Source organism: Rhamphochromis longiceps, linkage group LG18 (genome assembly GCF_057381845.1).
Source record: "Rhamphochromis longiceps isolate RC_006_pf linkage group LG18, R_longiceps_female_GT1.1, whole genome shotgun sequence".
NCBI lineage: Eukaryota > Metazoa > Chordata > Actinopteri > Cichliformes > Cichlidae > Rhamphochromis > Rhamphochromis longiceps.
In genome coordinates this window covers 13,172,831-13,278,767 of record NC_140574.1, presented here as the reverse complement: position 1 = coordinate 13,278,767, position 105,937 = coordinate 13,172,831, and the positions used below count along the sequence as shown (strand labels likewise).

At 42.2% G+C, this 105,937-nt stretch overlaps 8 protein-coding genes across 11 annotated transcripts; 4 read left to right on the top strand and 4 right to left on the bottom strand.

Annotated features, from left to right (window-relative positions):
* Positions 1–1,051: 1,051 nt before the first annotated feature.
* On the bottom strand, positions 1,052–3,981 carry apoda.1 (apolipoprotein Da, duplicate 1). Its single transcript, XM_085389312.1, has 5 exons — positions 3,857–3,981; positions 3,541–3,679; positions 2,571–2,692; positions 2,376–2,461; positions 1,052–2,175 (listed from the first exon to the last, which is right to left on the bottom strand). The coding sequence occupies exons 2-5, from the start codon at positions 3,655–3,657 to the stop codon at positions 1,940–1,942; spliced, it is 561 nt and encodes a 186-aa protein (XP_085245438.1). The 5' UTR covers positions 3,658–3,679; positions 3,857–3,981; the 3' UTR covers positions 1,052–1,939.
* A 9,551-nt stretch (positions 3,982–13,532) lies between these two features.
* LOC146647859 (apolipoprotein D-like) lies at positions 13,533–15,256 on the top strand. The gene is made up of 5 exons (XM_085389507.1): positions 13,533–13,916; positions 14,066–14,201; positions 14,325–14,444; positions 14,844–14,929; positions 15,015–15,256. The coding sequence occupies exons 2-5, from the start codon at positions 14,080–14,082 to the stop codon at positions 15,254–15,256; spliced, it is 570 nt and encodes a 189-aa protein (XP_085245633.1). The 5' UTR covers positions 13,533–13,916; positions 14,066–14,079.
* Positions 15,257–16,201: 945 nt separating this feature from the next.
* Positions 16,202–18,037, bottom strand: LOC146647858 (apolipoprotein D-like). The gene is made up of 4 exons (XM_085389662.1): positions 17,844–18,037; positions 17,605–17,726; positions 16,711–16,799; positions 16,202–16,618 (listed from the first exon to the last, which is right to left on the bottom strand). Exons 1-4 carry the CDS (start codon positions 17,961–17,963, stop codon positions 16,377–16,379), a joined length of 573 nt encoding a protein of 190 aa, XP_085245788.1. The 5' UTR covers positions 17,964–18,037; the 3' UTR covers positions 16,202–16,376.
* Positions 18,038–25,238: 7,201 nt separating this feature from the next.
* samd7 (sterile alpha motif domain containing 7) lies at positions 25,239–29,196 on the top strand. Its single transcript, XM_085389644.1, has 8 exons — positions 25,239–25,356; positions 25,640–25,763; positions 26,307–26,431; positions 26,538–26,619; positions 26,817–27,493; positions 27,591–27,706; positions 27,788–27,898; positions 28,547–29,196. Exons 1-8 carry the CDS (start codon positions 25,254–25,256, stop codon positions 28,781–28,783), a joined length of 1,575 nt encoding a protein of 524 aa, XP_085245770.1. The 5' UTR covers positions 25,239–25,253; the 3' UTR covers positions 28,784–29,196.
* Positions 29,197–30,334: 1,138 nt separating this feature from the next.
* sec62 (SEC62 homolog, preprotein translocation factor) lies at positions 30,335–45,540 on the top strand. The gene is made up of 8 exons (XM_085388594.1): positions 30,335–30,404; positions 36,547–36,655; positions 39,153–39,258; positions 39,806–39,995; positions 40,396–40,491; positions 40,734–40,794; positions 40,882–41,001; positions 42,622–45,540. The coding sequence occupies exons 1-8, from the start codon at positions 30,369–30,371 to the stop codon at positions 43,155–43,157; spliced, it is 1,254 nt and encodes a 417-aa protein (XP_085244720.1). The 5' UTR covers positions 30,335–30,368; the 3' UTR covers positions 43,158–45,540.
* Positions 45,541–46,228: 688 nt separating this feature from the next.
* nadkb (NAD kinase b) lies at positions 46,229–58,763 on the bottom strand. Of its 3 annotated transcripts, none has more exons than XM_085389363.1 (12): positions 58,500–58,763; positions 56,715–57,008; positions 56,525–56,608; positions 55,737–55,866; positions 54,577–54,685; positions 53,365–53,450; positions 52,774–52,876; positions 52,518–52,693; positions 49,684–49,783; positions 49,403–49,560; positions 47,801–47,883; positions 46,229–47,706 (listed from the first exon to the last, which is right to left on the bottom strand). In XM_085389363.1, exons 2-12 carry the CDS (start codon positions 57,005–57,007, stop codon positions 47,547–47,549), a joined length of 1,482 nt encoding a protein of 493 aa, XP_085245489.1. In that variant the 5' UTR covers position 57,008; positions 58,500–58,763; the 3' UTR covers positions 46,229–47,546. The 3 variants fall into 3 exon arrangements, with proteins under 3 accessions (XP_085245489.1, XP_085245491.1, XP_085245490.1); XM_085389365.1 differs by having other exon boundaries at positions 53,365–53,424; positions 54,578–54,685; XM_085389364.1 differs by having other exon boundaries at positions 58,616–58,763.
* On the top strand, positions 58,558–60,754 carry gpr160 (G protein-coupled receptor 160). The gene is given in 5 exon segments (XM_085390022.1): positions 58,558–58,576; positions 58,726–58,851; positions 60,106–60,394; positions 60,432–60,671; positions 60,673–60,754. Coding segments are annotated over 5 exon segments (756 nt in total).
* Positions 60,755–65,754: 5,000 nt separating this feature from the next.
* Positions 65,755–99,195, bottom strand: skila (SKI-like proto-oncogene a). 2 transcript variants are annotated; one of them, XM_085388312.1, is made up of 8 exons: positions 99,038–99,195; positions 95,474–96,747; positions 74,400–74,492; positions 73,820–73,908; positions 71,837–71,979; positions 68,324–68,694; positions 67,439–67,669; positions 65,755–66,399 (listed from the first exon to the last, which is right to left on the bottom strand). In XM_085388312.1, exons 2-8 carry the CDS (start codon positions 96,602–96,604, stop codon positions 66,157–66,159), a joined length of 2,301 nt encoding a protein of 766 aa, XP_085244438.1. In that variant the 5' UTR covers positions 96,605–96,747; positions 99,038–99,195; the 3' UTR covers positions 65,755–66,156. The 2 variants fall into 2 exon arrangements, with proteins under 2 accessions (XP_085244438.1, XP_085244436.1); XM_085388310.1 differs by having other exon boundaries at positions 95,474–96,754; positions 99,038–99,187.
* Between the last annotated feature and the right edge of the window lie 6,742 nt (positions 99,196–105,937).

The window sequence follows — 105,937 nt, the reverse complement described above, 5'->3', positions numbered from 1 at the left end:
TGTAAAGATGCCCCAGAGACAATCCAGCACATAACAGCAGGGTGCAAGATGCTAGCAGGCAAGGCATACATGGAACGCCATAACCAAGTGGCCGGCATAGTGTACAGGAACATCTGTGCCGAGTATAACCTAGAAGTCCCGAGGTCAAAATGGGAGATGCCCCCAAGGGTGGTGGAGAATGACCGAGCTAAGATCCTGTGGGACTTCCAGATACAGACGGACAAAATGGTGGTGGCTAACCAACCGGACATAGTGGTGGTAGACAAACAGAAGAAGACGGCCGTAGTGATCGATGTAGCGGTTCCGAATGACAGCAATATCAGGAAGAAGGAACACGAGAAGCTGGAGAAATACCAAGGGCTCAGAGAAGAGCTCGAGAGGATGTGGAGGGTGAAGGTAACGGTGGTCCCCGTGGTAATCGGAGCACTAGGTGCGGTGACTCCCAAGCTAGGCGAGTGGCTCCAGCAGATCCCGGGAATAACATCGGAGATCTCTGTCCAGAAGAGCGCAGTCCTGGGAACAGCTAAGATACTGCGCAGGACCCTCAAGCTCCCAGGCCTCTGGTAGAGGACCCGAGCTTGAAGGATAAACCGCCCGCAGGGGCGTGCTGGGTGTTTTTGTTTTTTTTTTATATATATATATATATATATATATATATATATATATGTGTGTGTGTGTGTGTGTGTGTTTGTGTGTATACATAAGGTATATTGATAGGTGTCCTGCTCCTGTTAATTATATGTAACACCAGCTACAGATCGAGACATCAGTCACCTTCTATTGCATCATTAATCGTTTTATATTTTGTATTGACTTCAAAAAACTCTACCTACCTTTCAGTTCGCTAGAATCTCTTTTAAGAGGGCAAAACTCACCTCAGTGAAACACACAAAACCCAAGATAAATGAGGACAAACACACAAAAATCAACAGTCTTCAGTCTTTTTAATGGACACCTGGATGTGGTGGGGGATTTTTACATTTGTGAACATGTTCATGCGACCTTCCCAAGGTCAAATTACTCTTAATTTTTTTTTAAGTGTGTTACTTTTTTAGTTAGAGCTAATACCTTTTTCCTTTCAGAGTGCAAAATCCACCTCAGTGGAACGCACAAACAAAACATTCAAGTAAGGCAGTGTGGTGCTTGTGAAGATACTTTAACTCCTTTCAAGATCACCTGAATCACCAGGGTTTAAAACTTTTAAGAACATCTTGATGCAAATACTTTGAATTCCCAGGCCTTTATTCTCATGTTTAGCCTGAAAAAACCCTCCAATGTCTGCCAATAGGAATCTTTAAAACTTGGACATTTTGAAGGTTTATTGAATTGAAATGAATTTCATGTTTTACTAAATAATAGCGGTTTTATTGCTGCTTTTAGTTGAAAATGCCTTTCAGCACGCTTATACAGAACATGTTAAAACACTTAGAAAGCATAAACAGATGGTAAACTTCAAACATCGACACTATTTTAAATATGTAACCTTTAGTTGTCGTCGTTTTACAGATAAAGTAAGACACCTTTCAACTTTCAAATCAGTTTCTGTGTGTATAGAAGGCTTCAGTGCAGCACGCTGACGATTTCATTAAAAACACAGTAAAGATCACATGAAATGAGATTTACTAACTTTTTTTGACACTAATTAGATCCTTCATGTTTTGAGTTTGTGTTCAGATTACTCAGAATCATCTGCTCGCAGCGAATACAACATTTCTCTTAACACGGAAAGTATTCCTCTCAACTTGTACTGTCACAGTCGGTGTTGTGCAAAGTAAAAACTGGAGAAAACAGAGAAACTAGTTGAGTTTATCCTGCTGGAAACAATCACCGTAAATTATTAATCGTAGATTCATCGAGGCAAACAAACACTCGGATAATTTACCCCCTTCTGTCGACAGCAACATTATGCTGTGTTGAATTTGTGTTGCCGTGTCGCTGCTCACAGCGTTTTTTCACAGCCCATCTGCCTGCTGGGGATCATCCTGCTCACGTCGATGTTGTTGTTTGCAAAGATCTCTTTGGCTTTCTCGATGGTGGATTCTGGCAGGGTGCGGTTTCGCCCCAGGATCCAGGCGAAGTCGACGTGGAAGAGCCTGAGGATGTCAGTGCATGAATACACCAAGGCCGAATTCACGTAGTCAGTAGACAGGATCCAATAAGGGGAGTAGGGAAGGACTGTGATCAAGACAAAAGTTGTAAGAGTGAAGAGACAAAAGTATCACAGTATTTTATCCTGAAGCTACACATACTGAGAGAAAGTCGTATATCTAATATGTGGCTTATAGAGGCTGATTAACTCATTACATTTCTACTTCATTCTTAACAACTCATAACACAGCCAGTCATTCTCAGTGTTGTCACCAGATGTTGCTCACCGTAGGAATAACTTATTCCCAGCTTGGCTGGATTCTTTATATCCTCTACGACCCCGATCCCTTCGATTTTCTTCATCTCTCCTTTTCTGTTTTATTCCACACAGACAAACTTTATGTTAGACTAAAACGGCTGCACGACATGCAGACATTACCTCCTGGCTCCACGTTTGCACAGATAAATTCAATGGGACTCACAGTATTTCAGAGCTGACCACTCGAATGGAGTTGCTCGTCGTCAAAGTGAAATTGGTTTCAATGCAGCGGCCTTTCTCAAACTGGGCTGGCAGTTTGGCAATTTCAAACCATCTCCCCATGAACTGTGAGGGCAGAAACACGCACAGGTTCAAAGACAACTCAGAGCAATGTGAGTGCAGACTATGAATAAATCTACATACTCTGATATATGGTATGTGTTTTATAAAAACCTACTCTACACCAGCTGAGGAAGTAATTAAACACAATGTTTTGCCAAGTTTCCCCTCTGGGAAAAAGTCTGTCTTCATTTATTCAGTTATTGTACTAATGTATGCACATTTCTATGCTATTAAAGGTACTGAAAAGCTTTACTTACACAATACTTTGGGTACTGAGTTGACTTACAACAAAGATTATGCTGAAATGCTGAAAATATATATATATATATATATATATATATATATATATATATATATATATATATATATATATATATATAATAAACTATATAAATAAAAAGTACTTTTAATAGATTAAATTATACTTTTTTCACGTGAAAACAATATATATATTAATAAATTCTTGTTTACCTGTGGTGTAATTATAATTAGTAGTAGTTGTATTTAATTATGTCCATATGCATGTGTCTACCAGCCTCGACTTTTTGGTGCCCACACGATACAGAGACAAATATGATGACAAACACTCCTATCTGCTTCCACCACACACTATTCTGATCTATATCACAAATGCCAGCAATTACTAAACATGTACGTTTTGCTACTTAATAAGAATGTATCATAAACAGTCAGCAAATCTTTGCCATATGAAAATATTTAAACAGAAATCTCTGATAATGTTTGTGGTGTCAGCTTTTTCCTTTTCAAACTGTGCGAGAGAAGAAGGATCTCATGACATTCACGCCTAATGTGTTCAGCGTATTCTGCACAGTCTGCACCGTCACTGGTACCTGTTTAAGGCTGAAGGCGGGTTGAACAGCAGGCTCTGGACACGGGCCCCAGTGGGGAACCTGAGCCCTGATGATGGGGAGGGTGAGTGCAAACACCAGAGCCAAAGGTAGCTTCATGGTAAAGATGTGGCTTTATTACCTAAAGAGAGTATGAAAGAAAAGCAGGTAAGGTAACACAAACCAAAAAGAAACATGGCCAACGCAAACAAGATTACTGCTACATCAACTCAGGTAACATTTTTCTTGGCAGAAATAATCTAATATTAACTAATTTATAGTTTAATCCTTCGCATGTATCTCCACAGATTTCTCTTACCTCTGTGTTCCAGTGGTTCAGATATGTGCTCTGTCTTTATCGACTCTGCTGTTTGAGTTGGAGACGTAGTCCTCTGCGAGGTTTTGCAGTTCTGTGTCGTCAATGGGCGTCTTTGTTTAGAGCCAGCTTTATTTCAGACATGAAGTAAGCTATTAGCAAATTGGAGTCATGGGGGACATACCAGGAGAAACGTAATGAATGTAATAAAATAATCTGGATGCCCTCCTGCCCCAGATGGACACAAAAGTATATGTTTTGTTTTGTTTTTTATCAGAGGATTGCTTTAAATGACAAGTTCCAAGGTTACATGATTTTGTACACAGACACACAAGTACTTTAAGACAGAAGTGTTGATCCACAAAATGCAAGCATGCTATACTCATGTGTGTTTATATGAAAAAAATGTACAAAATGATTAGATTTGATCTGATTTAATAATATCTTGTCTGGCAGAACTGAAACCTTCAGATTTGCTGCATGGCCTCGCAAATGGTCGATGGTTTACATATTTACATTTCCTGCTCTTTAATGACTCTCTGTTTCTCTATAGCACCAACAGCATATAATAGCATTCATGGTTTACACCAAGGGTGTCGAAATCACTGTAATGATTTTGTGGGTTACATTTAGCCTGATTTGGTCTTAAGTGAGCCTGATCACTGAACCTATTCCCTAAAAAAAGACACCTGCAAATTCCTTTTCTTTTAGTGTTAAAAAATTCAAGTACGCATTTTATGAACCATTTATTTATAAAACTGATGATGAATACCCCAAGTGTAATTCATCTTCATTTCTTCTGCACTAAGAAATGCTACTGCCATCAGCACGGCTCTTAGGATGTACACAAAAAAGAAATATTACAGAAAAGTTGCTTATTTCCAGCTTTTATTCTCTTGCTAAAAGGCCAAAATTTTCTGTTGATTCAAACAAGTTTTACTCTCTGAGGTGTTTTATGTTGTTGTTACTGAGACGGCTGTTCAACCAAATCTTTGCCTTTCATTCCTTGTACATGCAGGAACTCAGCAGACACACTTGACACACGGGTTCATCCCACCAGCAAACACTTAACAATGGGCTAAAATGACCTGTTTTGGGCACCTATGCACCTGCAACACCTTCCAAAAAGCACTGAATGATTTTTATTTCATGACAGTAACTTCTCCACCAAAGCTGAATTACATATAGTATCATCATGTTGCCTAGCAACCACCAGCAGTGGGGTAAAATGACCCCTTTTATGTTGCATTTGTGCACCTACTTTATAAAAACCTGGAATCATTTTCATTTCATTGACTTTAATATTAATTTTATCTCTTTATATGCTCACTGGTGCAGCTGGTGCACAATAGTCCCCGTTTCTAATGTGGCTCCTTGGGAAGATTAAGTGCCCACCTCTGTTCACAGCCTCCAGGTGGGCCAGATTTCACGCTTTGGTGGATTGGTTCTTTCCCCCTATGTTTGACATCCCTGGATTAAACTGCAATATCTCAGTGTACTGAATGGATTACCAAATTATCAGTTTGGTGTTATTTATGTTATTTCTCTGTTATTTATGTTATTTCTCTAATTCCTTTCATATTTTATCTATAAAATATCTTGGCTGTATCTTGGTTCTGATTTGCTCAAACGGAAAAGTTGGAACTACTAGACCTCAAGCATGACCTCATGATGATGTCATCATTAGGGAGACCCCTAATTAAAAAGGGGGAAAAAACAATAGAAAAAGTCTGTGAATATCGACTCCCATCTTTTTTGCTTTCTTACGGTTTCCGTTCAGGCTACAAGCATGTAGCATGTAGCCTGCAGCGTCTAAGGAGGAGTGGACCGTCGAGCTAAAATCTGTTAGAACGTGTTTTGACAGCTTAAATTAACTCGTGTACTTTTTGCATTTTCTTGGTAACATTGACAAACAACTTAAAAACTTAAATCCTTCTGAGTTTGTCTTTGTAACAAAAGATCAAACATACACATACACCCAAAAAACTGGTATTAATAATAATAATAATGGATTGCATTTATATAGCGCTTTTCGGGGCCCTCAAAGCGCTTTACAATTCCACTATTCATTCACTCTCACATTCACACACTGGTGGAGGCAAGCCACAGTTGTAGCCACAGCTGCCCTGGGGGAGACTGACAGAAGCGAGGCTGCCATATCGCGCCATCGGCCCCTCTAACCATCACCAGTAGGCGGCAGGTGAAGTGTCTTGCCCAAGGACACAACGAGCGAGACTGTCCGAGCTGGGGCTCGAACTGGCAACCTTCCGGTTACTCTTTGAGCCACGATCGCCCACAGTATTGCTGTTATTGTTCTGACTTTCTGAAAAGGATTAATTTTCTCACATGTGCTGATAAAGTAAATAATTTGGCATCTTGACAGTGAGCGCCAAGCCTCTGCCAATCCAGTCAATTGATTTTAATATACACAAGCATCTATGCGGACTTGGTAGGGCTTTTTCTTTATGCTTAAAACATGACGAAAGCAAAAAGAGTTTATCATGAGTATCTCTGGTTATACCCTGACATCTAAATATTTAAAATGCTGCAATATTCTGTTTAAAATTCAAAATAGCTTAAACCAAAAGCTGACAGTTACATCTGATGACGGAAGGCTCCCAGACACAGCGTTCTGGCAACCAACAAGGTTAAATTAAAAAAAGGAAAAGATCAAAAGGCTCAATTTCCAGCTAATACACTTCAGAGAGGAATGACTTGTTAGCTGCACTCAGATGCATCAAAGCCTGTTTTCCCAGGATCAAGGCAATAAGCTCGACTGGTCAGAAGATCAAGGCAAAGAATCAGCCTCACTGGCAAACTAGCAGCAAGACAGAGAGGGAACGCTTCAAAAGGGTGCATTAAAGATGCAGAATGTAAACACTGCAAAGGGACAGGACGTTCTGGATTTGATTGGGTGCACGTGATTTAAAGTTTTTGTTCTGATAATCTGTGGAGGATAATCCAGTTTCTATTTTCTGTCTTGAGTAAACTGGATTGTCTTGAAGTTTTTCTCTCCCTTTTCACTTTTCACTGTTTACTCATCCTAACACATGCACCTTAACCAGCCACTTAAAGGTGGAGACAAACTCACCACCTCTGTGGAAACACCGACCTCACCGACCGACTTCAGCACCTATTATCCCACATACCCACACACGGGTTTTATAGTTCAACGGGAATTGAAGCATGTTCCTGACACTGTAAAACTGCATGGTAAAAATGTTGTTGCTAAAGCTCAAATTCAAAAAATAAACTTTAAATCAATAAAATACATTTTATGATATTTTACACATGTAGTTAAAACAAGCATCTTGGACTCAGTTTTGAGTTTTGTGGGTTTATGATTTCTTTTGGGGGTTGAGATGTCAGGGCTCTGTGTGCGGGCAGGTGGAAATGTGGATCCAAATGCAGGACTCCCGAGATGAAATGTAACTGAAAACCACAGCTTTTATTGCTGGCATGAAACAAACACAGAAACCAAGCAGGAACACACAGGCAGGATCTGAGGGTACAACACGACACTGGGTTGAGGAAAACACAGGGCTAATACAGGGTGGTAATCAGGGAATGGGTAACAGGAGGGAGACACAGCTGGGAGAAATTGTGGCTAACGAGACAGGAGGAGCAAAGCTGGACACACTGATATAAGACACAATCCTTCAAAATAAAACAGGAAACAATACACAAGGATGCAGACTAGGAAACACAGACTTAACACGGGCAGAACTAAAAATAAACCAGAATAAGCTGGAACATAGAACATCATCATCAAATAGATCAAGAAGATACCCAAAAAATACAAAATCAAACCAAAACATGAAAACTCAAAATACTGGGTCATAACTGACCCAGAACCTTGACATGAGCGAAGGATTTATCATCATCTGTTTAAGATTTCATATTCCCTGCTGCAATTAAATCTCTTTATTAATTTTACCATTAGTCCTGCACTTTAGATGGTGATAGTTTTTTTCTTTCTTCTTCTTTCCCTTCATGTTTCCTTCTGTCTTTCCATGTCTAGGTCACATGTGTGATTCTGTCTTCTGTTTAGTTACTCCCTGCCTTTCTTTGGCGGTCTTTTGTCTCTTGCTCTGTGGATCTAGTTGAACATACACTGTCTCATCATCTCTAATTCGTTCCCACTGTGTCTTTGACCTGTTGTCCCCTGTGCTCATTACCTTGGAGCAGCCACATACTGAACCACCAGCTTACCGATTAGTAGCTGACAGCTTTAGCCACACAATCTCCCGTCTGCATGCCTATCCTATATCCTTGGGCATTATACTGAACCCCAAGTTGCTCTTGGATGCATTCATCGCAGAGTGAATGTTAGAAAGCACTTAGATAGAAAAAGCATTGAAAGAAAGTGCTTGTATAAATGGGCGAATGAGCCATGTTGTATAAAGTGCTGTGAGTGCCCAGGTAGATTAGAAAAGCGCTGTATCAGAACCAGTCCATTTACCATGTTGTGGGAGTTTCCTCTTGTCCTTTGTCATGTTGTCAGTCTCAGCTGCGTGTTGCCGTGGTTCCCGTTTTCACTTTATTCCTTGGTTCAGGCTTTTGGATTATCCTTTGGACTTCATTCTGAAGTACCGGCATTAAAGGCTCGCTTTCTGTTCGACTGCCACTTTGCTTTTACTGTTTGCTCCCTGTAAAACTGAAAGACAAATTTAGTTGGACTTCTTCCAAAATAGATGAGATTGAAATATTTGAAAAGGTAAACTGCTGTTTTTAACTGTGAAATATAATTGGCACTAGTTTTGCTAAAGTTGCAGTTGAACTCACACTGATGTCAGAAGCCGAGCAGAGATTCCTGCTTATTTTATTTATTTTATTTTTTTATTTTTTGTACACTACCTGCTTTGATGATAATTATGGTAGATTTAGGGCCAATACTATTCCTGAACCTGCTCTGATTGATATTTTGGCCACTTGAGGGCAGCATGAGGAGCCATAGTAAACAAACAGCTGGGTTTATATACAGCACTGACTGCAGAGCTGGATGGTGATGTAATGTGTGGCCATGGTCACATGAAATACTGGCTTACATCTGAGGACGCATCAGAAATGTGCTCAAGCTCATGAGTGTTCAGTGCTTTTAATGTGTTAAAAAGCTGAGCAGTAGACTTGTTTTATAAGAATTGTGTCTTTTATTTTGAAAGGCATTTGTTGTGATGCCTTTTGTGCAGATCTTACAGTTACAAAAGTGAATTTCCGACAATATAAACAATAAGAAAAGAAATCCAACATGACTGCTTTTTTGCCTCTTTTTCTTCTAATGTCATGAGTGACAGCGTTACTTTTGTTCATTGCAGAGAAATGCGCTTCTTCAAATGCGTAAGCGTCATCTTCAAACTGCTCACAAATAAATATATTCAGCCCAGAAATTATAAGCTAATAAAAAATTATAATTTGTACCGCATGTTGCTTCTGACGAAGCTTTACCAGAAGCAACATTAATATGATCTGTCAGCATTGCGTGACAGCCGCTGTTATGTGCAGTTCATGTCACGCTGGGGCTCCCGCAGCTGTGCACACAAGCATGCTGTGGGTTAAACATGTGGAAGAGAACACACTGCTCTAACTATAGTGCAATGTACATATGCACTATAGTTAGAGCTTGAGAAAATGTCCTTCTGCTGAAGAACAACAAAGCTCACAAATTTACGTGCAGACTTTCACTGCTGTGAAGCCAGTGCTGTATTCAAAAGAGACTTTGTTTTTAAGTTTGGCAACACATCAACATGACTGGGGACTTTTGGTCTAACAGAAAGAGTATTTATTGAGAGGGGACAATATAGTGAGGGAACACAAAACTGAAATCATTTTCTTTGCTTTAATTGACTGAGTTTGTCTAATAGAGAACAATTATATGGTGTGACATTCACATTCAGGGAAGACTAAAACACTGTCAGCCTCCAGGAGAGTTTGGTGTGGGATCTATGTCATGCCTCAGGGCCCTGCATTCAGAGCCTTTGTATGCTTTGACTTCACTCTTCTAGTCTGAAAATCAGTTGAATGATAGAAAACAACCACAAAGAAACACAAATTCAGTTCTGTATATGTGTGACCGAATACGACTGTGTGTGAGTGGGTTGTGGATTAATCAAAGTTTTAATGGCAGCTCAGTCCAAAACCTCGAGCAACAGAAGAACAAACCACAACAAAATCTGTCAGACACACCAAATATTCCTTTGCTGTTGGGAGTCTGTTCTGCTGCAATAAATTGTCTGTTATCATTATTGTGTCCGACACTTTTTCTCTATCATTAATTTCATGAAATAATTAGAATACGGTCACAGAACATGATCTCAAATCTTCCTGAACAATAATTTAAAAATGAAAGTTGCTTCCCGTTGCCGTCGGCTAATTAAGAAATCTGCATGTTTCTTCATGTTAATGAAAATTAAAACAGGCTCGTCATTTCAGGGATTTAATTGGCCTTAAAAAGACTTTTCTCTTTTTTTTTTAAGTCTCATGAAGCAGATTCCTTTCATGAAAAATGACCGAATGGAGCATTCACGGCTAAATTAAATTAAACACAAACACCTCGGGGCCAAGTGATAAAAAACTTAATATGTGATATAAGAAAAATAGCAAAGCACCCTTATTTTTATGTATTTAATCAAATGAAAAACAGGATTTTACCAGCACTTATGGTTATTTTGCCTTTATGCAGTTATTAAACAAATGTGTTGTTCACTGCAATCGACACTCCAGAATTGGAGGAATTTGTCTTTGTTATGTGGAAGTGAAATTGTGGAGCTGTAAAGCCTATATATGATAATGTTTAGTGTTTCAAATAGGGAACAAATTAGAAATATGTAGCCTGTTGTTATTCAGATTCCCATCAATAAAGAAGCTGGAGACATAACAGCTGATGACCTGTGGAGATGAAGTGGGATTAATTAACTGTGCACTGCTTCCCACTTTTATTCAAATATGGAAAACCTAAATCATCAAATGTTAATTTTTCCTTTTTTCTGATATACTTTATGTGCAGTGTTGCCAAGTTTGAAAACAACTTATTTGAGACTGGGGAGTGTTTGGTTAAGCTTATACAGTATGTGGTGTCTTTAACATATCAAACATGGCTGAGATGATGATGATGATGATGATGATGATGATGATGATGATGATGATGATGATGATGATGATGAGTTCCACTCTCTGCCAAAACACAAACTAACACAGGTTCACAGGTTATACAGAAAAAAACATCACAGGATCTAGCTTAACTGAACTAAATGAAAACCTTTTTTTTTGAGTAAAGATAAGGTAAATCAGTTAAACTGTGTTTCTTTTATTACTTTATGGAAGAATATCATCATGTTTTGTGGTGCAAGTGTGTAAAAAATCCACCTGTTTTATAACGTTTCCAGAAAACTAAAAAGTTGAGCCCCAGTTTGCTCTGACTTTGGAGAATATTTTTTCAACTCTTGTGTAAAATACTCTAATATTCACCTCCCTCTCAGGTCCGACTGTCATGACAGTAGATGTTAATAACACAGGTGACTTTATTCTTCATAATCAGGTCAAATTTCCTCCAGGACAAGAACATCTTAAATGTGCCTGCTGGCATTAGCACTTAGCTGAGAGAACCACTGTGCTGAGCATCACCAGCTTTTGGACTCTGGTTGGATTGCAAAGAATAAAAGTCTCACAGTTTGATCTTTCAGTCTCAGACGATTTAAATGAACAGCTCTGAATCAAAGGGCAGCTCTGCTGTAAAATGCTTCGGACAGCGGTTTGCAAAACACTTTCTCCAGAGATGTGATGCAATTTTTCTGTCTGAAATGAGACTTGGAATATCTCGAGACAACAGTTTTATTTTCTACAAGGCCAATCACAAAGCAGACTGTAGATAAAAGTAATAATTAATCATTTAATATTCCGAAATGAGCGCAGCAATTTATCACGATACACTGCTGTTTTCAATCATTCTTCTGCTCCATGTAAAGATCTCTAAATTTTAAATGTTTTTAATTAGTTTTTCAAGCCCTGCTGCTCCCTGTCTGATTCTTTTATGTAAATCCCTTTTATGACAAACCCGCAAAAACTACGTCAGCCTCAACCCACTTCCTGTCTGAGTGCATTTCAAGGCACTCAAAGCCCTTTGTTAAAGAGATGAAAAGTGAGTCCAGAAGCAGAGAGAGCTGCAGTGGGAGCAAAGCGTCCAGAAAAGCGGGGACACCTGAGCTCGGGTCGTGTTTTTCACACACCTGTGTGTGCTTGGCGAGAGGAGATGCAGTAAGCACCGACCTCATGCTGCACTTTTGTCTGAAGGTGGAAAGACTGACGCTGGCTGCAAAATCTGTTTGATGTCGGATGAGGACACAGACACGCTTCATCTTACACGTCATCTCAGGTTACCTGAAAATAGCCTCTTTAGAGTCTGGGTCATTTCATGATTCAGTATGATGATATGTGTTTTACAACATCCCAGAGAATCTCTGTCAGATGTAGTTCAGTAGATGAAACAAATGTCTGCCTGGACAGAGCCACTCTATCACTAAACCTTTAGCTCCGCTTTAAGGGTGTAAATAAATTTGAATCACTGGTTCTTTTCATACAAATCTTCATTGTGTTTCCTCTCCTTGTTGCATGTTCCCACACTCGGTCTCCTCATTTATGACCTTTCAAGCTGTTGCTGGTCCATGCCTTTGTGCCTTTGTCTGCCACCCTCATAATAATACATATACTGTATTTTGAGCAGTGACTGTGCCCCCCAGTCTCCTGTGTCTCGTTCCTCTTTTCCTGTGAAACATTTGCAGTTGTGCAGGGCTGCAGTTAGCAAGTATGACTTCCTGGATATCAGTTCTTTTCATTTTTATTTTTATTTTTTTTAGTGCCAGGCAGCCTGTTTCCTCTGCAACTGGAGAAGTTTATCATCAGTTTTCTGTCAGAAACAATAATTTCACAGACATGATCTTTTCCATACCAAACCACAGGGTTGTGCCTCTTTTTGTCTGGATTTAATTAAAGTGAAAATTAAAACAGCTAAAAGTCAGACTTTCTTTGTGTCACAGTCACTGGGCCATTGACACACTTTTGGCTTCATCACTGTTTTGTCTTGAGTTTGTTTCTTAGTTGCTGTGTTTAGTTTTTGTTCCCGTTGCTGCTATGTTTATTGTTTATAATATTCCTTCTTTCAGTTTACCTTGCCTCCTTGGTGGTCCCCATGTGTTGTCAAGACTCAGTCAAGGATGTTCCCCTGTTTAGTCACTTCCTGTTTTATTTTGTAGCCTTGGTCTCGTGCTTTTTCTATTTAATTTTACTTTCCTGTGTCTCATTATCCCTGATTTGTTCCCGTTGTGTCTGCCACCCGTTTGCCCCGTGTGTCACCCTGTGTCAGGGATCCTTTGTTCCCTACTTCCTAGCTCCCCCACATTTATTCCTTCAACTTGAATAAAAGCTTGTTTTCTTTTGACGCCTACCTGTGAGTCAGCATTTGGGGTCCTTTCCTCCATTACTAAATATGCATGAAGTTTCATGCAGGTTAGTGTCTTTAAGGTGCCTCACAGATTAGGAAGGCAGAAAAATATGAAAAATATATATATTTGAGGAACTAACAAATGAAACCATGTTAAGTAAAATCAAGTTTAAAATAACAGCTCAGTTTAAAGTCCAGGTTTGTGTTGTCTCTGTTTCTGTAAAATGTGCAGGAAATTAGGTTTTATGATCACATTTTGGGGAATAAATTTTTTAAAATATTTATAGGTGCAAATATAAGCAGCTGCTAACTTATCATTTTTTGAGTGTAACTTCAGTAATTTTGATTTTCATCTTCATATTTGTTGTCTGTCTTTCAGGAAAAAATAAATGTGAAGGAGGGAGCAGTGATCCAAGAGATCCAACAAACCCAACGATGTGATTACATGACCAACCTGTTACTGTTTGAACAGAGTATTTATTTGAACAGGTGCCAGCGCTCACACTGGCCCCCTATCATGACACAGAGGTGGGACCCATGATCGATAATGAAGTGATGCAAGCATTTGAATCTTTAAAAGAACCTCAGAGGCTGAGTTCTTTCACACAGCTGATTACCTGCAAATAAACAGTCAGTGGCCGTGATTCTTTGTTTCTTCTCTACATTTATTCATTCTTTTCACATCTCAGGCTCTTTCTGTCACTAACTGACACTCACATCATGTTTTGCTCAGTGAACTCCAGCATGAACTCTTGCTGTTTGTTTTTTATTCTCTGCAGGTTGAGGTGAGAAGATGAAGCCTGCACAGGTGGTTGCATTGACTCTACTGTCTGTTGTTGCGATCGGCGCTCAGGTCTTGAGGTTGGGCAAATGTCCCCAGCCTGCTGTTCAGGCCAACTTTGACGCCAACAGGGTGAACACTAAATTTTTTCCTCTTCTACTGTTTATGTTGTGGGACATACAGATGATATCTATACACCTGCTTTTCCTACAAACACAAAATATTAATTACGGGCTCTCCGAATCTCGTGCTTCCTCTACTGGAAAATGGTATGAGATCCATAAGCTACCCACAAGCTTCCAGAAAGGCCAGTGTGCCACTGCTAACTACACCCTGTTGAGTCCTGGAGTCATCGAGGTCCTGAACACTGAGCTTCTGTGAGCAGCTAAAATATTTCCGTTTAGATCTGACACTTTGAAAATGTTTTAATTTTTAAGAAAACTTCTGCATAAACTCAGAAGGACACATGGTCCTTGACATAATTGTAATAATCTGAGGGCTTTTTATTCTTCACACCAACGCATCATTCTACTAAAAACAGCATTACCGTACAACTGCTTGCTTCTGTTTTTTAAATCCTCGTTCTAGACGTTTTTGCTTCAGATGTTTTCAACGTCCCGGAACAAAACTCATGCCTCATGAACGCGCAGGGTCACTGGCTGAACCTTTGTACTGTTCCAGAGTTATACAAAGAGAGCATTTTGTAGAAAAAAATATATAATTGAAGGAAAGTACACGAGTAGAATTAATTTCTATTTCATGTTTCATTTTATTAGCGATAATGGAACCGTTAACGCCATCGTCGGCTCTGCCAAAGTCAAGAACCCCGCTGAGCCTTCCAAGCTTGAGGTCTCCTTCAACAGTAAGTTGTCATAAATGACTTTCAATTTCAGTTATGACAGATTCAAGTGAGCCACATATCCCTGCTGTTTTCACCTCTCCTGCAGACTCTCCTCCCGGCCCCTACTGGGTTCTGTCTACCGACTACGACGGTCACTCTCTGGTCTACGGCTGCACCGACTACGGCTTGTTCCGTGTGGAGCTGTCCTGGATCCTGAGCAGGAAGCCCACCCTCTCTAAGGGGACCCTCGAGAAGCTCCAAGGCATCCTGTACTCTGTCGGAGTCAGCGTGGAAAACATGGTCCCCACCAACCAGGACGAGACTTACTGCAGCCCAGTTAACCAGTGAACCAGTTAAGGTACGCTCCTACTTCAGCCCACAGGACTGTGAGGCACAATGATTGCATGCAAAGACAATGCAACAATAAAGCTGTGTGAAGAAATTTCATGTTGTCCATTTTAACATTGCAAACACAATCTGCACCTTTTAAAATCTAAAACTAGGATTTAAATTCCAACAATGCCCAGAAGACAAAAGTCCCAATTTCTCTTTCACCTTCAGCACTTTTCTTTTCAACTTTACTTACTGCTGATGGGGCTCGACTCCTTCTTAAAAGCATGTTTTTAGCCTTCTTCCTTTCACTGGTTAATTTCAGAGTTGCAAAGTTAGATGTCAGTCACATGACGTTTTTGTTTTTTTTGTCTTTTTTCCTAATAAAACTTAATGATACACTTTATTTTTATTGCCACTTAAAAAACAAAGTGCTCCATGAAGGAAAACAGACTTTTTTTTTTTTTAAAAGCCCAATTTCATCTCCATTAAGCAACAGTGAAGGCAAAGAGGATGAGGATGAAACCTAACAAATGAGCAGCTCCAGTTAAAAGATTTAGACATAAAAAAGCAAAAACCTATTCTAGGGAACAAGGTGAAGGAAACTAAAAAAGGAGAGAAAAGTCACTTAAAGCCCAATTTTAAATACTTCATTAATAATGTGTACCCTGACCACCGCTTAAAATCCTTTTTATCCCTTTTTGTCATTCTTGATGTGTGCCACTGACTCCACCCCGGCTCACGGACACAAATGTACCCCAGTTTGATCCCAGCTTCACTAAAGCACAATTTTAAAAATAGAAAATTGCCTTAAATGAATGTATTTATTAGGTGAAATAAAGTTACCCCAAATAAAGTTAATTCACTCTAATGCAGCTGTCCTTAAAGATGTGTGTTGGTTCAGTTGTGTGTCAGTGTCAGCAGCTGTATATTGAGACAGTAAACAAAAGGAATGCAGTGAGAATGGTCCACTTTTATTGGTGCAACAATATAAATATTGACCAAAGAGTTCAAGCAGACATTATATTAGCATATTAATTAATCTTGTATTATATCTGACAGTAGGCCCAATTTTTTTATTTTATTTTTTATGCATTGACCTATCATGGAGACATTCAGTGATAACCACAGCACATGTTTACTCGTGCATGACTCTGCAGTGATCTCTGTCCTGATTGGTGTCAAGCAGCTTCTCCACACTGGCTCCAAAAGATGACAGGATGCTCTGCAGCTCCTCCAGGGTCTCCTTAGGAAGGCTGGGATTTCTGCTCAGGATCCAGATGAACTCCCCATGTAACGATTCGATTTCAGTACAGCTGTAGACCAGGGCGAAGTTGTCGTAGTCGGTGGACAGAACCCAGTACGGGGAAGGAGGGGTGTCTGAAGGTGTGTAAAAGGGATTTTTGTACAATTCAGCTCTCCAGTTTAAAATGTTTAATATGTGTGTAAAAACAAAAAACAAGGGTCCAGACCCTCAAAGAAGGTGACCAGCAGCTTGGCAGGCTCAGATGAACTTGCGGCCTTGGCAGTGCCGTTGATGCTGTCAATGGTACCGTCAGGACTTAAGCAGATAAACAGTTAAAAGTTAGAAAAATACTTTTTATATTCAGACTGTTCAGAGTCAAAGCAACATATTTACTCTTCAAAAGTACTTTTCACTTTATTTAGTATTATTTGTTTGTACATGTAAAATTCAAGTTCTCAGGTCTCAAGTCAGCAGGTGATTTGTCATTTCCTTAAAGGGTGGGCTGGTAGTCAGAGAACACCACAGCCATTAACAATCAGACAAGGCTGGGGGGGGGGGGGTTCTTTATTAAGTTCATTCATGTAGCGCTTTTCACAGACATGAAAGTCGCAAAGCACTGCACAACAATTAAAACACAATATCAAGAGAGAATCGTGTTAAAACAGAACTGAAAAAAAAAGTGTCAGCAGAAGGCTCGATTAAGCACCACTGACTGCACAGAGTCATTTAAACTGAGCTTGAGTGGTAAACTTTTATGGATTGGATTCATTTTAGGATGAATCCATCTTCTCTATAGACTTATTCATTTACTGGTTACACATTATGGTAAAACCTAAACTGTGTCTCACCTAAAATATTTTTCAGATGCAGTCTGAGGTTTGAGGAATAACCATTTATTGTGAATGATATTTTAAATCCAAGAAGAGACTGAAGAGCAGGACTGAGAGGACACAAATCTGCCTGCCCTTCCAGCACCACACACAGCACCATGGATATATCCATATCTTTATCTTTTACATGTATTCCAGAGAAATGGTGCAGGACAAAGACTCTGACTTGTACAAACATTTTTCGGATAACGGATGTTATCCAAAGTGCTCTCAGGCACTGAAGTACTCACAGCAGCTCCTTGTTGAGGACACCAACGACTCCTGGGCTTTGCAGGCTGTAGGTGGCAGTGCTGCACTGGCCCTTCTGGAAGCTGTTCGACAGTCTCTGGATCTCATGCCATTTACCAAGATACTGTAGAGGGAGTTGAATTGGTTTTGTTTGTGAGGCAGATGTGCACACTGGACATCCCAGTTTACCTTAATGAAGATAAATTAAAATACAGCTCAGAGTGAGGAGTTTGGTATTCACCCTTGCAGCATCAAATTTCTCCTGAACGGCAGGCACGGGGCATCTTCCTGGTTTTATAGACTGAGCACCGGCTGCCACAATGGACAGCCAAGTGAGGGAAATCACCTGGATGGCATTCATTTTTCTCCACAACCTGTAAAGAACAATGAAAAAAAGTTTGTCAGCTTTTAAAGATAAAGCATAAACAACAGGGGGTACATGCGGGTGTTACTCACTTGCCTGTTTTACTGGGTAGTAGTGACTCTCTGTGTTTTCATTCAATGTTTATACACCTGCCGTGATCAGCCCCGCCTTGCTATTAGCATGTGAGGTTATTTTGAGGAAGCAGGTATGAGATGCTCAACATCTGGTCCCATTCTCAACTACTCCAGAATTGGGGCCTCAGACAGAAAGAGATTAGTTTCGTGTGAAAGTTAGATAAGTATGCAGAACTTGACTGTTGAATAACAGTTAAAGAAAAATATAGTGGGAACCAAAGGTGATTATGTATAATATAAGATGGCTTCCTTTGCTTGTGTGTGCCCCATCTAGTGGCTGGAACTGGTGTGCAGAGGAGATAAGAGGGCTGCAAAGGATTGTCTGAAAACAGCAGGTGCTCTTACTGATTAATCATAACTTAATGATAACAAGTCATCATTCATCATTATTGTATACTACAAAACCTTTTTTCAATTCAATAAAAACAAAAATATTAATAAATACATCTTAACTGCTAAAACATGGGATAATTGCATATGACAAATTTTATGGAAATCGTTTTATGTTTCGGATCTCTGAAAGAAATAAAAATGGCCAATATATTAAATTGTTAAATATCGGTGTTGGTTTTAGTCTTAGAAATCTGTTATTTGTCAGGTTCTATTAACACAATACCATGAATCGGTTTTCATTTTTTTTATTAAATTTGCCGATTTTTTTTAACTTCATCTAATTTGTCATTGCAGAACAACACAGTTTTCTAGTGTACATGTGAAGAGATCTATTTTTGCGGATAGCCTTGACACAACATACCTGATGTGTCACACACAAAACTAACTCTAACCTCCAGATATGCTAAAATAATTGAAACCTTTTTCAATGTTTCCTCCAGTCGGACACACAACAATATCTTTTTTGGATTCATTGTTTAAGTTCAAATGTATAAAATCAGCACATCTTCACAGTTTTTGTTCAGGAACTCCAACACAAACTGTTATTTCAGGGAGTCTTGATCCTGAAGAATCCTACTATATCTCACAGTAATCAAGACCTAAACAAGATTTCCACCAGCCACAAAAGACGTAATGCTTCCAACTTAGAGGGATTACGGCTTCAGTACAGTCGTCATTTGGTGTGGAGAAGAAGACAGGAAAGGCAGGTGATCCGGACACCAGATTGTTGCTGTAATTAGAAGATGGATGGTGTCTGTACTGACCCAGTGAATTTATAGCCAGACCCGTTTCTTGAGGTTAAACCTGCTCTGATCCCTTTGCCTCACTGTGACTCCATAATACTGGGTGCAAGCAACTTGGACAGAAATCCCTTATAAAAAGCTTACCCCAGGAGATTCCTAAATTAGCGGTTTAGATGTCCTAATGCTTTGTTCTCTTAATTCTTAAGTACTTTATTAATGCTGTTGTTTTTATTTTATTTTTAAAAAGAACTTAGTTGTCTCCCAAATCACTGCTTAAACACACAAGAAATATGCTGACCCAATTAAAAAAAAACATAGGAATACTAAATAATGTTACTTCAGCTGGTTCATCTGATACTCTTAGTTTAGTGTATTTTATCACCTAAAATGATGTATAACACAATATGTTGCATATCATAATAATCTGACAATACTATAATATTGGCCATATTATATTTACATTGCCACAGTGAGTTGACTTTAGTCTCATGAACAACATTAACTAATTGTTATTTACTAACTAATCTTAAATGACTGTTCAGCACAGAAATGAAGCCCAACAATCATGTTTTACAGTCCCGTGGTCTCAGCCTCAGATACTCAACTAAAGTGATGTCATGACAAAAATGAATGACCAACAAAACATTTTTCTCCTTCATTTCTGTCAAACAAAGCTGTATGTAACGTGTCTCGCGGTTCGTATCATGGTTGCTAGGCAACCTGAACAGCGCGACGAAGCGTATACCGTCCCATTTCACAAGCCTCTCACTTCCGCACTTCTCGTACTTATAGTACGCACCGTACGTAGTACGCGTAGTGCGCGTACTTCAAGCGTGCAGTCTCTTAATTGGGACACAGCCGTTGAGTAGCTAATTTAGCCATTTAAATCAGCTGTGTTGGTTCGAGGACACATCTAAAACCTGCAGGGACACCGGCCCTCGTGGACTGAGATTGCCCAACCCTGGGCTAGTCCATGTTATAGTATTTAACGCAAATAAAAAAGTTTAAAGACAGCCCTGAGAACTCTGGCTAACCCTGAAAGAAAGGTGTGATACACCCAGGACAGGTTCACGAGTCTATCGCAGAGCTCAGATGATACTCAGATAATTATGCATGCTCACATTTACACCTACTAATCAGCTGATGTAACATGCATATCTTTGGACTCTAGGAGATAGCTAGAGTACCCACAGGGTTCTCCTGGTGCCCATGCAGGCACAGGGAGAACATGCAAACTCCACAGAAGAAGTGTTATGTGCAGTTTGAGTGTTATACTAATTAGTACTGCTGTTGTGGAGTGACACAGAACCACTGATGCACCGTGTAAATAAAACTGGGTGCCATCTTTTGCCCACGGCTGAGATTGTTGGTCACACCTATGGTAGGATGAAATTCTCTGGAAGAAACCTTCCTTTACAAGGAAAATGAAGAATTGTCACGTGTTAAACTGATGTTAAATCACTTAAATTGTATTTTTAAAAAACTTGTAATGCAGTTACAATCAGGCTTTATAGTGCAGTGCAATCACTGCTGAGAAGCACTTACACTGATGATGTGACCTCTGCAGTATTGCATGGGAATTTGGTTGATTTAGCACTGTTAAATGTGAGTTTACATTAAAAAATAAAAACCTAACACATTAGTAACATCTCATTGGTGGTGGATTCTAACATTTTTGGTCCACTGTATATAAAAATAAATAGTTAAAAGTCTCTACTTTTCCCTTTTTGCCTTTAACTGATGTATTTGGCATGTATATGATGAGCAGTCAGAGTGCTCAGCTCTCTGGAGGCTCATTGCTTCCTTGCAAAGAGATACAGAAGCACCAGACTGTCCCACTCCATTTAAAATGTCCTACCAACCCACCACCTGTGTCCCTCCACCCCCCACAAACCCCAGGCATTAAGGAAAACATCATTCCTAGAAGTGCAGCTCTATGCTGTAAGCGGCTGGTGAGCACAAACTGTCAGATTAAGAGGTCTGAGAGGATGATCTGGCCAACATTTAGTCGGATTTCTGCCAAATTACCACCAAGCATGTTTGGGTCAGCCCTTTGGCACCCTGTGGAGAGCAATACTTCTGACATTCAAACTAGACATGTGAACAAACAACAAAAACTAGAGCAGTAGGAGGTCTGCAACCTGCGCCATGCAGTTTCCCTGCAGGTGGCCACAGAGCAGCTAAGGACGGGTTGGTCACTTAACTACTGGAAAAGGAAGCTAAGCATTTAGGTGTCTTAACTATGGCCTAAAGTGCTAACAAGGGATTAGTGAGGTGAACGTTGAAAGAGGTTTAGCACTCCATGCTTAGGGCCAGTGCTGCTTCAGTAATTACACATCAGTTGCAAGGTGCAGCAAGCAGTTGGATGGGAGATCATAGTGATGTCAGGGCAGGGAGGGCTTAAAACAGGAGATAAGGCCAGCTAATGGAGATGAAATGAATCAGTATTTAACAGGTCTTTTTTAGTTAAGGCAGTTAGCTGGCAGCAGACTGAACTCAAACCACTTGGCCAGAAATCTAAGGAGGCCATTTAGTTGGACGTGAAAGAGGGAAAGACGAAGATCTGTGAGCTCGCCAAAAACTTTTTGGGAAACATTTTTAACTTGATTTTAGTTTATTGGCTTTTTCATTTTTCTGGAATTGAGACACCGGCATCTTCAATCTCTGCTCAGCAGTGTGAACCTAAAGGTAGGTGGATGAAAACATCCTCTTTCAGTATTTTACACTCATTGATTTTCTCTGTACGTTCCCATCTAACAGTTTTATGTCTTTAATTGTCACAAACTCAGTGATGTTATAGGACGTCCTGTCTTATGTTTAGTTTTATCCTGTTTTTAATGTCCAGCTTTCTATTGGAATTTGCCGTTCTGCTTTTGCTTTTCTGCCAATGCATTTTGTAAAAGTGTCATATATGAGTAAAGCTACTGTTACCCACAAAACCCACAAAAAATACAAAACTAAATATTAAATATGCTAAATATTGCCATGCATCTTTTTTTCCCGTATGTGGATAATCTAGAGGCCAATACGATTAAAGGACAACCTTGAAATCCAAATAATTAACATGATAACTAGCCCAGATTTTGCATATAGCGCTCACTGAGTATTTCCGGATTGGCTTCTTGCATATTTTTTGCGTTTGCACATATAAATTAATACTCATCCTTTCAATCAACACTTTGTCATGTGAGTTTATGACCACAAGCATTTCTTAAACTAGTGATATCTGCAACTCGGCACTTATTGTCACGAAATCTAATCTGCTTCATGCAACTGACAGTATTTGCATGGCTTTAGCTCATGTGTGTTTTGTGAGGGGATTAGGAAAGGCTAGACAATACTTCTGTCTTGTCTGATATGACCTCCTCAGGGCTCCATCTAAGTTGTCAGCAATTTTTCCCTTTAATTCATGCTTGTAATGAGATTAACCAGGCAACAGTAAATCCAAGGAGTCCAATCCCTGGATTTGGCAGCTGCGGTGTGGCCTCTGCTTGTCAAGGAAATATGACAAGAGTTTCCGTAGCTCACCTTTGACTAAAGTTTCACTTAGAAAAACACTGCGACCACTTCAAATTTGCATGTCTCACTTCAAAAGAAGCCAGTTTTGAAGATTTGTTACTGCAGTAAACTCAGTCTCAGGCTACGAATTCACTTAAGAGACTTAACGTGATCAGTGTTAGCTGTTTCCAACAGGCCTTATAAAGGATTCCTCTTAATGGCTCAAGTTCACAGACACTCCAGTTTCTGCCTCTGATGCATCACATTTAAAGAGCAAAGCATTAATTTCAGTAAATATCAGACTCACTGTTTAAAAACACTTTGTGCTGTTCTGCTGAGAATCCTGCAGACTTATTTATACGTCAGCTCAAAAGGAAAGAAAGAAAAGAAAGAAAGTGCAAATGCACAACAGGAAGTTGTGCATAGTTGGTGCACAGGCTGAACCCACATTTAAAATGTTATATCAACAGCAAACCTCACACACTTCAGGTACATTTAGGTACCTAAAGTACATTTTCTGTTTATGATGCTTGATGTGAATTAATCTGTTAAACTGAAGGAGACAGGGTGTCACATGCTGTGTGTGCAGAAATGTGAGTTGAAGTAATAAATTGACTTAAATGAGGAAAAGTGCTTACTGTGATAATGATGCTGATGTTTAAGATAATAATGAATATTTCCCCATTTACCAGGAGATATTTAAATTTGCAATAAAAAAAACTATTATTAGTTTTAAGGAATTTTAGATCTTCGTCTCACCGTATTTATCTGTGCAGCTGTTTAAAAACTGGATCTCAGGTAAACACAGGTGTTGCTGCTGAGAGTGAACCTGTATTTAGGTACAGGCTCATTGGAATCAGACTTCTGTTCCTTCGTTGACATGTTGACTGATTTAAACTACGTTAGGTGTTTATCCACACTCTGAAAAACAATTAGTCTTTAAATAAATTCTGCAGTTTACTTCCTTTCTGATGAAAGTGTAAATATTGGCTGTGTGTAAAGGCGATGACACTTCAGGCGAGGCTCGGAGCTCAGTGCCCACTCGGGATTTACACGGACATTAATGCCGTGTAAATACATTTCTTCTTATTTGCTGATGGCTGCAGTGACATTGGCAGAGAGGGAGGTGAAGGGGGCATGTGTTCCCGCCACATAGCTCCACATAAACCGATTGCATCCCCAGATTTATCCCCAAGGTGTTTTGGGGACATCCTGGGAGCTAATGGAGACTAATAGGCTTAGCACTTAGGGTGTATTGTCCGGGATGCTTACAGGCAAGGTTTGCTGAGGGTAAAACTCTAAACGTGCGGATTACCTCCAACACATCCCTTTAAAGTGCTGTATAGCCAGGACTTAGCTAATAGGATCCTGAGGGTAGCAGGGGCCTGTGAAGGTGGGGACGGGGGTTGGATGGGGCAGTAGGGAGGACAGTGGGCAGGTCAGCAGATGTAGGTGGCAGACTGTTGCAGAACTAACAGAGGGATTAAAGTCGTCAGATTAGATGGGCTTCACAGGGAACTTGAGAGACTGTGGGTAATGCACAAGTCCTGGGTGCAAATCTAATGGCAGCATTTGACTAGGGGGAGGGTGGTACGGCAGAAATAATATGTCCAAGTGCATGTGCACAGCTTACACATGTCCCTGCACTGGCAGGCTCATCAGTTCAATCAGCAAACCTCATATGAAGAGGTGGTTCTGTGGGATGAGCATCCATTATTCATGTCTCCAGATGCACACCGGCCCTGGATTAGCAGCGCTGGATTACTGTCGTTTACAGTATCATATTTTGTAATGGGATTTCTGCAGTGTGGAAGGCTAATTGGAGGTCTCTAAGTCGATTGCACTTATCTGCACAAGCTGCTGGTTCAGCCGAGAACAATGCGGGTATCTGGGGTGAGCGCACATGTGAGTGCGCCTCTATCCCTGTACAGGAGGACCAGCAGCATTTGCAAGGACAGAAAAGATGAGAAGAAATCGTCCAGCTGTTTGTTCTGGCCTTCGTACGGGGTTAGGATTTGGATTTAACGGTTCGGGATTGATTTGCATTACGGCGAGGTATTAGCGTTAAGGTAGGTTTAAGATTAATACTTAAGGCCAGGTCTGTGGAAAAGGTGAGGTAAGAGTTATACTTAGCTGTAGTTAAAAAGGTCGCTTACAAGCCGTTTACAAATATTTACATGCTGCTGAAATCACTGCTGCATCTTTGCAGTCATAAAGTATGTAATAACAGACACTAGGCAGAATTTACCTGCAATGTTCAGTAATCAACGTGAGATAGAGAACTGCTGCTCTCTAATGGTGATGTGAGGGAATTACAAAAACGCACCCAGCACTGAGGGGTTTGTAGTTGGCTCAGTTTCAGCTACTGTGAGAAATAATCTTGTGTGATTTTATTTTACCTGCCACGCGAAGTGTTATAGGATCAATGTGTCAAGTAAACTGTCTAGTTTATAGAAATCCTTCAATTGGCTCTCTTTCTTAACAGCATTCAGGTGGAGGTCAAAGGTCGTGAGTGTGTCATGACCCCACGGGAGCAGCTGAGGAAGATGACAGCGCTAGGGGAGCAGGGGTCTTTGGATGAGAAGCACTGGTACCGACTCGTCAATGGGATGTCTGCTGGAGGTGAGGAGGATGAACAGCGTAACAACAAAAACCAAGAAAATATTATTTAACTTTTCAGGTTTTATTTATAGACAGAGTTGATTCTGTATTTGGCAATTTGGGTTCTGTATTTGTATTTGGTGATCAAGCCTGTTTTCCCTCACCTTCCCTCACGCCGTGTTTGCACGTTGGTGGATTGCTCAGTAGCACCTGCAGGCTCCAGCTTTAACAGTCAGTGCATGCGCCAGGTGAAGCAGCTAAAACGGCCTCCCGGTGACCTGTGGTGCTTTTTCACTTCTTGCAGAGCTGAGGCAGAGGCAGGAGCTGATAATGAGGAACCAGATGGCTATGGCACCGCAGATCCTTGCCCAGGGGCAGCAGAGGTTACAGGGGGTCCCCGCACAGTTCGAACCTCGGTTCATGGAGAGGTCAGTAGCTGAATTCTGTCCTAAACTTACAACAATAGTTGTCTGAAAAAGGGCAACCACAAGAAAACGAGTAGAAGAAAATGCTGCAAGAGGTGTCCGTGTAAAAAATCTGCTGCTCTTTTCTGTTCTTTTGGACAATTAAAATGTTTATAAGGCTAAAATAGTCCTCGCAAACCAGCTGTTTTTATATGGAGTTCCAAAATTGGCAAAATGATTATGTATACATTAATTTATGTGCCTAATTTCTTCCCCTCCTTCAAGAGGCATTTTGAAAATCTCTCAGTTAAAACTAAATGTATGTGAAACAGAAATGCATAAAGAAATGTCAGAGAAAATAAAATAATAAATAATTAAGGGGAAATAAATATGAAAACAGTAATTCATAAATACAAATAAATTAATTTTAAAAATGAAACATAAATAGAGTAATACACACTTTGTTTTTGGCCACTTTGGTCCTCCACATTTTGATTCTACAAATATATGCTTTTTAAAGTGTTTTCCAGTTCATAATTTTTCTTCTTTGTTTATTCCTCTTATCAGGGAGTTAGTTCCACCTACCGAGATGGTCCCGTCTGAAGCCAGGCAGATGCACATGGGCCCTCACCTCGGTCCACCTCTGCCTCCTCATGCCAACGTCCTGCCAGGAAGAGGTTTCCCTGCACCAGGTGAGCACCACAGAAATATCGCCTGAGATAATTCCCAAACAGCCTGTCTCGTTTTAATGCGCGGTGATAGGCATTGACAGCCTGTCTGTTTCTTCCTGTTTCTCAGCTGGATATGGCTTCTTACCCTCAGAGCCCATGGAAACTGTTGCCCGGCGACAAGAGCTCATTCACAAGCAAAATATAGCCAGGTATTACGTGCCGAAAATCATCATCACCATCATCATCTCACAGAAATTATTCCACCGCACGCTTTGCGTCACTGTTTTTACTGAATGCGACTGAGACTTGATCCCCCCACCCATGCTGCAGCAAGGGTTTTATATCATGGCTCCATCACCACTGCTGCACAAATATGTCTAAAATATTTATATGCACTTCTTTTCAGAATGGAAATGAATGCCATCCTGCATCAGAAGGAGCTGGAGAACGCGCACCAGAAAGGCTTGATGGGAATTGAAAATCCCATGTCATACCCTTCCAACCCCATGATGTTTAGAGGTCGTCAGCGCATGCCAGACGGCCACGATGTCTTCGTCCACCGGCCCACCCTGGATGAACTGCACTCCAACAATATTCTTATGTCAGCCAACCCATATCCAGCAATAAGCACGCTGCACAGAGAGCGGGGGCGCAGAGCAGGTCGGAGGCCAACTGTTCACAAGAGTATGGAGAGCCATGTGTCCAACGTGAAGGGTCAGACTGAAGATAAAAGTGTAGAGCAGAGCCCAGGGGCCACATCGGGGGAGGAGAAGGAGCTTGAGCCAAAGGGGGACATGGGAGAGGAGTGTGCCACCAGTAAGACACATCATCAGGCCAAAGTAGACCCTGAACTGGCCACCGGAAGCAGGAAAAACTACAAAGATGGGGAGCCAGGCCTCCGGAAAGCCTGCGTGAACAGCCAAGATGGGAGTTCAGATGCAGCCAACAGTGGAACAAATGATAAAGACATATCTAGCCAATGTTCGACGTTCCAGGAGAAATTCATGTATCCTTCCACTGGAGGAACTCTAACAGGGATCCCTTACATGTTCCCGGTCCCTGGAAATGGTTTCCTTCCTCCTGGTGAGTTAAGAAATATTAAATAATAACACTTGTGCTTAAAACTGTGAAATGTTCTGCTGCCAGTTATTTAATATACTTGCATTTTTTGTCTTTAAAGGCCCACCAAATCTCTTTCTAAATGGTGAGGAGGTACCCGAAGACATCAGGAAGTGGACAGTGAATGATGTGTACAACTTTATTAACAGTATTCCCACGTGTTCAGAGTATGCCCAGGTTAGTAGCCTCACATTTTTGTAGTTGCCGCCTCTAAATTCATTCTGTTGTGACTTTCTAATGTTGGGTTATTTTTAATAGACTTTCAAGGACCACATGATTGACGGAGAGACGCTGCCCCTCCTATCAGAGGAGCATTTATTGGATACACTGGGACTGAAGCTGGGGCCAGCTCTTAAGATCCGCTCACAGGTACAAAAACACAGATTCTGACTGGAAATGCAATCCCGAGCCACCAAAGACAGGATTTGAAGGGATTATCTGATGTACGAGGATAAATCTTGAAGAAAGGTTTATTTACATGACCGCTTATTTATACAACTCCATGTGAGGAGGTTTTATAAATATCCTTGATGAGTGTTTTATGGGCTTTGTGTGGAAGCTTATTTCCACAAGTGACAAAAGACCATTTTTGCTTTGGGCTATTATCCTAAAATTCTGACTCAATAACTAGAAATTTCAAATTGTCTCAGAAGTTTGAGTCAGTAAGTCAAATTTTTAAGATAATAACCTGAAATTTTGAGTTTTGGCTAACATTTCGTTGTAGTTGTTGTTGTTGTTGTTGCAGAAACAAGCTTCCACAGATTTGAACTGAAGTTACCTCACTTTATTAAAGGGATAAAGTAAAGTTTGTTTAACCAAACATGTCCTTAGTGGAGTACAGCCCCTATTAAAAACCCCAGTTTTTTCTTTACTATGAGAGCTAAAATGTCTACTGTGAAAAAGTTTATTCACTAATTGTATTTCATTCATTCTTATACGCCAATGTCTCAGTTATAGCACAAATTATTTCAATTAACATCTACGTGCTCCTTCCCTCTTGCTCTTCTTCTTCTACAGGTGTCCAGACGTCTTGGTAGCATGTTGTACATGATGAATCTGCCACTCTCCACCGCCCCACTGCAGGCCACCCCTGAGAAGCCCGGGGAGCGCTCATCAGAGATCGGCTCTCCCATTAACTGCAACAGTGAGGAGATGGTGGCAAGTCCAAGAGATCCCGATGTCATAAAATCCGCTGACCACCTCCACGACGCAGAAAACAACTCGCCTCCATCTGCCAGCAGTGAGACTGCCTGACCAGTGGAATAATGTAAACCAAAGCAGGGTACAACAGCACGCTTTGGTGAGCTGCTGCTGCCGCTGTGGTGGATTTGTTTACACTGTGCTGAACTGGACTGAAGATCCACATTTCAGGTTCCTGTTGAACGTTTTATACATTTAACAGCAGCAGCTGCAGTGGAGTGAAAGTGATGTGGATTTTAAGATACAGTATCAGACGCTGATAAGGTCCTACATCACTTTTCTTCGCTAGTCTGATTATAGCTTCTTGAATTATGCTTGCAAGCTGCTAAACGCGCCTGTAGGCTGACGTGCAGAGCATAGTAATCATATTTTGGAAATATTTTATAAACAAAATAATGACATATTTAAATATTCTGGATTTTGATGCTTGATACATTTTTTTGCATTTCTTATACTGTAAATAAAGTGGGGGGTTTTCTACACAGGAATCTGCATCTTCTTGTCATCACATGGAATCAATAGGTTGGGCTCAATGAGAATATTGTGTGAAGTTTGCATACATTCGTCATGAGTATTAATTTAATATGTTACTTTGGGGCTTTTTCTTTGATCTCTTTTTTTCAGTTTTAATGACTTGTTTAAAAACAAGAACTGGCTCCTGTAACACCCCAGAGCTACTGAGTCAGGGGAGCACACGCAAACATGTCCTCGCGTGTCGAGGCAGCTTTTAGAACTGACGAAGCTTCTGGAATGAGAGGTTAAATGTTTTTAGGATCAAACAGGAAGGACAGTTGCCTTTAATTCAACCTCTTTAGTGTTTCATGAGTCATGACCTGGATGACTATACAATCATATAACTCCATCATCTATTGTCTGGTGGATGCAAATAGTTGCTGCAACAGTCAAGGCAATTATCTGCTCAATCATTTTCAAGCTGAAAAAAGTCATGTGTTGTTTTTTTGTGAATGGAAATGGGAAGGCTTTAGAGAAAAAGCTTTAGCTGGCAACAGTGTTTGTGTTCCACTCTGGGGCACTATACTTTTCCCAGTTTGCCGGGACTACATTCACATTATTCTGTTATCTTCTCCTTTTTTGGCAGCTCTCTTTAGAGACCCTCACACCAGCCCATCTACCTCCATCTCACCCTGGCCCTAGCAAACTCCTCTGTCACACCATTACTCTGCATGTCCTCCTTCACTACATCCATGAATTTACTCTGTCATCTTCCTCTTCTCTTGCTTCCTGGCAATTCCAACATTCGCCATCCAGTTTATCCACTGTCTCCTCTGCAAATGTCCAAACCGTTCAACCTGACTTTCCCTCTGATATGCTAAATTCTAATAAACTCGTCTCTTTCTGTCAGCGCCATCATCTCCAAACCATACATCATAGCAGGTCATACCATGTATTGTTTGTATCCAAATTCTTAATAAAAACACAATAGTTCTATGTAATAGAATTATCCTTATCGGTATTATATCTAATACTGTATTACAAATATATATTATTCAAATATTAAATGTATTAAATTAGATCTTGAATTTTATCAATGGGAAACGAACGTTAGGCTAGTCTCGCGATACTACGTTCTCCATGCGCGTGCGCAGCCTCGAGCACGGATGAGCTGAGTTGGAGGATCATGGCGGAGCGCAGGAGGCACAAGAAGCGGATCCAGGTAACATCAATTTAATTCATAAAAAAAACCCCGGTTCCTGTGGGTCGGGGGGCATGGGTGAAAGTGGGCGCCGGTTTATGACCCACTGCTGGATCTTTGTTGACGGCAGCGTCAGCGCGGGATGCTGCGAGCAGGCGCCAGATGAAGCCAGAGGATGGAAACGGTAGCTAGCGTTAGCAGGCTAGCGAAAACAAACGATAGGATTTGTATTTTAACGCGACCTTTCCAAGCTGGTTCTTGTGTGCGCTCCCAGTAGCCATCATGTCTTTGTCTAGACTTCACGATTAGGTCGTTGTAGTGTCTGCTTAGTGGTTCCTGGGGTCGGTTTTCATTTTATCTTGGATTGAACTGGCTGGCTGCAAACGTTGGCTGGCTAAGCTGCGTCAGCTTTAACCAAGCGTGTTTACATAACGTGTGGGAACTTAATTAATGAGTCTATGCAGCGCATCTCCACATAACTGACTGTGCAGCAGACTGCAAATTAGATCGGCTCCAGGAGCAACAGTTTAGAGACGTTACAGGTCACGTTTGCATCACTTGAAATACGCCTGAGGTCATTGTTGGTCTATTTTGCGTGTCCTAAACCAAAACTTCTCAGTTCAGATTTATTTATAAAACTCCTAAACATTAAAACGAGTCATATCACTGCGATATATATATAATAAAGTTAACACAGCAACCCCATTTGAGCCACACTTTGAGGCAGTGGGGAGGTAAAACAATCCTTTGAAACGGAAGAAAGGTCCTGCGCAGTGTGGACAGGCGGCGGGTCGGGAGAAGATTTGCATTGACAAACAGAAGATGATAATAAGCTCTTGGTAGGTTAGCGGGATCAGTAACAGTTACTCAGTAGGAAACAGGAGAATGGGCAGACGGGGGTGGGGACAAAATCACCTGAAAAGAACACAATGGGGCTCTTATCTAAACTGGATAGAGGTACATGAGATCCAGGTGTGCATAATCGCTATTTAGGGTTGTTTTTGATTTGGTACAATTGTATGGTCATATTAATAATTTTAAAAAAAGAAAAATGTTAACTAGCTTTGTCCAAGTTGAAATAAAGTTCATACAAAGAAAAGGTCCATTTCTTTAAGGTAAAAAAAGAAGAAAAGTTTAATTCTGTTGTCCTGCAGTTTACTTCACAAAGGAACTGGCAAGCAGGCTCACAACTATAAATGAGGAAAACAGTTTGTTTCTTTGGCTGGCTGTAGCATTTTTGTCCTGCAGCGTAAACCACATCGCCTCCTGCAAGTATTTCCACTGCTGCTGAATTTAAAGCGGCTTAGCATATATGGTTAAATATGTTAAAAGTGGAAGAGAGCATGTTAAAATGAGAGTGCATATGATAATCTGTTGGAATATGTTGCAATGTAAAGAGCTCTTACATAAGTTCTGAAAGACTTCCTCTATCAGTCCTTATGGCAGTGGAGCTGAATCAGTCTGTTAGAGAAGCTGCTGCTCCACTGACTGTCGGTGTAGAACTTGGACACAGCAAAAAGTAGTGCAGTGAACTAAGGTGAGCTGTTTTCCCTCAGTAATATAAATATTTGAGGGTCAGATCCCTCTGGGACTCATTTGCCAGGGAGAGAAGTAAGGAGCAGGCGACTGACTGATGGATTGGTGCAGCGTCTGCAGTAATGTGGATGCATTGGTCTGAAAGAGCTGCGTGAGAAATCAACGATGTAGATTTGCTGGTTCATTCTCCATTCACACCCCCACCCATGGCTTGAGTTCTGGGTAATGACTGAAAGAAGACATTGTAGATACAAACAACAAAAGAGTGTCCTCCAAAGACGAGCCCCTCCCAGATAAGCTTTGTCTTTCTAGAGGTTGTCACACTACTCCTCCATATCAATAGGATGCCCCCTGAGGTGGTTCGAGCAGGATGCCTCCGGCCACCTCCTGAGTGAGCTTTTTAGGGTATGTCCAGCCAGATTCGAGACCCCAGGGGAAGATCCAGGACACTGTAGAGCTTGAGTCTCTTGGCTGCCTTGCCCTGGAAGAGGTGTCTGCAGAGAAAGCGGTGTGGCTACCTGTGCTTAAACTGGAGTCCCCCTGGCCTGGATTAGAAAGTGGACTGCATTGGATTATAGTGAGATGTGTCTAATACTTAGATTATTTTCATCAGTGACCACGGGAATCAGTTTAGTCTTGAACAGGTCCATCCTACCTGATAACACTCCATGTGTTTCAGCCAACAGCTCTATTACAGCACATCCTGTTATCTCATTTACGAGCCTGCCAGCCTGCTTTTTATTTTACAGCTTTCAACAGTCAGAATGTCCTGAAGCCAAGACTATTATGTCCGTATACTGGAGTGCTGTTTCCTCCCTTATACTTGATTTAGACTTCTAACTTGCGTAGTAACCAGAAACCCCTTTAAATGTCTACACCGCAACCTTCCACACCATTCGAGTTGTTGTGGTATGCATCGGCCACACGTGTAGTTGCAATTCTCGGGAGGTGCACATCAGGCTACGTAGAAGGTTACAGTGTTGGGTTAAAATGAGTTTCCAGTTACAGAGTAACTTATGACATACATTACCTGGTGAAACATTATTCACACACATGTGGGTCAACAACCAGATGATGCCGTAGTTATCGCTTTTCTTTTTTTAATTATTCAAATGGCATCCCCATTAGGGCTGAACGATTATGGAAAATAATCTAATTGCGATTTTTTGCCCCAATATTGCGATTGCGATGCGATATGCGATTATTTTTTAAGGTATTTGTCTTCTGTATTATTAAACAAAGACAAGCAATACATCATATAGTATGGCAAATACTATATTACATTAATTTTAAACTGTTCTTTCCTGGAAGACAGACCTCTGTTATGATGACATGAGGTGATGCATGAATTGATGACTGACATTTTTATTTAACTTCTTCAATCACAACAGTATATTTGAACATACACAATAGTTTATTTTTAGCTTACAAACATCTGAGCATAAAGTGCTGACAAGGAACCCTGGTGTAAACATTAAAATGAAAGTCAGTACAATGTGCAGATTACAGAAATATACATAAACAAAATCAGTGGCTTTACCACACTCAGTTTTTCGACATCTGTGAACTACTAGACTGTCATTCAATTAAAAAATAATATTAAATAAATAAAACTAATAAATAAAAAATACACACATCTTACTGATCTCTGCAGTCAGTAACATTACACATAAAGTGCAAACATAATAGCAATTGTATAAACACACACACAAACACGCCTTTAAAGTTTAAAGGCGTGAAATTGGACGGTCTAGCCTTCTGATTAGCGTCACCGCTGTCTCGGTGGAGTTTAATAAACTCGGCCGTCTGCTTCTTGCTATCTAAAATATAACCAGACACTGGTGTAAATTCTCGACTGTCTCATACTTCTGTTTAATAAGTTTTCTGTTTGACGTTTAGTCAGCTGTGTGAAAACCAAGGAGGAACCCACCCGGGGGATTAATAAAGTTTTATTTTATCTAATCTAATAACTTTAATCTCAGCCAAACCGATTTACTCACGAACAAACAAAACACTGAAAAAAGCCCAACAATAACATTTTTAGGTTGTCTAAGTGACTTATATATTACGTTTAACCCGAGCAGCGAAACTCCGCGGTGATCTGAAAATGATGTGCCGGGCGGGAGTTGTGCCGTTCTCGGCCGCATCAGTAACCCTCGAGCTCCCGGCTAGCTGTCGAGCTGGTGGGTAGCAGACGCCTCTGAAAACGTCGAAGCACTTTTGCAAATATGGGATATCTTGATAAACCGAGCAGATATTTGATGTTTACACAACTACTTTCTCGCCTGAAAATATGTTAAAAGTTTATTTTGTGACCCAGAAAGATTAGTATGAGTAATTTTAAAACTTAGTAGCGGCCGCCATTGCTGGAAACTGGAGTTTGGCTGGGCCGCGCTATGAATTCTGGGATATGGTAGTAATTTGGACAGCCTTCGGCGCGTCGCTGTGACGTAATCGGTCTACAAATGCGGCCTCAGGAGGATGCAGCCCATGAATTTGGACATGTCCAGAGTATAATCGCAGCCTTTGCGGTTAGAAAATTGCACTTGATCATGTCGCGATATTATCGCAAATGCGATATATCGTTCAGCCCTAATACCCATTGTGTTTTAATGTTGTTAAATGTATAAATATACAGCTTAAAATGTAAAGTGCTTTTAACTACTGTGCAAAATGTTTAGGTAAAAAAATAGCATTTTAGTTCTTCTGCAAAAATCAAAAGTAAATATCTTATTTTAGATTTCTAGACGTTTGTTAGTATCCAAGTGAGTCTGTTAAAACAGCAGAGCAACAGGTGATTGTTGTCGGGAAACAACTGAGCTCCGTTCACATGTTCAGTATAATTTTGCACTCAATTTAAGTAGTCCTATTCACCCATTACAGTGTTAACCACAAATTATGGGATAGCTCAGACAGAACAGCACAGGAGAGAGGAGGGAGACGGGGAGAGCACAGACTCATCTTAGTGGACACAAAGGTGTGGGTTAGAAGCTGAACAGCTAAAAGCTTTTTACTATTTTTATTATTATTTTTAAAAACAGCAAACCGGAGCAGCGGGCTAATAAAGAACTTTAGGAAACTTAAGAGTCGTAGCTTTTGTCCTAAAAATAATTTAAACTCCCCAGTGCATACGTGCTCCTGTAAGCCATGCTGCAATTTTAAGGTCTCTCAGAGTGTATCAGCAGTCCCTTCCAGATTTTCTGCAGAAGCACAAAGGAACAGGCAGGGTGGATGACCAAGAACATAGTGGAGCCTGTAAAGGACACATTTGGCTGGCTTTCCTCGAAATCAGATGACAGTGCAATGAAGACAAATCTCTAGTCAAAGAGAAGTCTGGACAAATGTGGCCCTTAATGCAAAACCAGCAGCCACAAAAAGCTGAGGTGTGTGACTCACCTGTGTTTTTAAAAAAAACCAAAAAAAAAACAGGTAGCAGATGGTCTGCTTTGTTCTTGACTTTATGGTTTCACAGCTTTACAGCACAAAGAGCCTGTGTTTTATTCTTGGTGTGGCACACTAGCAGTTAGTGTTTACATACTGAGAGCGGTTCAGTTCACATGGTGAACAGAGAACGGCTGATACTCCAGTGATCAAGCCAGGTAGATCATATAGACGGTGACGCAGGGGCTTCCTGTGTAGCAGTCTCAGGTAACTGAGCTGTGTGTGATGGATACCTGCTTCTCCAAACAAAGGCTTGTTTGATGGCTTCTTTTCCTCTTCATGTTGTGAACCGGAGCAGACTCGACTGGGTGAAGCAGAGCTGAGTACCACTGGCGTGTTTTTCAGTGCTGAGCAGACAGTGCAGATGTTGTGATGAGTTGGAGGAGGGTCTGGATGCTCTGACAGATTTCTGCAGTTTATGAAAATCGCACTAAAAACAGACAGAAGCTCTAGAAGATGAGAGAGCTTCTGCCTTGCTTTTAGTTACCTGTCATGTATGATTACAAGGAATCTAGCTTTTAGTGCAGCTTGATCCCAGACACACTGCTGGTGTATGAGCTTGGGACAGAGAGCATAGCCACAGATGTTAGCACCAGAGGTTGTGTTTGACCTTCTCATCAATGGTTTGTCATTCTGGCAGACAGAGTTGGTTTAAGTCCTGATAAATACGACTTTGTCACATCTGATGAGTCTATCGATTGGTGGCAGTAGCCCAGTTAACCTTACTGTATGAAAAATGAACATTTCTATTTAAGTAGAATCCTACAGCCAACTTCAAATGATGACTTCTATAACAGTGAGGGACACTGACCTCCACCACCTCTAAAACTGAGCTGACCATACTTGATGGGAAATACAGATGGGAAATTAAATTTATGGATGTTGCTTTTAATAAAATTGTCACATTTTCTTGTTAGCTAGAAATCTAGATCACAGGATTTGTGATATACGAGTGCATTGCTTTTACTGGCTCGTAGTCGGTGAGTTGGGAGACTGAACAGATTCATTTGATGCCAGTGTATCTATTCTCAGCTGAATTTCACAAAATATGTGAAATTCATAATTACAATAAATTAGGATAAGGATGTTTTCCTCTTGGTCGCTTGTCTGCATTTCTGTGCCAATTCCTCATTTCACCAGATGGGAAGACTGCATGTGACACGTTTTTTTTCCTCTGCTCTTGCAGGAGGTGAGCGAGCCCACCAAGGAGGAGAAGGCGGTGGCCAAGTACCTTCGGTTTAACTGCCCCACCAAGTCGACAAACATGATGGGCCACCGAGTCGACTACTTCATTGGTTAGTTCTGGCCTGAAGTCTGTGGCCTCTGTCTGCAGAACACACAGATGGAGCAGAGTCTCCGTCACAATTAATACAAACCAGCGCCATGTTGGATGTTGCAGTATTTGTGTGTCACGTTGGTAAAGAGCTGTGAGATTTTCCACATGTTTCTGCTGCAGTTTCACTCACAGACCTGACTGTCCCACACAGTGTTTATGTTTGATTTGTTTTTGTAGCACAGGTGAACCTTTTTGTCAGTTTTGGGAAGTACTGTTGACTCAGTAGTTGTAGGTTGTGCAGGTTGTGACTGCTGAGGTCAGCTTTTCTTCCTATCTCATGACCTTACCAGTTCTTACCTTTGCTGTGGGCTACAGTAGCTCCAGGGCCCAAATGAACATGTTTGAAATAACAGTGTGGCCTATAGCTCATGTTGATTCCAAGATAAACAGCAGCCACTGTCATTACTAAATGTCATCTAATTTTCTACTAGGCCAAAATCTGCAGAGTCACATGGAAGGTTTGGACTCAGTGGCCACAACAGTGCACAACATTCAGTGCAGTTTAATATTGCACTTGTTTTTTGTGTTTGCCTCTATTTATTACTCTACCTATTTATTTCTGTGTGGTTTTACATTTCTCTATGCATTTCTGTTCACTTCAGTCCAATTTTATTTATAAAGCACCAAATCACAACAACAGTCGCCTCACAGTGCTTCATATTTTAAGGTAAAGCGAAAACCCCAACAATCGTTTTGCAAAACAAGGGGGAAAGTGGGCATGACTCAAACCAGATTAGCTCAGCTTTCACTTCTGTTGTTAGAGGAAGGACAAAAACAAAGATGTTTTGGGCAAATTAATGTATAGATGTATGACCTCACATCTGTTCTCATTAGGAGTCATGACTGCATGGATATCAGGTGAACAGGTAAAACTATAGTAAGACTGAACATTTGCCAGGTTCTGTATCCCCTTTTTAACATCTTCATGGTTTTTTTTTTCAAGCTGTTTGATTGATAGATAGATAGATAGTAGGGGTGCAACGATATTCGTATTGATATTGAACCATTTGATACAGTGCTTTCGGTTCGGTACGCATATGTATCGAACAATACAAACTTTTTAATTTATTTGATCAACTTTCCTTCTGACGATGCTGTCTGTGTTGAGCGCTCAGTGGATCTGCGCTCGACAGTGCAGCCTAGGCGGAGTAGTCGAACGCAGATTCACTGAGCGCAGGGCAAGCTAGCGAGACAGAAGTTAAGCTCTCCTTGCAACATGGCAAATTGAACCTCCCCCACCCTCATTCAGATCTGGCGTTTGGAACTATTTTGGTTTTCATGTGACGTATGACCCTGAAGGTAAGCGCGTCATGGACAAAAGTAAAACAGTATGTCGGATGTGCCACGCAATGCTCAATTACATGGGTGGGAACTAGTGTGTTAGCGCAGTTAGCTCGTTAACGTGTTGGCCGTCCAGCCCCACGCACGGGGCGATCCGCGGTAGCTGCTCTCGGGGGCTCTAAGTGTTAACGGAGATTTGCCGTGTTGTGGCGTTAATGTCATTTTAACGAGATCAACGCTGACAGCACTAGTGGGAACACAAGGAATATGACTGCACATTTACTCCGACATCATCCTAGTGCAAAGACAAGTGGAAGCAGACAAAAACAACAGTACGCATGCTACAAACTTTACCCGAGTCATTTAGACAGCCGTTAGCACATGATTCTCCTTATGGGGACCTGATATGTTTAATATGCTGCTGAGAATATAGCCCAGAAGAAGCGTATAGTATAGCTTTTATTTTGGAAAGAGCCATTTCTCTGTAATAAACTCTCTTTTCCAAAGATGAGTGATTTCTCGATCAGATAAATTTATTTTTTTTATTACTTTGTTGTTTCAGCAACATTAAATTCAAAAACTGTACTTTTGAGTTAAAATATATATTTATAATTTTAATAAATGACAAATTAAAAAGACATGAACATTTTTTTTGTATCGAAAAAATATCGAACCGTGACACCAAAGTATCAAACCGAATCGTGAATTTTGTGTATCGTTGCACCCCTAATAGATAGATAAAATGATGAACAGGAGCCAATATAATTACATCACTTATTTTTAACATAAAAATAGAAAAGGGATTTATCATCTGAATCTGCAGCTTCTTTCAAGTTACTGTTCCAAAGTGACCAAAAAAAGTCAGCAATTAGAAGTTTTTAGTGATGATTACGTTGGACTTCTTCTCGAGTGCCTCCTGCTGTGCCTCATATTGTGTTGATCAATAGCTTGGAAGCAGAAGTTAAGACTGTTTAAGGCTTAAGAGTGTGAAAAATAAAAATCTATGTACTATTTCATGTTAAAGGCCGTCCACATCACTGATGCATGTTGTTGTTGTTGATGTGCCTACTGCTCTGTCTCGTATTGTGTTTATTAATACGTTGAACAGTCCACAGAGTGTTTTGTCATTTCAGTACACCTTCAGTGCTGTGTGTCTGTTGCATCTCCTCATTTAGCCTCCAAGGCTGTGGACTGTCTGCTGGACTCCAAGTGGGCCAAAGCCAAGAAGGGAGAGGAGGCTCTGTTCACCACCAGGGAGTCAGCGGTGGATTACTGCAATAGGTAGCTGCCCCGTGGAACACATCCTACCACACAAGCTAGGTTTTTATCACATAACAGTATATTTTTGCTTCTAGCACTGGCAGTAGAGTTACTAACATGTGGGGTTGCAGCTAACCCTTACTATACATATAAACAAGATGGAAATAACCCCATACAGTAAAGAAGAGCTCAGTGAATACAAATACCAGTGCAAAGGACTAACAAGTTTAAGTAGTGTTTATTTCCTGTATTTGTTTCATCATTGATGATGATTTCTTTATTTTGTCTAATATGTTAGAAAGTTAAAAACACCTGCAAATACTTAAATCTGAGAAGCTGGAACCTGAATAAACTTTTTACAGAATTATTTGAATGATTAAAAAAATGCTGAATAACTGATAAAAAAAGATTATCCATATGCTTATATAAAACCTTTTTATTAACTTAACTATGTTCTAGCACAGCTATCAACTCTTGTAAACTCACCAGTCGTTTTACTTGTCGGTGAATCACACACATCGGTATTTACAGCCTTTCATTATCTGATGTCCTCTTTCTCTATTTGTAGGCTTCTAAAGAAACAGTTCTTCCACCGAGCTCTCAAGGTGATGAAGAAAAAAACAGAGAAGGACACCAAGAAAGAAAAGGAGAAGGAAAAGCCCAAGAGTGACAGCAGCAAAGAAGAGGAGAAAAAGGGGAAGAAGGAGAAAGAGAAGAAGAAAGAACCCGAGGCAGTTGAAACTAAGAAAGAGAAAAGTGTATGTGACCCTCTGAATACAAAATGAAATGTGCCTTATTCACTGGGATAATAACAGTTTACCTTCAGCTGCTTGTTCCCAGGTGGAACCAAAGTTGCATGTTTGTTTCGAGTTACCTTGACCCAGCTGATGGGATCATCCTAACCTGACAGTAAATGGGCAGATATGTTGACTCTGAGAGTTTAAAGTGCGCATAGAGACAGATCTATAGATGTCCTGGAAAGACGCCCAGTTCAAAGTCATATTTACATGGTGTCTGGTCTATGTTGGCAAAGAGAAAGCATGACTAAGCTGAATGTTAACAACATACCCTGACAATTTAAACTCCACAGTTTAAATTAACTTATAACGGTTCAAATAAAGTCTATTTTTTAAATGTACTTTTGATTTGATCGGACAGGATGACAGTCCTGGGACCCCCAAAAAGAAGAAAGAGGTGAAGAAGAAGTTTAAATTGGAGCCTCACGAAGATCAGCTGTTCCTGGATGGAAATGAGGTGAGTACGTAAATGGTAAATGGCCTGTATTTGTATAGAGCTTTACTTAGTCCGTAAGGACCCCAAAGCACTTTACACTACATTCAGTCATTCACACACACATTCACACACCGGTAATGGCAAGCTACATTGTAGCCACAGCTGCCCTGGGGCGCCCTGACAGAGGTGAGTGCGTTTGCAGGATTGTTAAATCTACACAGGAAGTGCTTGTGAAGTACTCAAAGCGTGCCTCTCTCCTGCAGGTGTACGTGTGGATTTATGATCCCGTCCACTTCAAGACGTTTGCGATGGGTCTGATTCTCGGTAAGTCAGCTGAGTTCTTCTCCTCGACTATCAAAAACAGAATGAAAGAGTTATCTGACACGAATTTTCCTGGTTTTTGTCTTTCAGTTATTGCGGTGATAGCGGCCACACTGTTTCCGTTGTGGCCAGCTGAAATGCGTGTTGGCGTGTATTATCTAAGTGTTGCAGCTGGCTGCTTTGTGGCCAGCATCCTGCTTCTAGCTGTCGGTAAGTGCAAACAGTAATAAAATCATTGGTCCGGGCAGGGATGTGATGAAATTTGTGCCAATACATGTTGTAGATGAGACGCATTTCCACAGCTGAAGACTGTGTTCTGTATTTATTTAGTGAAAACTGTGCCATATGTCAGAGGGAAATCTCCGCAGTTCCCACCCTTTTTCTCCACTTTTGCAATGTAAAAGATATTCTATGAAAAATTAAGGCAGCACATGAACAATTTTAAGTTGGATTTCTGCTGAGATAAGTAGAGGATGGTTCAGGGTCAGCTGATCCAGCAACTATAAGTTTTATCAAAAAGGAAGGTTTGAAGTTTAATCTTAAAAGTAGAAGGTTCTCCCAAATCTAGACTGGGAGCTGGTTCCACCGACGGAGGGGTCTGAAAGCTAAAGGCTCTGCCTCCCATTCTAATTTTAGAAACTGCAGCAGAGGATTGAAAGGGATTCACAAAATAACCCATGGGGACCAAAAGCGGACGGAACCTGATAATTCAATTCAATTCAATTCAATTTTATTTATATAGCGCCAAATCACAACATAAGTCGCCTCAAGGCGCTTCATAGATACAGAGAAAAACCCAACAATCATATGACCCCCTATGAGCAAGCACTTTGGCAACAGTGGGAAGGAAAAACTCCCTTTTAACAGGAAGAAACCTCTGGCAGAATCAGGCTCAGGGAGGGGCGGGGCCATCTGCTGCGACCGGTTGGGGTGAGAGAAGGAAGACAGGATAAAAGACATGCTGTGGAAGAGAGACAGAGGTTAATAACAGATATGATTCAATGCAGAGAGGTCTATTAACACATAGTGAGTGAGAAAGGAGACTGGAAAGGAAAAACTCAATGCATCATGGGAATCCCCCAGCAGCCTACGTCTATTGCAGCATAACTAAGGGAGGATTCAGGGTCACCTGGTCCAGCCCTTTTTTTAGCAAAAAGGAAAGTTTTAAGCCTAATCTTGAAAGTAGAGATAGTGTCTGTCTCCCGAATCCAAACTGGAAGCTGGTTCCACAGAAGAGGGGCCTGAAAACTGAAGGCTCTCCCTCCCATTCTACTTTTAAATACTCTAGGAACAACAAGTAGGCCTGCAGAGCGAGAGCGAAGTGCTCTAATAGGGTGATATGGTACTACAAGGTCATTAAGATAAGATGGGGCCTGATTATTTAAAACCTTGTATGTGAGGTATGTATTAAAGTATGTAATAAACTTTTCTTAGCTTCCAGGAGACTGATTGAGGCAACTACCAATGAGAGCGCAGAATACTGTAAATGGTCATATAGCCTGTTAGTAAATAGAATATAGGGTTGCCTAGGCAACCGTAGCCTGGTGTGTCTGCAAGCAACCAGCTGTCAGCTTTCAGTGTGGACACAGCTTAAGCCTGCAGTCTGAGAACAGTGTCTCATTAGGTTAATATGATACTGTGAGGTCTTTAAGATAAGATCAGGCCTGATCATTCAGGACTGTATGAGGAGAAGGACTTTAAATTGTGGTTTTAACAGGGAGCCAGTGATGAGAAGCTAATGTGGGAGAAATATGGTCTCTCTTTCTCCTCCACTTTTTGATGCCAGGTGTGTGTTAAGTTTATCTCACTGCTTGGTTCCTGTCTCCTCAGCTCGCTGCATTCTCTTCCTCATTATCTGGCTGGTGACTGGCGGGCGCCATCACTTCTGGTTCCTGCCCAACCTGACAGCAGACGTTGGTTTCATCGACTCGTTCAGGCCGCTCTACACCCATGAATACAAGGGACCTCGAGGCAGCGAGAAGAAGGGCACAGACAAGTCAGACGAGAAGGACGGCGGCACTTCCACCAAGGCTCAGAAGTCAGACAGCGACGAGAAGTCGGACAGTGAAAAGAAGGATGGCTACGAGGAAGAGGAGGAGGATGAAGAGGAGAGTAAAGAGGTAGGGCGGGAGGAGGGTAAGGAAGCGGAAGGGGAAGGAACGGAGGAACGCCAGTCAGACACAGACAGCGACCGCCGAGAGGATGAAGGCTCACAGCACAGCAACGGAAACGACTTTGAGATGATCACCAGGGAGGAGCTGGAGCAGCACACGGAGGAGGAGGAGGAAGAAGAGGAAGATGAAGAGACACAAGAAAGGAAAGAACGGTTTGTGAGTGAGACTAAACCTCAGACTGCTCAAACATAAACTTCTTCCAATCCCATCACTCTCTACTTCTCTCTGTCCTTCCCTCCCTCCCTGCTGTGATCCCAGGACCTGCTGGTCCGGCCTCTCTGAGGCTGCAGAGAGGTTCCATCTCTTGTTGTTGAGATCTTCCACTAAAGTACCGAGATAGACGCAACACTGAAAAGTTAACACCCACAACAATGGGGAAACAATGTTTAAAAAGAAGCCTTACGGTGGATCCGTTTCCTCCCACCCAAATGTTATTTATGTATAAATGAAACTGCCACCGGACACATTTGCCTGAGGAATCCATCAGACCAGACCTCCTCCACTTTTTTCTTTTTCTTTGTGTCAGTTCAAACCAATGTCTCTTATTTATATCCCATCAATGGATTCATTTGGATGTTTTGTATGTGAGGTCAGACCTAGAGTAGGTATGAGTTTAAAGAATGATGGTGTTAAACTGACCAGTAAATAAAACACGTTCTGTTTTTTGGCCACCTTTTTGTCATAGGAGCTCTGTATTGTCGGTATAATCCACGGTAGTTCTGGAGAAAGCCAGGAAGCCACTGTTCTCTCACATTTTGTGGTAATTTAGCAAGCCAGCTGTGCCAGGAGCGGCAAGTCTGATAGCTTTCTCAGGCAGCAAAATGACCAGCGGGTCAGCTTTGAAACCTGAACCTCACCAGATGGACCAAAACCTGTAGTTTACTCAAAAGAAAAAAATAAGCAAATCAACTATAATGTGGCTGGATGGAGCTTCTGGAGAGCAGAGCGTTCAGCTCTTTGAGGTACTTGCTATTTTCAGTTTTTTGTTTTTTTTTAATGGCTTATGATCATAGTGCAATCCTGTACACACTGTGTGAAGTACTTCTAGTTCATGTTTAATAATGTGGGACTCATCTTTAACAGTTAGTGTGAGCAACTGGGATGCAGGGCCTACTTCACTAAAAACAAAAATTGCAACATTTGCTGTACAACTAAAGCAAGGAGAGGTAGAGTCGGCTCATTCATTTGCAAACAGAACCAGATAATAATGTTACGCAAACTCTAGTGCCAAACACAGCTCACGACGACGCACGCTTTAAGAGGGAGAGCTGAGCGCAAGGCGTGTTCGGGTCAATTAGTTTTGTTACTGTCCTGTCAAACTCAACACAACTTTCACAGAGAAAAAGCACAGCACGGTTGTCGTTAGTGTGCAGCTAAACAAAGACTTGTTGGTCTCAATGAAACCGTTTAAAGGCATTTGCACTAGACTCCAACCATGTCGGTCCCCGTCTCGTCTCGCACAAGCCGCCACACAGCAGTTGGCGGGCGTCGCTTTGTGAATCCAGCTGGCGGCTGTGGTCCCACTAACCGTGGTCCAAGCTGTTCCTTCACATTATCTTCTGGCTAGAAATGTCTTAGATGCTGTTTTTAGTCATAGCGAGAAGTTTATTTCAGAATATAAAATAGAAATGTATCATTTATAAATGGATTCTATTGATATATCAGATATATGCATTTACTCAGTCTAAGAATCAAAGTTTGCCCCTGCTTTTCTGTAGGAGGTGTAACTTTAATCCCCAGAGTATCTATTTTTGTTTTTAATATGATCATAAAGTGTACTCATTATTTAAAGGTAACAACAGTGGGAGTCTATTAGATATCAGCATTTTTATCTGTCTTTTTTTTTTTAAATACATTTGCCACAAAACTGTTGAACTTGTGACACGGTGGGTTAGTTGTGTGGTGCCATGTGTCTCACAAACAGTGGTCAGTCATTAACTTGAGGTTTGCGTAACACTAACAGTGACCTGCCGGTTCCCCACACACTCTGATGAAGTAATATTTTAAAATAATCCACACAGCTTTCTCTACAACTCTTTTAGTTTCTCCTCTAGCCTTTGTAGTTTGTTGCTTTGTCTGCTGTACTTCCATTTAGCGCTCTAATGACCACGATGTCGTCTTGTTTATGTGGGGTTTTTTTCTTCCCCAGAAGGGGTAGTGTCTTTTTTTTTCCCCCTTCCTGAGTTGCCAGTGTGTCAGTGGCTGTTCTCTGAATATTGGCATAAATATTTCACAAAAGAGAGAGCAGGGGAAAAAAGATTCTCCCAGTTGTTCTTGACTGTTGCACAGTATCGGTCTGTTGTATATTGTAGTATTACTCTATGCTGCTGCTGCTTCTCATCACGCATTTCCGGGAGAAATAATGAAAGTGGAAAAAAAACTGTAAAACCTCCATGTTTTATCTGTGGTCAAAACAAAAAAAAAAAAAGTGTCTTTTGATCACCTAGTTGTCCACATTTGGATTGATATCATTCTCAAGACTGTCTCCTGCAATATTGGAGTATAATTTAATAAAATTGGATGTCTGGAAGTATATATGTATCTTATCATTGCAATAAAAATATAGAAAGCACAATGAGCACTGTGATTTTGTTTCTAATATTAGATCTGTGACCACCAAAAACAAATTAATTTTTTCCCCCACAAATATTTGCAATACATGTAGCAAAGGCACTGATTAATTTAAAATGTTTTAGTTTAGCCCATCTCTTCTCCTCTTCAAGATCTTTTGACTTCTGGACAGATTATAGGGCAGTGGGGGATTTTTGTGGGATTATTTCTTCAATGTCCTGCTCTGGCCACTCGTTTGAATGTGTGACTCCAACTCAACTTATCCCTCAAACTACCTGACCTTTGTGTCAAGTATCATTGGAGCGAGTAAGCACTACAAATCAGGGACAGAATGGCTTTTTTTTTCACAGATTCCAGAATTTCCAAACCCAAAGAGGGACTGCATTCCCAAGGATCAAACTTCTTCGGTCCTGCCATGAATCTTCTAAGAGAGACCTGAAAGGACCTAATCTGATTGTACGTGCCAGCACGCTCTAGCACATTAAAAAAATACAAGGTGTTTTTGGCCACACCACACCAAATCTTCACCCAATCATCAGATTTGTATGAAAGCTTGTTTCTGCCTTTGAATTAAAAAAAAAAAAAAAAAAAGTCAGGCAGAACAAAGTTGAAATTTTGAGGTATACCAAATTTGATCTTACCTACTGAACAAGTCAAAATTTTAAGATAAACAAATTTCTATTTCAGTGCCACAAACATTCAATTTTATTTATATAGCGCCAAATCACAACAAAAGTCACCTCAAGGCGCTTCATAGATACAGAGAAAAACTCAACAATCATATGACCCCCTATGAGCAAGCACTTTGGTGACAGTGGAAAAGGAAAAACTCCCTTTTAAAAGGAAGAAACCTCTGGCAGAACCAGGCTCAGGGAGGGGCGGGGCCATCTGCTGCAACCGGTTGGGGTGAGACATGCTTCCATTAATTTGCTTACCTGCGCTTTAACCCACTTCCTGACAATTAATTTTAAATACCTGGCTCACTGTGTGCAGCACACCAAAACGTGAAGCAAACATGGCAAGACTTACATCTAAAAACAGCAGCAGTGCTAACATCAGTCCAGAGAAACAGCAGTGAATGACACGTAATTGTAGAAAATGTGCTTATTGAATGATTTTTACTGGCTAACTAGAACTACTAGTTTTCTCATAAGAGCTAAAAAAAAAAAAACTGATTTGATGAAGGGAGAGTTTGGGTTCACATAAAGATGAAAAAAGGAAAAAAAAGTTTGTTTTTTCTTTATTTTTAAGTTTGGCTCCTGCTACATCTTTTAATCATTTCACAATCTGTTGATAACGACGGCGACACAGAAATCTGACTTGCATTATAACTCAGGCTGAGAAGTTTGTAAGGCAGCTGAAACATGAAGTGTTTTACGGTGAGAACAGAAAGTAGGCCGTGAACTCCACAAGACGTTCATAAAGTAGAAAACAATCACATACAGTCGTCTTTGGTTTACTCCGTGATAGAAATTTCATTTTAAGTCGACTGTTTTCTTAAACTTGCTTCAAACTCCTGTCCTGAAAATATTCAGATATTACATAAATATGACGTTAAATAAATTAATCCTAGATTCTTGTATTTACAAATGTACATTTAAAGGTTGAGTACAAAGAGTATGTTTGCTTCATTTCAGCTTTCAGTGTATCTCTACGTTTATGTCGCTAACATCTAGCACTCTTACACTTATCATTGATGATTGTTTAGTACTCATGAGGAGCTTCGGGTGGTCATCATCATGCAATTGTTAAGATTTTTTTTTTTCCATTCCCGGGTAAGATGAAACATGCTTTCTTTCTGGAAGATACACATAAACTACAGTGTGTATTCACTGGACTGTAATGCGTTGATGACTTGGGGTGCAAATGATCACTGTGCACCGCTGATTTGACGCTGATTTGGTTGCAGACGATTCCTCAGTTCGTCTCTGAACAAACCTGATCCCTTCGTTCTCTCCGGGCTGCTGCAGAGAGCTTCAGGTGAATGTCTTTGAACCCCAACAATACCAGTCAGTTTTCTGTGTCTGACGAGTCAGAGGTGTCTGCGAGTCGGGCCTGCCTCTTGCGTACGTTCCAGTGCAAACACTGAGCCAGACTTTCAAACCAGTCATACACCAGGTCGTGACAACAGATCGATGGCACCGGATAACAGGAGGTCGTGATCTTAATACTGTGGGTAGAAGAACAGACGGAAGAATCATCTTAAAACTGAGGAAAAAAGTATTTGTAGTGAATCTGTTACAGACGTCGACACTTGTGCTTACCAGTCTCCGTGCTGGATCTCCTGCCTCTTCCTGCCATCAAACGACACCCAGGCAGTGTTCCTGGCATCAGGGGACAACGTGATCTGTTTCAAGGAAGGCGAGGACAGACTGTCAGTGTTAGAGTTAAAACAACATCAGCCAGGCGAGCAGCTCCATTTTACTTTTAAAGCATTTTCTAACCAGCACTGACAAACTTACGGATGAGAACAAAGGGCACGTCACTCATTTTGTGAGCATCTGGCCATGAACCAAAGCACCAATGCAAAAACTGCTGTTGTTACCAGATAAAACAAAGTGACTATAATTCAGAGCGGCTGACAGGAACAATTTTATGAAATGTATCCAATATTTCTCATTCAAACCCTTGTTAGAGCTGGTATAAGTAAGAGGGTTACTGGAGTTATTCCACAACGGTGGGGTAAAAATTTAATTAAGATATTTAAGCCTGTAATAAAGTGATGGACAGACCACCAGCCTCACAGCAAGAAGCTTGCTCGTTCGAACCGCCTGACCTGGTACCTGGAGGATTGTGGGTTTTCTCTAACAGTCCAAAGACTTGCATGTTAGGTTACCTGGTGTTTGTTTGTAGATGCCTCCAGACCAGTGTTAATGTCACTGACCAATACATTTCATCAATGGCCTTTTCTTCTGACAAAAACAAAACAATAGCTAAATAAAAACTAATGCACGAGGACAAAAGCTATGATGAAATGTACCGACACTTTTATGAATGAGCTGAAGATAGTCTGTTGAGACGAAATCCAATCAGAACTAATTAAGTTGTGTAGAATGGTGGTACACGTTTGGAACAGATCTTCTTGTGCAGTAAGGTTAGACACGCACATTTGTTGTGCCCATAAGACACAGTCTGAGCTGGGTTGGGGGGCGGCCACTAAATAGTACATGGACTGGTTCTTTTATAGCTTTTTTCTACTATACTTGTTTTATAAACCATGCCTCATTCCCCCATTCATAGAAGCACTTTTTTTCCTATCTAAGATTCACACACTCACTCTCTGGTCGGATCAGAGAACAACTTGGGGTTCATCATCTTGCCCAAAGGTCTATTTTGTAAATCTTGGTGATACCATGTTTCAGAGAGGAGGATTATCTGTAGTACACTCATTGGCTGGTGACTTGTGACTGACATGTCATTAGCGTATGTGCGAACAGCTGCACAGTCAGATGCGACCATTCCTCTGTTCATCTTTTGGTTTTGTTTATTTTAAGCCAAGGTAGCAATGGTGAAAACACTAAAATATAGGCTTCAAAATGGGACTTCACTAACCAGTAGCTGATCTCATGGCAGCTGCATCCTTTATACTGTGTTGGCAGATCGTGTTGATGGCTCTTTTCGCGTTATTTTGGCTCAAGGTGAATACAGTGAGTGAGTTTGGGCTATTAGTGTGGTGTGAAAGCGCACTGTTGTGTGGGGGGAAAGATGCTGGATTTCTAGCAATATGGACTTCTATAGATTATGTTAGATTCATAATTGTTGTTTGGCAACATTTAAATATGATTTAGTTTTTTCCTTCCGTCAGCACTGAGAGAACATTTAATATATACAAAACACAATAAAGATGTTTCCAACCTCCTCCTTACCATGAGCTCCACCCCAGCAGGAACCACGATGGGCCTGAAAGAGAGCGAGTGGGGGCAAATGGGAGTGACCATGATGGCGGGGACATTGGGATGGATCATAGAAGCTCCTGCTGCAGCCGCGTACGCCGTGCTGCCTGTAGGTGTGGACACGATCAAACCTGGAGAACAGAGTGAGATGGAGGCAGTTTATAACATTTGCCTTTGAGTTTATTTGTACACAAACACTTTGTTTCAGCTCTAGTAGAAACCGAATCAGTGCTCTGGAAGAAGCACAGACCCACCGTCTCCCTGCACTGAGGTGATGAGTCGTCCATCAAGGTACAAGTCCACGTTGGACAGGTAGGAGGAGGGTCCTCGATCCACCACCACCTCATTCAACACCTGCACATGTACGTGTACGTGTACACACACACACACACACACACACACACACACACACACACACACACACACACACACACACACACACACACACACACACAATAGATAAGATCAGAAGGCCTAGGGAACTCTGCCATGTTCTTAGAAAGGATATAAATCCTCTCTCCGAATACTGAAGACCCAAAATATGCAACTGCAGTGCCATCTTTTGACCAAATGACACATACTTAACTCATTCACTGCCATTGACGTCTATAGCCATTCACTGCCAATGGCTGGCAGTGAATGAGTTAATATGAGCAGTTATCTATAAATGTGAATTTAGTGCAGTAAAATGAAAAAGCAAATAAATGTCTTTAGCTCGGGCTCACTAAAACACAGTTAAAAAATAAAACTGTAGCAATGGTTGTGATTTTACAGATCAAGGAAACTGTATATAGACTGTATGGAGACAGCAGAAAAGATTGTATGAACTTGCCAGAGTGTCATGCTGTTAATATCCACATGGTGGTGCTATTTACAACAAAATTAAATCAGTTTGTCCTTTTAAGTTGGCACTAAAATTTCAGCAAAATATCTGGTTGATTTTTCCACCAAACACTCAAACAAGCAAATCTAATAAAAGGAAGCCTCTGGTTGGAGATGGTCTAATAAACAAACTGGTTGTCATGTAAATTGTAAATAAACTCCACACCCATTGAGCAGTAAAACACAGAATAACATATCCATGTGTTCCCTGAAGACAGCCTTAAATCTGCTCAGTGTACTCCATAAAACAATAAACTAGTACATTACAGAAAGAAAAAAGTACAAGCAGACTGACTGCAAACAAATCATGTTCCACACTTCAGTGAGTCTCACAGCCTGCTGCAGCGCCGTGTTGTGATGTCTGACAGATATACTGACGTCAGCTGAGCACAACGCAAACATCCTGCTGGGTGCAAGCAGACATGATGTAATGTGAGGTCAAACTGAAGCTCAGGGATCAGAACAATCCGTCACTGTCTTTTATCGATGAGCCTAAAAACTCCAGGGGGGTGAGAGGACTAAGGAGAGGGCTGTGCTTAGAGAGAGAGGCTATGTGTGTGTGTCGTGTTCGCTAGTTACACAGTGTGTCAAACCGAGAACGTCAGGAATCATTAAATATCCATTCGGCACTGACTCCACTGTTGACGCCACAGTATCCTTGGAAACTGGCTCAACAAACATTCATAACATCCGAATTTCTCTCCCGAGCAGCTTTATTATGACTGTTGCCATGGCAACCAAGCTGATGATCCCTCACTGAGCCCTAGACTACACACACATACACACACAGTCAGGTTCCATCATCTTAATGGCGTGCAGGAGTGTGATCGGGAATTAACAAGGAGGCCAAACTGCAGTCCCATGAGCCCAAATATTTACAGGAACTAAGGAACCACAGGAACTTAACTGGGAACTAAGAGGTCCCAGCTGCTGAATCTAAAGGACCTCAGAGAGATTAATCATATGATAGATTTAAAAAGGACTGCATTTTAGAGACCCGCAAGGAAACAGCAACATGGTTGTGGTGCTTTCCTTGGCATCTCAATGATCTCAGGTACAAAAGTTAAACCTAAGGCTTTTAGAGAGTTAACTGGATTTTAAATCAAATAATCAGGTTGTGACTGGAATGTAGACTTTCAGTTTTAACTTAAAAGGTTTAACAAAAGTACTGTTTAAGAATTCATTTTCATACATAGTCTCACATTTTCAGAAGTCCTAATTTTGAAATCCTTCAACATACTGTTGTTTTTTTGCAGGCTGATTGGCTGGTAACCCTATCATCATCATCATCTTCAGGGTTTCCCACAAAAACCTTAGGTGGTTTGTGTTTTAAGATTTCTTTTAAGTGTGTGTTCAGTTAGATAAAGTATTTTATCAGCCTTTTACACAGGTAAAACCTGCCTGAAAAGGTTAGTCAAACTATCAGACGCAGCATTAAAGATGCAGTCACACTGAGTGATAAAAGTGTGTAAACAGCATACTGGAAATACATTTAAGGGCTTTTACTGGTAATTGTATATTTAAGACATTTTGAGACTCACAGACACCCTGATAAATTCAAAGGAGCCATGACTGTGAAAAAGTAAACTGAAAACTCAGCGCATCTGTCTCCAAAGTACACAAACAGCTGAGGGACGCAACGAAGCAATCAGCTAATTAACAGATGCTTCTCTCCTGCCCTGACACTGTTTTTTCACTCTCTTTGACATCAAACTGTTAGGTCGTTCAATGAAGGTTTGTAACCCTTGCCCTCATTATAATATTTTAATTTATCATTTAGTGGCACTGATAACCGCGTGAATAAAAGTTTGCATCAGCCATGTGTCTTCAAGCTAGCCACAAGAGTTTCATTTGTTGCCTGACAGCTGCACACTTTCTTCACACCAGAAACCCCAGAAGGGTTGACTGTGAATGGGTAAATGTGACCTGTGCTGTAGGAACTGAGTGCTTCATAAGAACAGAAAAGCTCATTCTATCCACCTACTAAATTCCTAAAATTATTCTTCAAAATCATGAAAAAGTTCCAGCCTGTAATCTACATTTATGTTTATCTTGAGAATTGTCCAACCATTAATCTGATGATCTGATCATCAGAATGACGTACAATCCACCTCAGCTTCTAAACAAGAACACAAAAGCCAACAAGCTTATTTTTGGGGCGTAAACAGTCCAGCAGCTGATATTCTCACTGACCATTTTAACAAACCTGTAGCTGCAGGGTGACCCTGCCAGCATCAGTGTTGGTGTGTCCATGAGGAAGGAGTCCATTGTGCTCCGGCTGTTGTTGTGGCCCTCCGCTGTACGGCTGCTCTCCTGTTCTCTGAAGCATGTCCTTCACCACCTTCACCTTCAGACGACTGCGCAGAGTGATTGCTGCGTTGCCTGAAAGTCCCCCAAAAATTGCCGATCAGGTAAAAAGTTTCCAATGAAACTATTATTATCCAGAAAGAGCTGCAGTTTACCTTCAAACACTTTGGCTACTTCAGTCTTGTATGACTCAAACTTGAACGGTGTCAGAAAGCCCAGAGAGCCAAGGTGGAATGCCATGACTGGAGGGACACTTCCCTGCGGAAAAGAGAAGGCACGTCATTATGTAAAAATTAAAACCAACTCAGAACAATAGAAATGATCCAACCTATACTTTGAAAAGCTCATCGACAGGAAAACTGTAATTAAATATTCAAGTCCAAGCATTTCTTTTTATATTTTAAACAAACATTAATTCAGAAGAGAAGGAATCTGAAAGATTTGTTATGGTTATAATGCAATTACAATGCAAAATGAACATCTGTTATAATATTACACACACGGCAACTTCTAAAACACAGTGTGTCTTTGATGTGATTCATTTTGCTATTCTGAGTCTGTAACATGAAGGAGCAACAGTCATAAATTACTCACCAGGGTTAAAAACGCTACATTAAAATAGAAACAGTGGAAAATGTAAAACTCGCTTTTTTTTTCTTTTATGTCACCGCTACAAAGGTCTTGGCTAACGTCAATAAGGTTTTCTGACATTTAGAAAAAAAAAAAAGAAAAAAAAATCACAATACCTGGAAGAGCGAAGAGGCGTAAAGCAAAGTCCCGTCGCCACCCAGACAAATGATGAGATCGATGCAGTCGGATATATCATCATAACCTGACGTCACACAAAGTAAGTGCTTAAAAAATACAACAATGTTACTTCAAGCACGAGCCATTAAAAGATTTCCCCCTCATCAGACACTGCCAACATCTTTCATCATATTTACTCAATACTCAGGATCCCTTATTAAAGTTTCACCTTTTGCACTACTTTATAACAGTCACAACACAGATTGTCAGAATATTTCATTAATGGCAGTTTAAGTGTTTTTAATAGAAAAACACATTGGGAAAAAATGCTGCATGGGAGCATCCAATAACATGAATGACAAAGAAACAGCCACCATATGTAGTGAGGTACTGATCCAACACAACATTAACTAGGAAAACAGAGCAGTGGTTCAAACATGCAACATCCTCTCTCTGATAGCAACTCTTCAAACTGAACACGCTTATTTAACAAACAACGACACATCCTTTAAAGTACTACAATATAAGATCCGAGCGCTGGAGCCTATCATAGCTGTCACAGGGCAAGAGGTGGGGTACACCCTGGGCAGGTCTTTCAGATAAAAACCTACATGAAGTAGGGACAATGAGACTAAAGAGCTATAGGAACAAAAAGATGCAAAGCACAAATAAACAGAAAAACCCAACACTGACAACACTACTTCGGCTGTAGCTAATGTAGTTAATGGAAACAATTTAATAAACCCAACAAAAAACAGATCAGGAAAGAAAATTTAGCAAAGCTGCTCTTTATCTTGGTTTGAAGGATGACTTTATAAATAAAGATCATTTAGTTATACTATAAAAAGAAGATGAAATGCAATAGAAACAACACATTGTTATACATGTTTTTTTTAACACATCTCCAGTACCCTTTTTATTTTTTTAAACAGAAACACAGGAAATAATGAAAAATGAATGTACATAATTTTAAATATGTAATCATTCTGAAAGGAAAACTGTAAGTTCAGCAAGTTCTTTGCATTGCTGATGTGGTTATCTTAAGAGTAGAAATAGAATAGCGCTTAGGGTAACATAATCAATAATTCAACACTTCATCTTTGCCATTTTTACACTTTTACTGAAGAATAAACATCAAAAGATTGCACCTTTTACTAAACACAAATATCTGGTCTTCTAATGGTCAAGTTTTGTGTTGCTTTGGGTCTCACCCTCTCTGAAGGTGCAGAGCTGATTACGGATTGAGCCGAACGCCTCGTCCTTCGACAGCGTGGCGTCATCTGCGACCCTGCGCTCCACGTACACCATCATCTGCTTCTCCTGACACAAAAACGCACAACAACAGCCAAAACACACACAGACATCTCTTAAGTGTAAGCCTTTCAAAATAACGTTAAACATGTGCCAAACACATGTAGCTAGCTTAGTGATAGCACCTGTATGGAATGCAAATATGTGGATTCACTGTCCAACACCGACCGTCTGGTTTCACAAAGTACAGCTTTTTTTTTTGTTTTTTTAAAACAAACATCTGGTCACAAGGTGTTGTAACTGCTTGAAACGAGACTATAACTTACATGTCTGGACGCTTTCCTGCATTCTTCTTTATGATTATTTGTTGCTCTTAAGGTCTACAAGTGTGTCAGTGTACACTTGGTTCTTTGCCATGTTTCTCAGTAGGTACATGGGTGAAGTTTACAACTCGCCAACAGACAAAACTGAAGTGAAATCACTTTTTAAAGAGACGGCTCAGCCCAAACTCTACTTTTGTTCTGGCCTATTTTTTGTTATTAATTTATGTATGTTGCCCAATTTTGGAGATACTTGTTGTTAAAAAGAAAAGTCTGTCTTCTCTGAAAGAAAAACAAACAAACACAGTCTGTTGTCCTGGTAAAACACAGACACATGGTAGTGTCCGCTGGATATAAAAGATAATTTAATCAGACCAGGCCACCTTCTTTCGTGGCACTCAGAGCAGTCTGTGCCGCCCTGTGTGATCCGTCAGTATTAATTTGTTCTTTAGCAGCTCTTATGTAGGGCTGGACCATGCAGGCAAGCTTTCCCTGACCACAAACATCAGTAAGCTTCGGGTGCCTTTGTCCTTTTTGCCCCAGGTTACCTGTAGACCCTCAACTCAAACTATCCCAAAACACCTGCCATTTTGGGGATGCTCTAACTCAGCAGCCTAGCATCGAAGCTTTTATCTCGCTGACACATGAACTTTGAAAACTGTCTGATCGCTGCCTGACTAACATACTCTTAACAGCAGACGCGGTAATAACATAATCAGTGTCAGTAGTTTTATTGTTGTGGAAAATGGGAGTGCAGTACATTATCGACTGTATGACACTATAAACGCTGGGTCCTGTACCTCTACTAGAAACCTGCAGAGCTCTTTGAAAGGTTCAGCCAGGCTCTCATCTCTGATTTTCCTGATGACGAGCACATTCACTGGAGGTTTGTTCCAGGTGAGCCTCTGGCTGGCTGGGTCTTGGATGTGCCTGGGACACGGACACAGACATAGAGAAACAAGTGAATAAACAAACACCTAAAACTACAAACGCCGTCTCTCCGCGGCAGGTTATAAAACACACACAAAAAAGAAGAAATGAACACATATAATATATTTAAATGAGTTTAACGTAACCCTACCACATTGTACTGATAGTTTAGGTCAGTCTGCTTTTGATCCTGACAGACATCAAATGAAGTAAATCCGACTGATACCATGTCTTCTCAATTAAATAAATATGATTCAGTATTCTCAAGGAGCCTAGTCATTCATTAACCGTGATGAATGACTCGGTCACGTTGAGGTCATGTCTGTACAGGCTGGGGTCAAATTCCAAACACAAGAATATATAAAATGCTCTTTTCCTCATCCCTTTACCTTTTATCTCCCTTCTTCTTTGTGTGGCGGATAACAGGCATTGTGCAGGTAAATCTGTCTGTATGCGTGTTCACAAATCAAGGCCAAAGAAACTCTTTACGATCAGGTGACGATCACTATCTGTAGCCCACTTTGTAAGCCTTCCCATCTCAGGTAATATCCAATCACAGCATTCTAAATTTATCTTATCTCATTCAGTTACACAAACTCATCTGTGTCAATGTCCTAACAAACACAAAGTCCGACTCATTCAGCACCCTCATGCTTACATGACTGAAGTTGGGTTGGGAAGAATGCAGGCTTTGGGTCCGAAGTGAGTGGCTGGATACGGTCCATGTAGAAAGTGGGCTCTTCTGTGAGAAGGAAAGACAGTGGAGTCAAGAGAACATCACCTCACGTCCCAAGCAGCAGAGCTGTGCCAGTGGCACGAAGGACCAGCTGGCAACCTGCAGTGCAAACCTCTTAGGAGAACTTTCCGCTGTGTCGCTTGCTGAACTGCAGGGCTCCAAGTGCTCGTGTTGGCCTGGCAACCTCCGGCGCTCAATCTCCCACAGCAGCTGTTCATGATCGCCCCCCCGTCGCTGCGACCTCTTCCCATCCCGTCGTTTCCTTGGTGACTTGGACGAGTGCTCCCTGTGCTTAGAGGCCCTGGGTGACTCTGACATCTGACCGAGCGGGGCGGAGGGTCGCAACATGGCTCTGTCCGGCACTGCTAGGGGCCTCGATGGAGGATTGGTCTCTGAATTTTCCATCCTGCAATCAAGGAACATAAATACTGGGTTTGGATGATTTCTTATAAAAATCAGTCAAACTTGAGTAAAGTTCACATCTGACAACACAGGAATCAGGTGACTGGTTTTGGTACAATAAGCCATTCAAAGTTTTACCCTCATGCTATGAAAATCTTCCAAGTCACAAGATCTTGGAGTACATTTTAAATTACATTAATTTTTCAGGCATTTTTGAGTCCTCATATTATATCATAAGGAATGTCTAATTTTTACCAACATTTAAATACATGCTCATCTTCTAGTCATGATCTCCTAAGTTTAAATACTTTTCCAATATAGTAATTCCCAATGTCCATCAAATTCCTGTGCACTTCAATTGTAATTCTTAAGGTTTATAAACAAAGAAATCTGACTGAGGAAATCAAGTGGGAGGCACTCATTGATTTGAGGTACTCATTACTGAAATACTTAAGAGCCCCCCCCCAAAAAAGGAAACTGACAATGCCTGACTATTTGAAATAAAAATCACCCAATGCTTTGTTACGTTATTTATTACTTGGTTCCAGCTTCTCAAAGAGGAGGATTTGCTGCTTTTTATTGTTTTATTGTTTTATAAAATGATACATTTCATGTCCTAGGATTGTGACATGTTGAATACCAGACTTCTTTCAGCTGCTCCCTTTAGAGGTCACCACAGCAGATAATCAGCCTCCATCTCACCCTGTCCCTAGTATCCTCCTCTGTCACATCAGCCCTTTCTATGGCTTCCTTCTCTGTCCTCAGAATCTTCTCTGAGGTCTTCCGCTGTTCAGCTCCACATTCAACATAATTTGGCCAGTATATCCACTATCACTCTTCTGCATATGTCCAAACCATCTCAGCCTCATCTCTTTGTCTCTAAACCACTTAACCTAAGCCGTCCCTCTGATGTACTCTTTTTTTAATCCTGTCCATCCTGGTCAGTCCCAATGAAAATCCTCACACCTTCAGCTCTGCCTCCTGTCTTATTGTTAGTGCCATCCTCTACCCTATACAGCAACGCCTATACCAGACAGACAGACATTTAAAGGCCAAATAATAATAATGATGATGATAAATTATAAAAGCTCAAGAGTCCCACAACGTAATTGTTTTTAAATGTGCCTGATAAAGTAAACCAGTATATGTATGTATTTAGTGAGCAGATAATCCTTCAACCTCAGAGGTTGAAACCTCTAAATGACCCTAACAAATCACAAATAAAACATTTTTACTTGACTGATAAATCGTCTCTGTTCAACTGCAGGTTAATTAGAAAAATAATGACTGATCATTTCAATCATATGGACTTCTCCATCCTAACCGGTGAAATATACGTCAAGAAAACACAGCTGTGCAACTTTCTGTTCAGCCCTCATTTTCCAGCAGTGGCCTTGGGCCCAGTTCGGCTGACATAACCGTCCGTTTATAACACATTGCGCTCGCAGAAATTAAACTAACAGACACACACATAGACACACAAACACCTCAGTACCTGCCGTGACTAACGGCTTTGGAGCCGTTGATCTGTTGACAGCTACCGTTACCTAGCAATGGCTAACCGGCTAACGGGTCCGATCGGCAGTGAAACTTAACAAAGTGAAGCCTTACTGTGTCACAAACACGCGAACGCGCACATGTCGTTACTAATTCACCGCGGCTCGGGAATATTTAGACGGTACCGAGCGTGTATTTTAAAAACGGAAGCGCTGCTATCAAAGAGTACAAGTTGGCACGTTACAGAACCGGGGAGGTGACGTCACCGTTTGTCAGACAGCGCTACAACCCCCGCTCTCTGAGCGTGCTTAAAGCCACAGCGCCACGCCTGCCTCTGCTGGTCAAAGACGGTACTACACCCTCATAATGCACACTAAAAATACACTCACCGGACACTTTATTAGCTACACTTTGATAGTACAGGGTTGGATTCCCTTTTTTCGTTCAGAGCAATCCCAAAATATTCATTACAGATTTTGGTCCATGTTGACATGACAGCATCACACAGCTCCTGCAGATCTGATGGCTTCACATCCATGATGTGAATTTCCTCTTCCACCAAATCCCTAACGTGCTCCGGTGGAGACTATGGAAGACATTTAAATAAAGTGATCATCACAGGTTTAAGAAACCAGTCTGTGATCCCACGTGAGATAAGTGTGAGTTTGCCTCACATTTCATCCACAGCTACCTTCTGTTGGCTCTCATAGGAATTTTTCCTGGGTATCTGTTGATGTGTCTTCCTGCTCACGCAAAAATAACTTATTTAGTTTTCCTGGTGTTTACACCAACTAACAAACCAACAATCTCTGTATCATCAGCAAAGCCAACATTAAAGACATCAGATGAGCCAGGCCAGCATTCATTAGTATGAGTAGATAAGACTAATGATTTAACATTCCCCTGTGGGGCTCCAGTGTCGGTGCTAATGGTGGGTGATACTTATCTTATTTATCACTCAATGATCTATCATTGAAAAAGGACTCAACCCTTATGATGGCTGCGCTGTCGACCTTTTTCTGTGACCACCTTTGCATTGTGTGGTCTTTCATTATGAAATCCAGATGGAAAGTCCACAAACAGAGCACATACATGTTTTTGTTTTGGTTCAGATGACAGTGTATTACATGCACCATGTACTCTTCCTTCTTGTGGGTCCAGTTTTTTTTTTTGCATGTTGTTGAGAACACCATTCTCTCAAAAGTTAATGCTACTGGACAATAATCATTTGAAACCCCGTGGTTGTGACGTTTTTGAAGGAGGAGCTATTGATGATGGTTTTACAGGTTCTGGGAACACACTTCTTCCCTCCACACTACCAGTTAATCCATCAGGTCTGGCTGCTTTTCTAATATTGATCTTTCTAAAACGTTGAGTGCTGCAATCACTTGCTTGTCAAGCTTAAGCCGTTCCCTAATTCAGATGCGTTGAAGTGTGATCCTTCAAACCTCCCATATAATTTATTCAGTTCTTTCATCCCCACAAAACCTTTAAGTCACTTTTCCCTCTCTTGCCCTATCATTGTGTACACTCCCTGCTCCATCTGTGTTATCTTTCACTCTATTTTCTGCCTAGACACCTCATCATCACCCAATGATGACGAGGTGTTTGTTTGTTGGTTCAAATCCTCAGAGTAGCATACAGAGCACTGCAATGGCCCACTGCACTCATGGCTGGTTGGGCTCATTTTTACATCATGACTCAGAGGTTGCAAGCTTCCACCTTCAAGCCAAAATGATTCATGTTTTTATTAGTTAGCCTACTGGCATCCACCTGCTGGTAGACTGTTCTTTCCATCTTCCCACTGCCTGTTTCCCACCACCACATGCACAGGTGCTGAGTTTTTCACACCTCTCAGGTCCTGCATATTGCCATGCTGCTTGTCCTGACTCTGTGCTGCACTGTGTGCTCGCCATCCTCTTGAGATTAGCTGCTACATACAGATATCTGTGAATTATCCTCCTTTGAAACCCCAAACTACAGAATAAATTTGCACTCAGTCCGGGAGGAATTTTGTCAACCAAGCTCTGTGTATATTTCTCAACACTTGGACCCCCTCCCTGGTTTTTCTGGCTGTTCTCTTCCTTCTACCCGCAGGAATACCCTCATACCTGGATCCGAACGGGGTCTGGCTGCGTTTCCTCAACAGCCTTCTGATAGCGTCTGCCCAGCCTTGCCTTGGCTGCAGTTCCTCCTGACAGCTTCTGTGGTTGGAGATTTAATTTTAGCCTGGCTGCAGAGGACAAAACATGACTGCACAAAGCATTTTACTAAAGAACCTACATTATAAGAAATAAAAAAAAAAAATTTTATTTATTGGAATAATGTGGATTTCCCTGTAACAAACTACAGAGAGGTACTATCTGTTGGCTTAAAACTTTGATCACAATAGCTCAGCTGAATTGTTTATCATTTCCCAGATCTCCAGAGGACCTAGATGATTTTGGTAACTCCCTGACTTTTATGTAGCACCAGTTTGAACTCAAAACCACTGGTGACATTATGCAGGTACAACACCACCAATTATAAAAAGGTAGAACATTCTTTCGTTGAGGTCCAAAAATAGCTGCTGGACACGTATGTCACTCCTGATGTTCTAAAGTGGCGACAGGTTTATTTTAGCATTGATAACTGGAAATGACTGTTTTCTGTATAACTCTATCAGTCTGTCACATCATAGTGGAAGAATTCTGGCCCGTTCCTCTTTACGTTGCTTCACTTCATTAAGAATCACAGGCAGTCATTTATGCACAGCTCTGTTAAGATCTCTCCACAACATTTCAATCAGATTGAGGTCTAGACTTTGACTGGACCACTTACATTTTTCAGCAATTCTGCTGTAGATTTATTGCAGTTTCGTTGTCCTGTCCCAGTTTGACCCAAGCTTTAGCTGCCAGACAGATGACCTCACATTTGACTTTAGAATACAGAGGAGTTTATGGTCGACTCAATGACTGTGGCTGTAAGACAAGGCCTACTCATCACCCCTCCACCACCGTGCTTGACAGTTGGTATGATGTGTTTGTGCTGATGTGCTGTGTTTAGTTTTTGGCAAACATCTCCACTTTGCTCTCATCTGCCCAAATGAAATTTGTTCAGATGAAGCCATGCTGCCATGTTCTTTTTACAGAGAAGAGGCTTTCCCCAGTTCAGTCCTTTTCTAAATATACTGTCATGAACTTTAACATGTGAACTGAGGCCTGTAGAGCCTGACATATAGCTCTTGGGTGATTTGCACAATCTGACCTTGGGGTGAATTTGCTGAGATGTCCACATATGAATGATGGACTTGTCTGGCCTTATAACCCTCTTTTTTCCTTGGCACTGAGTTAACACACTGACCTGCTTTTACAGAAGAGCTCAGAGTTACTGCTGATCAGTTAATCAAGTGGATCTGATTATCAGCACCGGACTGTTATGTGTAAGGATGTACAGGACCATAAATGTTGGTGAGCTCTATACTTAAAGGCGGTCTAGAAAAAAGACATGACGGATTTTGACACTACAGAACTTTACTTGAATTTGATCCAAGTTCATTGTCTATACAGGGTTTTATTTACAAGATCTGAAATCAGGAAAGGGCAAAAACAGAAAAAAACCAAAAAAAACAAACACTAGATACAACTGAGGTATTAGCTAAAAGCATTTACAGGTATGTAATCTTTCTAGTAAATATCTATGATGATAAACAGAGATGCAGTGTCTTCTGCTTAAAAAACATCTTTTTTTTAATATATATATCACAACATGAGGTAGGAGAACAGTGTCTCAATTCATGCAAGAACAAAAGTCTCATCACACTGTAGTATTGGCAACATAGTATGCAATGGTCATACACAGACACTGTTTCATGTTTCAGAACAGCATCAAGGGGGGGGGAGTTGTCTTTTTTCCATCTATAACAGGATGTGTATCAACGAAATCAGGGTATTCTTTTTAGTGACCGGCCATCAGTGTGATCAGCTCTACTTAAAAGGCTAATTACAGCCTGAAGAAAAGAAAAGAGAAAACAAAGAAATCACACACCCAACTACAAATCAAACCACCTTCAAACACTTCAAAGGTCAACTTGTAGCCATTTACAAGTTCTCGTCACATAGGCGAATGGTTATGCAAATCTTGCATTCAAATCTGTTCATGTGGTAAATAAAACACAGCTACCTCCACTTTTTTTTTCCTTTTTTTTTTTTTTTTTTTTAAGTCAGTTGGGCAAAGTTCACACCTGTAAAAACTGTACAAACTAGATCCAAGTTCTCATAACACAGAAAAATGCAAAAAGGCCCAGCACGCCCCATTATTCTTTAGTCCTTTTTTTAATCATTGTGATGTGGTTTAAAAAAGTTAAACAGCGCCCCCATGTGTATAAAATGCAAACTACTCAGAAAGTACAGACCTCCCTTAGATATCTGCTCGTGTGTTGAATTTTTAATTAATATATATATATATATATATTTATTTTTATATATGTATTGATATATTTTTCAGCTGAAGAGGTAATTAAGTGAATAAAAACTAATACTGATTATATTCTAAGTGAGAAATGACGAGGATAATATATGATCTTAAATCAGGACACAATCGCACGTCCAGAGCTACATGAGCAAGTTTCTCCCGTTTCCCTTTTCAAAGCTGCTGTGCTTCAGTCAGACATTGGAGGCCCGCCCACAGACACACACACACACATTCCAAACAAATTAGGCTACAGGTTATACTCTTCATGATCTGACTCTGACTTTATATTCAGCTAGCCTCTGATCCACTCGCGATATAAAACTTGCACACGTTCAATATTCATGCATATGAGCCAACTCAATCTGTGTGTCATGTGCAGGGAAATCTTTTTCTCTTTTTTTGTACATTAAACAGACCGATAGTGGCCCACAGATACAAAAAGTAAAGGGGCAGTAAACCATGCAAAGAAAAGAAAAGAAAAGTTTTCATTTTATCCACAAAGCATTTTCAATTTTGCTCAGAGGAGACAGAAGGGAGGAAAACAGCTTACATTACACAGTAAACAGTCCATTATGATGAAATCCACAAAAAAGTATTTCCATCAGTTCATAAAGAAGGGAGGGGAGTGTGTAACAAAGTAATATTTTCCTATTTTTTGCTGTTGTCCTGCATCGCATCTCAGTAAACCACGTGTTCCACTCCCCCACATCCACACAAAGTCAAGTTCTCACATCAGTTTTCATGAAGAAAGCAAAAAAGAAAAATAAACAAACACTGGGGCTGACTGAAGCCTCGGTTCTGATCCAAATATTATAACCTTTTAAGATTATTTATTTATAAGAACAGTTAATATATTAATGACTACTGTATTTACAAAGTGAATATAAATCTTTTAGTTAATACGTTAAATATTTTCTTTCATAATTTCAGTAAAGGTTTAAATGGAACAACAGTAGAGTGTACATTTGTGGCATGGGGGTTGATTTTTACTGGTTTGTGCACCTGCACCTGCTTTTCTGACTGTCAACAAACCACAACTGCCCGCTTCTTCAGCTCTGTCATCGTAAAGGGAAGCTGTGTGAGAAAACAGGATGGAGCACAGTGGAATGTCTATCAATTTGCATTAATGGCAGATGCATTAAGAAAAAAAAGAAAAAAAAAAGCTCAGAGTTTAACCGAGGCAAACCACCTCCCACACCCCCCCACACACACACGATTATTTACACACACACACACGCACAAGCTCGCTCGCTTAACCGGGATCTTCTTAGTGGCAATAAAAAGCTCCTTTGCCTGGCAACTGACACAAAAGTTTTCTCTTCCTCTGGCTGGACGTCTGTAAGCTCTCCTGGGCTCTGACAAAAAAAACAAAACAAAAAAAGCAAAAACAAAAAAACGCTGCACACCCCCAGCTGATCTCACACAGGAGGTGGATGCACGGGCTGTGTGAGCGAGTGACTGTGGGAGAGGGGGCAGAGAGGGAGGCGCTGGCTGGGAGATCCTGTACAGTCTGGCTCGGGGGTGGGCAGAGGGCCTCAGACAACGGCAGCTGCCCCCGATTCTGACGGCACAAAAAAAAAAAAAGAAAAAGAAAAAGAAAGAAAAAAAGCCTCCTTCGGTACCGCCGGCAAACGGGCCACCCAGCCTGCCGCAAGGGGTGAGGTGGGGGGAGAGTGCGCTAGTCTTCTGGGCCCTCAATTCTTCCCGCTCTTCCTCTCCCTGCCTGCCCGGTCCTGTTTGTTCAGTCAGGCAGAATAACGGAAAGCAGGACCCAAACCACCCTGGACTAACTGCCTTCACCTGCGACCCACTTCTCACATGCGAGCAGGGTGGGGATACAACGGTCTGCTAACAATAAAGAAGCCTGAAAGCAGAGGGGCAGACTACAACTTTGATCATCTGCTGGGAACTCTGGGGCCATTGTTCTGCATGAATGCCTGCACTGCACCGACGCGATCGAGTGTGTGCAGGCACGTAAGGATGTTGCATGAAGTATAGTAACACGGCACAGCTACCACGCGTGAGGGCTCTGCCTTTCTTCTTTCGGCTCGGCTCGGCCCCCATGTCCAGACGCATTCCTTTCCCAGAGGGATCTGAAGGGGGGGGGGGGCACAAGGAGTGCACAACACTTCTTCAAGCCGAGCCTGAAACAGCAGTGTTTCCTTTCTATCTTGAAGATAGACAGGCTAGAGGTGAAAAAATAAAAACATAAAAATACACAGTGTTAAGGAGTTTCCGAGCAGAGGACAATGGAAGGTGTGCGCTCTTCAGAGGAGATGCGGGGCAACTGGCGGTTCATCTAGCAGACTGTTTGGTCTACATCAGGAGAGCCCAGGTGGCCCAGCAGAGGAGAAAACCAGTCTGTCGCTAGGAGCAGCTGTAGTGCAGGAAACACTACTCCCTAGCTAGCTACCTTGTAGAGATCACACCGAAAAACACTCATTTCAAGTTCAGCATCACTATTGGCATATTTTCATTAAGTCCATTTTTTTTCTTTTTTCTTTTTTTGTACAGTAAAGGTCTTTGTCCCCCATAAAGACTTGATGTTTTCGCATGTTACACAATGTAATAAAATGTCCGTGCAGTTTCCTGCGGTCGCTGGTACTTGGGCTTTACATACAGAAAGACAGAGTAGGGGCACGGGTCAGGCGGCGCCATGTGTTCGGGAGTGCTGGCTGCTGTGCCAGGTAGTAGCGTGATGTGACGTCCTCAAGGAGGAGCGAATCTGTATCCGAAATCTCAAAGTCAAAGTCATTATTAGCTCCAGAAACCAGTAAGCAGGAAGGGAGGGTCGTAGAATATGGATTGGAGAACAGGGAGGGTTGGGGTGGGTTATAGTGAAGGATTGAGTTGGTCTTCAGTGGACCAGTCTTCAGTCTGTGAAGCAGCTATTTGTTCAGTAAAAACTATAAATTAAACCCAACATACATGCCCAAAAACCTTTAAATACTGTTTAAAGAGAGGGAAGTGAAAATTTAAAAAAAAAAAAAAAAAATTTTCCTTTTTTAAATGATCATTGAATTACAAAAACAAAAGTCAATCCTACACTAAGCAAAAGGGGAGCGTAATGCACAACTTCAAATCAGCCTGAGGAGACGTGATGCTCCTTTCAGCTTTGGGCTGATCTTTTTGTGTCTGTACACTTGGCGGGTGATGAGGAAAGGAATGAGGGGGGGGAGGGGAGGCGCCCGGAGGGGCGGCAGTTACTTTTGGCCAGCCGCTGGGGCCTCTGAGCAGGGTGGGGAGTGGGCGTTAGGGGGTCCGGTGGAGGGAGTAGGAGGAGGAGAGGGGCTGCCTCCCATCGTGCCAGACTGGGCCATCTGCTGCTTCAGTTGGGCAATCGTGCGCTCCAGCTTCTCGCGCGCCTCCCGCTCCATGCGCAGCTCCTCCTGCAGCTCCTGCCGGTCAGCCTCCGCCCGCTCCAGCCTCTGACGCAGGTCGGACAACTGAAAGGAGACACAGAGACGAGCCACATTACTCTCACACATTTCCACATCTAATAGTAATCTGTCAACAGTCTTCATTTCAGATTTTTCTTAGCAGGCCCGCAACTGTTCATTCCTCTGCAAACTACTTTGGTCGTAAATATTTAAAGAAATGTTCCCAACAAATAATTAACTAAAGCCCAACATGACATCATCAAATTGCTGTGGCTTGTTCCGGCAACAGGCCAAAAAAAAAACAGTAAAATCCTCATAATCAGGCAGGTGTTAACCATCAAAAACAAACCAACAGAGACCCTGCATTTAGACACATAGTTGGCTCAGAGGCTTTTACAACACACACTGCAAAGTGGTGCAGACAGAATAACTACTGTTGTGTTTTGAGAGCTCTTAAACCATCAGTCAGAGTAACCATTTATTGTATTTTTCCCCTTTTAGCAGTAAACAAAGAAATGTGCACCAAACCTTTAAAAAACAAACAAAAAAAACCCCCATGTTGAACTCTCAGAGCCACACAGAAATGTGCACACCCGTTCTCTTAACAAAGGGACAGCTTGATGCCAAAGGCAGGAGGTGGAAGAGCTCAGGCCGATGTAACAGAGATTAAGATTAGGTCTACTGAAACCCAAACAGACGTCTGAGTATGTGCTCCGCACAGACTCACACAGCATCACAGTAAATTCTTTCTATTTGACTGCTACGTTTAATAAGTGCAGCTCCAAATAATTTTACCTAAAAACCTGATTTAATCATGACTCTAGTAACTACAGATCCAAAGATAAATGTTTGTACATACATGCTGATGAAAATGAAAAGAGAACTAATTGTAAATGCTTAGCGAGCTCAACTTTAATATTAATATGCAGAGTGCTGTGTTAAAGTGTGCTTTGTTTCAGTCCCACTGGAGCTTTTCAATCTTAATGTCTTTAAGATAAAAACGCCATATGTTAAGTGATGCAAGCCGGTGAACACACTTTATGTCACGGAGATTCACTCTGATGCAAAAGTCTGTGCATGCATGTGTTCCCCTGTAAGCCCGTACCTGTGCTGTGTAGTGGGCCTCTTGCTGGCGCTGCGCCCCTGGCTCGCAGGCGCAGGCCTGCTGTCGGAGCTGCTCCAGACGGGTTTCCAGCTCCAGCTGCTCCTGGCGGGCCTGGCCGAGCTGCCGTGCCTGCTCGCTGTGCACCGCCTCCAGCTCGCTGCGCAGCTCATGCTGCTCGGCGCTCAGCTCCCGTAGCCTCGCTGCTTCGCCTCCACGCAAAGTCTCCAGCTCCTGGGGGCACAAAGAAAAAGTCACATTTCAGTGACTCCTGCAAATGGTAAATAGACCGATTCGCATATATAGTCTTTCTATCTAATATTCACACTCTGATGAAATTTGGGGGTCCAGGATCTTGCAAGGATACTTTAACATGCAGGCTAGAGCACCCAGCAACCTTCCGACTACTACCTGCTCTACCGCCACATTACAGAAGCTCCACAAGGAGGCTGTTTGCTTCAGTTTTCTTACATTTTATTTCATCAGACATTTTGTCACCAATACTCTTTAATGGTGGCATCTCATTTTAGATTACAAATGCAATTTTCCCCAAATCCCATTAGTGGAGAACATAATTCAACTGTAGATGCGAATGTCACCATAATCTAGTTCAACTCAGTTTCCATGCATCCAAACTGAAATTAAACCCAGGGCTTTAATAATACGCTAAACGAGTGAAACACTGATTTATATGAACTGTTCTGCTGACTTGTGTTAAAAACTGGTGGAACAATCTGATACTGACACGTTCCACGTGATGGGAGGAAGTAATAGAGGGGGTTAGTGGAAGGTGAAGATCACCTCCACATCAAGGACACTTCTAATGGGCGGAAACAGTTATCGGCTCGTTGATCTCGGCCTCGTTTATCTTTCCGACCACCGACTCACCATTTCCAGCTGCAGCTGCTTGTGCAGGGTGGAGTTGAGCTTCTCCTGCTGCCTGCTGTACATCTGCATGATCTCCACAACAATCCTGTCCTTGTCGTCCTCCAGCCCCCCCACCGTCGCCACAACGCCGCTCGTGGCAGAGCTCACGTCCTTAGCTGCTACATCCGTTACCGATGACAACAGCGACGCAGGAGGAGGACGGGGAAGAGGGGTGTGGGCGGTGATGTGGGTGGCTTTCTTGTAGCCTGGGCTGCTCATCTCCATGGAAACTGCCTGGGTTTGGCATTCCCTCTCAGTGGCCGAGTCAGCAGCAGCACATTGGGATTTGGCCTCCCCGGCACCAGCAGCGACAGCAGGCGACGCGTGAAGATCTGAGGAAGGAGGGAGATGAAGAAGATGAAGAAAGAAGTTAAAAAGAAAAAGAAGAAGAAGAATGGTGGGTGAAAGACAGGAAGTGCGAGCCGTGCTAATGCACACTGCCACCCGCGCTTAGTAACACCCTCGCACAACCTCATAAACGCCTGCAATTCTTCCTCAGCACCAGTGCACTCACACAGCGCACAAGTATGGCTCGGCAACAGCTGACGAACCAAACACTCGCCCACAAATTTTCTGTGTGTTTGCCCTCAGACGCACGCAGAATAGAGAGGAATAAAGGGCCATGTGTGGGAGCCGCGCTGCTCTGCGTGGGCTCCTCCACTGTTCAAACCCTGGCTTGTTCCCCCGCTGCGGCCTGGGAGGAGGAGCATCATGGGAAACAGTGGGTAGGGTGGTAATCTCTGGCAGTATCGTAATTTAATTTGATTCCAATCGCTTAAATGAGAAGGAGAAGACTAGTTTCATCTCTAGTTCAGTTCCAGCTGACCTGGTTTTAATGTGGGTGACTGGCTAATAAAAAGGTTAGAATTATTTAAGCACCTCTCTGACAGCTTCCTGTGAGACAACTGTGACGTGACAATGTAATTTGAAATATAACTTGTTTCATAATGACTAAAATTGATATGTATGTGAGAGCTGGAGAGATGTAGAAAAAAAAGAATCAGGTGTTGGGCATCTCTGGATGTTTAGTGCCCAATGTCTCTTTAGCCACTATGTAGGCTAATAAGAAATAGAACTTGGAGGAAAATATGCTATCAAGTGTAAAGTCATCAAAATGAATTAAAAAACAAAAAGCACCAAGAAGCTATAAAGCTCAACAGTGATGCTTAATGTGTTTTCAAATGTGATGTGTGAGTTTCAGAATTTCCACAGCACCGGTGCTTAACGATTCTCTTACATTTTTGATTCTGTGGAGTTAGAAATTCATTTTTTTGAATCTCCCTCAGGCTTGGTGATAGAAACAAAGACTTGCTGTACTTCCAAATTCGTTTGCACTTCATTTATCCACTGAGGTCAAGGTTGTTCATTTGTGGAGTTCTCGCAAAACAAAACAGTGTTTTTAAGGTGGAATTTTTAAAAAAGCAGCCTCTCTGCAGTAATCTTACGACCCCATAAGCCACGAGGAGACTTAACACAAAGGCACAGACTACAGATAGAGTTGTTTTCTTTGCCCAACAACACTTGCGGAAAGTGCCCTAGTGTGCTGCTCTGCTGGGCTTAGCTTCACTCACAAAATACAAGATACAAGATCCAACTGGCACAGTGACACACAAAAACACAAGTGCACAAATGTAGGTTAGGTATGGCAGTGTATTTGAACCATAAGCTCGCAGACAGACAAAAATGATGATGAAGAAGCAGGTGGGGAACAAGAAGAAGATAATGATGAAGAAGGCGAAATGGTGAATGGTGACAAAGACATCAGGAGAACAGAGGGTAATGATCATGCAGCATGTGCGTGACAGGAAACGGGATGCTCTGTACACAGCATGTTGGACCCGGAGAGGACAATCATTTACTGACTCAAACTGGCTAGTGCATGTGTGTGCCTGCACACACACCCAGATCCATGCTCTGAAGTGCACAAATAACAGGCATGAGTCATTTGGTGGTAGATCAAAAGGAAATAAACAGAGGAGAGAGAGAGACAACCACAAAAGGAAGAGTGAACGGCACAGATATAACAGGGGGAGGAAGGCATTAAATGAGGGGAGAAAATGTTTAAAAAAAGAAAATGATGAAGGGGTAGAAGGCTTGAGATGAAAGAGGCAGAAGAAGGAAGTGCAGGAGCAAACGGAGAACCTGCTCAGAGAGGAGGATGTGGCGACAGCTGATGGGAAGAGAAAGAGGGAGGAGAGACGGACTGGTCGGAGAAGAAAAGAGGAAAATGCCTGAGAGGAATGAAAGAGAGGGAGGGCGACAGCTTGGCAGTCAGACGTGGTGAAATAATGGCATACAGAGAGCATTCCTGTGATTCATCCTCTCTCTCTCTCTCTCTCTGTATAGACGTAGATTATATAAAAATATACAGTACACACACATCTCATTAATGCAGGAAAAACATGAACGCATACACATGAAAACACACACGAGGAGGTCATGGCTGTTTCCACCCCGCCAACACCGAGGTGTCCCCTGAGATACCACAGATGCATCTCTAAATAAAAGCTGAACTGCCAATTTGTCACATGACACTGCACAGCTGTGAATATGGCTCAGTTTTAGGGCAATTTTGATGACACAAAAATGTTTGAAAACTACTGGAATAACCAAATATCGTTCGTACTGAGTGTTTGTGGAAAGCGTTTATACGAGCTCTAGTTTGACAATTTTCAGCTAGAAAATAGTGGAACACAACTTTGTCAGAGATCACACTCCATGTAAATGTTTTTTTTGTCTTGTTATAGCCAAAAAATATGCACTGTTAAAACAGTCTGAATGTGTGTGTGTCTCCAGTCAGTTTTATGCTTTTTAATTAGTCAAACTCCAAGTAACTTTCCATCTTCATGTCTGACACCGTTAATTAAAGAAAGACAATCTGTGTACAGAAACTCTTCCTCTACCTGCCCACTCACGCTGGGTTCTGCAGCTAGACTCAGTGTCTCTGCAGATGTGCAGCTCTTATTAACTGCTGGAGATCTAAGGCCTGTTATTAAATGGATAAACTGGAAGCAATTTCCTGCCTTTTGGCCCATTATCGGCTCTGCCATTTTCAGCTTTTCACTTGAACATAATTACAGAGCGTCAGCTGTTGCTTTTAATTTCACAAGAAGGTCAAGTAAGACAGGGTATGATCTTATTTGTTGTTCTATTTGGCTGATTTGTATGGTTTCCAAAAAGCATGATGAAGTCAGATTATCTTGGCAGCTTTGTGTCGGAGGAAGTCACATCATCTCTGATCAGATTTTTCTTCTCGTTTACACGACAACAAACATGTTCCTGCTCTGCTTATCCAACATCAAATCCCTCAGGCAGAAGGCAACAATAACATGGTCACTTATTTATTTCTAATCCTAATTTGAAGACCAGATTGTGTGTTTAAGTGGTTATAGCATGTATGTTGAGCCATTAAAAAGCTTTACACGCGTCTTTGCTGGTTAATAATTCAGCTCTGCTGGGTGTATTATTACTGACCCATTGGCGGCTCGTCGTGGCCCAGCACTCTGCGACTGTAGTGGTGTTTGAGCAGTGCGCTCAGCATCTCGGGGCTCATCTCTGCCTCCCTTCGCAGTGACACATTGGGAGCCACCATCTTATCATATGTGTACATGTAGTAACTGGAAGAAACAAAAAGAGAAGGCATTTAAGCACTCAAATAAACATCATCTAATTTTGAATCAATTCACAATTTTCTTCATTAACACCAACATTTGTCTGGTTTCTAAATATGTAAGGACTGAATTAAGCATCTGTTCTTTGCCCTTTTATTCTAGGCATACAGGAACTAGCGCCACCTTTTACATAATCTTGTGTTTGAAGCGATGATCGTACCAACAAATTATTGACTCGGCAGCTACTTTAACTAATGTGGCGTTTGCTCTAGCCCAAAGTAAATGGACGCTGGGAAGGCTGCAGGAAAAAAAAAAAAAATCTCTGCCACATGTTTACAGGATCTCAGCCTAAACACATCTTTTGCATATCACAAATGTTCAAGTAGTGGATGCAACTGGGAGAAAGAGAGATTGTGCTGTGAGATACTCCCAGGCCACTAAACCAACACTGTTTCATGATGGTGTGAAGGGAAGTTAAAGAGAGGGAGAAAAAGAAAGGAGGAGAAGAGAGGAGCTTTGAACCCCTCCCCCATCAGCAGCCCCCTCCAGACAGGGCTGAGGCTGGAACAGTGAACTAGGGTAAGAATGGCAGCTCAGTGGGACTCTGTGCTTCGTTTTCTTCCAGAGCAGACACACAACGCTTGATCTGTCTGCTCGCCTGAATGAAAACCACTCCTCTACATGAAACGGCTCAGAAGCAACTGAATAATGTAAGCCTGGCTTGTATGTGACAAGTGTAGCACTAATGGATGTTTGCGGCGATCCAGATTCGACTTTAAGTGCTGCGGATGTCTGGCACGACATCCAACTGTTAGGGCGCTGCATTATTACCAACTCTGGGATGCAAAAGACACACTGCAAACTGGTCTTGACTGGTTTGTACGTGTAGCAATCGTGTGATGCTGACAGGTGACCAGAGCTATAATCCCTCCAATTTGTCTGGCCTGGAGTCTGCAGGCCTCCACGCAGTCAGTAAGTCACAGGCAGTCACATGTAGCTATGGCTTTAATCTGGGTCAGATTACTGTGAGCCACATCTAAACAAGAGCTGGTGTCCCCTGGGGATGGAGAGACGGTGGGAGATGCAGAGGGCTTGGAAACGAAATGAGGAAGGAGCGAGTGAGGGAGAGGAGGAGGAGGAGACGAGGGAGTGCAGTCACAAGAAATTAAAAGAAGAGGAAGAAACTGAAGCCAACACAAAACTTAAAAACATACACCTATAATATCTGGCAAGGAGAGTCTTATCTCTTCTCCGTGTTTTTACAGATAACACCAGGCCATCTGGCACAGATTCAGGTATCGATAAGTCCTTAAATAACTGCAGCTTTTAATTTTGTCTAGCACAACCAACTAAAACCATCTTTAAAGTGAATACCACTCGTCTCCTTCAGCAAGATTTAATAGAGTTCTCTACACTGGAAAAATAAAACAATGTGAGGGGCAACAACTGCTTCATTCATTGATTATGCAAGTTAATATTCATAATTATGTTTATTTATGCAGCACACAGTTTTAAAGGCAGCCTGCTGTAGGCTATTAAATTTTCAAAGATGAAACAAATAATCAAGGGAAGAATCTTCTTCATCTTGCTACATCTCTAAAACCACCAAATAAAAGTGGCACTAAGTTTGAGATGGTTAATTAATGCTGTTTATTAACAGGAAAATATTGTGATAATCATCATTTATTAAACCAGAATACCACACGCTCTCTGCTTTTCGACTCCGCTTTATATCTTTGTTGGAGAAATTTGATCTCTTTGGTGCAGTGGAGATCAGAAATATGATAGTTACAAGCCTCAAAGCTTTTACTGGAATAACTGACTTAGGGTTAATAAGGTGTAGTACCTGGGATGGACCAGGGTGGGGTGTCCTGGCTCCTCCTTAATTTCTGAGAAAAGCCGGTTGAACACAAGAGTCGGTGGAGATGCTTTTCCCTGTTGGAAACGCAAACAAATAGATAAATGTGGCACAAAACAAAAAAACAAACAAAAACAAAACTGCACATCTTCCATCCTCATATATTGATTGGTGAACAGCCTTCACAGCGCATTAGATAAATTATTACAAAAGCAATCAGATGCATGAACGTGCACACACACACGCACACACACAAATACGTGGAGAAAGACAGTGGAAGGAGAAAGAAATGTGCTGCACGTGGCGCTCTTGGAGCCATAATATAGTTAATATGCATGCATACATGTGAAAGGGGGATCATCCATCAGGCATCAGTTGAGACACTGGGCACGTTAGCGGGGGAGGGGGCGAGGAGCAGAGCAGCTTGGTACAACAGAGGAGAAGCATGCCGCTATGAATGAGTGAGCAGGGGGTGTGTCTATCGGGGGGGGGGGGGGGACCTGAGCGTGGAGGAAGGGGGAGGAAAGGAATGGGGGAAGGTGTCACAGGGAGGGAAATGATAACTGACCTTTCTCGCTGGGTCAGCATCAGCCAACTTGTCGCCAGTGGAGCAGATATCTAACGAGGGTTTCCTCACCTGGCTCTCCTCCTCCACCACCTTCTGAAAACAGAAGGAGAGAGAAAGAGAGATGGTGGTTAAATAGACGAGCAAAGACACCCCAAGGTTAAATACAGCAGAGAGCGAGAGGAAGACACAGATGTAGTGCTGCACCGAATACATTTGTTGGAATAGTCTGAACAACTCAAAATGAGCATTTCCGTCAGGAGGTGTGAGAATGCGAGGAAGCATGCGGATAGGAGAGAAATTACACCAGGCACGCAGACGCAGAGGGGGAAAGATGGAGACAAATGACACTCAAGATGTAAAGGATGGATACAAATGTGTGCAGAAGTAAGTGAACTAGCCTGAGCTGGCCATAATGCAGCTGTGAGGAAAACGAAGGCAGCGAGGAAATGGATAAACCTGGTGTCGCAGCCGAATGAGCCCGTAGTGGAAGGCCTATGACTAAAACAGGAAAAAAAGCCTAGCTGTGAGTCGACGCGGCCTGTTGCTACACGCTTCTGAGCGTGTCAGACATCGGCATACATGCAACGCAGCTGGAATCAAAACACGCGCTGTACAGGAAAATGTACGTTTGTGTTTCCTGTGTCAGCGTCATACCCTCAGAGGATGTTGAGTAAGACCTGCCTGCTGCCTCTAGTTTTGTCTATCTCACCGTTTCGTTTTGGGTTGAGGTTTTTTTTTTTATATCCAGGCCACGCTCGGCGAGAGGCCACAAGCTGATGTAGCTGATGCTTATCTGTGACAGGCAGGCCTGACACACATGCTCCGTGCATTTCACAAACATGGTCTACCTAACTGACAGGTAACAGAGACAGCAGAGGAACAACAATGCACAGCATCGCAATGCGAGCCGTTAGGGAGCCCACAGCGACCGACACACAGCAGATTGAGAAGGGAGATGCAGAGAGAAGAGAGATGGTAAGAAGAGGAAGGAGACGAAAGAAGAAGGGGAAGAGAAAAGTGTGAAAGCATCAATAATTGACTTAGTACCCGTTTAAAGCCCGCTATAAAACGTTTATCCACAAAACGCAGACACACAAGCTCTCAGTGAATAATAAACAGGCAGCTTTTCATCAGCTGGACTAGGGCTGGGCCATATTATACCGTTCACGGTAATACCGGTATAATGTTAGGCAACGATAGGAAAATGAAATATCGCGATAGAATGGGAGTAAAACGCGCATGCGCAGTGCCTTTGTTTTCATACGCACATGGCCGATTGTTGAGTGAAACAGATGAACCAGAATTGGTTTGTAAAAATGGTGCAACTTCAGTGATGTGGAACTGGTTTGGTGTTTGTCCGTCAGATACACAACAAAGCACATTTTTTTGCAGAACATGCAAGTGGCCGTTGTTATTGTCATATTTGTCGGACTAAGATGCTCTTAAATCTGGGAGTAATCTGGGTCCTAAACTCCGTATTTTTCAGGTCAAACAACACTGCAGCATCACTTAGAGTTAAAAACTGTCTAAATTCTTTCATCTTTAATAAAACGATCAGCATTGCTGCTTTACCAGGTGTAACTATAAAGTTTAACTTCCAGGCATCCATGAAAACAAAAGTTATTACATTTAACGGAGTTAGAAGTTAGCAGGAAGCTAGCGGAAGTTAGCTCGCTAGTTTCGCTAGTTACCTAAGCATGATATAGCATGTTCTGACAGAGAGATTTCTGAAAAAAATCAAACGTACAGCTCTGCTATCACTTCCAACATAAATGAAGACAGGAAACTAAACAGCAGTGACGTTTGTAGGGTTACTGAAGTTGGGCTAGCTGGTATATAATGATGTGCTACGTGATCGCTAGCGACACAGCTATGTTAGCATAACATAAACAGTGAAGCTGGAGGACGAACACTAACACTTTTCCACTTATAAAAGTTAACGTGAAGGTTCTTCATGGTTAGAGACAAATGCAATCGCATGGCAGGATGCTGTAAACGGACCAAACTTCAGTCAGGAGAACAACTGAGATAATCCATCCACAATACGAGGTTAGTCATTAATATACTGCAACAACATGGGAATAGAGCAGCTGCCAGAGAATTCAACATTAATGAATCAATGGTACAGAAGTGGAGGAAGCAAGAAGAATGAGTTTAATAAAGTTTGATTTATCTGACTGCTTTGTTTCGCTTAATGTGCCTTATAATCCCGTGCACCTTATGGTCCGAAAAATACGTACTGCACACTGCAGTTTAATGTTGCAAAGCACCTCTTTTTAACTTCAGTGGATATTATACATGGTTATGCTCAGGATATGTCAGCCCATTTCTACTGGAAATGCCTTTTGGTTAAACTTTCAGCAAGGAATTTGCATTTGCACTGTTACATTTTTATAAAGCTTTAATGTACATAAAAACCAGCTTCTTGTTTAAGTGAAAATAAATGGAAGGTTGTCTTTTTGCGCTAGTAATGTTGTGGAGTTGTATTTTGTCTCGCATCAATTATATCGTCGGTTATATCGTTATCGCAAATTTTCAAATATATATCATGATAAATATTTTTGGCCATATCGCCCTGCTCTAAGCTGGACTAAAGGATTTTCCTCTGTGCTGTACCGGCTAAGAGCTTGTGTCATTGCCAGCGCTAAACAGCCTCAGAACAATGCCAGCAAATAACTGTGACAGCCACGTATTAGCCGCTTATCATTTATACTGGTCCAGCAGCAGCCTCATTCAGCAGCTTAAGCATGTATTATTTACAAAAAACACAATTATTCACCTGTTACATATTCCACGAAGCACACATGATCATTTTTATTTATCTATTCACCTTCTGTTTCGCTACCTAGAGAAGCCACAGCGTCTTTCTTAAAAGAATTCATGTGGCCCTCGAAGAATTGATGTGACACACGGATACCTCTAAATGCCATCTTACTTGCACATAACAGTCGATACCAACATCTATTTTTAACAGCAATTAATTCACGGCAAGTGAATGTGACCTGTGACTTTATGCTCTGTACCTCCACCTCAAATCACAACTTCTATATTCATCAGCAAAAGAAAACAAAAAAACAAAACTAGTAGTAGTGATTTGCATGAGAGTTTTTCTGAACTGTATGTAGGGGGGATAGTCCCTTATTTACAAGGCCATGCATGAATGAGCATGTTCATGCAAATGTTAAAAGGCTGGAGCCGTATGTGTGAGCCAGGTGTGGTTGTTAGTCTGTGTGTATACAGACGGGACCTCGATCATTTGTGAATGTTTATGGTTAGTGTGTTTTTGGTTTTTTCCCGTTTCCCCTTCCAGCACTGCAGCACTGAGTGGAGGAGGGGGAAGGGACAGAGTGAACAGCTCAGAAAGAGAGAGGGGTGACAGGGAAGAGACAGAGAGAAGGAGGACTGACAGAAACCACGATGTAACCACTGCAGTGGTGTGGCGGTGAGCTGGGTCTGTCCAATGTAAAGAATGGTGTGTGTGTGTGTGTGTGTGTGTGTGTGTGTGTGTGTGTGTGTGTGTGTGTGTGTGTGTGTGTGTGTGTGTGTGTGTGTGTGTGTGTCAAACACATACAGAGGGAGCGCGTGGGCCAAACTGATAGTAACGTCAGGTCATACAGAGGTCTTTCATCTGCTTGATCTCTACAACGACAGATGTTTGGCTGCTAAGACGACTGACAGCTCATTAAAGGCTAGGTCTGCACCCTCCTTTGTCTGTGTGTGCATGTGTGTGTGTCTGTATTTGCAAGGACCAATTAGACCTTGAGAGCGAGGACATTACTGGTAAACAAGGACATTTTGGCCAACGCTCATTTTGGGGCTGTTTGAGGGTCAAGACTGTAGGTTTTATGGTTAAGGACAGAGAACAGATTAAGGTCCAGGGTTTTCCCCTCATATCTGACGCCAACTAAAGAAGTCTGGAAATTCCACCAAAGGAAAATCACCAGGAAATAAATAAATAAATAATAAAATTTAAACCCATGGCTTTGCTTCATTAGTTTTGCTTTGTTTTCTAATTTTAAACTACTTATTAAACCGCAGTCGAAAAAGTATCCCAATAAATGTTATCCTATAAAAGCTCATAAGAATTACACCAAAAGGATTATAATTTGATTCAATCTTTCATTTGATCGAGTCACAAAAGTTTAGAAGGTGTGAATTCAAAAATTTAATTTAATACAAATCGCTAGGTCTACCTGCAGTACTTTTAGTGCCCACAGAGAGGCCGCAGGCCACACTTTGGCAATCACTGATATACAGTCTGTGTGACTAATGGTGGTTACAGGCATAGTCACCCTTCAAAAGGAAACTCCCAGGGTCTGGGTTTTAGTATAAATGTGAGAAACACCCAGAAAACACAGTAAAAGAACAAGGCTGCAGGTGGGCCATTACTTCTGTATGTTCTGTACCCACACACAGACCAAACAAACATGCACGTGTGTGCGCTACACTAATGGCTGCCTGTCGCTCCCAGTGACTCCTGCATACCTGGCAGCTGACGGCTTAACGCCCACCACCCACTCACGCACACACGCACGCACACACCCCTGCTCATTATTCCTGCTGCTCTGCACTCTCTCTTCCTTAATGAATATGTGCCAGTGCAAACGTTTGCACATTTCGGCACTACTACCATTTTCCTCACCTTCCCACCCCCACCTTGCTTTATTAAAAACACACCAAACTGCTACTGGGTCCTAATCTGCAATAACGAAGTACCTCTCTTATCTGGGGTGCCTCTGCAACACACAAACACACAACTAACCCCCTTATGTCTCCAACCCTTTGTCAGGCTGAAGCTCGCCTTATGACAATGTGGATTAGCATTCCACACACTCACTCGGCTGAACTCTGCTCTGTTGATCCTAATCACCAGCAGTCTGCCTGCTGCTGCAGCTTCACGCTGGCTTGTCCCACCACTGTGTAGCTGGATGTAGCCGCAGCCATGTGAACTCACAGTGACCCATTTTTTCAGCATACGTGACATTTCTGCAGCAGACGCTTTAATGGAGTAGAAAGTGGTTTTTCTAATGTGTGTCTGTGTGTCTTTGTAAAGTGCCAGTAAATCAAACAGTAACAAGCGGCACTTTACTACGCAGGCACCCATGACTGTACATTAGCATGCACAGTCTGGCAGAGCAAATGTATTTAAGCGATAGCCCACACAGCAAAGGAGCATTTCAATGGGAGCATGGCATTCTCCTGTGAGCAGGGAAAAAAGAAAAGATGCTCTAACTGCGCATTTTTGCAGCTGGTTGAGGTTTTTGTTCATTTTTGCTAGAACCAAGATGAAGTAGATTGCATACCTCGCCACGTTGCCAACGAGCTGCTGCCTGACTGGGGTGAAGGCTGTCAACCTACAAAAGTTGACAGTGAATTTCTTCATACCTGAAGACTGCACTTCATTTAAGTGAGTCTCCTTCAGCTCATCCTGACAAGACAACAAGCAGAGTCTCTTTTTCCTACTCTTGGTGTAATTTATATGAACCACATATGAAACAACGCAGACTGACACACACACACACACACACACACACACACACACACACACACACACACAGCAAACAAGCCCGAGGTCAAGCGCCACTCCACTCCTGTCACGTGGACCCACTAAATGACTGCTGTCTCAGTGCACATAAACACACACGTGCAGTTACTCTTTGCTATAAATACACATCCGGTCCCCATACATGCATAATAAAACACACACCAGGCTTACCCCTCTAACAAACACATACACATAAGATGGAGCAAACTGGCACTTGCGGTCTCTGTTAGTTAACAAATCTCAGGAAAGTCACAGGTTACTTCAGCTCAAACTTGCACGATAAGCTGACAGAAAACCATTTCAGGAACTTATGTAAAAAGAAGTTACAGCTCATTTCCAGCTCCGTAAACTCTACTGGAGTAGGTCTGCAAAACTCGCAGATCAAAATAATCTCTGTTTATCTTATCACGAGCCTCTCACTGAAATAAGCTGTATTAACTCCTCCTGACTGGCTGCTCATCGCAAACAGAAGGTTTATTTGGGCTTGTGTGCTCACAGCAAAAGCCATGTGAATGCGTGACGACAACAGAATAAAATATACCCACTGTTTGACAATATACAGAGCCAAAAGTAGAAAATCCTACCTGAAACCGAGTGTTTAGAGCAGTCTGAAGCCTGAGCTTTAGGCTCGTAGGGATTATGTGCACATACGCTGACCTCATTATTTCAAAGTCTGACCATGTTTAATATGGGTATCCAGCATTGTAACAGCATATACAGAGAAGAAAATAAGAAAAGCATAACGTTTCACCTTTAACCTCCTAAGACCTGAACTCTTCCACGGCATGCATTTTTAATTTCTCTTTGATATTTTGTGACCTGATGAATGTAAAGACAAAGAATTACCTGATTTTTTGGTTTTACCTAATTTTTGTTTCTAAGAAAAATGAGAGCCACATATGAGGATATTTATTTAAAATTTCGATAGAACAGTAGCAGTATAATGTCCTCGTAAGTGGATATCAGGCCCTTGTAGAGCAAAATTGAGTATTTTGGTCTAAATACAATAATAATAAATGTGATGTCCACATATGTGGACGCCAGGTCCTAGGAGGTTAAAGTAAACTGTCCCTTTCTGTATTACTGAAAAGCTTTAAAAACAAAAAAGATGCATTACATCATTTTGAGTAATATTTCTCACCATTTTCTAGGAAAGAACAATTACTTGTATTGCAAATAAACATTAGCTGCAATTTTATTACTGAATCCCTTCTTTGCCTTCATTATAAATATTTTGCTCTTTGTTCAGAGAAAACACTACAGATGTGTTAAAACTTTAAAAGCCTGCCCAGGATATAAAAAGCTCATACAAACACAACAGCAAGTCTTGACACGCCTGATCTTATCTAGGCCATAATAAAGAGTGGGCAAGCCTTGATCTGACCTTTCATCCCACAGCAGCAGTGTGTTTGCGTGTTTTTAAAAACCCTTCTGTGCCCTCACACACACGCACAGCTGGGAACCACTCTCTTCACATCTGCTGAAACCGTGACATCAGTTGCTGGGTATGAAAACTGAAAGAAAACCCCAACGAACACCACAACCCATTTCAGGGGACATGAACGTAAGTGCGTCCCCATCCTCCAATCATTCATGTGCCTGGCATTCAGGAGAGGAATGGAGATGCTGAACGGATAGCAGCAGCAGGAGGAGGACGACGACAAAATGATGCAGCTTATTCTCCTTTTTCCTCTCAGAGGAGGAAGTGAAAATTGTGTGTGTGCGTGTTTCTTTAGGCAGTCAGAGAGGACTAGGAACACACACGTACGCAGACACACTCGGAGAGACAGTCACACCCTGTCTGTTTCTAGACCACATCCTGTACTGCTGTAGTCGTCAACTGTGTCAAAGATCGAGCAAGAGATACATTGTTTTATATACACTTCCTGGCTGAACTGCAAAAACAAGGCACATTTATTTATCTCTGTAAACTCAAAAATCACCAAACGGCTCAGACTTTTCCACTGTTTTTGATCCTTTAAGTAGGTATGCACAATGTTTAAAGTAGTGTCGAGTGTTTTTATTCACTTCATTTCCCTGTTGTGTTCCAAGGAAACAAAGATGTGTTCTTTACAACAAATAACTGACATATATTAAAATCGTTCAGCTGTACGAGAGATAACCATCGGCCACGGGGTTCTGGCTGATAATTGTGCATCCATAGTTTTTAATAGATCAAACAACATACTGTGCATTTGGGAAAATATAGAAATAATCTGTGGTTGCAGCAACACCACTTTCTCTGTGCAGCTCCCACTCAAATCACAATTTTTTATATCCGTCGACCTCCGCCGTGGTTTAGCCGCTTATCCTTTTGCCTGCAATTAAGATCAGACAACTGTACGCTGGTCTTCTGGGTTTGATTTGGGTTTTACTGGGTGCTCTGGTGGTCCCACCTGGCCCCCATACATAGACACAGACGCTGGAGGGTTTTATATGGAGGTCTTAATCCAGTAAGCCATTTATCCACGGACTGGGAGCCACACTTTGTTTCAGCAGCCAAATCAATAACAGCCCACAGGGGAACCGGGCAGCAAAGTGGGGCAATTAAAGGAATACACTTTTAGTAGAGGCTCTGTGATTAACTCACCATAGTGAAATGAGATCACTTCGAGGTCTGGCTGTTTGGTTCCTGACAAATATCAGTTACATTTTAACTTGAGATACTCGGGAGATTGCTCAACTAAATTTTTCATTCACTTTGGCACTGCAACGGCAGATAAGCGGGAAAGAAAACAGAGCAGGGCACGCATGAGGACAGGTCTGACAGGTGGACGCTGAGACAAACAGGTGACAGAAGGAAACAGGAAATAAAAAAAGGGGGGCAGCCGAGACAAATGAGGAGAAAGAACGACAGCATGTGACTGCTTGTCTGTCTGTGCCTTCCCCCAGACACGCACACACCTGTTCCTCCCCCTTTCCAAACACAAAGAGTAAGACTAAAGCCAGACAAGCACACTGATAAGCCAGACCAGTCATGCTCGACAGACACACACACACAGGTTCATTCCCAACTTGTGTTTGGCTTCGGGCCTTGAGTACATTTTTGCGCCACAAAGGCACTCTGTCTAGACAGTCATCACATGCACGTCAAACACACACACACACACACACACACACACACACACACACACACACACACACACACACACACACACACACACACACACACACACACACACACACACACACACACACACACAGCTTTTCCTCTCCCTGACAACATGCTGAACTCCTTCCTCTAACAGCTACAGTTCCAGTCAGCCATTTTACAATCCACACACTGCAGCCTTGATTGCGAGAACAAATGGGACCCAGTGGAGAAACGGTTAATGGGCAGTCTATGGCAGAAAATGAAGCGAGTTATAAAAGCCATCTCTCCCCACTAATAAACGCACAATCTACTGTCCACCGACTGTAGCTTTACGGCAGACGGGGGTTTAATTTGGAGAGCGGCAACACTATTTCTCTGGGATTCTTCACATAAAAAAAAACAAAAAAACAAACATGTTACAATTTTTCTCAAAAAGGCGCCTCTTGAAGCTCTCTCGATCAATTTTTCTATTCATCTCCCTCCCCCCCTTTCTCCGTTTCTCATGTTTCACCGTCAACTCCCAGGCGGCAGCTTCCAGTGTGTGTTCAAAGCAGTGTATGTGGAGGGTTGTAATGATGTTACCTCATGAATGGACAAATTGTCTGACTGGAATACACTATGTAGGCTGCACAGACTAAGGTAATCCCCACCCCCACACCTCACATACATACAGCCCCTATGACACTGTATATATTATTGTAGAGGGTGAAAAATATACTTCTGGTGAAAATGATTAATTTGCCACTGACTCTGTGGATAAAACCAGTTTTCCTGGGTCAAAATGGGAGGGTGATAGCTGACAGAAAACTGGATTTTTCTGTAATTGTATAGCCCCAAACGACCTGAAATAGTTTAATCGACCAATCCATAATCAAAAAATACCCTGAGAAACAGATAAACCTGTAGATATCTACCTTTCCTTTTACAAGTGATATCTCAACGTTTTGGGCAAAAAGGACAGCTCTATTTTGCTCATTTTCAGCTCTAGTCTTATTCTTGGACTCCACTAGAGTAGCTTTGAATGAGTCAGTCTTATACTGTGTGTTGGTAAAACACATCAGTTCAAGTGTCTATTTTTTTAGCTCCTTTTTCGCTAGCTTTAAACCAGCTTTCTTCTGATTGGCTGCTCCCAGCAAACAGAAGGTTTGAGCAGTTGAGCATTTAAAGCAGTTTAAAGTTTAAAGGCTGAGCATTTGGCTCACAGGGATTACATGCACAAAGTTCATAAATTGAACATTTAGTCATGTTTATTGAGAATCTAGTACTTTTAACAGTATATATATGAAAAAAAAAAAGGAAACGGCTCGTAGGTCAAACACCTACAAAAATGTTTGCTGGGTTTCAAATTCTCACCTTTGAAAAAGGTGCAGTACATATAAGAAATCCCTTTGAAATCTGGCACGGTATGCCATATATAATCTTAGCATCCCCAGAAGAAATGATGAAACACACTCAAAGGCATTGTGTGGTTGTTATCCACAGACATTGCATCAGTGGCAAGAAGTACAACTGCATTATGTCACTTGAAATCATCAGCCTGCACTGCAGTGATTAATAGTGATGAACAGACAGTGTGTGTTGCTAAATAATACAATTTTAGCCATAATCACACAGCTGTTTTAGAAAGGAAATATGATTCAGCCTTGTAAAAGAGAGACTGGCTGTAGCATTCGGAGGAAGATCTATGATATCTGAAATGTAATTTAGTTGCTCTCCCTGCTGCAGAGAGACAGAAAAACATTAAAAACAAAACTCCAACCAGGTTCATGTCACGTTCAGAGCAATATTATGCGAGTGTGATGGTTCTGACTCCCATCTACTCAAGGTAAGTCATTAGATTAACGTGATGCATTATAGGCCTGTAGTGAACGTGTCTAGTAACATTCATCCTGGAAATGAGGGTGTGATTTTTTTATTTTTTCTAATCTTCACCCGACTCAAACACAGAGGGCAAACTGAACGCACGTGAGCTCACCATCACTAGCACAGCAGCTCAGTGCGACACGTTTCCTCTCCAGGGCCCACACCCACCCCCACCCCAGTACGTTAATTATGAAAGCTGTTGGGGGCTCACCTAAGTGAGTCAACCAAGCCAGGAGCCGCAGACATATGCGCACGCGAGTGAGCAGACATCTGATCAAACAGCGGCTCCTTCAAACAGCAAAGGGTAGGAGGATGACGTCGTTTCTGCGAGCAAACTGTCGCGCACCGATGTGCACGCAGACTCGAGCAGACACACTTCGTTCTCCCAGGAGGACGCAGCGACTGAGAATGAGGCCAGTGGGCCCTTGTCGTCTCTGTGGATGACTGTACTCATCACGTGAGCTTTACTTGGGCCTGTGTGTGTGTGTGTGTGTGTGTGTGTGTGTGTGTGTGTGTGTGTGTGTGTGTGTGTGTGTGTGTGTGTGTGTGTGTGTGTGTGTGTGTGTGACAGAGATTTAACATCTTTAAAAACCAAAAGAGAAACTCTAGAGAAACGTGCCACCATAGGATGCTGTGCAGAGGTAGGTTACTAGTTCAAATCTGAAATTAGGGACAAAGATGCACACACTCTGCTGTTGCCATCAAAAAACACAAATCAGCTGCCTGGTTTTCTATATAAGGGAACTTGGCTTACTATTCATATTGGATGAAACAACTCGGGAGTGCTTGGAGATAGAGGGGAGTGAGAGAGCTGCAGAGAGGACGAGCGTTGCTAAGCAGACTGAAAGCTGAGAGAGGCTGTCAGTAAGCCAGCATTGCACTGCTATCACTACAGAGAGAGAGAGACAGAGAGAGACAAAAAAACAAAATGGAGACACTGCCCGACCCTGTTTCTTTGCAATGAATTACACAGCACCCACTGAAAGGCCTCCTAATGCATGCTGAAGACTGCTTCGAACAGCCGTTCGGTAGCTAAATAGGAAACAATCCTGCATTAATTTATCCCAAATTGTCATTTGAAGAAAAGTCTGGTGAAAAATAGAAACAAATACACTTGCCCTTTTAAGAGGGAAGCAAAGGCAAGTGCCTCACAGTGAAGTAGGTGTTTAAATGAGAGGTTTAAAGGTTTTACTGCAGGAGTCGCCCCTGACTAAAACCTCGTATGCGTACGTATCGATCTGCGGTTTGTTTACTTCTTGCTCAGTTGTAACATGGAATACTGCAGTAAATGTCAGTGCTTCGCTGGCCATCGTTGTCTGCAACAAGGCCAGAGGAAGGCGGGTGGGAAGGAGGAGGGAAGGATAGGGGGGTGGAGAGACATGGAGTAAGGAGGCTATCCCAGTCGCTACAAACAGAAAGCTCCACCTGGCCAAAACGACCCGCAGGGTAAAATCTATCACAGACACATGGAAAAGCAGACAGTTAAATCCAAACTGGCCCTAGGTCCTCTGACTGTTCTGCAGGGAGCTCCGGTCTCATCCATATTACATGCAGGAGCTTGTTTGAAGCTGCTCCACTGCTCCCTCTCTGCATGGGCAGCTTGGCTTTGCTGTTTGGGCCCCTCAGGCTCGACACCCTCTCCATCTCTCCCTCTCCCCTTCATACAAACACAGCTCCCATAATGCAAATCCATCAGCTCCCGTCACTCTTCCTCCATTTTTCCTCACAAGCTCTGGCTTTCAAAATAACCTTCCGAAGACCTTTGCAAAATTTAAATGTTCTTCCTGAACGTGGTTCACTGAAAAGATGAAACCTGCACATAGAAATCCTCCCGACATTTGGCCAAAGGCTGCTGTTAATTTCCACCCTGTCTGCACCAAGCTTCATGTACCAGAGCCTATGATAGGTGAACTCGATCGCCAGACTTCCTTCATTAACACACAAGACACATTCAATGTCTGATGCAAGGTCTGACAGCAGTCCAAGAAAAGCACAGTTGGGATTGGCAAATCTCATTACGGTTGAGTCAGAGCTCTAAGTGAACACACCTGGGTGTAGATCAAACAGACTGAGTGAGAGACCAGGGCGGTGATAAATCTTTGTCCTGGCTCCACAGTGACGCTGATGAGTGGAGAGCAGACCGCAGCACGGATGGAGCGCCGTGACTCACGCTGCAGGATAGGGTTGGCGTGGTGAGGGGGAGGAAGTGGCTGGTTTCTGGTTGGGTTTGTGTGTGAGAGTCTGGCTGCTTCTCTGACTGAGTATGACCCTTTGACTTCCTTTAAATCACAGACTCCGCACTGTGTCATCCAAACACTAGCCTGTGCTTTCATCGCTCTAATAAAAGATATCACGCAAACACATTCAAAGCCTGTGTCGAGGCTTCTGTCATCCAGCTCCGATGGCACAAACTTTGAGAGTTTTGGGGTTTGAAATTTCAGAGTCAGCCTTCGCTCCTCTGCTGCTTTACAGAATAGAAAATGAGGCAGATTGGATGTCTGCCAGAGCAGCTGACAGAAAAAGGCGACCTTGCCAAAAGATTTGCCATCGGTACACTGTGAAGGCTAGAAATCTTCACTCAGCGTGAGTCACTCTTACGAAGAACTGCTCTGCTTTCGGACTCATCTGGAATCAGGATGCGTTTCAGCCAGCACATTTTGATAGTGATGACAGAGAAAATTTCTGGCATAACAAAGTGCACTTGTCACAGGAATTGGTTAAACTGTAGCCAGACTGTAAACCACAAGGAACTCGTCAGAAGATAAAGTCAAGGGCAATAAGTCTCCATGAAGGTTGAGCCTCCTTTAATAACAAAGTTGTTGTTTTTTTTTTGTTTTTTTACATGAAAGCCCAAAAGAAGAGCTGGACACGCAAAGAATAAGTGTCAAACCTTGTAGACACGCCACTTTATTGCTCGGTGGCGATGGAGAGACTTTTCTCTTAGCTTGCGTGCAAGGATGCTGAAGTGCACTCCAAAGCCCCAACCCATGCAACCCTTAATTATGCTCCCATAGCTTAAGTATACTCAAATAAAAACCCATACTATACCTTTTATGGATGCTGTTAAGTAATTAATTGCATCTGGAGGTCAACAACCTCAAGGACTGTCTGCTACTTAGTTTAGGTTGTGAACAGTTGCAGTGGTGCTGTTGGAGATCCAGAGGGAAATCCAGATCCAGGAGTCCTCCATTTACAGTATCTAGATGAGCTGGTTTGGACCCCAGGAGGATATGGTATAAAGAAGACTGTATGTTTGCATATCTAGTGGCTTAAGAAACATCCCAGAGATGGATGAGTCCCATGAGTGTCGTCACTGCAGGTGGGAATAGCGGAGAGATAAACACATCAAGAGAAAATGGGAAGAGAGGAGACTGGGCAAAGCTTAGAATGTCCCTTTTCCCCATCCTTATTAATGCAGTCCATTTCCCAGTTGTTAACTTCACAGATTTGCCCGGAGCAACATCACCCAGGCTCCTGGAGAGAGGAGGATTTACAGGGTATTAGGGCTGCCACAAACGATTATTTTGATAGTCGACTAGTCACCGATTATTTTTGCAATTAGTCGACTAATCAGATCATCATCCATTGGACATAAAACGTACAGCTTATTGCACCAGCAGCATCTGCTCTTATATAACTATCATTAGCTTACAGCTTTAAGTGTTTAAGGTCTGTGCTAACTAAAAATAAAGAAAGACAAGATGATAGTTTATTAAATTTGAATGAAATTTGCAGATTGTTTCAGTGAAGTTTAATAAACTCCTTGCTATCTAAAATATAACAGGACACCGGAGTATATTCTCGAGCATCTCACACTTCTGATAATCAGCTGTCTGCTTGACTTTATTCAGCTGTGTAAAAACTATAACTTTAATCTCAGCCAAACCGATTTACTCAGGAACAAATAAAATACAAAAAAAGCCAAACAATAACATTTTTAAGTTATCTAAGTGACTTATATATCATGTTTAACCTGAGTAGCGAAAGACGGCGGTGGGTTTGAAAACGATTTGCCGGGAGTCCGGTGTTCTCACGGCGCTAGTGACCTAGCCCCCGGCTCGCTAACGAGCTAGTGGGTAACAGACGTCTCCGAAAACGTCGGAGCGCTTTTGAAAATATGCGGTGTCCTGATAAACTGAGCAGATATTTGAGGTTTACACAGCTACATTCTCGCCTGAAAATATGTTAAATGTTTATTTTGTGACCCATAAAGAATAACAAGAGTAATAGTAAAACTAAGTAGCTGCCGCCATTGTTGGAAACTGAGCTGGGCTGCGCTATGAATTCTGGGACAGAGCTACTTCTTCTTCGGGGTTTAACGGCAGCTGACATCCTTGTACATGCAGTGCTGCCATCTTCTGTTTCAGTCCGTTATTACACTCTTAAATCCTACTACTCATTCCTGCGTCTTTTGTGATCTTACAAAGCTTCAAACGACGCGTCGACTATTAAATCAGTCGTCGACGATTTTGATAGTCGACGTAATCGTGACTAGTCGACTAATCGTGGCAGCCCTACAGGGTATACAGACTGAAAGACTTCTAGAGCAAGCGGTTCACTGTGCTTCAATTTGAGACTCCAAGCTTAAGGTCACAACAAGGCATCGCAACTAGGTTCAGTTTGATAGAGGCAAATGGAGAGAAAATCAAACAGGCAGGAACACACTTGTGTGGAAAAAAACAAGTCGTTACCCATCAGGGAAATAAATGGGGATTTATTAGTCAGTATTTCCCCCTGCTTTTCACAGAACTGCAGTACGCATGACTGATATGCGTTTTGGCCAGGATTGCGGTTGGCAGCCCATTGGGATTCAACGACACGCCTTTGATATCCGTTGTTTATCTGCTTGTCTCGGAGATTGGGGCTGTAGGAGAAACTATAACACTGCCCATATGCCGGGCGTCTACGTGTACTGTCTGATGTGTACATGGTGCTCCTATGGAAAGCGGCGTCTCCGGGGTTCTCCATTTATATCTTCATTAATCACCGTTCCCACCGGGAGGCCGCACAGAGGAGTCTTTCAAATGCAAACGCGTTCTCTCTACTTGCACACAACACACACACAGCCCCTTTACAGTATACCCACCAGCGTAGCAGCTCACAACACGCACAACCTGTCCGGCTGTCTTTCAGGAAGACCTGACAGTGGACAGTTAATCTTCTCGTCAACTGATCGATTAATTAATACCAAAACTCCTCATTATTCTGTTTTCTTCTAAAGCCAACTAAGCAAACGAGTCAGGCGTGTTTTGATCCAGAAACCTCTCTCTGCTTGCATCTTGTTTGAACTCGCAGCCCCACTATTCTCACTTTGTTCTCAATCTCGTTTTCCTCAGAAGCAGCAAACTGGTCTGGCGCCCTGAGGGGGAGCGAGCAAGAGCGCAGTGAACATGCAAATAGGCCATCCGTCGAGGCTTCTTTTAAAAGCCCGCAGGACGTTTAGCGGGGAGGGGCTTGGCAAATGTGTTTAGTCTGTGTGAGTGCTGGCAGACGTGGCAGAGGCTCCGCTGTATCTGGACAGACCTGTCTGTGCTGCCCACTGCTGCGGCAGGCTCACGTCAGGCCCGGAGCAGCACAGTTTCCTCTTATTTTTACTTTATTATCCAAAATAAAGAGCAGCAGCTGTTCCAGCCCAGTGATGGTACATTTCTAAATGTGGGGCTGTGGTGAACGGCACAGGCTGATGAACTGTGGCAGAGGCCTGTGGTCATGTGAAACCTAAAGCTTTAAAGGATGATTCTTATCTATTTCAGACAAAGACTAGGAAGTAATGGTTTGGGCACTCCTCCAGCGAGCTGCAACTCTGTTATAGAGCTATGATACTGGCACTGACCTGACGATGACATACCAGAGGCCCCTCAGCTAAGCCCCTCCTACCTTGAGAGGCCCCTTTTAGGCCTTTTACAACAGGCTGCAAACATGGGCCAAGGCATGGCTCGTTATACACAGACTGTCTCCCACACCAAACTACATACAGGCCTAATAGACTGTAGGTTAGTGTGGGCCAGCGTCCAAAAAGCGGCCGTGTATTCAGTATAAGGGGACAATTGTTCTAAGGAAAATGCACAAACAGACAGAAATATGTGTATGTGTGTCCTTCTTGTTAGCTGGGGAAATACAAGCTAGCAGGCATGTGATTGGCCAATAAAGAGGGCTGTTACAAGCAACATTTGAGGTTGAGGTTAATTTCACGTTGGAAGAAAGGAAATTTGAGGTCAGAGGCCAAACCCCCCACCCCAAATAAATAAATAACTAAAAAGTGGAGCAGTTTTGAGTAAACCATATTCAGGGCAACGTGTCCTGGCTCTAACCTCACATCCTTTCATAGCCTTTACTTCTCTTATTTGCTCAAGTTTCTTGCCCTCAGGCGGTCAAAGATACCGTGTTGCCCGATGCTGCTTCAAATGAATGCATGCGACAGCAGAAGCAGTAGAGAAGTGAACTTGGGACACTGATTCGCATGTCTGAACACAGACAGGAACTTATGTAACACTGGCTGTGCCCTCTGTGTAAAAAAAAAAAAAAAAAAAAGTCTGCTCCTTTCACTCTTCTTGTTTCCTTCTTCCTCCTCCTCCTCTTGATGCACCCTCCCCTGCCACCCACCCCCACTCTATTCAGTGTTCGTGTCACCCGGCAACTCGCCATATCCATCAAGGAGACCCGATCAATAGGCGCTGGCCTTTCTTCCCCATCCACCTCGCAGAAGCGCACAAGTGGTCTTATTGCTTATGTAATGATTGACTTATCGGGTCATTTGGCTGCCTACTTTGCTACTGTTCGCCAATTGGGGCCAGGGAGGGGGCATTGACTGTTTACAGATACATGTGAGAACGTCTGATTTGGGAGAAAGGGGGTAATGGTGAGCAATGGGTGGCAGCGTGAAGACCAGACTGCGGGTCTGAGGGCAGGAATCCAAGAGAAGGCAGGCAGTTTGAATGTCGAGGGGAGGTAGATGAAGAAGGCAGGCGCAGCGAACGATTAGCATGCTCGCCAAAATCCAATTAGACACCGCCCAAGAGAAAGACTGACAAGCAGACAGACAAACAGCCCAGGAGACAGCCAGAGAGTGCAGCTGCACCGGTCTGCGGTAATGAAGTCACTGGTTTCCAAATAGCAAATAGAGGAAGCCAGAAAGATGCAGCTGTCTGCCGTCTGTGCCGCAGCCACTGTGTCAACCCGGCCAGGGAGACAGACAGAGGAAGGCTGTTCTCTCCGTCTGACACTTCTGACTCGGGGCCAGCACAACGCTACAAACAAGGCTGGGGCAAAAAAAAAGGAAAAGCAGCAAACTGCTACACCCACCATGTTGGGGCTGCTCATTAGCGTTAGGAGACAAGCCCAAAATATCAAATCAGATTGCTTCTGCTCTTTCCTCTCTCGCTTATAGTGTAAAAAAATTTTTTAGTAGCATGAGCTTATTTACACAATACATTTGAAAATGGCTTTAAAAATATGAGGAACCATTTTCAGTCTAAAGAATGAGCGTCTGTAACAAACCCTGAGGTCAAAATGAAATCATTGTCTGTCGAATACTAAAGTGACTCCGGTGATAAGGTTTCAGCTTGTTGCTGTGTGCGTTGGTTGTGTCTAGTAAACTGTTTACACAGCAGGGATCAGTAGACAGGCTAGCACTGCCTCCAGGCACAAAGCGCCTTTATGGAGCGCAGGTCCTGGAGTTTTTAACTGCACCTTTTTAAGCCAAACAGTCCGAGCAGGATTTGGGACTGGGGGGGACTGGGGGGGGATTCCAGAAAGCTCCCCTCTTGTTTTCTATGAGGTCCCAGAAATCTCTGTTAAAACTGCTTGTAAATGTGCACATTGACACTGTGTGTAAATAAGGGACATTGGGTAACAGTATACATTTGGGGTTAGACCAACACGCACGAAGGCGAGCCATCTTTCTAAAAAGAAGACTCAACTATGAGCTTGCCTGCCTGGCCGTCCACCAACTGGGATGTGGAAACTATGAGTCACGCAGCCAGTGCGGTGGAGGCGGCTGGACACAGAGAGTCTGGAGGATGTTCAGGGTGAGAGACACGTCCGTCTATTTCGCTTCCTGTTCAGTTAACGCACACTTTCATTACAGGAATACACAAACAGAGAGTGGCTGAATGTGAAGGGAGAGCCCCTGTGTCCTGACTTCAGTACGAGGTCATCGTGTTCCTCCGGTCACTAACCTTTCACACACTCGTAAATCTGTTCAGGAGGGAGTGGTGTGAAGCTTATACTGGCATCCTCTATCAAGTCACCTGCTTCCTGGACACTCTCATGCAAACATCTTTCCAGGAATTTTAGCCATTTGTGACTTTGTCTGTCTCTGTCAACACCAGCATAACTGTTACATAAAATTTCACCACTGCTGTTAACCCTGCAAAAACCATTTCCACTGAAACCAAAACCCCACAAACACCATGTTCTGGTGTTTGTGGGGTTTTAACTAGAAGAAGAAAATGAGAGAGAAAAAAAAAAAAAAAAAAAAAACTTTGACTGAGAAAAAAATTAATAAAAAAAAAATCACCACCTCACAGAGGAGACAGCACCTGAAACTGTGGTGAGACACATGCTCCAGAGGGCCTGGCAATGTGTGAGTGTGTGAGACAGAGAAACAAAGATGTGTCATACTGGCCTACACACACACACACACACAGGGGCAATGTGTCTCACACATAAACACACACACCACTGATACTGCGGGACTCATCAGCCCCCTCGACATTAGGTACATGGTGCAGTAGTTTGTGCGCTAGTTTCCCTCTGAGCTACAAAAATGTCTCTGGCTTTCAGAAAGAACGTCTGTGGCTTCCAACATGCATACCGGCTGGGAAGAAGCGAGACAGGAATGTGGTCAGGACGCTGGGCGAGACGGTAGATGCTATTTCCGATGCATTCGCAAAAGGCAAATAATTCCTCTGTCTCGCACACATAAGTTGTGTGTCTTGAGCCGTACAAACCTCACACTCTGCACAAACTCTGCTCAGTCTTGCATGCAACCAGCTGCCAAGTAGTGACATATAAATCCTGACAATGACAGCTAACTTCACCAAAAACATGCATATAGATTTGCGTGTGAGCTAACCAGCCATTCACCCAGAATACAGTGCAAACCGGGGTAGTCCGCTGTGGTCACAGAGAGGTCATGAGACGACATAAACCAGTTAATAGCAGTGAAACGAGCTGGAGTTTCTCCCCCTCCTCCTCTTCTAAACACTGACCTTTCAATAGGATCGCTGTCCTTGTGGCTTCTATATTGCACTGGCATGATTTTTTTTTTCTACACAGCAACTTAAAAAAAACAAAAAAAATACATAGGAGCAGTAAAAAAAAAAAAAAAAAAAAAAAAAAAAAAAAAAATCACAATCAAATCAAATATAAACCCATTCCAAAGTGCTGGGAGTGACTAAATAAAGCTAAGTGGTCTGCTGAAAGTTAAAATAAGATAAATTTCTTTTAATAAATGTTGCCAGTCAAAACTATAACGGAAACTAAGCTTCAATTAACTGCACAGCCCTGCTTAACATCGGTTGATGTTCCACTACTGAAAGTGTGGCTTTCAGTACGTGTAGACTGTTCCAACATTCATTTTTTTAAACCAGCCAAAAAGCTCCTAAGCTGTGAACGGCACGAGATTTCCTTTCCATCAGCCATTATCTCAGACTGTGCTGAAAGAATGGAGATGAAGTAAACCTGGGTAAACTGGCCAGTTATTAGTCAGTAAAAAAGGGACCAGCTTATTTCCTTTTTAACTCTGTTTAGCTACAGTTAGTTTCCAGTGTGGGCTTCCCTGTTTCAGTTTAGTTTTTAATAGTTGAAAATGTTAGGTTTCAGTTTAGATTTTATTCATTTTACTAGTTAGGTTTATAAAAATGGAGGGCTTTTGCCATGGGCATCTCTCTCAGAAGTACAGATTAGATATTACAATATGAATAAAGCACTTTTTGAAGGCAGCTGACTCGGTCCCATAGACATGTACCCTCATACAGGTAGGTTCCGATACCAAATTTGACTAAACAATAATTCAAACTAAACATTTCCTCTACAGTTAGTTGTAAGTGCAATATTGTGTCACTTAGTTTTCTTTCTTTTCCCTTTAAAAGTCTTTGTTGGCTATAATAACCTTGGTGCTGACAGATAACTCCAGTACCAGAGTTTCAGGGTTGCTTCCTGAGCCTCGCATATTGGCCTTTTGTTCAGTGACATTCCCACCGACCTCCAGGTGACCCGGAGGACAAATGATGCACTTCCCCTTCAGCTGTGGCCAGCTGGCCTAACTTCGTCTGATCAGACCTGCCCAGGCAGATGTCACCACCTGTCCCAGGCCTCAGACACACACACACTAGGTCAACACTGGTTTAAGAAAACACCAGCCATTTTATTCAAATGAGCCCAACACACAAAACACAAGTCTGGAAGAGGGCAGGACAGAGGACGTGTCAGCTAGACAAACAAATATGGAGACTTTAATTCAAGAGAAAAGCTTTCACCGGTCAAACAGCAGAATGGTGATGAATGAGGATTTATAGCAAGCAAAGACACACTCAGCTTACACGGGTATCACTAAACAGGTGCACTTACTTTGTCTAGCGACCTCTTGAGCTGATAGTGGAACTTCTCTTTGACTTCGTCCAGCAGCTGCTTGAGTCTGGGCTCCTCCGGGGTCCCCTGGTACTTTCTGGCAAGCTGCAGGTAGCAGGGCCACTTGGCTGAGTCAAAGCCCCAGTGGCAGGTCCTCTTATCAGGTGACTTGTGCGAATGCATGACAAACTTCTGCGGTGAAAAGAGCAACTGGCACTCCACACACTGGATGCAGGGCACCTCGGGCTGGGTGTAGAACTGGGGCACAAAGAGACCCTGGCACTTCCCCAGACACTGGTGCTCCACCTGGAAGCTGGCTTCACTCTCCTTCAGGAGGCCCTGGGCTGACAGCTTACCGCTGGGGTCAGCAGGCAGGGCTGCACCAGGACGCAGCAGAGCGTTGCAGAGCCGCTGTGCATCCGTCAGTGTAATGAGGCCACAGGAAGGCGCGTTGAACGGCAGAATGCCCAGCACCTTTAGGATGTGCAGCTGCTCGGCGTCACAGCGAGAGCAGTAGACGTACAGCTCGTCGCACACGGTGTTGATCTGCTGCAGTGAGAAGTCGCGGAGCACGGAGTTGAGCACCTGGGGCAGGCAGAGCCGCTTCTCGCCCCCAACAACGAAGCAGGAGATGGACTCTCCCTCCAGCAGAGAGTGGGTGAGTTCAGTAGAGCTGTCGCAAGGAACCAGCAAAGGGCCCCCTCCCAAAACAGGAGGGGAGGGCAGGGGGGGCATGCCGGCCTGGGAATGCTCATGGCCCGTACGCGCAGAGAAGGCAGCCGGGCCCCCGAGGGAGCTCTGACTGCTGAGGGTGAACTGGGCCAGTGTGTGTTTAAGCCCAGGGCTCAGGTCCAGGGCTTTAGTAGAGCCCATAATGTGCAGTTCAGCCCGGCCTTCCATGTCCATGTCACAGTCAGGGCGTGGGTCCTCAGTCTGCTCCCTCTTCACCTTGGGAGTTTTGGGGAGGGAGGGCAGGGAGTCCAAGCTGCGACGCTTCAGGTTGATCTCCGCCATCACGCGCTTCTTGATGGGCGCGTCTTCCAGCCGCTCTCTGTACAGCCGTTTCATGTTGCCCTTGAATGAGGTCAAGTCTTTGAAAGGGGTTTTCAGGCTGGTCTGGGTGCTGGCCATATCTAAGCACAGGGTTATTGTCGTTTCTGCGAGCTGACCAAGTTCTCGTATTCCTCTGGATCTCTTTTCCTCCTTAACTCTTCTCAAATCTTCTGGCGATGAGACACATGCATGATCGTTACTGAAGATTTCTATCGTCTGATCTGTTCCCTGAGCATGAAAACACAAGGAAAAAATAGAAATAAAAAATTAATCACAGTCTTTTCTACCTTTCCTGTAGACAGATGAACAAACTGAAAAAATATCTGGAGCATTAAAGGTTTAATGGTGTCCCTGCGGGGTTGTTGAACAAGTCATCGGCTGTCAGCTTGGCCCGCTATACCAAATGGCCATTACCATACTTCACACAAACACGGGGGTTTTCTTCTTGGCTCTTGTAATTGAACCCCAGAGGAAGAAATTTGCATCCACCAAAGGTTCAAACGAGAAAACTTCTCAGCGCTGAGTGAGAATTTTAACAAGCCAAACCAGTTGACCACACAAGACAAACAGAAATCCTTCTCCACCACCACAACCACCAACACCCTACCTTTACCCCCCTCTCCCCCGTCATTACATTGTTAATGAGCGGCTGATCCACAATGCTCAAAAACATTTCACTTTGCAAATGAAAGTGCCCTTCCCAGCCACATTGTACGCTCCCGTAGGTGTGCTTACCCCACGCTGACCCCATCAACTCCGTGAAAAACAACTGATAAAAGCGTTAACAGCAGTCATTCCCTTCCCTCAATCCTCTCACAGCTTGACATTCAGCACTGTGGAAACCGATGTCCCCCCAATCTCTCTCTCCCTCCGTCTGCCTTTTTTGTTTTTAACTCTCGGATTTTACTAATAAGGTAAACACCGAGCGGCTTTACCGAATTTAAAACGCCTTGTAGTTGGTAATGGCTGCATTATGGTGCTGCAATATGACAGCAAGAGACAGCAGATTCCATGCACTTCGGCTCTGATGATACGCTTTCTGGTGTGGTAACGAAATGCTCTTTCTCTATATATACACGCATAGAGAGAGACACACACACACGCACGCACGCACACACACGCCAAACGGAATTTTTGGCTTGTCAAAAAGGTAAACAGGCAGACTCGGTTAATTAACCACAAGACATGGTTTTGCATGCTTCTGCAAATTTTAGCATCCCGACGTTTTCTCTTTTTTTCCACCGACTGACGAGAAGAAGAAAAAAAGCTGTCGCGGTGCAAAACCTCTGAAACGGGTGGATGTTTGTGGGCGTAATAATGGCAAATACCACCGTGGGCCGATTGGCAAAAACAGCCATAAACACGGCAAAATTCAAATCAGTGGCTGACATAAAGGAGCGTTTGCCCCGATTTTTCTCGTGTTTTTTTAAACAAATCTATCTCGGTTTGCTTCCCCCAAGACACAAACCGTCTTTTCTCGCGCAGCCTCTCGCCCGAGCTGGACTTATTCACGTCACCCGCACTACTTCTTAGTACCCTTTTTTTTTGGTGCAAGGACACCGCGTATAACGCCAACTATCCCCCTCCTCCTCCAACTCCAGTCTGCAGCCTCTACCTCGCCTCCTCTGCTGGCTCGGCACTGGTATGCAGACAGTGCTGATAATGACATTCACTGTCTGCGATACAGTCTGCTGTGGTGTGGTGAAGGCACCGCGGTTGGGCATTTATGCGCACACGCCGATTTTGGTGAGGGCACGGTGAGGTTTAAACCCGTGGCAATCTCCCCTCTCCAATCCCCCCCAAACACAGGTAGAACACTTGTCACTAAGGGTCAAAACACTTGCAATAGGTGTTTAATATTAAATATATGAGTGCTAGATTATTTAAAATAAGAATATGTTCTGAGTGTAAAAAATGTGCGCATTTGACTGGAAACCCGCTGAGAAGCAGCTCTCGGGTCCTTTAACACTAAATCATCATAGCGCTAGCTAGCCCGACCACCCCAGTCAGCCTTGCTCCGATACAGCCGCTCGTATAGCAGTCTGAACAGCTCAGAGGGCTGTGAAACAGGCTAACCCAGCTCCCGTGAGTACAGACGGGCTCACTTTTGCCCAGTTCCCTCCCCCAGCAGCAATAACAACCAGAGTAAAGCAGGCAGAACCGACTTCAGCGCTCATATACATTGTAAGCATTGACCGCGACCGTTGGGGGGATAAACAGCCACCATATTAAGGCAGGCTAACCCCGCGCAGAGACTAATAAAGCAGGCTTACCGAGAGCACGGAAAGCGTTAACATCACGACTGGCTAACCCCAGATAGACACCGATACGGCAGGCTAAAGCAGATTAGCTTCGCTCCCCTTCACTCCGCTACTCACTGTCGGCCAAACGCAGGAATTCAACCATAATCGTTAATCACCGGCTCGGATTCGCTACTAACAAACCAACCTCCCGTCCCTCCTTAACGGGCCCATTTAACCGGCTCCGTCCTTTGAAACGGCGAGCACTTGCCTGGACGCTGTGTATCGGCCGTCCTCACTCTCCCGGGGTCCTCTCAGTACTGGAAAAGCCTGGCGGAGCGTCAACAAGATGCAGCTAGAGGCTCCACTACAGCGCCGTAACGTCACGCTGCACACGGCCGAGAGGCGGAGACGTCACCCGGCTGACGGAAACTATGCGGGGGTGTCTCTCGCCTGTCTCTCCTCCTGTCTGTCGGCTCGCGTGTCTGTCTGTCTCACACAGTCTGTGAGGTTTGTTTGACTGTGTGAGACAGACAGACACGCGAGCCGACAGACAGGAGGAGAGACAGGCGAGAGACACCCCCGCATAGTTTCTGAAGGAAACAAATTGTTTCCTTCAGGAGCAGGTAACGCTGCAGAGGCGGCCCCAGCTTTTTAAAAGGGGGGCGTAAGAGCCGGCGGGGGGAGGGGGCAAATCTAACAAACAACTTGAAAAACACCCCCCATACAGATGTGTTAAATACATCCTTTTGTTAAAGAATATTAACAGGTCTGTTCAGTGTATTAAAAAAAGGAAAAAAGAAAGAAAAACTTGTACAACTGTTTTACAAAGTGACTAAACAAGTATTTAGACTGTGAGGTCATATCAGAAATGGCACTAATCTTAACTCCATGTTATCGCCATGTGTAATTATTTATTTTTTTAATTGTTTTTCCAAGTCTTCCTGACATGGGGCAGTTTTCCAATTTCACTGTACTATTGTACTATGTATGACTGTGCAATGACAATAAAGAGTTATCTTATCTTACGTAAAGCAAGTGCACTTGTTTTCAGAATCATATACGTTATTATATTGAATCATCTATATTAATTAATTAATGCTCATTTCACTTTATTGCTGCAGCTTGAGATCATCTTAATAACTAATGTATTATTATGTATTATTATAAATATTAATATTAATAACAATAATAGAGCTCAATGGAGCAGCTCTGTGGCCTGATACAGATGTAATACATATAAGGCAAGGCTGTACAAGAGTTTAAGCATCCTTTTGTACTGAATAACTTGAATAACTGTGGTGAGCATTTATACCCTCTGAGGTATCTTTTGTATAATTTAAAATAATCCAAAGCCATCAATGAAGTAGCTACCATTGACTATAAATACAACCTCAGTCTTTTAAATGCCTAAAATATAATACCATTATTTTGAAAAGGAAGAAAATGTTACACACTAAATAAGAGAAATTATTTTAATACATATTTCTTTATTGTATTTTACTATAAGCCTTATTATAACTATTTGAAAGGGTATGGGAAACTTTTTTTAAAAGGAAACTGGAGTTTATATATCTTGATGCATTCTCAATCATCCAGGTAAGTAAATCTCCAAAGGCTGATTTTGTTCATCTGGACGTGAAAACGCTACTTCCAGATGAACAGAGTCAGCCTTTGGAGATGGAGTTTATATATTTTTTAAAGTGTCAGCTTTATTTGTTATATAATGTAAGCCATGCTAGTTTGTTATTTCTTCAGAAATTGCACAGGGTTTTCTTTTATTTATTTATTTTTTTCTTGAGTTATATGGATTGCCATGCTTGGATTTAAAGGAAGATTTTTTTTCTGCAGTTCCCTGGTTTGACTTACATATATTGCACCAAGTAGACTGAAAGCATAGCCTGTATATAAATGATGGACATAGTCACTCTGCTGCCTTTCACTATTTGGGGAAATTTCATTATGAGTTTATGAGTTCAGCATTTTCATCACCACCTTGTTCCTTTGAAATTAGATGTGGTGAGAGAGGGATAGATGCAACTGTGAAACCACCCCCTTGTTTGCTAATTAGCATATCCTCAACAATCATACTTACAATTCAAAATAAGGATGACCAGTCTACAACAGTTCAGAGCAAAAAGACCTGAGGACAATTTTCACATAGACTTCTATATAATTGGAACTTGGGATCATTACTTGCTAGCTATAACGCTACAATCATGTTTCATACTATGTATGAGCTGATCTGTGCTGGACTACTATGTAAAACCAAAAACTTGGTGACAGTTGGAAGAAAAAACCCTCTTTTAACAGAACAGAAAGAAATACTCAATTCTGGCTTTCAAATGTCAATGCCTCTTGAGTATCTAAGAAGAATATTAAAACGTAAACAGCAGGATAGCTCTAAACACATCTCAACACACCAAGTGGCAAAATGCTGCCTCCTGGATGTGAAAGTCTTAATTAAATTTTATGGAAGGTAATTATAAAATGTAACTTTAAGTAAAAGCCATAATTGGATGCCGGATTGGAGTCTTTGCTAGGCCTGTTCTGGCCCTCGAGCCTTATGTTTGACCCCTCTGAGCTAGACAATTGAAACTTGGACACAGTTGGGTGTTCCACTAGGACGATAATCTAAAACACACATAAAAACCAGTTTTTAAATGGATGAAAGAGACTCAAATTTAACATCAACCATATCGAAGATTTGTTGACTACGTGTAAGAGCAACTGTAAGATTACAGGAAGCCAACAAATTTAAATTAATTCTAGCAATTCTGCCAAGAAGAGTGGTCAAATATCCAGCCGGAATTATCCCAGAAGCTTGTTGATGGCAACCGAAAGCATCTGATCGAGGTCACACGTACTACGGGACATTTAAACAGGCATTACCACAACTTTAAGTCAAGAGTAGCAAAGCCAAAACTTTTCAGGATGACTTTCCTGTAGAAAATCAGTTCAAAAATTCTGTGCGGACATCTTTAAATGTCTTGCTTTTTCCATCCAGCCACCCAACAGGATACTCAAACATATTCAGTTTACAAGGATATAAAACGGATACAAGCAGAAGTCATCAGTTTCCAAAATTACATTTACAACAGTTCATGTGTCTGATTATTTATGGCTTAGATCATTTTGTGGTTATTGACGTGGCCTCAGTTGATATTTCCTGGCACGAAATGGCACTCCAGTTGCTTCATCTATCTCACTGGCTTCCCATCAAGTTTGCAGTAGAAAACACACACACACACAGCTAGAGAGAGGGGGTGGGATAATAGAGGGCAAACTCACTGGGTAAAAAGGGTGGTTTCCTCTCCCAAAGCTCCCCTCCCCCCCTTTTTAATACGGCCCTTTCTTTTAAAAAAGGTCAAGAGGTCATTCAGGAGCACCATTGTCCTTCTAGGCACTGTGAGAGTTAATGAAATCTGACTACGAGGATGTTTAGACGTTACATTTTCTAATTTAAAGACAGCCATGTTGTATTAACTTTAAATACTCTCGAATCTGAATCCACACTATCATTTATAAAAGTCCTGTTTTCTGCAGGAATCTGTGAAGGTTATCTTCCTCTGTCGACACATGCTGGCGTTTTCTCAGCTGGAGTGCACCGTGGTTGGCTGACCCACAATCTGATGTCACACGTCTGTGAGAACAGAGAGGCTCGATAAAGCTTTGATAAACAACACGGTCGGACGTTTCGCCGCAGCCTCTCTCTGCCTCTCTCACTGGTTCGCTCTCTGACAGCAAGGTCAGCAATTGCATTATGAGAGCAGATGTGCATACACCCCATCCAGCCCCAGAGAACAACAAGAGGGACATTGATTTTCCTGTAATAACATCACTCTGTGTACTGCAGGGAGTAAATTAATCTCATATGTGCAATAATGTGACCAGCACTGATTGTTCATTAGGGGTATGCAGCAAAAAGAAAAAACAAATCCGAAGGATGAAGAGGACAGTGGTGGGGGGAGCTTGAGTTCACAGACAGAGAGTAGCAGTCTTCTGCATTGATAAGCCTCTCCATTAGCCGAGAGCCTGTCTAACCGTTATTGGACTTTGTACTAAGTGGACCCTGGGGCCAGACACCTCGCAGTTGTTTTCATACATCTCATCTGGGATCAATGGCAGATATTGAAATACGTACTAAGCCGTTCAGCAGATGTTTGTGGAGCTCGCTGAAGTGGTGGTCTGAGGTCTTCGCGCCTTCACCGCAGAGTGTGAAGTGTCAGAAGGACACTTGCGAGGTTTTCTTCTCCGTGATGTGTCAGCATGTATCAGGTTTCTCCTCGGTATCAGATCGTCATTTGTCTCCTATAATTAAGCACGACGCAGCGGGGAACTATGTAAAAATTTATGCAATTAGGTGCTTTAAATAACGTTGATATCAAATCCGACTGATTGGACGCTAATATGCTCCCTCTAAACCCTTCTAAATCACATGGCCCACTTTTTGGAAACTTAAATCCTATTTGGTACACAACTTGGAGAAATCTGAGAGACACCAGAATACTCTGAAACCCGATTCGAGTTTGGGAAGCAGAACAAAATCTGGAAACCAGAAACCATCGCAAATGATCCAAACCAGGGCACCTCTAACTCATGTAGCAGCTGCTAAAGTTAAAATAATCAAAGTACAGCATGAGATTCTTCCTGTCCTGATATCTCAGACCAGTCCGCCAATGGAATCTGAATAAACCAAGTATTGATCTGATAGCAGCGTTTGCTTTTCCCCAGCTCTATAATCAGTTCACTGAGTCATTTACGTAGGGAGCAGTGACTGAATAAATGTACTCTTCTGTGTTGAGTCTTGAGTCAACCCTCATTGCTGTATAAATGGAAATTGGATGTCAATATTTGGTATGACCACCTTTATAGTTCATCACACCCTGAACTCTCTTAGACAAGCTTTCTTGTCGTTTGTCAGGCTGCTTAAAGGACATTCAAAGCTCTTCTTTGGATGTTGGCTGACTTTTTGTTCTCTCCTCTGTCAGGATGATCTCACACCGCTTAAATAACGCTGACATCCGAGCTCTGGGGAGGCCAATCCATGACTGATAAAATGGAAAATTTGAAAATTCAATTATTTTAGCATTAAAAACATGATTTCAGGTAAAGAGCTTGCACATGCTTTATGTTTCTCAACAGAAACATAAATAATGAGTTTATTATTTACTAATGGGTCTAATAAACCTGTTAAGCATTGTATGCTTTTACTGCATTGGCAGTGTGTTTGAGATCAGTGTTACTCTGTCCAGATGGTCTTACACAGTGCAATTCCATCTGTTTTGAAAAGATCCCCAACGCCACAGGCTGAAATTCAGCCCCAAACCATGACACAGCCTTCACCGTGTCCTGACATATTGATGATGATTTGAACAAAAAAGTTCAAAATTGGATTCATCCCTCTGCAAGACCTGTTGGCACTGATTTTCAGTCCAGTTATGGTGCAGTTTGGTATACCTGAGCCTTTTGTCCCTTCCCTAAGAACAGCTTCTTGACAGCCACCAGCACTGAGATCAATTCTGACAAGGCGTCAGTAGAGACAAACAGTAGATCAGCTGAAGGGTCAGATGCATCTCTCAAGTCTTTTTTTCCCTTTTGCTTATAGACACCACTTTCAGATACTGTTCATCTACTGTAGATATTTATATAATTATTAACTAAAGATAACTAAAACAAATGATATGTATGTTACTGGCAGCCTGTTACAAAGTGCCATGTGTACTGTACTGCACTACAACAGTCAAGAGTTTTGTGTTTGGCCTGACCTATGAATCATTCAGTGTCCAAAGAAAAATTTTGAGAGACCTTCAGAAGCCTGGAGAGCTATTGCTCAAGACCATTTTAAAAATTACAAGTTTGACTTCTTAGAAACAAAATACAAGGAAATGAGGGGTGACTCAAGAGTTTTACACAGAGCTGTACATAATAATAATAATTCCACCTCGTATTGTGTCATATACACACCGTTACAGAGGTGTACGATCACGAGAAAGAGCTTCAAATAATGAGATCATTGTATGTGAAATCCTCGTGTGCGCTCTGTTTTTGACTCTGTTTGACTTCAAAGAAAGAGGATATCCTTAATGTGATCGTTGAAGGCACAGCCCTAGCTGTGTGCACAGAAACCCCACCCACCTGTTGGTAAAAGCTTCTGTTCGTGAGCGGCAGCAAACCACAAGACAGTTCTGCTTAAGCAAAGAGGAGCTCAAACAGCTTGTTTCAGACAGTGATTGACCTGAGGTGCTGCAACAAAGCCAAGCATAAGACAAAGAAGCTTATTTTTGATACTTAAAATCATACAAAGCTACTCTAGAAGACTTGCATAAATGTAGAGCTGGAAATGAGCATAGATGGTTCACTTTAACCTGGCCTGGTCTCCAATACCTGAAAATCTTTATGGAGTCGAGTGCATCCTTTAATTAGACTGCATGTGAATATTATTGAAAAATGCACAATAATGTCACATGTGAACATCAAAATAATGTTATTCCTTCCTTTGTGCAAATTCACTGTAAGAGATGGTCTTCAAAATTCACAGTTCTTTTGATGCAGAGGTGCAACACATAAGAAAGGCTGCATCAGCAGTAGGGACCTGTCTTTAATAAGCAGGTCTGTACTGCCAGACTTGAATGACTGAAATAACATTCAGGTTCTTCATCACTGTCATCATAAATGTCAGCGTTTCTGCTGGAAGTTAACTACATTAACAGTCCTGGTCAGGATTATTAACTCTCGTACATAATCCCGTGTTTGAAGCCGTTTCACAGATTATTAAAAAAGACAGCGCTGCTCACTTTCATCAGATAATGTACTTTGAGTCAAGTTAAAATTAGTATTCGGTGTTGCTGTCTTCTGAGTAATAGCCTTAAACCAACAGCCCCTTATGACGCACAGCCAGTATGTGATTTATGTACTAAGAATGAAATAAAAAATGACAACACACTCTAAAATGAGAAACTGCTGTGGGGGGAAAGAGCAGACAGAAATGTGGCAGACGCATACATCATCATACCGGGGGATTTCCAAATGCTACACCTTGTCTCACGCAGCTTAATAAGATCCACATCTGTAACTGTGACTGCTCTGATATTTAAGGGGAACTTAATTAACATAATTGATGCTACATGCAATACTGTACAAATGTCTTGAGTCACCCCTCATTTCTTCA

Bases quoted from the DNA above. Each gene is read 5' to 3' on its own strand.
- samd7 (XM_085389644.1), top strand. From the start codon at position 25,254: ATGACCCCACGGGAGCAGCTGAGGAAGATGACAGCGCTAGGGGAGCAG. The intron at 25,764-26,306 runs GTCAGTAGCTGA...TCCTCTTATCAG, and splicing joins GAACCTCGGTTCATGGAGAG to GGAGTTAGTTCCACCTACCG. The intron at 27,899-28,546 runs GTACAAAAACAC...CTTCTTCTACAG, and splicing joins CTCTTAAGATCCGCTCACAG to GTGTCCAGACGTCTTGGTAG.
- LOC146647858 (XM_085389662.1), bottom strand. From the start codon at position 17,963: ATGAATGCCATCCAGGTGATTTCCCTCACTTGGCTGTCCATTGTGGCA. The intron at 17,727-17,843 runs GTGAATACCAAA...CTCCCTCTACAG, and splicing joins AGAAATTTGATGCTGCAAGG to TATCTTGGTAAATGGCATGA. The intron at 16,800-17,604 runs GTGAGTACTTCA...TATCTGCTTAAG, and splicing joins GTCCTCAACAAGGAGCTGCT to TCCTGACGGTACCATTGACA.
- apoda.1 (XM_085389312.1), bottom strand. From the start codon at position 3,657: ATGAAGCTACCTTTGGCTCTGGTGTTTGCACTCACCCTCCCCATCATC. The intron at 2,693-3,540 runs GTACCAGTGACG...CTGCCCTCACAG, and splicing joins CCGCCTTCAGCCTTAAACAG to TTCATGGGGAGATGGTTTGA. The intron at 2,176-2,375 runs GTGAGCAACATC...TCTTGATCACAG, and splicing joins GGGAATAAGTTATTCCTACG to TCCTTCCCTACTCCCCTTAT.
- skila (XM_085388312.1), bottom strand. From the start codon at position 96,604: ATGGCCAGCACCCAGACCAGCCTGAAAACCCCTTTCAAAGACTTGACC. The intron at 68,695-71,836 runs GTCAGTAATAAT...CTCCTTCCTCAG, and splicing joins CCACGACGAGCCGCCAATGG to ATCTTCACGCGTCGCCTGCT. The intron at 66,400-67,438 runs GTACGGGCTTAC...GTCTCCTTTCAG, and splicing joins AGGCCCACTACACAGCACAG to TTGTCCGACCTGCGTCAGAG.
- sec62 (XM_085388594.1), top strand. From the start codon at position 30,369: ATGGCGGAGCGCAGGAGGCACAAGAAGCGGATCCAG. The intron at 36,656-39,152 runs GTTAGTTCTGGC...CTCCTCATTTAG, and splicing joins CCGAGTCGACTACTTCATTG to CCTCCAAGGCTGTGGACTGT. The intron at 41,002-42,621 runs GTAAGTGCAAAC...CTGTCTCCTCAG, and splicing joins CATCCTGCTTCTAGCTGTCG to CTCGCTGCATTCTCTTCCTC.
- nadkb (XM_085389363.1), bottom strand. From the start codon at position 57,007: ATGGAAAATTCAGAGACCAATCCTCCATCGAGGCCCCTAGCAGTGCCG. The intron at 54,686-55,736 runs GTACAGGACCCA...TTTTTGTGTCAG, and splicing joins TCTGCAGGTTTCTAGTAGAG to GAGAAGCAGATGATGGTGTA. The intron at 52,877-53,364 runs GTATTGTGATTT...TCTTTTCCGCAG, and splicing joins ACGCCTCTTCGCTCTTCCAG to GGAAGTGTCCCTCCAGTCAT.
- LOC146647859 (XM_085389507.1), top strand. From the start codon at position 14,080: ATGAAGCCTGCACAGGTGGTTGCATTGACTCTACTGTCTGTTGTTGCG. The intron at 14,445-14,843 runs GTGAGCAGCTAA...TCATTTTATTAG, and splicing joins GTCCTGAACACTGAGCTTCT to CGATAATGGAACCGTTAACG. The intron at 14,930-15,014 runs GTAAGTTGTCAT...CCTCTCCTGCAG, and splicing joins GCTTGAGGTCTCCTTCAACA to ACTCTCCTCCCGGCCCCTAC.